This window comes from Silurus meridionalis, chromosome 12 (assembly GCF_014805685.1).
Source record: "Silurus meridionalis isolate SWU-2019-XX chromosome 12, ASM1480568v1, whole genome shotgun sequence".
NCBI classification, from domain to species: Eukaryota; Metazoa; Chordata; class Actinopteri; order Siluriformes; family Siluridae; genus Silurus; species Silurus meridionalis.
In genome coordinates this window covers 16150823-16267596 of record NC_060895.1, presented here as the reverse complement: position 1 = coordinate 16267596, position 116774 = coordinate 16150823, and the positions used below count along the sequence as shown (strand labels likewise).

The window sequence follows — 116774 nt, the reverse complement described above, 5'->3', positions numbered from 1 at the left end:
AAGTTTGTTTAACAAGATTCTGGAAGGTGAGAGGATGCCTGAGGAATGGAGAAGGAGTGTGTTGTTAACAATTTTTAAGAATAAGGGAAATGTGCAGACCTGCAGTAACTACAGGGGAGTAAAGTTGATCAGTCACACCATAAAGTTATGGGACAAAGTAGTGGAAGCCAGGCTGAGAGAAGAGGTGGAACATCTTTGAACAACAGTATGGTTTCATGCCGAGGAAGAGCACCACGGACGCAATATTCGCTTTGACAATGTTGTATGAGGAAGTCTGGTATGTCAGAAGTATGTGAGGGTGGTGCAGGACATGCATGAGGAAAGGATCAGCTCTGATCCCTTTCTTGTTTGCAGTGCTAATGGACAGGTTGACGGATAAGGTCAGACAGGAGTCTCCATGGACTATGATGTTTGCGGATGATACTTGCAGGGAGAAGAGGTGGAGAAGGTGAAGGAGTTTAGGTACCTGGGGCCAACAGTGCAAAGTAAAAGATAGTGTGTTAGAGAAGTAAAGAAAAGAGTGCAGGCAGGGTCGACTGGGTGGAGAAGAGTGGCAGGAGTGATTTGTGATAGAAGAGTATCTGCAAGAGTGAAAGGGAAAGTGTATAGGACTGTGGTGAGTCCTGATATGTTGTATAGTTTAGAGACAGTGGCATTGACTAAAAGACAGGAGGTGAAGTTGGTTGAGGTTTTTTATTGAGAATGAGGAGGAGGGACAGGATTAGAAACTAGTTTATTAGGGGGAAAGAGCATGTAGGACGTTTTGGAGTCAAGGTGAGGGAGGCCCGATTTAGATGGTTTGGACATGTGCAGCAGAGGGACATGGGGTATATTAGTGGGAGAATGCTGAGGATAGCCACCAGAAAGAAGGAAAAGAGGAAGAGGTTTATGGATGTGGTAGGGGAAGACATGCAGGTAGTTGGTTTAAAAGGTGCAAATATAGAGGGCAGACCCATAACGAGAGCAGCCGAAAGAAGAAGAAGATAATAAGACGCCTTTACATTAGATTTCAAACCATGGCTGTAGGAAATTTATCTAATTCAGCCACAAGCGCATTATTGAGATGATTTACTAATGTTGGACAATGCTAAAGGTGTTTAGTAGGGTGGAAGTCAGGGCTCATGCAGGACACTTTTGTTCTTCCACACAAAACCTTAAAATATACACTCACTGGCCACTTTATTAGGTACACCTGTCCAACTGCTCGTTAACGCAAATTTCCAATCAGCCAATCACTTGGCAGCAACTCAATGCTTTGAGGCATGTAGACAAGGTCAAGACGATCTTCTGCAGTTCAAACCGAGCGTCAGATTGGAGAAGAAAGGTGATTTAAGTGACTTTGAACGTGGCATGGTTGTTGGTGCCAGACAGGCTGGTCTGAGTATTTCAGAAACTGCTGATCTACTAGGATTTATACGTACAGCCAGCAGGATAACGCGCCATGTTATAAAGCGCAAATTATCTCAGACTGGTTTGTTGAACATGACAATGAGTTCACTGAACTCAAAACTGCCTCCACAGTCACCAGATCACAATCCAATAGAGCACCTTTGGGATGTGGTGGAATGGTAGATTCGCATCATGGATGTGCAGCCGACAAATCTGCAGCAACTGCGTGATGACATCATGTCAATATGGACCAAAATCTCTGAGGAATGTTTCCAGTACCTTGTTGAATCTATGCCACGAAGGATTAAGGCAGTTCTGAAGGCAAAATGGAATCCAACTCGGTACTAGTAAGGTATACCTAATAAAGTGGCCGGTGATTGTATCTTTATGAAACTATCTTTGTGCAGAGGTGCATTATTATGCAGGAACAATTTGGGTCTCTTAATTTTAGTGAAGAGAACTGTTAATGCTACTGTACACAAAGACATTCCATATTCCAGTTCCATATTCCATAATCCAGTACCATATTTCATATTCCACATTCCAGTTGTCTGCTTCCAATTTTTGTGTCAACAATTGGGGAATGGGGAAGAGTGACATATTGGAATGAAGTTCAGGGGTTTTAATATTTTTTGGCTATATGATGCAGTTTATAGAGAAAAAGAAATAAGGTTTATAGCATGCTCTTATATTTAAAACATTGTGGTAATCATCTGACTGAATAGAAGATGAATTGTAGAGTATCACTTTGGCCTAAGACATAAATTCTCTTCTCTATGTCATTGAAAGGGGATATGTGAGTAAATTTCACATCATTTATAACATGGAAACTTGCATTCCTTTCCCTAATTTAAAATCTTTTAGATATGATTTCCTCTCGTTAATCAAGTTTTAGAATTCATGTACAAAAACAGTTAATGCCTCAGGTAGAACAATATGATGGTTCTGAGACACCAGGGAAGGACCTATTGTGAGTGAGATAAACAAGCTTGGCTTCAGTGTCTGATATCATGTTGTAATGCTGTGTGTGGTAAGAGCAAATGGTCTTGTCAGATCCAGTTACATGGACAAATTGCTGGGTTGCCCACTATACAGCAGATGTCATGTGCATGCAGTGTATATGTGATCCGGTGATGACATGACACTGGACACTTAGGGCAGAGGTTTGAAGCATGCCATTTAGTTTTTGGATCAGTACAGCTTAAAGAACTGATTATCTTGGCTTGAAAATGGTTCTTTCAAAACTGCATTTAAAATGCTTTGCACAGTCACTAAAATCGAAAAATATGGTTTTCAAATTATGATAATAGGGCCATCACTACTGTTGGTCATTTAGTCAAAAATTCCACTGTACATGTGGGTTGGGGTTATTTGAAGTACATTTTGTAATTTATTTTGCTGATTTCATTCAAAATATCTTTATTATGTCATTTGATTAATTACTGCTGATACAAATCCATATTACTGTGTATTGTGTGGGCTGCATCAAGGTTTTATATTTACACAAGTATTTCTGGTCATAAGTGAACCAATGGCACTGCAATTTATTGTGAGACTACAGCTGAATTTAATAAGACTGCTTTAAATTGGAAATAAAAAATGAAAAACCAATTGATTTAGAGATAATAGGACAGATTCTCATAATATACTCTTTGTTAGTGAAACATTGTGGATTGTTGCTAAAGCATGGCAAAATGTGTGTAAAATCATGACGAGTTTGATTATATTATAGCAATGATAACTGCTTGATTTCAGCAGACTGGATTTAATATCAGACTGGATTTAATTAGCTTATTTTTACAGTTTGAATGAATTCGAACATATTATTAAAAGAATAGCTCCAAAGCTAGTTGTACAACTACAAACAGCCTTTACAATCCCTGCAAGTTGAGAATATTTAACCTTATATTTGTAATGAATGTTTAATGGATTTTTAAATGCTATAATTATTCATAATTGATACTTAAAGAGGAACCAAAAATGGTAATCAGATACAATTAATGTATGAGAGCAATGCTTCAAAATGCATTTTGAAGGTAACATAAGGTGAGGAACTTGGCTGTGTGATTTTACAGGACCATGAGGAACACAAGCAACTACTTTGGAATCTGTTTTAACTTTTGCATCCAAAGCACATAATCATTCAGGATGTTGATGTTATTCTGAATCACTGTATATCTTTACAGGTTGTTGTCATAGACTCTTTACTAGACTTATGGTAAGAGTAAGTTTTATAAGGACACTGATGTTGCTCCCCTTTTGTTGGATTATATCAATAGGTACACTAGGAAATAAAATAACCACTTTTCTGGCCTTCAGGATTTTGGACCTATACGCCTCTGAAATCTTTCATCAGCTGCCTGGTTTTTATTACCAGTGGCCTTGGGACTTTTTTTTAAACCACTTCCACTGGTGCTGCTCTTATCTTCTTTGAAGTTGACTTCCATAAAATGGTCTTTAAAAATCTGCTGTTCTACAGGTAGCTGGAGACAAAGCCATAAAAGTCTTCCTCTTTACTCTTTGTTATGGTCCTGAGTAACCAGTGCATGGATTTGGCACGCAGCTTGACCTGGGTTATCAATAAAATTACTATTGATCTGAAAGTGGATTCTGTTCTTTTAATATGTTCCTAGTTTTCTTTATTGTTATACTACCATCATCTGTTTTACTCTGATAGCTCTTATAACTTATTTTTTTCCAATCCTGGCACAGATCCAAGAATTGTTTACTAATACCAAATATAAATTAATGTTTTTATGTGAATATGTGCATGACAAAAACTTCCCTATGCCCTTGGACTAGTTAATCATGTCAATCTGACAATCATAATGCTGCCATTTAGAATTTATTTAATTCATTCATCAATTAATTAATTGATTTATTTATTCTTTGTTTGAGATCACCCTATTCTAATGCTAAATAAAGATAGATATAAAGTCTGAAAACGGCAATATATGTTAGATCTATTCAATACGCTGGTCCAAGTTCCCCCCCAATTTTTTTTTACCAAATGTACATTAAAGTGTCTAAATTTAAGATTTCAAGATATATGAGCCGGATCATTGTACACTGTTAGAAGTTGAATTTCCCCTCACTCTTCCCACGATGAACCCAAATCCTTCAAACAGCAGATCCCAAAATTTTTAAAAGCAGGATTGAGCCTGCTTAAGATTTTAGTCGCTCTCCATCCCTCTTATTTCCTTTCTCCCACCCTCTCTTCTCACCCACTTTCATGAATTAAAAGGTCTGTAGGGAGAAGCATAGTTAATTCTGATCAGATCTCTTCCTCCCCCCACACCAGGCAGTTCTCTTGGGCTGACAGACGGAGATGGGATCTGACAGTAAACAGCCAGGCGGATGCCTTGTGCGTGATTGACACGCAGGCAGGTCGCCCCGCTCCTAATCCTGCCCTGTCAGGTCTAATTGGAGAGGTGGAGCCCCATGTCACAAGGCCACTGATTGGCAGGACCCCGGCTTTGCATAGATATGAGCAGCAGATGAAGAGTAGGGTGCCCACTGTACTGCTAATAGAGATACAGGAGGTGAAATGTGCTCTCATACACACACAGTACAAACTGACACAGAGCAGCACAAGGCACACAACTGCATTAGAATACATGCGCAGAGTGTAAAATGTGGGTCGTTGACCTTAAAGGCAGCTAGAGGTTATATGTGGCCATATTTACATTGAAAGGGTGAGACTATAAGAACCCTATAATAGGTTGTTAGGGACATTAAAGAAAGCAGGTCTTGGGCAGAGGCAGAGGATGAAAAGTGTTAGTGAACACTGTATCTCTGTCAGCATGCTCTCAGTTACAGGTGAACATGTGTATTAAGTTTACTGTTTAAATACTTTTATTTAACTTTTACAATATTAACTTTTACAAGCATCAACAAAAATTATTGTAATTATCTTATGTTTCACTTTTATCTGCTTATCAATCGATAATATTGTTTATGGCATACTGGATTTACTCACATTTCAGTAAAATAATAAAAAAAATCATAATAATTTAAAACAATATTACATGAAAGTAAGAGCAACACAATTTCCGAAAGGTACTTACTTGAGTATGTGGCTAATTACTGAAGGCCCATTAAGCAGTATGTATGTTCTACAACACCTTTAAGTTATACCTTATGTAGTAAGTCCTTAAAATGAGTAGAAAAGTTGGGAAATCAGTTGGGCAACCTAATTTTACCAATTTGGTGCTGGTTTACATTTGTTTACAAAATTATTAAGATGGTGAAATAGGATATGGATCTTGTTTGATGTAAAACAATGCAAAACCTAATTTGAAATACTAAAATTGTGATATTCCTAAAGTGTAGATTTTTCCTTAAAAGGCAACAAAATCCTCACCTTCTGTGGTTGATTTAATATGAATGCAGAGCGTAGGGCAGAGCGTGTTTGTCTTGGGCAGTATAAAACAGCAGGTTGATTAATATTCAAATGCATTCAAATACTAAACCTCTTAAGTAACTGAAATTCAATTATAAAGAATTCTGACATCCCATGTATGTGCACGTGCCACTTCCATGCCAGTTGAAAAACGTGTTTATTTTAACCATGTCGATCACATATGCATATGAACTCTTTTAACAACTGCAGAATATTCTTAATATAAAATTTGTATGTGAATATACATATACTATATGTCTGCATGAAATGCACCTTGCCTAGTGTGTGTGTGTGTGTGTGTGTGTGTTTTTCCACCTATCAGGTGATTGACAGCTGCCACTGACCTGCAGCATTCAGAGAGCAGCAGTGGAGGTCGTTAGGTCAGACAGTCTAGCGTTGCCCGGGAGACGACCTCAGCCCCTTATTTGCATACAAGCCTTCATTAGTGCAGCCACACTGCCTGTATAACAGCAGCATAAATGAATAAGGTGGATGCAGGAGGGTGGGAGATACAACATCTAATTGGACCAGGTATACTTGCCAAACTCGCAATCAGGTATGTCAAACACAGCAGATTAGTTCACTCCAGTCTGCACTAAAATGTGCTGAAAGTAAATAAGTTAAGAAGTTTAATGATTAGATACTACTAGTACCAGTTCTTGCATGTACACAAGAGGTGAATGTGTATGTTTCTCTAAATTCAACCTCTCACAGCATAACCTTGCACTCTGGTGTGTTAATGAATTATTAACATGTTATGGGAGAAAGTGTATGTTTTTTAGAGCACTGCAGTCTTATGCATCATCATTCCACCCAGTTTATTTGTTGCATTCTGCTAACCAGTAATGATACCACACGAAAATATTTTTTCCTACATGATTTTAAAAGTTTCAGCACAGAGTATTAATATATAGTCCAAATATTTCAGACTGGCCATCTGTGGCTGTGGATCAATGAGGAGATGCAGGCAGTAACTTGATTAGTAGTAAATTAGTCTTAAAAGCCAGACAAGAGAATCTAGGGTCAATTGTCTCTAAAGTGGCCAAGAACCACTTTCTTTTACAGCAAAAAGCTATTTGAGTAACTTTTTAACAACCCACTATAGATCCACCGTGAGTTAACAAACAATGGCTGACCAGCACTAATCAGATTAGATTAATTCTAACATTTCTTGCTTGTTGTACTTAACATTGCATGCTGTAATGATACTGTGTTCCAGATTTATATTGCAAAAACTTGTACTGATTTGTATAACTGTCAGTTTCATCTCTCAATGTTGGTGAGAATCTTTTTTTTTTATGATTCCATCAGAAGATTTTGATGTTAATTTTCCACACGAAGACTACTAAAAAAAAAACAGTCATGGGCTTCATTTTTGTGATCACATATTATTTGAGGACATAACCACAAGTGAGAAATATGATATATACAATGTACAATTTCCACTGTCTCTCACTTACATGAATTCTTGCTTGGGAATGTGTGAAAGAAAAATGGCAAAGATATTAAGTAAGGCTAGCTCCCTTGACACTTTTATATGTCAGCCTTATTCGTTGCACTATGGTAGTAATAGAACTAACGATATCTTTCTTTTAGCCAAACATTGGGCTGATGTTAGGCAACCTCTCTATACAAGTCCATGTGATAATATAAATACATATAAAAATACAAATGAAAACTGCAAATGTTTCATGTAGAAAGTGCTTTGCCAGCTGGTCCAATCTTATATGCCTTTTAGACAGTGTAACCCTAAATGTAACAGCACATAAAATTCTGATCACTCCTAGTGTAGGAGAAAATGATGCTGAGAAAAAAGAAAATGTGCTCGATGAGCAAAAGTCTGTAGACTGTATCAGAAGTCAGTAAGAGAAGAAGCGCAAAGGTACAGTGCAGCTTGGAGCTATGGACAGCGCGCTGTGCCCTGGAGGAAATTCTCAGGACGATCGATGGTGGGGATTAAGGCCAGGCTTTGGGGCTCAAAGGCCTGGATCTTGCCTCTATCCTCCTTAGGAGCCCTGGGACTAGAGGAGGGGAAAGAAAAGCTAACCTGGAACTGTCAAGTGCATGCGTGCAAAAGGCTTTGGAAATCCAGGCAGGACATTTGCAGGGACCGCTTCAATGCGCAGCGCTGCTCGCATAAGCTCATAACAGCATGGCAACCTTATTCAATATTCTATGGAAGGCACAGAAGTGCGAGAATCAGAACTCGAAGAAGAAGAAGCTGTCTCGAAGAAGACGAGGTGTGCTCTCTTTGCTCCATGATTCTTAAGATAGCATCCTTTAGTATGTGCCAGGCATCCATATTGGTGTTTTGAATATCTGGTCATTGCAATCATTTCTACTCCCAAGTCCCAAGAGTGAACTTGGCGCTCGGATTCATGGCTCATTACAAAATGAGAGTGAAATAAATAAATAAATAAATAAGCACGAGAAGACCACTGGGAAATTACAGCAGAGCTGCGGTGGATCTCAGAATTAAACAGCATAATTAATCATGCTAAGAAACAAGCACATTGCTCATACAACTACTAATAATTGCATTTCTTTTCCACATCAGGAAATGCAATCAGTTAACATATTAGCAGACTGAGTAATCTGTGCCACACAGCTGGTAGGCCAATCAGGTGGCAAAAACTACTGACCTGAAGACATATTCTATTAAACGATGCATATCAAAACAAGAAGTGAGAATGTTTCTGTATAAAGCTCATTTAATTAAAAGTTGTTCCTCTGTTTTTCTTAAAACTGAAAATAAACAAAAAATAGTTTAAATCTATTTTACAGTCTGTGTGGCAACTGACAGTTAGCTTTTGCAAAAAGAAGCCATTAAAGAAATACTTCAGCGGTTTTCAAGCCTAATCTTTATATACTCCCCCCATAGTATTCGTACCATGTTCAATAATTCTGACGTTTCTCTGTACTGAGGAAAACCTGCATTCAAAACAAAACAAAAATAAATAATAAATAGAATAGATAGAACGCTTATGCTTCTAATAAATAGAAGCGTAAGCAAAAGGTTACAACTGATTTAATTCATATTTAAATTCACAGTGGCAACTTTACCACTTTTGTGTGCTTGTAGTTGTATAAAAACAAACCACAATATAACAATGAACGGCAATTAATGTAGTGTGAAAACCATTTTAAACATAAAATATATAAAATATATAAAAGTCTGGATTGCATAAGTTTTCTTCATTGATGTGAAATCCCTGAAAGAGTTCTTGTGCCTGCAGAATTCATGTAATTAGTTGAAAGAAACATACCTGTGTCCAATCAAAGTGACACATCTGTTCTGTAAAGGCCACAGAGTTTGTTAGAAAACATCCCTAAATAAAGAGCATCATAAAAATTAAGAAGCAATTAAAAATCCAATACAAAATTTGAAAAAAGTCAAAACTTTAAGCATGCTGCAGACACAAAATTGAAAACACACGATTAAATCTGTTATTTAAAATATGTTCATTGTATCTGACAAGAGGAAGTTGTTCCCCATCACTGACCAAGTAAATTGTGGATGAGTCATAGATGCAACAAAGAGGCCATAGGTAACATGCAACATAATGCTTCCATCACCATGCTTCATAGAATGTAGAATACATATTTTCTTTTCTGTTACATCCTAGAAAACCTTTCTACATCTCCATCTTTGCTGTAGGTGAACTCTGCTAGTTGACAGTTTCAAATGGCTCTCCGAAAAGTTTCTTCAAAGGTGCCTTGAGCTTTCCATCAGGCTCTTTGATGAATCCCCTTGATAAATGCCCTTTTACCAGTAAAGCCTTCTCGAGGCAAAGCTGTGTCTCATTAGACTTGAAATAAATAGATAAAATTGTGTTTTACAAGAGCTTTCAAGTTTGGGATTTTTTTTATATCCAATCTTTAACTGTCCCCCATACTATATTACCCCATTTGCCCATTTATGCCTTCAGCAGCTGTGTGCTTGCCCATTATGAAGACATTCATCAATTTGACAATCTTACTTTCAAATGATCAATAGTGCATCTTTTGTCAGCTCTGCCATCAGTGTAGGTATCAATTTCAAAAGACCACAATCAACCACAATCAATTGTCGCTTAAAGGCACAACAGGGTCTGATCACGGTGTACCTGAACATAGCTGCTCACCTGGGTCTGAATTCAACTGAAAAATACTAAATAGACTATGATGGTAAGAAACATTTATATGGATATTTACTTTTATTCCAAAAGTGTTTTAATGTAATGTTAGTTCTATGTTCGCATTATTATCTTTTTTTTTTGTTATAACTATTTTGATGATGATACTAAAATTAAGCCTATTCACATTATCTACACCTACACTTGTAATGCTTCAATAATCATCTACAACCATAACTACTTGATTGACTATGAGAGTCATCTAACCCTATCAAAAATCCCAATAAATATGAGGCAAGTCAGCCGCCTAGTGGTAATTCCTTGGAAGCACTGTTCTTACAGCTATACCAAACACAACTATCAGCTTGGATAAGCAAAAATGTAAATACTGGGGAAAAAACGTCTAAATAATGAAGCATTCAGTTCATCTTCCTTTTGCAAGACTCTTTATGAGGTTGGTCCACAAAATCTTGCATCAAAGATGGTTTTCTCACCTTAAACCATAACTACCATCACTTATATATTCTCCGAGATAATATATATTTTTCCTAATTAGTCAACATATATTTTTAACATGAAACTGATGACCTTGCTGACAGAATATTTCTGTATAACTCCTAAAAATGCAGTACAGATGATCAGAGTGCAATTGTATAAGCACTTAACTAGCTAACATGGTACCATCACATTATTTGCTTTGAGAATGATGATTGAGAAGTATAGAGAAGGTCAAAAGGAGTTGCATTGTGCGTTTGTGGATTAAGAGAAAGCGTACGACAGGGTGCAGAGAAAGGAGGTGTGGTATTGTATGAGGGAGTCATGTGTGTCAGAGAAGTATGTGAGGTTGGTGCAGGACTTGTATGAGGACAGTGTGACAGCAATGAAGTGTGCAGACTAAACAGACTGGTTTAAGGTGGAGGTTGGGCTGCATCAAGGATCGGCTCTCAGCCCTTTCCTGTTTGCAGAGGTGATGGACAAGTTGATGGACGAGGTCAGACAGGAGTCTCCGTAGACTATGATGTTTGCGGATGATATGGTGATTTGTGGTGAGAGTAGGGAGCAGGTTGAGAAGAGCCTGGAGAGCTGGAGGTACACACTGGAGAGAAGGGGAACGAAAGTCAGTAGGAGTAAGACAGAGTACGTGTGTGTAAATGAGAGGGAGGGCAGTAGAGTGGTGTGGTCACAGGGAGAAGTGGTGGTGAAGGTGGAGGAGTTCAGGTACCTGGGGTCAACAGTGCAAAGTAATGGAGATTGTGTTAGAAAAGTGAAGAAAAGCATGCAGGCAGAGTGGAGGGGTGGAGAAGAGTGGCAGACGTGAAAGGGAAAGTTTAAAGGAATGTGGTGAGACCTGCGATGTTGTATGGTTTAGAGACAGTGGCATTGAGTAAAAGACAGGAGGTGGAGCTGGAGGTATCAGAGCTGAAGATGTTGAGGTTTTCGTTGGGAGTGATGAGGATGGACAGTATTAGAAATGAGTTTATTAGAGGGACATTGCATGTAAAATGTTTTGGGGACAAGGTGAGGGAGGCACGGTTGAGATGGTTTGGACATGTGCAGAGGAGGGACATGGGGTATTTGGTAGGAGAATGCTGAGGATGGAGCCACCAGGAAGGAGGAAAAGAGGAAGTTCAAGGAGGAGGTTTATGGATGTGATGAGGAAAGACATGCAGGTAGTTGGTTTGAAAGTTGTAGAGGTAGAGAACAGGGGGTATGTAGACTGATTATCCGCTGTGGGGACCCTAATGGGAGAAGCTGAACGAAGAAGAAAAAAATCCTATTTAATACAGAGAGATTCCTATTTCACCACTTTGTGGTTTTTAAGATACATATTCACTAGTCACTGAAACCAAAACTAAAACTAATATTAAAAGTGTATTTCTTTTTAATGGCACCCTTGTATTTTTTTTTGTTGTGTGTCTGAGCTACAGATGGATATGTGCTACATCAACTCCCCCATCTTTAATCTGAATACAAAAAAAATCTTTTATACCTTTTACATTTTTTAATTTTTATCCAATTTTAAAAAGTCAATGCTAATACCAGTATCCTGAGCTCACAGAAAAAAACACTATTAAGCAATCAAAACTCAAAACTGAAGTATGAAGCGGTAACATTGTCCATTAAACATTAAATGCTAGTGATATGTACTACATAATATATTGCATATATTGTATTTTATATCGTGTCTTCTGATACAGAAAAAACACCTTTCTTACCTGGGTAAACGACATGTTTTCACTATAGGGCCCCAAAGTCGAGACGATCTATAATGATGGAAAAAGGAAACACCCCTTGTTCTACAGTGTAACAAGTGAAGTGATAGGAAATATTATACAGAAGGTTGTCAATTTGTTTTACCCTTTTAACCAGCAATACAGTTAGGTTTGAAGAGTCTTTGTAACTTGTCAATCAGATGAAAGTGTTGTAGGTTATGCTTTTATCTGATCAGCTTTCACAAGCGAATTATTTTTTACCCTGCTATAAAATAGCTTCCTGGGCATTCCAGGGAAAAAAACCCAGAATGTTTGACAGGCTACAGGCAGACTTGTCATGTGCCAGTGTTGCCAGACACTAAAGTAAAGCTGCTCAACTGTGTCCTGATGTAAACAAACAGAACAGGAGGACAGATGGCCATCCAAGATCTGGTCATTGTCTCTTGACCCCCATTAAGAGATGCCCTGGGTCAGAGCATCAGATGATGACACTCTCTGCCAATGACAGGAACTTTGTCAGAGCTGCTTACACCTGTTATTGAAGGATAACTTTTTGATGGAATCATCTGCTTTGCTTCCCTAACAACAAACCAATCACAAGGCAGTTATAATTCTCTTACAGTATTGATGGGTTTGATCTAGGGATCTTAATCCTCTACGGCCTATAGAAAAACCAGGTAAAGTGTGTGTTTTGGGAATAGACTAAAATACCTACTAAATAGAGACTGTTTTTTAAGTCTTCAAGGACTGGTTTGAGAACATCTGCCCTAGCACAGTAGCTACAAAATGCTGAACAAACATAAAATATTATATAATAAAATCCACATTTAACTAATAGCTAATAGATCCAAGAGTATAGCAAATGTTAGCCAGCTTGTTAGCTTTCAAATATTGCTATTATGTGGATTTAATATTGTGTGATATAACATGCGGCTTTTATATACATTTTAAATACAAAATATTAACTTTCTTGAAATTATATATATTTTTTCCACTCAATTTATTATCAAACCTATTTCACTGTTTAAACAAAGACTATAGGTATGTCTTGTTAAAGTAGTAATCAATTTAAACAACAACAACAAAAATCTCTATCTACTTTGTAGGCCTAAAATCTTTTTTTCTGTAATGCATAAACGGATTAAAACCTACTTAAAACAGAGATCTAAGGTCAACTGTATTTGACAATAATGTGGTTAAAAATGATTAAGGCCAAAGTATTATGTATTTAGAAATGAATATAGATAATCTGCTCAGAGAGGAGTACTTGTTCTGAGCAAAGAACTGTAATTATACATTTACCAAAATACCTAAAGTATCACCCAGGATCATGTGAATGCCACAAAACCTTAGGAAGATTTCCTGTTCTTTTCTCTTCATAACAAAGTTTAGTTCTTACTGTTGGTACTTGCTTATGAACTCATTAATTCATTTATTTCCTAAATTACCTAATCATAAATAAATAAACCTCATTGAAAAACAAAATAAATATAGACATTCAGTCAGTAGAGATGAAACTGAATAGTGATTGAATTTTTGCTGTTTGTTTTAGTGATATATGTGCAGAAAGAACTGCTTCAAAATATTATCTTCCCCATGTGTGGTGTTAGAATATTGTAAAACGTTTTGTAATAAAAAATAAATGTAATAAAATATTATAGATTTTTGATCATATTCTAAAATGTTTAAAACCAAATCTGGTGTTTTTGTAGTATAATGTAAACCGTGGAAAAACAACAAGCAAGAAACATATTACAAGATTGATTTATTAACTATAATACAGGTCACATAAGGCCTTACTGTTTGTACACCATTCCCACTGAGACAAATGACCATAGCAAATAATGTCATGATTTCATCTCAGTTTACTTCAAGATTTTTTTTCCTTTTTTTTTTTGTTTGTTTATTTCATTGTTTTTTCCCCCCACTTAAATACGAAGAGTTGAAGGTCCCAACTCCCAGACTTGGAGTTGAATCATGCACTATATCATATGGCCTTTATACCATTCACAAAATTATTTTAAAAATGGTCCTTTTTTTAATTCTTAAAATAAAACATAAAAAGAAACCTTTATCACCATTGACTACAGGGCAAAGTGTTAGACCCCCTAACACACAAATAAGCAACCATTTTGAATATAATTTTGCTTGCTTCTCATTTAACTTAACAATTGGTCACCACTGTTGCAAAATTGGGAAAAAAAAGAGAAAAAAAATGCCGCCACATAAAATTGCTGGAACGTCACATTTTAATTCCCATTTGATGCCTTTCCTTTTCTTTCACTCACCTATTCTGCACAGTCTTTGGCTGCTAAGAATCGACTCTATACTGAGACATGGTTATAAGTTAGAGTGAGAACATAGCATGACAGCAATCAGTTGCAAAGTACCAGGAGAGCATGGATCCTTCTCCCTATTTTCCCAAAAAAATACCATGACTGAAAAAAAAAGAAAAATATTTAAAGTGGAAGTTGAGCTCTAAGCATAAGCAGATAATGGGCTGACATTTTAAACAGCCAATCAGATACATATGACTTTGACTGGCAAGGCAAAAGTTGTGGGCGGTTCAAGTCAGAGAGATTTATTACAGAACTACACTATGAGAAATACCAATTAAAATGTCTAAATTTGCAATCCTAGAAATTCCTGTTTAATTCCAAAACTCAGCCTGTTGAGTACATCAGCATCATGATTTTTTAAGAATTACATCAGACATGACAATAAACTCTCTGAAGTCGACAATTAGGAATTTTTGATAGTTAAATAGCAATTATCGCAGCAATGACCTGAGAATAAAAAGCAGAATATGAAGTGCTGAGAAGTGTATTTGAGGATTTCTCTGTGTGATTCTGTGTAAACAAAGGCTGTGATTTAAAGTGAATTTAAAGCACTTATATGATGGGAAAGCGGGGATTGGAGATGGGGTCGGGGTATCCGAGTGAAAATATAAAAAACAAGAAACAAAAACAAAAAACCCCACTGAAGTCACACTCAGTCGGTGTGAAATACCGTGTGGAAACAGAAGATGGCAGTAGCACACCCAAATATGAGAACAAAGATGAAAACGGATTTCATACCAGAAGAGGAAAAAAAATAGGCACAAATCTTCCCTTTATGTCTTCTCTTTCTTTCTACTCTACTTTAGACACAAAACATTTTTGACTGAGCAACAGTCAATTCAAAATATATTTTGAAGTCTCAAATGGAATAGTGCAGCATAATTTAGACTGAGTGACGCAAGTGTGTTTTTAGAAAAAGCAGCTTTTCTTTTCAGTGTCAACTCACACAGAGAACCAAAATCACCACCCATATACTTCGAGATCCAGCTTTCACATCTCTTTTTTCCCCTCCATCAAAACCAATCCACTGGACACACTTTTTGAAAGCTGCCAAAATCTCACTGTGACATTTCACAAGCATAAAGTGTACATTCAGGCAGGCACGCACATCAACGCGTAATCACACATACACATTAATGTTTCAGCTCACTAGTGCATTATCTTTCCATGTCTGCTCTAAAGAAGAATCTCACTGAGATCCTTTATTAAAGTGGTACACAAACTGGACCCTGACTAACGTGTCAAGAAAATGCACTCAAAATCAAGGAAACACACTTTTTTTGCTTTCAGAACAAAAATGAAACAAGTCTCCTGGCACGTTTTTCAGATTCTGGCTCAATGTGAGGGCAGAGAGATGAACAGATATGCTGAGAAGACTTCAAATCCCAGATTGAAAAAAGTACCAAAGTTTACTTTAATCCACTGCCAATAAAACCAGATAGTTTGACAAGTTCTTGTCCGGGCTGTTTTAATTAAACGTGTTCCCCTTTAAATAGGACTCATTCAGAAAGAGAAAAAGAGGAATGTGGGTGACAGTTGTTGTGTCTTCAATTGCTGAAACAAGTCTTTAAAATTTGATAATAGTGGTTGAAACATAAAAAAAAATGGAAAAAAAAAAAAAAGAATGCTGAGAATGCTAAGGATGGCTTCTTGCCACACTTAGTTTCATTCCTAGTGGTGGTGACAGGACATGGGCCTGAGAGGTTATATAGTGAAGTTAATCAGCTGTGTGCGGAGTTTAGATCAGATTTCTAGCTTTTACACCAGAACGCACACATACCAAGCCTGTTTTTTACTCAGTCACCTTTCAGGTCCATCAGGATGGGCCAAGTAACACAATCTTCAGCTACACACTCCTCCCATCTTGTCTGTCCTGTGCTGGTCCAAAAGAGAGCTCGCTCTCAGATCGATGTGTGAATATACGTAGCAAAGTGTGTATTCTTCTGAATTATGTTATGAGGAGAAATTCAATGAGTGCAGTGATCTATGACGAGGAAGATGAGGTGTTCCCGGAGTGTCACACAGCTGAAGTGGCGTGACCTTCTCACTATGTCAAATACTCTCTCTCTCTTCCATCTTTGCATTCTCTATCACATATATTTCCTCAATCTCATTTATCTTTTCCTAAAAAAAAAAAAAAAAAAAAAATCATTCTCCATTTCTGTAATCTCTGTAAATGCTACTTCATCTCTTTCTTTGTTTCTCTTACACTTTCCTACTCTCTCAACATCCTTTTCTGCTTCACAGCATGTGTTGTTCCGTTGGTGCATGGTGTGGATGTAGTGAAGGAAGAAGACTCTGGATAGGTGACTGTGGAGTCGGGGGAGGAGAATGGGGTGGGGACTGCTGAGGTGGGATGAAGGGTGTGGCTACGTGCTGGGCCGAGGTGTAATAGGATGGGTAGGCGGAGCCGGACATGGACGAAGTTGAAGACAGGGTGGCAGTGGGGGATCCTGGGAGCCCAGAGAGGCTGCTTGGGTTGTCGACCAGGGGCTGATTGTAGAAGAAGTAAGCACACTGGTAGATGAAGGTCTCGATGATTGTCTGGTAAGTGCGTGTTGCTGTCAGCGCGTCCATGGTGGTAAAGTCAGGCCGCATCAGTGTGGGCCAGAAACAGATGGATAGATTATCACTCGTCATCAGATTCACACGACTGTTATGGCTCACCCTGAAACAGAGAAAAACAAAGAGATTTAGATGGAATGTAATAGAAATAAACAAATCAAATAAATATAATCTGTTCATTTTTAGTCTGACAAATTATTTTAAAGCGGGCTGTGAGCTACTGAATACATGTAGAAAGACACGTTTAGCCTCCTCTCACAGACAAAAAATATGTCTCCTAACAAATTAGTAATAATATTAAATTTCAGACAAATCTGTTAAGAGGTATATATTTAAAGATTTCTCATTTCTTTTAATTATACACTCAGCAGGCATTTTAATTGAAACAGACACTGGCTTACCAAAACTGAATATATTTAAATATTAGCCCATCTTCAATAACTGCATAAATGAGCGTTCCTGTAATGAGCAAGTCTGCATTCCTTATTTAAAAAATATATATTATACTGTGTTCTTTACTAATGGATGAAGTCCTATGCATTAGCCTTAAGACAATAGCCTATTAAACTACTCTTCTGTAATATCCTCATAGAATAACTGTAACAGTTCTGTAAGTCACTCTTGTTAAGAGTGACATTTTATAAATGGAAACTTATGGAAAGATTATGTGAAAATATATGTGCCTTTCTTAAAGAAAGATTTTATTTAAATTCGGCCCACCACAGTTTACCGCAAGTCTTTCTTACAATTAAACCCTTCCTTTGACAATGATTAATTTTTTTTTGCCATTTTTGCCATCATTTACATGCTAAATATACAGGCTATAACATACTATATACACATAAAACCTATATATTCTTTACATTCTTGTCCAATAGTTGTCCAAGTGTAAGAGGTTGCAAAGTAATAACGCTCACTTGTTCAGGTGACTGATGACATATTTGAAGACATCATAGTTTTCTCGGGGAACCTGCGCATCACGTCTTTCATGGCGAGGAATCGTTGCTCTCTATCATTGATCTCTGCGGGAGGCAAGACAGAGTTGAGAAAGAGACACACAGACAGAGGGACACAAAAGCAGAGACACATCCAGATACAGCCTCTTGGCACATCAACACAAGTAATAACTCGGACAATCACTTGGAGGTTAGGGAGAAGCAGAAAGAAGGCAGACAAACAGGAAACAAACAGGAAACAACATGACAATGGGTACATAGACAGTTCACCCCTAAAGACATGTTTAGCATTCTCTCACATGTATTCAGAGGAACTAACATATTTAAAATGATAAGACATTTCAGACAATTCTGTTAAGAGGTATATATCTGAAATGTTCTCACTTCTTTTAACTATACACTCACCAGGCATTTTATTCGACCAGGCACAAGCTTACTGAAACTGAACAGTTATATACTAGAAAACGTCCCTTTGGAATGTAAATAGGGTTTTTTTTGTACCATTTTGTGTAACTCTACAGACTGCTGCAAAAAACATTTAGAGCAATCAAAAGATCAGCAGTATATGTAATACTTAAACCAGTCTTGTCTGGCACCAACCAACATGCTATGGTCAGACTTACTATGGTCATTTTATCTCGATTAAGATGTCTTCATGAATCTTAAAATGAATAAAATCTTCATGAGTTTATGTACTGTCCTGTTGCCAAATGAATGGTTGGCTGAAGAACTTCATGAGGTGTACAAACATTCACATTTAAGAGGTCTGTGAGTATATATGCCTACTGCATAGACTATAATCTAATGATGTTGTAATGCTGTTATATGCCTAATAAAAAGTCATTGAAGAATTAGCCACAGACAGAGTGACTCCAGTAAGTGATAAGATGTGCCATCTAAGGACAGATGCATTGCTTGTTTCTGTTTAATATTTAATTCAAAAAGAATAAACAAAGTATGACATGCATTTATTGAAAGATCTCCAACTAGCCTAGAAATTTCAACAGACTCATGTTAAGCAATTAAAAGGAAGCCTATTTTTTATATATATATGAGATAAAAGATATATGGTTTAAAGATATTAAATCTTTTACACTGATTTTTGCCTTTGCATAAACAAATATAACAAATTTGACTGTTTGAATGCTGTTCAAGTTTTTATGGCAGCCCTAGTACACACCCAAATAAAAAAAAAGTCTGGAGCCAGCTCCAGCAATGAGAATGGGTGGATCCTTCTAGAACTCCATATGGTGCCTGACTTCCTATCACTGTCATCAGGGGAGATTGAAAGATGCTTGCTGGATGAGGCAAAAAACCAAACAGCAAGCACACACACACACGTCCCCTGGGTGCTGCAAGAACGATGGATGCATTGAGTCAGATCGGCTTACATCAGCCCTCAGAGAGCTCTCTATCAGGACATGTGACCACAATGGCAGATGTGCTGCTTCGGAGTATCACATTCAGACACAGAGACTGATGTCAGCATCTCACACGCAAACACTGATGTCAGTTTTACACTTCAGTATTCCTCACACAGACACACACCCTCACACTTATACTGATGCATCATTTCAGGGAGTAACACTTTTAGCAAACCTTGCCAGCACCTCACGCTGAGGCAAAGCGGTGATTTCATCTTCAAAAAATACTAACAGTCTGTAATCAATCAAAATCAAATCACAACAGACAACCCTTACTGTATGCTCCTCTGCTAAGGAAATTTATCTCTGTTAATGCAATATGTCAATGTCGAAGCCTCCTGGATCGCATATCAGTTATTCATGACCAAAGGAATCGAGTAAATGCCAGGACAATGCAGGCACTTTTGAGGTCTAGCTTCACAGCCACTGACACTGAACAAGTCTGCTGCATTGTTGCCATGACGCTTTGTGACAGACGGGCCAGCCTGAAGCTCCACCCACCACCTGCAGGGATTGACTCTGCAATCACATAACCTGCCGTCTGTCCATTTCAGTCTGTCTCTCTCATTATTTTTCCTCCACAATATTTCAAGAACACTACAATCACTTCATGTATGATTTTCTCTCAAGAGTGCTCTATGTTTGATAAGTGCATATTTTCCTCACTGTCTCTTCTTGAGTGTTGGAGTAATAAAAGTCTAAAAAAGGACAGAAGTGGTGCATTTACTGTCTCAGATCGACTATCTTTTATTACGTTAACATATAGTAAAACATCCTTGACAGCCTAAGAGTACTGGAAGTAAAAGATGCACTTAAATCCTGTCACATTGCTTGGGTTTGCTTTCAGTTCTCTACTTGGCAGACCAACATCGTGCTGAAGTGTTTTTCCAAAGGACTGAAGTGCTTAAAAGAGTTTCAGCAACATGCTTAAATGCTCCCAAGCAGCAGGCTAACTACAGGCATAAGCTGCAGTTTCAGTCTAATTGCTGGTGCATCCTGAGGCTGGAGGAAAGCCTGGAGCCTAACACGGAATTTCACACTGCATGAGGATGAAGCTCAGTGCTGTGTGAGCAAAACAACTTCCAACTGCAGATAAACCTCTTCAGAAAAATATGCTAGTAACAAGCTAGTACAGAGCACCAGAAGATGATTATGCATGTGGATGCAGCAGCTATACAACCAGCATTGTTCTGTGTTGCTATTTTTGCACAGTAGTGGGATTTAAATTTATGTGCATTACACAGGGATGATAAAGTACACAGACCTTGCCTACATTAGAGTACATCTTTGACCATGTGCTCTGATTCTGCACCACCCGTTAGCAGAAGTTGGGCAATTGGACAGACTTTAATAACAAATACAGCACAAACACAGATGGTATATTAGGACATTAAGCTAATCAGGTTACAAAAGCGAAGAGCCTACTTCTCATCGCACTAATGAGGGAAATTGGGTAATAGCAGCACCCACTGTGTTACTTTACATAGTGCACTGATTAGAAATTAGTATTTTGATCTCACACATCATTGACACTAAATAAAACTGCCTCCATGAACAACTGTTCATTTTAAAACCAAGGGTGTCCAGTAAGTGCTTTTTGGGCTTTACAATTACATTTTGCATAATACAGTAACTAATTATCACAGTTACTGCATTTATTATAGTTCTTATAGCTTATAGTTCTTTCATTGATTTAATCCAAACCTCAAAACTTGAAAATGAGTAGGCTGACAAATAATGTCTACTGGTGTGTTCTATTGGTTGATAGTTTAAAAATAAAAAAATGCTCCATATCTTCAATAAAAAGCCGTAAAGCAAAAGAGCAACAAATGAATGCACATTTCATCAATGAGCCTTGCTTGTGAAAATCAAAACCATTTTATATAGTATTTATTTTACTGCAAAAAAGAATGACTTATTGTGCCAATTATTTAGCCTAAAGTAGATCACATAGGCCTTTAATATTGACGCCTCTTCCACCACATAACAGTCCGAGACCAGTGAATGAAAAAAATGTTCAGCAGAAAACACTTTTTCAACAGTTTTAGAGCATCATTAATGTTTTGATAAATATTCTGCAGTGAGAACACCAAAATGTCCACCAACGTATGAGAAGTACATCTTCAGAGGTACAGTTTCTATCTGCTTTTGGTTGAGATATGAAAACACAATACAGATACAATGAAACTAGGGACAATCTTTATTTTCTTTATATTTGTATATTTTTTTTGCAAATCTAGAAAATTAAATTCACATTAAACAGACTGCACCTCCAGTACACTCAGCAGCTCTTCTGATACCATATAGCATTTTGTGAAGGTACTTACTAAAGGCCTCCACAAGCTCCAACTGCATGCTGTAGGGTACCAGAGGATCTGGAAGCTCAGAGAAGAAGCTTTTCATGGCTCCAGCTACAGTGTTCACAGAGAAGTCCTTTTCCACCAGGTCCAGGGTCTGATCTATCAGCAAGAAACCAGGAAGAGTCAGATAATACATAATACATTAATCCATAATTTCAGCAGCTTAAATGAGTAATGGCAAACACAATTCCTCACACACAACCTACATGAAGAGAAGCTGGTGTGCTAATTTGAAGAAACCACCCACTGGCTGACAAGCCATTATAACACCACTTCTATTTCAAACCTGTTCAATATACAACCATTGTGTTTAGCACAGGCTCTGTAAATCACTAAATTACCCATATTCCCAAAAAATGTGTATAATTGGAGGACTCTCATGCCAAAAGAGAGGAGTCTGCTGTGAACAAGGCACAATGGAGATGAGGAAAATAAAAGTAACAGATGCAAGGACAATGAAAAGCGATCCGATTAAAACTACACAGCAATTGTTATCAAACGATTTGCATGCACTGTAAGAAATTAGTTTATATTCTGCAGAAGAAAGAAAGAATCACTGGTGTGAAGCTGCTTACTGATTGTAAAAGAAAAAAGTAAAACGTAATTAAAAAGTTGCCTTGTGATTAGGGTTTGTTGTTTCTCTTATAGGGAAAACAGAAGCAGCGCTACTGATACACAGAGAGACAGAGAGGTAATGATTTTCTCTTTTTTCCAATTGATAAATTATTCAGTGAACATTAAATATACAGCACTGAATAAGGTCAGAATATGTCACATGGCCAAAATTGACTGCGGATCTGAATCTGTTCATTGTTGCCTGCATGTTAGTGGCTACCTGTATGCACTAGCTTCTGTAGTAACAAGTCTGTGCAAGGGCCTAATCGATCAGACTCCTATTATTACCCTGATCCTCATCTCCAATTAGTTCCCGCCAGACCGAACCGACCCTGACAGAACGCAGCAGTGCAGCAGTGTGTGCATGTGCACACGCTTCATTACATAAACCAATATTCAAGTAATTAACTGACCTTCTTTCCCTATTCTCTATACAAAGAGGTGCCAAGGCAGTCAATGCATATAACAAATATAAAGTGATGCATAAACAGAAAGGTCTCAAAATTACAATTCAATATTGGCACTCTATTGCATTTGTGCTCACAAATTAACTAGCGCATATAAACCTCATAATGATCCATCTAGACTTTTGGCTGAATCAATAACTGTAGATAACTACAGGTTAATTAAGCAGAACATCTGCACAATGCTATTGTCGATATAAATGTGATTTGTTCATAACAAAATCCTTGAAATGCAGATACAGGAGGTCTCAAGGGCTTTGTGCAAATCATGCCAAAATCATAAAGCAACCATATGCAGTGTGTGCATGAGTCATTTATTCTAAGAGCTCATACACAAGCACTTCTGAGTCTGCCACAGTTGAACTACTCAACAAGCCCCTTATTCCTTTACTTCTGCAGTAGCACCAATGGCTTCCTTCCAAGCTGCAAAAAAGTAATGTGTTTTGCTGAACTCATATATAAGTATTATAAAGAACCGATAATGTGTTCTAAAGGGATACAAATCCATAGGCACTGTAAAAAGCTTCATTGTGCATCTGATTGAGAATAGATCTGCCTGGTTTGCTTATGTATACATGATTAAACAAAACAATCCCATGGACCTCTAGTTATGTTTTTTTACTCTAGCGAAGAGGCTTTAAATTTGAGGAGCTCAGAATTCACATACAATGCTGACTGGATTTGCATTTCAAATGCTTTTCTCAGTGTTTCCACAGACATATTACACATACACATAAGGTACATGCACTCACTGCCCACTTTATTACAGACTAATACACCTCCCTATGCTCTTAAAACAGCCTTAATTCTTTAAAGCATGGACTTGAAGATGTTGGAAACATTCCATTGAGATTCTGGTCTATTTGGAAATGATTGCATCACACAGTTCAAGCAGATTTTTCAAGGTGCACTCATGCTGTGAATCTCCCATTGTACCACATAACAAAGATGTTCTATTGGATTCAGATCCGGTGACCGGGAAGGCCACTGAAGAACATTGAACTCTTTGTAATGTTCATGAAACCAATTTGAGATGACTTTTGCTTTATGAAATGGTGTTATCATGCTGAAATTGTGCCATTAAAAGACAGACATGGTCAACAACAATGCTGAAATATGCTGTGGCATTTAGGTGATGATTGGGGGGCATTAATATGTCCATGTGTGGTAAGAAAAATACCCAAACCCCCACCCACCCGTCCATTAAACCAGCTTCACCAACCTAGACTGTTGACACAAGGCAGCTTAGTTTCATGGATTCATGCTGCTGGCACTAAATTCTGACCCTACCATCTGTGTGCCTCAACAGAAATCAAGATACATCACACCAGGCTATGCTTTTCCAATTTGGGTAAGCCTGTGAGCACAGCAGCCTTAGTATTCTGTTCTTGGTTTGTAAGAAATAGAACCAAACAAAATCTGCTGTTGTAGCCCATCTGCCCCAAGTATTTCCAGCAATTCTACTGAGATGCTTCCACTGCATTAGACAGACTGGTTACTGCATCTGAGTTACTCTAATGTTTAGTGTTTGTCTATCATTCACATTGGATGGTCTGTAATGCAAATGCTACAGTCTTAGTATACATTTCTGAAAAAGATTTAATATCTGACCGTGTCTTCTTTTTTTGTTATGTAAGGTTGTGCACAAATTAAACATGTTGACATTGCTCTGCTTAATTAGCACAATGAAGAAAAAAATACCAAGATTTCAAGAAGACAAGAATAATGAATATAACCAAATAGATCAGTTGATGCAACTGTTTCATCATTACCAGCTTCTTAATACTTCACAAAACTAATTACACTGAGCGTACATTATTTTTAATGAGCGTGGGTATTTTTTTATTATTTGTTTATATTTCAGGAACATTTGAATGTCATAAAAAATTAAAACTGATAATGCATATTTCAAATAGTGAATAGTAACATCTTACCGTGGTCAAATTGCCTCTGCATGCTCTCCATTTCAGCCTTGTTTCCACTCACCCTGTAGATTCCCTCAGTGCTCAGGCCTGAAAAGGAGACAAAAAAATATAAGAAAATATTAATGTTGCTGTGGTTGATGTGGATCTTGTGGAATCTGAGAACCCAGAGAACCCAGCAGAAACCCACAATGACATGAGAAGAACAAGCAAAACATGAAGACAGTAATCAGACCCTGGAGCTACAAAAAAGGGCGAAGCTCAAGATGTGTGAAACATCTTTCAAATCACCATGCTTGGAGGAAAGTGCTAACTGCCTTATTGTGTATCAACAAACAGACACCTATGTTATAGCTGAAACCTCCTCCTGGACTCTCAGTATCTGATGGCAATAATGTCATGCATATTTAAACTAGTTGAACGTGGAAAAAAGCTGAAGAGCTTTAATTTTGGTTTAAATAGCACACAGTATTCATTCCACTTCCTCCTTGTTTCTGTCCAGCACTACAGATGCTCAGCTTCCTATTACAGGAAAGTTGTTACTCTAGAATGCTCCATTCATCTGATCACAAAACGCCTGCAGTGTTTAGCCAATCATGTCAAGTCAATAAAAAGCATGTCAACCACTAAAACAAACATGATATTATTTTGTTTTTATTCTCCCAGGCATTCACAGCCTGGACTCTCATTCTGCCGATCTTGACAACACTGTTGTTGTGACGGACAGCTCAAGACAAGCTCAGAAGCAAGGTAGCTTCTGGTAGTAGTAAAGCACAGCGATATAAATAAATATAAATATATAAATATAACTCATAAGAAAAATTGTAAAAAGAGATAAAGTGCAATGGTTGAAAGAAAAAAAAGAAAAAGAAAAAAATCCTTGAAACTGTGTGGCAAAGTAACACCCAGCAGGGTGAACCAACCATGACATCAAGATTTTTTTTTTTGCTTTGTCGGCTGCTGTGGTTTGATAACTAGGCTGTATGCCACTGCAGCTTGCCATGCAACATGAACTCGCACAATACATTAGTGAAAGGAAGAAATAAAAATGCCACCACAACATTTGCGGCGATGACTATTTCGGTTCATTATCCCTTATATCTATTAATGAACATTTCCCGCTACTGATTCACATACCCTACATGTAAATGTCAAGCACTATAACTCCAAAGGCCAGCCCAAACTCTTTCAAACCAGAGATGAAGTGAAGGAAATTACAACAAGGAACTACACAAACTGATAGTCCAAATTTCGAACCACCCTTTAAACAAATTTTTGCAGAAACAGTTGTGTGATGCCTGTGACACATTACAATGTCATTACAACCCTAACCAAAGGAAATGAGAAAATCCCACACAAAGAAATTCAAACTTTTTCTGTCCTTTAATCATAAATTAATGCTCAGATTAAAAACACCACAGACTTCCAGGATATGCCTTAACAGTGATCCTGACAAAAGCAGGAGTTTAATTTGTCCTTCAGATTATAATACCTTTAAAATGTTGACTGTGGAACTGTCCTGATGTCCAATAAGTGAGTTCTCATTATAGTGACCAGCCTTTTCCTGGATGGGACAATTTACTGGTTGCCTACATTTCTTTAGAGAGGAATCTCATGTAGCGTATTCCAGGCAGAAAGCATTTTTGTTCTTTACTTTTAGGATATAAACAGAAGAGAGAATGGCGTTGCCACAAACAATAAGAGACAGAAAAAGTACTTGGCTGAAGGAAAGAAATATGAACTACTAAGACAAGGCAGTCTTATACAGCTTTTAAAAATCAAAAGTTACTCATATTCCTCTGTATTTTTATCAATGACCATAACAGTTGGTATTTCCTGATGTTTCAAGAGCAGTTCTTAAAAGTAAAAAAAAAATAAAAGAAAATAAAAAGGAAAAAATGGGGAGAGAGAATGGAGGGGAAGAGACACTGCATCCTGCTTGAAAGTGTCGGGTCGAGGACAATAAAAGGAAGTCCTCCTCCATCCATCCATCCATCCATCCATCCATCTCTCTCTCTCTCTCTCTCTTGCTCTTTTTGTGAGTGTGTGTGTCAAAATCAACCCTTCATTATTCTTGAAATATCAGTGAATGTAAGGTTACAGGGAGACAGAAGAAGAAGTCTCTTCGCTCACACAGGGGGCAAAGCACAGGGGTCAAAAGCTCACAATGCCCTTAGCACCACTGATGCACAGCTTCCTGAGCAGCACATATATCCCCCAAAGCGAGGTCATTTCCTGTGGCCATGTTATGCATATCCTCCCTGAGCTATGCAGTATACATGGCATTCCAGCAGTATCGCTATGCAGAAGCTGATAATTCAGCAATGTGTTGCACCATATCTGAACCGGGAAATCTCTTTATAAGCACACTTAAGCATATGCCACTCCTTCAGACATAAGTGTGCACTACTTTTCTACCTCCTGTTGCCACAGTGCCAGCCTTTACTGTAATTCAGTCTTTATCTATGGCCCTGTTCAGAGCTGATATTAAATCACAAGTATGCAGCTGAGAGGTATTTACTCCTGGTATTTTCATGTGCAGCAATTGTGTCCCCTGAGAGTGGATTTAGCATATAATGTTGCTGGCCAATCAGTTTTTGACAGTTTCCTTTTTCCTTAATTTCATAATAGTGTTTTAGTGGCTGAATCACAAATTAAATTCTATGGCAATATAGTGCACTTTACAGATTCTAGCATACCACTACATGAAAATATCTTATGCAGTGAATATACAGATTTGTGTGTGTACTGGCATTTGGCATAATTATATATATTTACTGATCTAATAATGTGAATCTCGAAGGCTGAAGATGGAAGATTTTTTAATTACAAACTATATAATTCCATCTCAATCTCATTTATTACAATGGTTTATTTAAAACAAAAAAAAAACTAATAAAAATATGAACATAAAATACCTTATTATGTGTAATGCACTATCTGAGAAGTCCGGTATCTGGTATTACATTGCAACAAGCTGTCAAGCCTTTTTTTTTGGATGATTATTTTTTTCTTCTTAAAAGTCTTAGAATGGAGAAAATGATAAGAGCAGGCTATACGGACTACCAGGTCTAAAGGTTTGCTGTGTTCAGGCCGTTATTTACAACTGCCACTTCTAATTTGATCATCTGAGGTGCACACAGTCAAAAACAGGGTCTAAATGGTATACTCTCTCTGGGTCGCATTCCTTTTAGTAACAAGTTCACTATGCTGAATAAATTCAGACTGCATAAATCAAGTCCAGACATGCTAGAACATGTTAATTTGTGAAAGACTATAAAAAAAAAAAAAAAAAAAAAAAAAAAAAAAAAAAGAAAAAAAAGAAAAGAAGAAATGAAAGGAGAAAAATTAAAAGCAGGACAGGGTTACAAAGAATTAGTATAAATGAGAGGGGCATAAATAAAAAATAAAAAAATTAAGATTATTCTCCTATAACACACAACAATTTCCCTTTACAGGTATGCTTCTAACATGTAAAACAGGTATGTCATATTGGGTTTTAAGTGGTTTAAGTACATTTCCATGAAAAATCATATCTTAGGGTAAAGTAATGTGTCATAATCAGGGCCTGTGCTTACTTTCATAATGAAATGAACAAGAAACCATGCTGGTGTGTGTTGACTGTATGTGTATCTGTGACTAAGCACATCTGGCTACAAATTCCAAATCATTAACAAAGGATAATAAAGCTCTTAGAGAGGGGCAATAGAACTAAATGGACATTAATCATTATCTTATTTTAGTTCTCTGTAATTAGCTATTTTGGAAGGGTCCGAATTATATCTAACCATATAAACCAAAAATTCATAGGACAGCTTTTCATTGAAATAGCTTCATAGCAAATTCCCCATTCAACACTTTGTTTTTTTGTTTATACATATATTCATTTTGATATGCATGAATTTACATTTCACAAACACCAATAGGATGTCTGCTTCTGTCACAGTCACTGAGGTGCAACAGAAGAATGTAATCTTGCATCTAAATAGCTTGCAGTGATATGTGGATGTGTAATTAAGAAGGCAGGGAAGTGTGTTTAAGTAAGTGTCACTATCTTAACCATCAGTGCATCAGAGTGTGGGCAGCTGCAGCAGTGGGCTCCACCCTAAGACTCCAGAAATGAACTGCAACCAGAGATTGGTCTTATTTCCGGCTCTCAGATATTGATCTCTACTAGGAAGCTATTGAGCAGAAAATTACAGCGCACCGCTCAGCATCCCGCTGCTATTGCAGAAACACACACACGCATGACTATAAGAGAGAGAAACAAAATCACCTCAATACTTCATAATGCCCCCCTTCCAGTTTTAAAAACACTTTGTCCAAAGGGTGGGGTTTTACATTCACGGACAATACCAACATTCAAACTAGTCTATACACCAGCCTTCAGTTCACAAAAACACTAAGGAACAGCATTTGAGAATGGCTCACCGTTTACTACATAATTTTAGATTGTACTAGACATCTGCTTTCCCAAAGGAAATGCTATCTGTTCCTCCAGCACAGACAATTACACTACAGGCACGTATATGCACCAATGAACTCAATCCCCCTAGAAAACACTAATCCCTGCAAGCTAACCAAGCTAACAGGACTGACCCAAATTAAATCTCTGCTGGCCGCACACACAGATGCGATTAACACATGTACATCCCACACCAAAAGATACAGAAACACAGCATTGCTAAACTAACTGATTGATGAAAGGCTTTCACTGTTGCTGGTAGTTTTATCCCTCAGTATGTTCATTAAACATGCTTTCACAGAAGGACGATATTTCAAAGACAGACCAACCAAAGGCTGCAGTCTGCATGACAAAAGAGATGCTGATTGTGATAGAGGCTCACAACAAATAACACTCACAAACATCTGGAAACATCATGGCTTGCTATTATCTTGAATTCTCACTGGAGGTGACACGTATGCAAAACATCTGCAAAGTGTAAGTGATTGATTATCCGTTTTACACCAGCATTTTGTACCTCATGGCACATTAAGCCGGCTGTGATTACAATCATTTGTTTAACATTACTTGAAACATTGGGACTGAACAAACAGCATATAATTGATTTAACTATTAATCTAGAATCATGAAGGCTAACACTTGTTAGAAAACATTGTTACACATTTACACAGTATAATACTTATCCAACATGCTAATGTTCTTCTACTGGTTAACACAATATAATAGTTGGCCTACGGACAATAAGCCTGTTAGAAACATAGTTACTGGTTTACACAATATAATAATTGACCTAATGTTATTTAGCATGTTAGTGGTCTTTGCAACATATTTACAAAATATAATGTAAGCTGGCTCAGTAGTGTTTGGTTTAAAGTGCATTTCAATAATGCTAAAACTAAGATTAGCTACCTTGCTAACAAATATGGATAGCTACTAAAGCTACTATTTAGTACTAAAGTCGTAAAAGTCCTACTGCTGGCAGCAGTACCAATGGGCTAATATGAATTTACTATGAATATTCTAAAAGGGATTTGGCAATGTTGCCAACCCTAACCCTAATTTGAAATGGTTTGTTAAAGGAAAGGTATTTGTTCTGAGATAAGACGCATGACTGTTTGAACGAGCCTTCAGTCTCTCAAACCAGACTTGGAGTGTCTGAGGCTGTGGTGAGCACAGCACGCTTTTTCAGTCTCTTTATCTTGTTCTGAAAAAGCTTGTTTTCACAATGTTCAAAGTTCCCTAAGGGACTGATAAAGCTGGCACATGGAAGTGCATACACATGGAGGTACGGATAGCCAATGAGATTGTAACTGGCAAATTTCTGAATATCTGTCATGCAAAAAGCACATCTGAGGCTGCTCTGGCTCACTGAAATCATTAGCAATCTGAAGAATAGGTAAACAGATACAAAGAAAAAAAGGAAGGAAATAAATAAAAGAACATTAAAATATATATGCTATGAAATGACATGACATAATAGACAGGAAGAAAAACAGCTACTAACAGGTGAATGGAAAGACAAAATGACTTCTATAAGAAACCTGACACTGAAAGATCAATGAGGAGGAAATGAAATTACATGCAAACATTGTTATCCATAAAATAATGGTCCCACAAGCACTGTATACTCATCTCCATCAGATTGCCTGAATGGAGTTTCAACACCATCTGCTGTGTCACACCGTCTCATCAAACTTGGCAGCCTTTACCTAATCAGAAAGAGTGCTAATCTCTGATCAAGACCTTTCATGACTGCTTGGACAAGACAGAGCTGCTCATAAATCAGCACCTTGAGACATTTCTTATAGGGATGTCACATTTTAATGTATTAAGATAAATGCACTCTAGATAACATGCTCGGTTGAGCAATGAGGGAAAATCCTCCTGTTTCTTACAAGTTCCATCTTTGCAGTTTAATCTTCATGCTGTCAGTATGAGTGATGTGATCTAGCCTGTTGTTTGTGGTTTCTGTGAGGGGATAAACAGGGCTCACCAGTCGCCTCAATGTATCGGATGCACTTCTCAATGAACAGCGGGATGGGACGGTCGGGCGTGACCACGTTGGCCAAAGGCACACCAAAGTAGTTACTCTCCGGTGGTTTTGAAAAGGACTGGCGTGGTTTTGGTCTTGTTTTCTGCAAAACATTAAAGGGAGAGAAATGTCTATAAGTCTATGAGCACAAAGCAAACTCGACAAAAATTACTCATCTCTCATGACACAAAAGGTACAAAAAAAGTAGGATCTTTTATTTCAAACATTTCCACTATCACCAGTATTCACCTTTTCCTACCGTTTTTAGCTGCACTTTTCGAACATTACAGAACATCAAATTTCAGAAAAGGAGATCAGTTACCAGTTTTACAAATGCAGAGGAAAAACTTAGCACTGCATCTTTACCCACTATGGACTTCAGTCCAACAGCAAATTGATTCTGGGAGTTTTGCTGGGCAAGACATACATTTATACATTGATAAAGTATTGACCCACCAATGTAGGTTTTTCCCCATAATTTTCAGTGTGCCGAGTAATACTTGATACTAATCTAATATATATTAACACCATCTTAGTTTATAAGCTGATGCTGTTTTTTTCACAATTTTGTGTGAGGATCTGGTGTCACGGCAGTTGAAGATCTACATCCTCACAACACAAAACTGAAGGTCGATCTTACAACAATCAAGCTTTTTTTTTTTTTTTTTAAGGCCATTAATGTCATAAAATGTAAATGTTTTTAAATGTTATAAAAACTGATAGTACCAGACTGATTAAAAGTAATAGAAATAGAAAATACATATATGTATTCTAAATGCTTAGATTTTTTTACTCTATTACCAACATATTTATTACAATGTTACAATGTCTGGTGATAGAAATAAAACACACACACAAACACGATATTAGAAAAAAAATGTAATAAATAAAAATAATCAACAACGAATTTACCTACAATTATATTTTTAACCTATGACATCGGTACCCAAAGTCTGCAACCTAGTGAACCAGTGTTGATTTGTTCATCGCTCTGGATAAGGGTGTCTGTCAAATGCTGTAAATGTACTATGTGACTGGATTGAAGAATCTCCACTATGTCTTTGTACATTACAACATACCAGTTTGCTTATAGTAACTAGAGAATAATTTGGAAACAGTCAGAGTACACTGATAACTGAGCGACATAAGTGAACCAATCCAGCTTTGTCAGTTAATTGTGTGTATCTAATAAGTTGATGTTCTGTAGAGAAGCACACTGAAAGTTCAGTTCTCCCTTTGTCCTCTGAAAGCTTTGCAAATAAAGAATCACACTGTGTCTGCAGCACTGTCAGTCCATGGAAGAGGAGAGGACAGAGCAAAGACAGCCTGATTCTTATCAAGCCAGAGCCTGCATTAACAGTCTTCACTGGATATCTTCTGCTCAACAACTGTGCTGTGAACGGAAAACAGCCAACCTACACATCAACGATTAGGGCCATTAATCTATTTTCATATGGACCATCATAGAGCACTTTATCCACTCTGTTTCCTCTAGTGGTCTGTGAAGTCAGTCCATCTCACTATCGCATTTTAAGAGAACAGTAAAATAACTGCGGCAACTCCAAGCCAAAAGGAGTTGTCAACTAGTAAGCCATAGGCCAGATGTAGACCCAACTAAATCATTTAGCAAACTGAATGGAGTACCATATATAAGGTATAGTATAAATGTAAATATATAGTATAAGAATAAAATATTGTTGAACAGACAAATATTAAAATATAAAAGTTCCACAACATACAATTAGTGTGATTATCCATACAACTTGAGTTGTAGGTAGCTCATCAAGCCAGGCACAGTTACAGAGCAAGAGATAGTACTTCAGAAAGAGGAGAAAACAATCTTTCACAGTTTTTTTTTTTATTTACCCTCAATAATCTGTAAAACTGAGAAAAAAACATCATGATTAAATAAGTAAATCTTCTGCTGTCACCATTCACCTTAGTTGCATATGAGCTTTTTTATACATTTATGTACTTGAACTTTCCTAGATTGTAGTTCCTTTGTCTTATAGAGGCATTGTTGTCATTCTGACACAGTGGCAACACTACTGGCACCATGGTTTAATAATACATTAGGGTAAGACCTCAAAGTTTGACACATACATGATCAGCCAAATACACTATTATTTGCTTAGAGAATCACAAAAAGATGATTGCTGCAAGGTCAGATGTTGTGGGGAAAAAATGAGTAAAAAGAACAAGTATGAGAAAGAATTGGTACTGAAAAATGGGGACATGTCTGAAGATTGGTTTGAAAGATGAAAATCTCTTCTATTTAAATAAGAATCTCGAGTAAAAAAAATAAAACAAATAAAGTATTGAGTAGAGCAGTGGAGAGTACATTCTGCTCTTTCTAGAGTAAATATGTACATAGCCTATATACATTTACCTGCTTTTCCATGTTTTTTTCTCAACAGTGGCTGAATTTTAAATATCTTACACAACCAAAGGATGAATAACACAATTTTCTACCCATATATAAATAGTTAATTGCTTAAAATTTGAGATTTGTCCAACTACATGTCTTAGGGATTTAAACAAAGTCTCAACCTGTTGGTGTCTTTTTTTATTAAATGTTCGAAAAACTCATTTGCTTTTTTTTTGCCTTGAGCATTAATTTTTAACTATGCATATGTTTTTGTCCATATCATGTAGCCCTAGTAAAAGTGTGCTTATAGAAGACTAATATTGAAAGCATTGTGACAAGACCATTAATAACACAGACAAAAGACAGACAAATCTGGCAAGAGAAATTTAGTTATGAATAAATTCCTGCAGAGGTGAGGAAGTTCATTCTCAAGCTCTCTCTGCTGTAGCCATACTAATAGGGCATTAGTGTGGAACAAGGAGATGCAGGAATTTAAAACATTCCCCTGGTTGGGTGAGGAGATTTAAAAGAGAGCAAGAAAAAAAAGCAAACATTTCCAGCCTATCAGGAGAGAGATTAAAAAGAAAGGAGGAGAGAAGAGAGAGAGAGAGAGAGAGAGAGAGAGAGAGAGAGAGAGAGAGAGAGAGAGCGGTGTATGTGTGATGACAACCAAATACAGAAAAGGCTGAAGGGGATGTCTAAATGGTTTAAACCAGTACAGCTCCTTGAGGCTACTGGCCTTTTTTTCATAGGGTATTGATGCAAAAAATGCAATTTAAACAGCAGCTCAATTATAACTTGTCCAAAGCAGAAATAAAGAGGATTGGACAATGTTCTTGGCCCTCACACGGTCATCTTTCCTCATGGCAAAATAAATATTTGCCATTTCATTTAGAAAACCCAAAAGATATGACTGCATCTACTGACGTGTTAAAACCCAGAAAAGAGATGCTCCGAATCAACTTTCGTACCATAAATTTATTCTTAAGTTGTTACTGTGTTCATTATTGACTATGCATATTTCCTAATAATGTAAGAGTTATAAATACTATAAAATATACTAAAACAATTCGAAATAATGTATACAATATTTTGTATTAAGTAATAAAAAAAAAAACGATAAAAATGAATTAAAAAAAAATACATTAATTCGCCCTAGTCCAGTGCGCATCATGTGGACTCTTACGGTCGACGACTAGCTAGCGGTGGCTCTCCTCCGTTTCAATATTTTTTTACTCCGAACAAATTTCACTTTGAGGACAGGTTTGTTCGTATCTGCGAAAGTGAAGAGTGTCTGTACATTAGAGTAATAATTGAAATAGTTTGCATCCAAATTTTGTCTCATTCTTGAATGATCTTAAAGACAATCAAACCAAATCTAGAATTCAAATGTGTCCTACCCTAAAGGCACTTAAAAAAAAGCAGCTGGCTTCGTTAGGTAACTTTTGGGAAAACTTTTAGGCTACAGCTTCAGGTTTTGTAATTTGTGATTAGAACATGGTCCAAAGCTTTGCTTTAATCCAGGATAAAGCTACAGTGTGAGTGTGCATGTGCGTGTGTGTGCGTACATGAGCGAGAGAGTGAGAGAGAGAGAAACTAGTTATTAAATATTTAATCCTAAAATCATTTATGGCATTAAAAAAAATACATAGTGAAACAGTAAATAAACCTACAATTAACATCTTGAACAAATATACTGTAAATTCATAAAAAAACATGGCAATAAAGCTTTTAAATAAGCCTGTCTGAATGTTTAGAACAACATTTTACTCCTTAATTTTTGAAAAAAGGGAATGTGTCTGTATAAAATGTAGGCTCATTGTAACTGTTATAATATGGTCCTGTAACTATATAACCTATAATGCGTTTCAGTCAGCTGGCCAGACCTATCAGCTATCAGTCACTTCCCATCTGAACATGATTCCTGCTAATGGCGCACAATGCTCTCCACAAAATTGAGAAAAAGGGTGGAAGAAAAAGAAAGAGAAACTTATTCAACAGAGATTGGCATTGTTGATTACACTTCTGAAGCTGCATTTGAAAAGCAGAGAGTTAAACATCTAGCTGTCCTCATTAGCATAGCTTCAAGATCCGACATAAAGCAAAGTATTAGGATTATTGATATGTTAAATTTGCACTTTATTTTAACACAATGTCAATAGTAATCTATTAATACAACTATTAATTGTAAACTCAAATCAAAAGTTTAATTTTTTTTTTTTTTTTTTTTTTTTAAATGGCAGCATTTTTTTGGGGCATGTGACCTTTTTGTAAATGTGATTATTTTGGTATTTAAACACAAAGCAACTATAATCTAACTAAAGATTTAGTGTCAAATTAATTACCAACATTTTTTTTTTCACTGACCTGTTAACAAACACCATCCGATCATGAAACCAGAGACCCTAAATCTAAATCTGTATGTATTTTGTATTATTCAAAGAAATTTTTTTTTTTTTTTTTTTTTAGCTAAAAGGCTTTACAACCTAAACACTATACATCATATCCTTGTGAATAAGGTAATGAGAGAAAGTAATGCCTTTTAATTCAAACATACAGTCAGTATTAGTTCAATCTATATCAAAATTCTTGAGGAAAAGGGGGAACATTTAGCTTTTGATTCAATCAAATCCAGAATAGTAATGTTTTTGAAAAGAAGCTTACATTAATGAGAACATATGGAACAAATTAAAATGCTGGTACTAGAAATGCCATTTTAATGCTACAAAATAGATTTTCTCAATGTACAGAAAATTGAAAGCTAATACTGTCTATAGCTTCATTACACTAACATGCAGAACTCGTATAGCTATTCAAAAATAAAAAATAAAAGGAACATATGCAGGTTGAATCTTACCTTGCCAGTTCTGCGAAGACTCCTTAATATTTTGTTTCTCTTAGGGTCCTCACCCTCTTCATTCAGAGAATTGTCCCCTTTCTGTATTCCTATCTCATCATCTTTGGTTTTGATTGGACCTCCAAGCTCATCATCACTGCCAATGAAACTTGTGCGGAAATTACTGAACTTGCCCAGCCGTTTAGAGCGATCACGGTATAATCGTGGCTTAACTCCAATAGAAGACAACTTGCGTCTGCGCTCTAGTGAACTGCTGTCTGCCTCACTGTCTGAGCCATTGCCCCCACCATTAGAATGGCTCTTGTTTGCATTGCGAATGGTAATGATTTTACCCTGTGTGCTATCATGTGGAACTGAGTAGATGTTTTCCTCTTCTGTGGGGCGGGGCTTGGGTACAGCATCTACTGGCTCAGAATAATCAGAAGGATCATATCCACCATCACTGCTTGGCGGCCATGTGACTGAAGGTACTGAGCGTCTGGTTCCTCCATGGTCCATGTAGGAGCTAAGACTACCTTTCCCAAATGTAACTGCAGGCTTGGGTCGCACCTGTGGTGCAAATTTGTTGTTAAGCTTGCTTTCAAAGGTGCTGATTTCGGAAATAACGCTGAAGGTATCACTACTGTCAGGATCAGCAAACTTAAATCCATGAGTCAAAGTGCTATCCTCCCTGTAGACGAGGTGAGGTGGTGAGGGGTCAACATCATCTTCAGAGTCTAGCAAAGGGATGCTTGGTGACTCACAACGAGGTGAATGGACACTTTCATTGGTACTGCAGGCCTCTGCTACATTGTCATATGTATGGGTGGCCTCTATTATGGTCTTTTTTTCAACTACATCCTTTAAAAAAGGCTGAAAGAGATCTATTCGATGCAAACCACCTACTACCCCACCTGGTCCACAGACAACAGAACTAAAACGGCCCTCAATTTCACGAGCCAAGTCCTCCCCTTCGACCAGTTGATCACGAGCTACTTCAGATTCTGTTAGCTCTGTTTGACTCTCCCCAACTGCCAGCAGCTGCACAGGTATGATGTCTTGCACTTCACAAAGGAAGGCACAAAGCGTTTCCATGGAAGCCTTGCGTTTAGCTGAGTATACAGCAATGTATCCATGTACTAAACGGCTCTTGCGTAAAGAAAAGGTAGAATGATATGATAGAACAGCTAGGTCAACAGTTTGCCTTTGGCTACCAATAGTAAGGTCTAACAACACTGATGTCCCACTAGATAGGTTGGCAGAGGGCCTACAGTATTGAGAATGTAGGAATGGTGATAAAAGTTGGTCCACATCATAAGTGTCTCCACACATAATACACATAACAACATGTAAATCAGCATCTAAAGCCTGTTGAGTATGAGAGTCTCTAAAACGAGAACGTGGAGTCTGCAATGGAGGGGAGCTGCTTACAAGACTGCGAGTGGGTTTCTGTAAATCCACAAGGCTTTTCAGAACTTGGTTGACCTGCTTTTCATTTAGATTGCGAGCATATCCTGCACCTGGAGAAGCAGGATCCAAGTAAGTGCACTGAAGTTTCCCAGCAACCTGTTGCCCTTGAATTATTAAACTTTGTGCAGTTTCTCCCCCAATATCCCCAATTGATCCAACGCCCCTCTTGGTGACTAACAGGAGTGACATGGGGAGCTGTGCTAAGCTATATAAGTTATCCCTTCGACCAATGGTTGATTCCCGAAGTTTCTCAATGCTTTCAACTATGTAGGACAAAGATTCTTTAGAGTTGTAGAGACAGAGGCATCCATGTGGGGTAAAAGTAGGTGTGTGAAAAGAGTTAACTGGTAAACGCACATTGCCTTCAATAGGACGCAGAGCCAGCTCATATACTCTTCCATCCAGTGTATATCGGTCATCACTGGTGCACATTGCTCTGACCTCATTGGCCAATTCTCTAGCAAGTCCATCTTTTCCAAGGATAACAAGATTGATCCTATCTACTTTTCCCTCACCATACTGGGACTTTAAAGTGCCATCAAATGCATACCGAGTAGGAAATCTAGTGGCTAAAATTTGCTCAATCTTGCTGTCCACACAGTAAGGATTATTTGGGCAAGTTTCCTTTGTTGGGTGGTAGACAAAATGAATATGCTTAAGTACTAGAGCATCCCTCTCTGCTTGAAGTTTTTTGAGAGCTTTAAATCTCTGTTCCTCTCCAAGAACCTCTTGAATGGCACCCATTTTTTCTTTACTGGGTTTAGCATCCACCTCAAGCTCATAGAACAGCTCAGAGTACTCGAGCAAAAGCTCTTGGAAGTCCTCTTTGGCTTGGTCAATAATCTCCTTCTGATGCTTGTTGTAGATATCTAGGTACTCGGATTCCTCCAGCCACTGGTAAAACTCTTCATTCATTATAAAGCTGCGGGCCTCCTCCCAAGGCTTGCCAGGAGTGACAAATGGTGACGCAACCAGTTTCTCTTTGAATTCTCGACGCATTTCTGCTCGTTTTCTCTCATTTCTCAGATGCACTAAATGACTTTCATAGAAAACTTCTGCAGCTGGTGTTTCCAAAAGATCCTGGGGTATACGCTCGTCATTCATATTGTCTATATGTGGTGTAGTTTCCCATGGTGTGTCATCTAATATAACAAACCACTGTGAGAACCCACGCTTTGTCTCCAGAACCTTCTGTACCCCTGACCAGCTTAAGTGGTCAATCTCCTCTAAATCTGGTACCAAAGTACACAGGGCCTGTGGAAGTGTACTTAAATAAACTCTGCGCCGTCTTTCTATGTGATCCTGTTTGAGCCTGTGCACATGTTGTTGAAACAATTTCTTGGCTTTGGAAGTACCCTCAAGGAAGACATAATCTTTGTATTCAGGGCATGTCTGCATTCTGCAGTTGATGTTGGGCCATGTTTCATTGTGGTTCTTCACGATGGAACTGACAAGCCACTCGTAGCGGTCTTTAGCAGATGCTATTTGCTGACTCTGCTGCTTTAGAGCCTCAAAGTAGGGTATGATCTTCGGTTTTCCTCGACTCTTATCTATCACCTGCACTAGGGTGAGGAAGGCAAGGTCAACATTGACATTAGAGCGTGCAGACGTCTCAACTACCTGCAGATTTTTCTTGTTTACAGCAAAGGTGTGAGAGTCCTTTATATATCGTTCAACTCCCTCATCACACTTGGTCAATACAAGTACAACTGGTTTCTTAGTCTTTGCTAAATGGTTGTACAAGTTGGTAACAAACTTTATCTGGTCATCAAAATTACGGTTCATTCCCCTGCTTACATCAACACAAAGTAGGAACCCATCCACAAGAAGCTTTCCTTCAGGCATTTGTTTTTGCTCAAAATCTTGCTCAAGACCGAGCTGATCAGTACAGAAATACATAAGCTTTTCAGCTGAGGCCAGTTTGTTGGAAGCTGCCCGCTTAATGTAAGGCTGCAGTGCAGTGCTTCGATGTGGCTGAAACGTTTGGTCATCAATAAACTCAGTCTGCTCCACCACGTGCATTCTGCATTCTGGTCCCTCCTCCAATGTTCGTGATGCCTCACCCCAGAACAAAAAGTGGTCATTGTTTACTACTCGACCACCAAAGTCACTAGTGCTCAGAACAGAGGTATGATCCAAATAAAAATCATCAGCGCTGGGGCGTACAAAGCGGTTACAAAGGCAGGACTTCCCTACCCCACACTGCCCTTTCTCTTTTTCAGTACCGGACAAACCTACTACAACCAGGTTGTAGGTTGGTGCCCGGGCATCTTGTTTTTTTGCCATCATTATCGTTTGAAGTCACTCATCTTGCCATTCCCAGAAGCTCTAATTGGAAAGCTACTGGGTTGCTATTTTATCCAAGCACATTCAGGACTTTAAAAGGTCCTCAACTTGCTAATTGTTTAAGGTTGGGGACAATGTAATCAATGGTTGTAGTGATCAACTCTTGAATACAGCATTATTTGTGCAATTAGCAGAAAAATCTCAAAATGGAAAATCTTTGTAGGGCAAAAAGGCATATGGCCTGTGGTTGTTTGGAAGAAAGGGGAGAAGTAGAATCCGATCTAGAAAGGTGTAATTGAGGCAGAACTATTCCAGCACATCTCTTCTTAATGGTTCTGTGGCACAAGCAGGGTCTTGGGTTTGTCCAGCTTGAAAATTGGCCTGGAAGAAAAAAAGAATAAATGAGAATGTATGAGTATAGTTTTTATTCATCCTGTCTTTATGATAATTGCTATTAATCCATTATCTTAATATAATAATACAAACTAAATAAAGAATTATTATAAGAATACAAAACATTTAAAAAAAAAAAAAAAAAAAAACCATTTCAACCATTGTCAGCCAAGGTTGTTTAAATAAGTAAACATGTAACCCAAAGTATCTGCAAACCCTTAAATATTATAAAACTGAAATTAATATAAATTGAATGAAACTTATTTTCTTAAACTACAAGCATTTTAGAGAATGAAGATTTTTTTAAAAATATCCTTTTACAAAAATCATGATCTGATTTTTGTCTTTTGAAATAAATGGCACCAAAGACTAGAACAATCAAGATAAGATGATCGTTCTTCTCTTAAGTAAACAAATAAAAAAAATATATGGTACATTATGACACACACCCAATTCTTGAAAAGGGTGCAGTACCTGCTTTTTCAAGTTCCAAAAAAAAAAAAAAAGAATAAAAAAAAATCTGAGCTGTGGACATTATATTGACTGTAAGCAAGCCGAATGTGCTACTGAGTGTGTTGCGTGCTCTCTCTCTCTAAAAATAGACAAAATACCCAAAAACAAGCGACTCTGTGGAAAAATGGGTGTTTGTTTTGCCTATTTCTAAACTTTTCTTATTGTCTACAGAGCTTAATTTTAATTACATGAAGCCATAATGTTGCACTGGAGTTTTGTTTTTCCAGGTTTTGTCCAGCTCAGCACTAACATGGTTTACTTTGAGCAACATTTTAATAGTCCCCATGCTGTTCATCATAGCCTTTGTGTACAGATACAAGACTTACAGACTGCTGACAGTTTTTGCTTTAGCAGTCCATGACTTGACCCGAACTTCGACATCTCAAATAAAGAGCGTTACAAAATGTAATACCCATTGTTAATGCACAGAATTACTGATGTTCAAATAAATCCCTGCATGGTTCTTTTATTGTGTGGAAAACGTTTGTGTTTTATGTCTGTGTGAAAAGGCTGTTATAGAGGGGTTATATTGGGTGTGCGATTATACGCGGGAAGACGCAACCCAGTGGTTAGGATGTTTGACTTCTGATGAGGTCATGAGTTCAGATCCCACCACCCTTAAGTTGGCACTGTAGCCCCTTAAGCAAGGCTCTTAACACTCAACTGCTTAGTATCATGAATGGGATAATTGTAAGTCTAACTGGATATGGGCGTCCGCCAAATAATGTAAATGTTATACAATGTCTGAAATCACAACTGCCTGCCAGCTCAATGAGAAGCTAAAAACCATAGACAACATGCACAATCGCTGAAAATAGTGCCACAGAATCAAGGACATACACCCTGTCAATATTTGGTCAAAGTCACTGTAGATCATTAATACTGCTTTCAAACTGATGGTTCAGAAATTACACAATACAGAACTCTGTGCCATGATCATTCATTTATATTTTTAAAAAAAGACATTAAATGAAAAATAATCATCAAAAATCAATAACAAACATGCTGCGAATTATACATTTGGAACCCTGCTTTAATTCTTTATGCTATAACAAATTTTGTATTCAGCGTAGACTTTGCTATTTATATCCAACATTTCAGAGCAACACAAAGGAAATTCTATATCAAAAGGCGCAATTCTGAGTTGTGGTATTTATTGTGAACCAAAGAATTGCAGCAAACATCATGTGGAATGTTGACAAGCCCTGCAACAGCACTCGGCTCATTACTAGCAATCTGCAGGTCAATTCCAGATTTGTGATAAGGCAAAGGGAGTCATGGTTTATTCATATAGGCCTCCCAGCAAAGCTTTTTACCAGGCATTTGCTGATGTGTGATTACCCAGCAATCAATGAGCACTGAGCAAACAGAAAGTGAGCTTTTGTGGCCTCACCTGCAGATCTACAACTGAAAGGCTTGTAACTGCACTTCTACTGCCTCCACCCACTCCCGGGAGAATAAAGGAGAGTTAGCTTCTATGTGGTGCAGTATGAAGGGCGGGTCAATCTACTGTTATCTGAAGAATGCAGGTGGAAAAAAAAAACCTTTATGAAAGTGACTGCTGACATTTACCACTTGTGAAAATGCACAGTACTCCAAATAATCAGTCAGTGTTTGCCCTGTTATAATAATGGCTGGTTCTTCTATAATCCTTCAGCTGCCATTTGGAGGTTTCTTTTTTCCCCCTGAACGCTAACCTATTTGTGCTCTGGTAACAGAAAAGGAACACAGCAGGTTAAAATTTAAATCTGTTCAGCTCAATAGCCTTCTGCCACTGAGACCACAAATCATATCAGTGCCCATTTTCTCCTTCCCCTACACAACATGACCCACTTCTGTTCCACACAGAGACTGCATTTCATAAATCATTTTAATTGTCATCACAAATTTTGACTTACTTAACGAATTAAGAATAACCCACTGTCACTGGTGTGAGGAGCTAAAGTTATTCTAATTGGCTAACTAAATATCAGCATTTATCGATTCTGACATGCTAAATAACACCCTCCTTTCTCTTGTCTAACCAGCTGTCTAACCAAACACAGTATGACATTTAATTTCTGATTACAATTTAAATCAAATTTGTGTGAAAATACAATTGAAGTGACTGCAAAACTAAAAGTTGAACAAACCGCTTACTATTGCGTTTATACATATACTGTATTAACACTTTATAAATATACCTACAAATTTTACAACTACTGGAAATGTATAATTATACATTTTTGTATTTAAAATTATAAGATAAAGTGCATTTAAACTACTTAAATTCTCATAATTGCTGAACAATTGTGTATTCATGACTATCATTTCATTTTGCAACACTACCATAAATATAATCCATGAAATGTTTTTATCAATTACTAAGCATTGAGGAAATTATTACATCATCCAGACAGATTCGGGAAATAAAAATACTCTAGACCTACACACGCCAGCCCATTCTAAATATAAAAGCAGGCAAAAAGGGCAGCCAAAGCAACAATCCATGCAATGATCACAGCTTCAAAATCAACAGAGCAAGTAATTTGACTAATTAAGGAAACCCCTCTTAATCATCTACCACCCCCAAATGAGGTTCAAAAATGCTTGTTCAGTGTACGCAAGCACGGTCACATCTGGATGATCATTTCAAGTTGAGCATTTTGTATGGTTTTCCATAATGTTCATACTCGTTCATGCACAGGAATGCTCAGCATAATTTGTTGCTTAACACAATGTCTGGGCTCCTTTGTTCTGTTTTGTTGCCACACTGACATTAAGAAAGTAAAAAAAAAAAAATAAAGCAAATCATTAACATATATTCTGGGTCTGTTTACATAATCAAGAATACTGGAAAAAATACAGGAGTATCTTGAAATTATTCTTTGAAGAGACATACCGCTAGATGGCAAATTGCTCTATTTCGGCTCTGTATGTCCATATAGTACCAGTAGGTAATAAATATATGATGTAAAACGTGAGACCGACTTTAGATAGAACATTTTATGTGAATATATTATGTACTCTAATATCTATATAAATAAGTTAATTAAGTTTTTTATGTTATATTTGCAACAATTTTTTTTGTATAATTTACATGTAAACCATTTGGTAACTGTACATGTCTATGCGATTTGAAATATGCTACATGATTGTAACTCAAATAAATGAATGTAAAATAAAACAAACTAGAAAATTCTAACAGGAAATATTTCATAATAGGAAATATCTAATAAACAACCTATAACTCTTTAGTAATAGGAATCATTTATTGTTTGAAGACTTGCAAAAGCTCTAACTGTTAAATTCACACTGACAGATTATTGATTACTGAGACGTCAAACTTCTTTGCTGCACTGAATATATTAATTTACCCCTCTGACAGCCCTTCTTGCTACAACAGAAAGACAACTACTTTGTTTGCATTTATCTTTGCTTAAATTGCCAGAATTATTTGAATCAATACAGAATTCATCTATGAATATTGATTTTTAATAGTAAACTCTGGGACTGTGAAATTAGCTTTGATAAAATGCTCATCGTTTTCCTTCTCTAAAATCTGAAGCAAATTTGTTTTGCTCAGCACAGCAGTCTGCACTGAAGTATTAGCCCGGGGAGTCCAAAACCTAAAGTTGTCAATCAGCAGGCACGTCATTATTCACCAGTCAGTGACTAGGTCTGTTTGTGACCATAACCATATATGGCTGACCTCTGCCAAAGATAAGTTGACAGGCAGCTGGCTGGCCTGAGGCCTTCTGAATGTCCAACAGCCACAGACATGTTTGCTAATAGATGAGAGTAGCTTTGGGCTAGCAAACACTTGCAGCTTACCTGCAGAGCAGCAAAGTGAAAGGGACTGGCGTGTGTCACTTTTCAGGCTGGGATCGTGCCCTCCGATAAAGAGACTCTGGACAAACATGCCATGTGGCTGAAAACCATAATGACAAGCAATAAGGGTCATGAGAGTTTTTGCTTAGCAATAGACATCGGGGTTATTAGGTGCAAAGATTTTGAAGTGGGGAAAATAATTCATGCAGGATCGGTGCATTCCATCAGGTTTATTAAAGGAAACTGTTGTTTATGACACAGTAAAGAGGATCATAGAGACAACTCCGGATGGCCTTCGGAGCCTTTGACTGCTCTTAAACACAGGTCACATTCCATACGCTCCAGCCTGGCCTGCACATGTGCATGAGAGAAGTTAAAATGGCTGAAGCTATTGGAACAGGGGCTCGATTTTTTGCACACGCTACACTCTGCATCATCGAGGTCATGCTGTTTGATGACTGAGCTGGACTTCACATACGGATTCAAATTCTGACAGCTTGATAAGGGTACTCTGTGTGAGAGTTTGAGCTTTGTGCTTTCAGTGACATGATACAGATGGATAAAATATACTGCATGAGTAAATGTTGCACTCGGACAACAAGAATGACTGAATAAGTAAAAAGAGAAAAAGAGAAGACAAACTTAAAATAAGCAGAGCAAAGCGTTAAATGGATAAGGAGCACACAGTTTATTCCTCAATGTTTAATATGTAATACAATTTGAAAATCTGCTTCGCTGTTAAATTGGACAGCTGTATTTACTCTTACAATCTCTGCCAATACAATAAGACAAATTTCTAGGCTTTTGTCATGCAAGTACTTGCACTTCACATTCGTTTACAAACCACAAATCGTATAAGCAGAATAGGTGAGTGTAAAATATAAAAAAAAAATATATATATATATATATATATATATATATATATATATATATATATATATATATATATATATATATATATATATATATATATATATATATATATATATATATATATAGAGAGAGAGAGAGAGAGAGAGAGAGAGAGAGAGAGAGAGAGAGAGATAGATAGATAGATAGATAGATAGATAGATAGATAGATAGATAGATAGATAGATAGATAGATAGATAGATAGATAGATGCATCTGTGCATGGACTCCTTCACAATAAGTTCTGACAAAACAGACAAAAGGTTTCCTGGACTATACTTATACCAATATTATAAGATACCAAAAAAAACCCCAAAAACTACCATTCATTTTTGTTAAAGGTCTGCCCAAAAAATAAATAAATAATAAAAAAATACCAGTAGTCAACATAACCACAAGGAAACACGAGTAGTGTTTCAAGTAGAAACTTGTAGTCAAGTGGCGCATCAGTAAGACCAATGGAATATATTGCAATGGTACTGAAGAGGTCTGTGTGAATAACAGGACATTAGCATATAGTAATAATGTGCTGCTTAAACCATTATCCCCAATAACCTATCACTGTAATAAAATGATGATGGTATTGTGCATGTCATCAGCTTGTGGTGAAAAAGTGCTAGCACCTGCTCCCTGTTATCTTCTGGACTATATACAGTGCAGAAAATGAGATGCCATTCAAACTCTCGAGTGGCTTCTTCCATTTCCGGCCTGTCCTTGGCAATGCTATATTTCATAAAAGAATCTAACCAAAGCTGATCATGATGATGACAAACTAAGGCAACAGAGGCACAAACACACTTTAGCTTGATGGATGCTTCTCTAAAGCCCATTCCTTTCAGTGAATCAGTACTAATGTGGTGGTGAGGGAGGATTTTCTCTTATTCCATTTCTCTCTCACTCTCTCTTTCTCACTCTCTCGTGTGTTCACTCTCAGGAGACCTGGACTCCATTAGAGTGTTGCCAGGGGCAATAAAGGAACGAAGCCCTTGCACGGACAACACTTCCTGCAAAAGAAGAGGTCTCAGCTTAGTAAGAAAGACCGAGAGCCGTAAATGGGGGAGGGGAACAGAATACGAGTGAGAGGAATGGATTTTAAAGAAGGCATGAAATATTCAATGCAGCTGTAGTGTGTGTAACTGGAGAGAGACACGGCGTAATTTATACAACAAAATGACCCTTTATTCATGAACATAGCAATTCATTAAGCCCTGGTACTAATACACATGAGACAAACTATAAACTACAAGGTTACAGCCAACAAAGTGGTCCTAAACTTTAAAACAAAATCTCTTGGTGATTGCAGGTGTTCAGGCTAGTCACTGTGAAAACAAGTCACTGAAGTGTTCAGGGGTGGCTGATGTAAATGGGCTAGCATTTATAGAAAGACATCAAAATGTTTTAGTTTTGCCAATCACTACAGATTATTTACTGTTAACAAACGTTTTAGGAAGGATTATTTTGGACTTTTGTGGAATCAAGATCATAACCGAGACCAGGGCTAATATCTTTAAGTCTAGACTGTGGATCCAAGAAATCCTTTCATGAATGTTGTGTTTAAATTGTGATTACAGTGAGAGAAATCGTCTCTAATAACAAGAAATGAATAAAATTAGGTTTATTTACTTCAACACCCATTTCACCCAAACACAACTGAAATTAAACAGACAGAGCACACAAAATGTAAAAATGCCACAAAAGAGACAGATGACAATTGTAAATATGTGTTTTTGAATTTAAGGGTTACACTTTTCACATTGGCACTATAAACTTGGTAGACTTAACCTTAAACGCACCGGCCTCGGCAATAGAGTGCAATAGTTTCTTCTTCATGACATAATTCACTGCTCAACCCTAATAGATTTCATGTTGAGTGATTATAAGTTTAGAGCATTTCTTTAAGAAACAGGGTAAAAAAATTATTAGATAATCTGAGTAGTTATGAACTTGACAAGCAAGTTCTATTGTGCTATAAAATATACCGGCAATCCTTTTACCTAAAAGATACAAAGTAAATGCATGTATATGGTTGTGGATGTTTTTTATTTAGCATTATTGTATAATCTGAGCTGTATATTTCTCCATTTTCGAATTTACCCAGAACAGCCTGGCTGAAATATAGTTTATCATCACAGAAAAAGTCACTGCTGGTGACTTTAAAGCTTTCAAAAGCACCAAACAGGGCATGTATCTATATTGGAATGTATGTGTTATGTTTCCGTTATATAAGTTCACTTCTAAAGTATACCAAATGGCGCATACAAACATAATCCCCAACACATGTATCACCCATGCACCATCACAATAATCACTGTGTCAGATGGCCAGCTAGACTGGGGACAGTTGTTGCTTGGATTATTACCATGTCTGGATTCAGAAATGTTTGTCTTTCCATTTCTGCCCCTGTAAAAGATTATCTGATGAAGTTCCACAAAGAAATGCAGAACACACGAGAATGGAGGCCAGAGATTTTAATTCAGCCTGACTTCTATGCCAATTCCTCTACCAACAAGAGTTTTTCAAACCTCAGTGCATATCAGTGCCCTCTTGCTGCTCATATAATGACAGAAACATTCAGTTGAATGGGCAGTTCGATGTGCAGGCAGCAGCAGAGTTCATTTCCCTGTGCTGAAAAGTTGCAGTGTTTTGAGCGACCATTGTTTTATCTGTAGATTTGAGCCAGTTGTTTCAGCTAGGTTTTGACATCTTTCCAACATCCGTATTGTGGACACTAACATGCACACACCTCCTTTCTATTGATTTTTATTTAATGTTGTTTTTCCCCCTAAATGTGTTAAAGTCTCTAACCACTTCTATTTCTCATAACCTTCCTGTTACACTGGAGAGGTGCCTTATGCCATGGCTATATGTTGCTCCTGATGAAAGAGGCAAACAAAAAGCCTGGTTTGAAACTCAATTCAGCCCAAGGCCTGGGAGAGGCTAAGAGGTACAAGCCAGCCTGGCCTGCTCTGACAAGCAGAGAAGGAGAAGAGAAGAAAGACATAATGACACACATGCAAAAAAAAAAAAAAAAAAAAAAAAAAAAAGCATAAACCATAGAGAGTCCTACCCCATTTATCCTAACTGCCCTCCAGCATGCCACATTTTCCCTGTTTAATAAGAAGTTAATGTTTTTATGGTGTGTTAGTTAGGTACTTTTACTGTATTTGCAGTTGTTGCATTCATTCTTATTTGTGTGTTAAGGTTACTCCTTACACACCTCGGCTGTCATTTTTATTAATCTTGAATACCCCAATTCTCAAAACAATACTTTTTTTTACTACCTGACAATAACACTATCATACTAATGCTCAACTTAGGAGAAAGGGAAAGAAAAAAAAAAAGAAAGAAAGACAATCCAAAGGGCAAAGCCTGCTGCTACTACCTGGTTTAACTCCATTTTTTGATAAGGACAGTAAATATAACTCCACAGGAAAAGAAGTGTGTTGACGGCTATTAATCCGTCACACCAGTGCATAGCACCTCATAACTGATAGCAAATGAGCCTCTTTCCTTTAGCTATCAGTGGCAACCTAAAGCACTTCATGGCAACACACACCTTACACTTGCCATGACCTTTACCTCTTGCATACTACATTCTCTTTATATCACAGATCACTTAAAACAACTTATCCATGTGTCAATTCACTTACTTTAAACCACTACGGACATTTCAAGCAAAAGATGGCAACAAGTACATTATTAGGCTGAAATAAAAAAAATAGCATACAGTCAACATATGCAAATGAATCCATTTTCTTTTGAAGATAAAGAATAGTAACAATACAATTGTTTTTTTTCCCTAAAACTACTTTGTCTATCAATGCAAGAAACAATTTGTGACATCAATGGTATGGTTAAGCGTCAGCTGTTGGTGAATAGGAGGTGGGAAAACTGGAAGGTAACATGGAAAATTCTCACCTGTGGCTTGTTCCAGCCAGTCTACTTAGCCCTTCCTTTTCTGGAATGGCTGTAACCAGAGAGAGAGAAAAACCCAAGCAGCAATGACTGGTGAATAATTGCTGAAAAGTGCTTGAACTTGAATATCTTACAGTTTAAAAAGAAAGGGTGGACTCGCTCAGTAAATATGCTGCCTGTCTCCCTGAGTCTTCCTCCACACCCTCACATGCCAGGATTCTACACAATTCTTCTCTTAATTTTTTTCAAAATGGTTTTTGTTAAGCCAATCAACACCATAGTGTTAGAATTGTTTCTTGGTGACTTTGGTTTCCATGACTACACCATGGGGGAAAAAAATCATTTCTGGCTGTCGTAGCCATCTTTGCTTAAACTCACTATTAACTAGCATGTAGTACAAATTTATAGGAATAGAAGAGGCAGTAGTTTAAAAAAAAAAAAAAAAAAGTGAGCATTTTTTTTTTCTGGATCTTTTATTACCTCTGTCTGAGGGGTCTGTTGGTACAATGTAAGCAAACAGTGCAAGATTCCTAATTCCACAATGAAGAAACACTTTGCATATAGTCAGCTGCCAAAAAACAAACACGCCCCTCCCCGGAACACACACACAGTCTCAACAAGTCATTTCCAACAATGCAGGTGCTGGAACATATTCTCTATAAAAGTTGCTCACACATATACACACACACACACACCACACATCAAAAATGAGCACAAAAAACCTGCAATTATGACAACAGTGTGGCTTCCTTCTTCAGAAACAAACACTCAATTCCCAGCTGCCATTTCTCCTGCTTGTGGCAGAGATTAAGGCTAATTGGCTGGTTAATTGGGCTGCTGGTGCAGGTGTTTATGATCTGCATTTACACTATGAGTTGCCAAGCACAAGCACACAGGGGTCACTGAATTCCTCATGGCTACATTACCTCAATCCAAAATATTAAAACAAAATCTGTCACGTCATGTTAGATACCAAAATGTGGTATAAAAGCTGCATTCACAAAACAGACATATACACTACAAAGTGTTGTATGTAATAAAAATGCCTTCACAAAGGCAAATACCACTCTGACAGATGGCCTTCACACACGTGTACTACACACCAGGGCTGCAGTTATGATTTATTTTAGTAATCAAGCATTCTACCGATTAGTCCATTGATTCATCGATTAATTAATGGCATCTTACATCAAAATGCAAAATACAAATATATAAATAAATCAATCAATTTAAAATTACTTTAAACAAAACAGGTAAATGTGGTGTTTTGAAAACGTTCTGTTGTGTATTTTTGTCTAAACCTTCTCCTTGCCCCTGGCAGTTTTCTTCCCGTTCCTCCATTTTTCTATTCTGCATGTCTTCTGCTACCTGTCCAGGGGTCTTGGTGCGCTATCTGTGTCGCCAATTCCCCTTCTCGCCTTCCAAGTTGTGCGCACACAGGGCTCAGAGTTTACTTACAGGTGCACACTTTATAGTTTTCTTTTTTTTTTACCACAAACTTTGCATGGAAAGTGACGTACGCACATTTCCAACCCCGCTTTGTGAGTACGTCACGCTTATAAATTTACATTTTGCGGCATTTAGCAGATAAATGAGACCCCAGTGCAGTCCAGAGTTCAGCGGGTGGTGTGTCAGTAATAATGGTCCGTGGGGGAAAGACAGTGCTCCGTGTGTAGTTAAATGGACTAAATGGACTACTTTTTTGTATTCGAATTACTCGAGGAATCATTTACAAGCCGTACACTTATGGCATAACATATGTTCAAGTAGTGATAAAGGACAAACACAGGCACAAGAAATTAAAGAAACAAGTCAATGCATAAACAAAGATTTAAGTATAATCTCTACCCTAACAAGCCATTTTTACAGATCCTTAGTTTGGTACATAGACGACATGCAGATACAGGTCAAGCGCTTCAAGAGCTTAATGTTCATTTCAAACATCAAACAAGGAAAAAAGTGAACTCAGTGACTTTGTTTGTGGCAAGATTGTTGGTACCAGATGGGCTGGCTTGAGCATTTCAGAAACTACTGATCTCACGGGATTTTCACACACAACAATCTCCAGAAATAACACAGAATGGTGTGAAAAACAAAAACATTCAGTGAGCGGACGTTCTGTGTGTGGAAACGGCAAATTATTGAGAGAGGTCAAAGGATTATATAGAGACTGGCTTGTACTTACAGGAAGTCTACAGTGACTTAAATAATCACTCTAAAACTGTGTCTCAAAATGTCATACCATGAGGCAGTTCCTCAAACAGGAAACCAGAAAACCAGAAAACACCTAGCACCTGGACATCTCTCTCTTTCTCACTTTACCTTCGTTGCACAATTGCACATGGTCACTTTAACACTGGACTGGCACAGCAGTGTCACTTAAATACCAGCACATGGACAATTTAGTGACAATCAGACTGGGACATTTTAATCTGTACTTCTGTCAATATATGTCATTCACGTATCCATCCCTTCCTGTCTAATTTGTGTATACTTATGTATGTATATGTATTCACACTGAATGAATGTGGATGTGACAAAATTTTAATCTGATTCAACAGATTCGGATTCCACTTCTATCAGCTAAGAATCAGAATCGGCTCAGTTCAAAATTGGAAATCGAAAGATGTTATATTTTTACATGTTATCCGAAAAAAAAATACAAATAAAAAATAAAAATTGTTTGAATATTTGCCAAATGCATTTCTCAATCAAACATTTGTGAATAATATTTCAATTTATTATTGAAAGACATCAATAATATACTGCATGTAGAATTTTTTTTTTTTTGGCCCACATCAACATTCATCATCACAGAATATCTTGATCTGGTGTCAGAACAGGCTAAAACAGGAAATAGACTTCAAAGGAAATCAGTGCATCATAGAATAACCCAAACAAAGTAAGCAAGTCATATACACATCAACTTTAGCTCATCTGCTCAATATGTGTCTACTTATGCTTCTTATGATCTGGTCACCGTTATCTCATCATAAAACATATGTATAACGATGAGTGGGGTCTTTTTCTAGGATGACCCTGCCCCATCCACAAGACACAGTTTAAGGCAGGTTACTGAATAGTTTAAAGAGTATGAGGAGTATGCAAACAGTACTATGGTTATCACAGTAACTAATCTCATCCTAACAGTAAACTTACAGAAGATTTTGTAATCATTCAGCTTAGACTGCTCACTCTCCACTATCATCATCAAAACATCAATCTATGTTCTACAAGTATGATGTTTAACCCTAACCGGTTCCAGAGACTTGTAGAAGCTTGTGGCCCAATACCTTACTAAAATAGACACATGATATGCATGAATATACATTTCAAACTAAACCCTGTTAATGTGAGCTAGAAGATTGTTTTTTCCCCCAAAAGACCTACTATCACAGTGACAGATGTATTGTGTAAACACTATACTGCTTTAAAACAATTTCATAACAAAATGCTGTAGTCAAGAAAAAGCACAAGTGAGTGTTACAATTACTTTAAAAAATAAATTAATATTAAATGTGCCATTTGTAATACTACAATTACTGTGTGTGGTTGGGTGGGGGGAAGTGGGGGAAACAAGGCTGGTTTAGAGAAAATGATGGCTTTTAGATGTCTTCACTGAGGTAGCTATCAAATTCTGTGAAGTGGTTATAGACAATAAGCTTATAAACCTAATACAGAACAGTGAGAGACTAAAGTATAAAAGTGAAACTGGTGTAGACCAGAAACGCTTACAAACTAATATTGAAATTATTATTACTGTTTAATTTGAATCTCCTATTAAACCAGCACTAAACAAACAGAAATAGCTTTATTGGCAAGTATGTTTGCACTTACAAGGAATTTGTTTTGGTGATAGAAGCTTTCCGTTTCACATTTTAAAAAGTAAAACAGAAATTAAGGTGTGTGTGTGTGTGTGTGTGTGTAATTAATATATATATATATATATATATATATATATATATATATATATATATATATATATATATATATATATATATATATATATATATATATATATATATATATATATATATATATATATATATATATATATATATATATACACACACACACACACACACACACACACACACACACACTTAATACATATATTCGTAATAATTGGACAACACAAACAAACCCAAAACCACCATCATGGTGGGTCTTTATATTGTGTTTAAGTTAAAAGTTCCTTGTTCTGAAATTATACAATAATTTCTTTGCATTAGAACTGCACTTTTTCATTGGGCACCACACCTCTCATTTAAAACCATTACCCTACAGTAGTGTTAGAAACATAATCAGCAGATATGCAACAATACCGTTAGTATTATAACTGGACTTTGAAAACATGTTAGTTTAAGATTAAAAGGATAAAGAGAAGCCAATTTTACCATAAGCACCTATAACAAGAATGTGCAAATCAATGTGTGCTAGCTAACAAGCCAGCTAACATGCTATAGCACAAGTGTGGCTCTTCTGAATGCATTTTCATTAGTGAAGCAAATCTAAACAGAACATTTGGCCATATTCTGTTTTAAAATTCCACTAACTCAATATTAAGGCATTGTTATATAATAGCAATATTGCCCTTGCAACCGTGATTATATCTGAATATTTGATTTAGTATAACTATTACTGCTACTGTGATATTGTACTGTGAGGTAAAGTAGGATTGCTTCTTAAATACAGTGGACCAGAAACAGCCCTTTAACACACCTGCCTGAACCTATCAGCTAATTATCGGGTTCTTCATGAGTTCATTCAGATGCGTTGGAGCAGGGAAAACATTACACTGTTTAGTGCTATGGCCACCTGGGCTTGTGCGGGACACCCCTGCCGTGGGGAGAATAGGAGCCGCTGGGAAACAGTGAAGAAAGTGACTCGAGTAGGAATAGTGAGAATGTAATGATCTGAATGGGGGTTAGTGCGGCTTTACTAACAGCTGAGCAGCAGCAGCTCACTAATGGGCCTTGGCTGCTTAAAGAGTGTTGAGGATTGTGTGAACATGTCCTGACATGCTGCCATTTCTTTAAAGGGGAGGGGGAAAGGAGAGTGATGAGTCTGCGCTTTCACCTACTTTTCAAAAGCAACGGGATTCTTAAGGGCCACATGACTTCACATAAGCCTTGTTCACACTTTGTACCAACATCCGTCTTGGGTGATCGGATCACAAGTGCACAGCACTAACCGCAGGTCTAAGTGAGGTCAAATGCGGATTGTTATCAAAACACTCAAACTAATTTGGGATGCAAGTGTCAATATTGCATGTGTAGTGTGAATGGCAATCCATTGGATACTTCTCTGACATCAGATCACCAGTCTAAATACCAGAGTTGACATGTTTGTGGTTTCTCACACAAATAAGCTAAAGTCACAGCTAATGCTTGTCTCTGTTTTACTACTATATGAATGCAGGCTAGTGGTAAAATTTAATTGGTCTACTCGTGCTTTAAAATAGTATTTGGGCCTTGGAAAGGGCAGCATACAGGACAGCATAATGAATTAACAAAATAATATTGCAGTACTGCAATATAAAATCCATTTAGCAGGCACATAAAACAATCTTTCTATTTTCTATTATTGTTAACAAAATAAAAATGAAAAAAAAAATCCTGCACAAACTGCAGAGTGAGATTGCGAGTAAAGCTTTTATTGACCAATTTAAGTGCCTGATGATTAATTAGGAAATACCATTTAGTGGCTAAATATAAATTCTACAATCATATACAATAACTAAATATATAATAATAAATAATAAAATCTTCATTTAGTGTCAAGTTGTAATTTATGGTTTTTGGTTTTGGAAACCCTCATACTGACAATATGCAAACATCATTAGCAGAGACACGTCTGAGACATGGTTATCCATCTCGGCTGTTCACCTGGGATTGTATATGAATACCAAGTGTGAACAGTTACATAGTTCAAGAGACCATTCAATGCTAATACAAAACAAGTGTTAAGAACAGTGCAAGAGGTTAAAAAAGGGCTGAAAACGTCTAAGAACAAGCATAATTGAATGATTCATTCTGGTAGGAGAGAGTGTATACAACTGAAAACACATGAACTTGCCACAGTGTTAATTAAACATTGTGAACTTTTTTCACTTGTAACCAGAGTAACCATCTCTTACCACAGATAGCTGCAGAGATTTTTCCTATTAATTTAGTTTACAGTATGAATCATGCAGGAGAAGCAGATCTTTTTCTTTATTACATGCACTGCATGTAAAAAATAGTGTGTGTAGGAGTGTTTTTCTTGCTCTGTCACATTAGACTCTGGTTTCAGCTGTTGCAAAATCTGCCCTGTGGCAGCCAGAGGTTAGAGGGTTTTTCTAGTGCTTGGTTGTCCATTTTAAATGGGCAGTCAGATGGGGAATACCATTAGGTCCATCTGCTGTCTCCTTACTACAGCAGAGCAGCTGCCTACACATTTACTGAAGCCATTACCGCCACTCCAAGTCAAATCTTTACCACCCTAGCAGAGGACATTATTAATATTATAAAACTGGGAGCCAATTAGAGAATCTCAGCTTTCCATGGACATTGCAAGTTTAAGAACAATGACACTGGTATCAATCCCACATGCCTAGATCCCAAGTGTCAACAGCATGAAAACTTGCTGGAATAAACCCCAGTTAAACAAGACTGAGCTTTAACTCTGATGTTTCTGTCCAAGCAGCAGGATGCTGCCACAAAAACCTCCTCCACTTCCTTGTAAAGAAACTTATTATAGAAAGTGCTAGCTTTGCTGATTTGCACTAGTTAAAATAGGTCAATGTGCCACTACTGGGAGTGTAGATGAAAGATTTCGGCCAATTTCTAGGACATGAGTAAATGAAAGTGTTACTTTACAGTGTTAATCTAAGCTTTATCCTGGTGAATTCCTTTGTATAGCTTTAGAATGCCTCCCCTAATTCTATCAGCATGCTTTTACAAACTGGCATTGCCTCTGACTATCATCAATTTTCCCACGCCCTTTTTTTTTTTTTTTTTTTTTTAATATAAAAGTCAGGCTGTCCACACCTCCTTTATCTGTTTAGACAACCTGCATGTTTATAAAGGTAGTGTTTGACACCTTAACTAAAATGAGTTCTAAATGTATTTAATGCACTGGGAAAAAGCAACCATAAAAAAGTCAAAGACCTCCAAGTCATTTAAAGACCCAAAGCTTCCCCAGAAGCTAATTAAATTATCCCTTTTGTGCTCTTAAGAACCAAGAAATGTAAAGCTGTACAGTAACCTTAATCTGGTTCTGCTCACCACGACAGACCATCTGGCATGAACTTCTTTTTTAAAGGTGTAAAAATCTGACCGTGTGCACTCCAACATTTTCCTTTTTTCATCTCTTTTCAATTGATCTGCATTCACTGGGTTTCACTGTCCATCCATTGTTGCTATCCTTTCCATAAATAACCTTTCTTACCGTCAGTAATCATCACAAGGGATCTAAAAGGTTTACACTGATAGCTGCCAATTAGCTGGCAGAGTCCATATTAGATTTTTTTAAAAATAAAATAAATTCCCTTCTTGTGCACAGTTACATTAAAATTCTATTTTTATAGTTATTCTTATAATAGAACAGAAAAAAACAAAACATGTATTTGATAAAATTTCACACATATTGTCTTTTTGGAGTACAAACATCAGAAAGAAGTGGAGAGGGAGATCAGCATAAAGACTGGCCCAAGTTCTCTTTTTGCCGTTACATTACTGAGCAATTACAGGAAAAGAATGAAAATGTGAAGGTTAAAGAAAATGGAGGTGTGCATTAGAGGATAAGGAGAAGAAAATTTAGGACAGAAATCACAAGTTTTAGTAAAAGCTATAAAAACCCCACAAAAGCCTAGGAGATGTCAAGTTTAATAGATATAAAGTGAAGATTTTGCCCACCTGGTGGGTGCTTGATTGCTTTTGGTTGTTATATTCTCTGCTCACTTTCAAATGCTTGTCAGAATCCAGAGCAGCATAATTTAAGCCCTGCTGAGAGCCACCAAACTGACAAAAAAAAAAGAACCGTAACAATATCACAACTACAAATGTGATTAAACATATGCCTTAAGGCGGGACAGCAGTAGTGCAGAAAATGTAATCAAGCAGGAACTAAACCCTGCAAAAATGTCTCTTTATGGTGTTTCTGGATTGAATGTGACAGACACTTCTGAAGTGGTCATTAGAAAAGATGCTGAACAAAAAAATAAAAAACGTTCACAGTTCTCATATAGGTGAATCTATTAGATACAGCCTTTAATACAGTTAACTGTGAAAGTTCCCTGGCCACCCTATTCACTCTAGCTCCATATAAACTGCACTGATATGGTTTAAGGCACGACAAGTCAAGTACACATATAGGTTCTGTATTTGACTATTCTTTTCTGCACCCTTTTAAAGCAACAGTCATCCATCCACATTCATCATAATATGATGATACTTTCCATAAATGTAAATGTAGGACAGTGTCATAATGCTATAAAAAATCTATTCTGTGTTCATGTGTATGACCTGTGCAGTGTCAGACAACATAAGCTTTTTTTTTTAATTGCATAAAAAGACAGTGGTCAGAAAAAAAAAGTGAGAAAGAAAAAAACAGTTGAGGTTCCAGGCTGAAGAAAAAAAAAAAAAGAGCAAACAAAAAAAGACATTTTACAACCAGAAGTATGGATCAGTGTTCACTAGGACCTAGACAAGTTAAACACAATAACAGTGTTAAACCATGAACTGTAAAGCAGATTGTTATCTTTTTAAGAAAGAAGCTTGGGCAGGTCACAAATATGCAAGGTCAGTTCAGCAGGAAGGATAAAAATGATGATCTGTTTTGCATTTCTGCCATAGCCAAACGTCAGTGTATGCAGATAGAAGGCAGCAGGAAACCTTCTGGAAGAGATGGATTTGCACAGTTCAAATTTTCTGTTTTTTTTTTTACTTTCCTACAATCCTTGTTTATCAAACGAATCTAACAAAAAGTAGACAGTGGAACTCACACACTTTTAAAAGACTCTCGGTCAATTTTACTAATGAAGGCAAACTTGAGGTAACAATCGATCGGCAAACACATGAAGACAGCTTCAGAAAGAAAGCACTTAAATACGTCTGTGAAAACACCCCCAACTCACTCTCTCTTACTTTGTGTCTATGTCTATTTGTCCACCCTAATGTAGTGAGATGCAATTACCTTTAATATATACCAGTGCAAATTACAGTTACTTATTATTTATTGGTCTTATTATGTATTATTGACTGCTTTATTACCAAGCCGCATTCCTTTGTTCGAACACTTACTCCAAAAGTCTTTAGTTGCTGTTTCCTCTGTACTTCCGTTAAGCCCATTTTGCTGCATCTCCTTCTAGTCAGTGCACTTACATATTGAGCTTTAACATGCAGGAACATTATATAATTAATTTTCTGACACCTGGGAGAGAATGAAGCACTGAGTGATTTCTCAAGTTCGTTGAACACACTTGTACAGGGATCTTGGTCCACTCTTTTTAAGCATTCGAACTGCCATCTTCAATAACAACTGCAGGGTTTCAGTCATCAGGGTTTTGTGTTTCTCTGAGCATTCTGGCGTTGGTTTAGAGATATGTTTGGCTCATCATCATGTTGAAATTTTCATAAGATTTCACTGACTTCATGTGCATGCAGGGCATAATAAACACCTGAATACTGATTACAATATTTGCATACTGGTGCCCAGAACGGCTAGTCTGGTATTCAAATATCTTCCACAAGTTCGGATGGCTCTAAAGGCTGTAAAAACCTAGTGTACTGTATTTTTGTTTCTACTTGTTCAACAAAAGCCCCAAATAAGATACCTAATAATGTCAGTGCTGGCAGAATTGCTTAGCAATATGAAAGCAATTACTAAAATAGGAAGAAATTACGAATGTCTTGAAATCAGCCCGAGAAGCATGCTAGCAGAGTTTTGAAAACACGTAAAATATATATAACGTGTAAATAAAGTTTGCAGGCAAACTTCAATGGCTGTCTCACATCACTAAGAGGCCACTGCATTCAATTTGATCTCAATAATATAATACTAGTTTGTCTTATCAGTGGTGCTGTCAAAAGATGTTTCACTTATGCTGTTCTGAATCCCCAGGGCCCTATATATTCAAGTTACTCCGAGAAACTTAAGAATTCTCCCAGTGCTGTAAACAAGGCCCGACTACACCAGTAATAAGCAGTAATTCACTTAAGATCCTTGAAATTTGCCTACCTGACAGTGTCAAAGCGGTTTGTCATTTTGCAATCAACTCCCATGGGGATTTTGGTACTACAGGAAAAGAAACACTTACTGCAGACAGGTAGAAGGGAAGGACTTTTGACAGTGATCTAAGAGAACACGGAGAAGGAATTCAGCACCGCTCACTCAAGTCTCTAAGTCAGTATCACTTATCATGTATCAGTGCATACAGCAGTAACTGGGCTCAATTAGCAAAAATTATGAAAAGGATTGATTAGGGAAGCAAGATGTTTTCACTATCTCTCCCTGCTCACACCTCTTTTTCATCTGGAGACCACAGCATATGCATCACAAAGGTCCTGAGGGAGAAGGCACACAGAACCGGAGGAGGCTCTCGCATTTCTGCTCAATGCTCATTAATCAAACAGAGTGAACCTGTGCGTGGGCTTCTGTTCGCCTTTGCTATCAGGGTGGTTCCTAGCAGTCCATCATTCATTTAACTCTGGACACCGAAGCGAAGACTAATTTCAGTGCTGCACTGCCAACCCTGGAAAGTAAACGTGTGGTGGGCAGGGGCTGTAACTGAAATAGTTCCCATTCATATAAACATTGCAACTTATCTGATCAAATGGTTAAAGCCACAGGCGCTAGCATGGGGAGAAATGAGTGCTCCGATCTAAATAGTTCTGCCCAAGCACAAACAAACAAAGAGAAGCTCAGATGAAAACACAAACACACACCCCCACATCGAGAGACGACGTCTGGCTGTATTGTGCAGGGATACGGGCATAAAACATACACCACAAAAGAACTGAACCTGACTGCGGTGACAACGCTACCATTCATCAACCACAGCATGCCGGCCTGACAGCACCTCCCAATGTGTGTGTGTGTGTGTGTGTGTGTATGTATCAGTGCGTGAAAGAACACTGAATATTTATTCATTTGCATGCAACTGCATGGCATGATGTGTGAATCTGTTTTGGACGATAAGGCTTTCTTTCTTTGCAAACTTGTATACATGAGTGACAAACATTGAAAATAGCAGAATAGATAATCAAACCAGACGGACGTTCTAGCTTACCACAAGGGACTACAAATTGCAGAAGGGGACAATGAAAACACCACTGAAGATGTTACAAACTAGGACATGTTAGCACCATGTGTGCGCCATAAGGCTATCTAATCGCTATTACCAGTACTACTGATTAAGCTTTTAAAAGAAACATGCACCAGTTTTTTCTATCCCTCTCCAGGACTTTAATATAGAGGAGCTAGTTATAACACCAAAACTCCCTTTTCTCATCTCCCTCCATAAGCAGAGTGCTTTATCAGTAGGGGTAGAAATATCCTGGGAATTCAGTTTAATTTTATTTAAATTCAGGGTGTCCCTATGTGACTATAAAACAATTCTTTATGCACCTTTTATTCCTTTTTATAGACTACATTATTTTCTACACAATAGATTTCTGCTTGAAAAAATACTAAGCTGTATATATCCAATAGGGCATTCCGGATATGTTTAGTCTATTTTTCCAAATGTTTTAATGTTCCTGTATGTAAAATCACAAAAATCGATGCTCAAATGTTTAAGATATGGTATCGTACTTTTCCTCAAGTAACACAGTCCAAATTGTAGAAAATAATGCATTTTCTGACCATGCATTCAGATCCCTTTTCTAACAAGCTGGTTGGTGTATGAGAGGGGAAAAAAAGGATGAATTACACACACACACACGCACACACGCACACACGCAGACTTTAATGGCACTAATTTTATAAATGCGTGAGTAATGCAGCACGCATTTCTGTTTGACCATTTTCAGTAAGGATACAAATAAATAAAAAGATTATAAAATATATTTATGAAAAAAACTCATAACTCACTAAATTAAATCACTAAATTAATCACTAAACATTAGTTTTACTGATGCGCCAAGTCTCAAATCAGGCACCAGAATCCACCATAATGTACAGATTTGGCAATTGAAACCCTCTGTGTGGATACATAGCAAAAGTTCAGTTTGGGTTCCTGATGATGTTCGTCATTTAAAACCCCATAATTACTTGAAAATATTTACAAGAATATTTTGTCTTCATGCTTTATGTTGAGTATGGTTTCACTATAAATAAACATACATTTGCATAAAGCATCAATATTTGTCAATGCACATGTTGATTGAAGTATTGTAAAAAATGTAAAAGGTTTTCATTAAGGCACAATCATACATTATCTGTTTAAATAAGTTGCGATTAAGCACGAGTTAACTCAAGACAATCATGCCATTATTTGCGATTAAATATTTTAATTGATTGAAAGCCTTTATACACACTTTTTTTCCACTTGATTTTTTTAAACCCTATAATGAAACAATGATTTATTCTATGAATACACTAAAACTGTCTACATGTTGCGCACGTTCTGAATACCCATCATCTAACCAAGTACATTTAATGCAATGAAGTCATTAAGATTTTACTGCTATTTTTAATTGCACATATTTCTTAGAAATAATTTAATGGCATAAGTCCTTTTAAAAATCCAATTATGACATTTTCACAGAGGAAAAAAATTTTTTAGAGTAATTAATGCATCTAAGTATAGATTACTTTTTCAATCCAAATCTACATTTAGTGTGAAACAGATTGGAAAACAATTTTTATCTTGGCTCACTGTAAATGCTCATGAATGAAAAAGCAGAGATGAATACAAGGGTCTGAAAAGTTATCATCATGCTTTGGCAGGGTCCACAGAACAGCTTGTAGAAAACAACAATATAAAAAAACTGTGGATAATAAATTACAGGGACAATAAAAAACATACAAAAAAAATTACAATAAAATTTAATGAGATGTTGCAAAAGGTGCACTAAAACAGTACCATGAGATCCTAAAGACATGCATGTAGCATTAGTGACAAAGTTTTCTGGCGATCTCGGTCATGCTAAACTGTCTAAAACGTGAGCCATGGAATGAAAGAAAGAGATGAGTGTTGGTTGTTGCACAAAATGTCGTCTTAAATTTCAAGTTCAATGATACATGCACCCACACACATATCTCACAAAAATATAACAGCACATGCAGGTGTGTAAATTGCTTAATACATTTTAAACTGAATAGCAGGCAAAAAATGTATATGTGAGCAAACAAATTATGTTGTAATTCTGTTTAAAGTTGGAGGTCAGGGTTAAATAAAAGAGGAATTATCTGGGGGAAAGGGGAATGAACTGCTATTCAAAAACATTTGTACACACAGTGAACTTTCGAAGACATATCCAGGGTTTTCCAGCATACAGGAATATAGCTTGGAATATGAGTTGGGTGCAAGTTAATTTTAGAAACTACTGAGATTATTTCATTAACCTACTAAAGTAAGCAAAGTTGTAAAATGTGTATTCCAGTTCAGCTTTATGATAAATGGCTATACCTTTTATCACAAAGAAATTCAGAAATTAAAATGCACCATCAGAGATATTAGCCAACAATTCACAAACACAGGGGTGGACAAAATAAATTAATTGGGTAGACTGGGCAAATGAAGAAATTCATCCAAGTGCTTCTCAGTCCCATGTTTTGTTTGCTACCTGGATGGTATGCTAAAATCTGATGGTTAATATGATATTTAAAAAAAATATGGTGTGCTAGTTTTCTAATTAAATGCATTTATAAAAAAAACTAAAAGAAAGAAACAAGCAAATATTCACTTAAAGTGAAAAATGTCCCAGCATCAATCCAAAATTACATCAGCCTCTGTGCGCAGTGGGATTCATAAGTGTTCTAATTACAGCATTGTAAAGCATTTACATTTTGAACACACCAAAATAAATCTCTTTTATTTTCTGTGAAAGTCAATAATTGAAGATTATTTTTTCTTTTACTGATTGTTAAACCTTCTGCTCCACCAGGCAATTATGAATAAATATAAACAGCCCAGACACAAAATCTGCTTGTCCCAAGTGCTCAAGATAAAGATTTGTCCACCCCTGGATCAATGTGCTGATTTATTAGCTTGACACAGAGTACATAATACATAGCACCACACACACACACACACACACACACACACACACACACACACACACACACACACACACACACACACACACAGTGTGTGATGCCAAATGTGGAAAACTGAGTAATCCTAGACAGCATCCAGGGAGTATATAAATAAACATTTGCCAGCATCTCTTTTGCTTTTATTACTTTACACAAATAAAGTAATGTCAAATTCGAGCTTTTCACTCATGTGTCAAAGCATATGGAAATGCAGAGAATTATCAGCTTCTTCACTATCACAACAGTAAGAAGCAAATTTTCTGTATATAAAAGTAAGCCCTTTCTCAGTCTGAAGAGCAGACAACCAGGTGTTTTGCTGGATGAAGATATGGCTACTGTCCACTTCTGGAAAGCCCTCCTTGTCTTCAAGGGGAGAGGTCACTTTCCCCAAGTCTCTCTTTTAAAACAGCGCTCATCCCAAGACTGTGGTTCTCTCACAAGCCAAAGAAAACAGCCCTAAGCGCAATGCACTCTAATCAACCACTTTTATCCAGTATCCTCCCCCTTTCTGCTCCCTGCAGAATTTAGTCATGTGGGCATGAAACCCTGTTTGCTTTTATACAAAAAGAGGAGAGACATAGAAAGAGCAAGCAAGAAGCAATGAGGAAGTTTAAGAGCCATTAACATCAGAAGAGCGGTTTACCTTAAGTAAACTTTTTGTCCAAGAGAGATCATGATCCAACAATCTGCAATTAAGCCAAGTCATTTATATTCAGAACTAACGCATCGTCTAAGCTACAGTGGCTTATCGACTTAAGAAAACATTACAATGCCTGGCCCATTAAGCCTGTAGCAAGTACTAAAACTATGTGACCTGTAATGAAAAATAGTGCCTATGACCCTTCTTTGACTGCAGCAGAATTGATGATGGATTATTCATTTAATGTCTTTGATTGATAATGTTGTAATGTTTATTAGTAAATGCGCAGGGATTTTTGTTGTCTGTGCAATAATGGATTTTGACTCTAATGACTCATGTTTGATTTGACAGCATTTACATCGATTCTGTAAAACTATTAAATAAGACAATAATATATAAAGAGTTGAAGAAATAAAGACACGCTTTTAGAGACATATTGATTGTGTTTTAAGATATAAAAAAACTATTACAAACTTCTTGGTGGCAGCTGATTCTATCTTTATGAAACTTTTAAATGAATTTCATTTACAATATAGGTATCAATAAACAATTTAAAATGCATTTATAAGGCAACATTGTGCTAGCATTAATAACACTATATATATATATATATATATATATATATATATATATATATATATATATATATATATATATATATATATATATATATATATAAATAAAAACAATGCCATTTTTTGCTTTAGGTCACTGGCCTGGTGTAGATGAAGCAATACACGTGAATAATTTGTTTATGATTGTTATACAAATGGAGTTAAAATGCATCAAAATGCATTTTCAAAATCATCCAGCTACTGCAATTGGCAATGCCATCAATCATGGTGAGAAATCTTGAACCACCAGCAGGCAGACATGATGGTGCTTCCAATGTTTCACAGACGATGTGATATTCTTTGGATCATCAGCAATTTTTTCTACTTTGGATCATTCTGGATAAATAAGAAACAATCGAGTGTAAAGTGCTCAATTACTTAGAGCATCTTAAAATAATAGAATAAAATCCAGTGACCCTTTAATTATTGGCAAATAATTCACCTTTAAACTGAAAGGTAATTAATTTTTTTTTATACATTTCACCTCTAGAGATATGGTATTATCAGTACTGTTACTTACAGTCGACACATTATGTTTTGCCTTTGCATTATAAAGCTCTCAAGTAATGTTCATTGATGGGTATAATTAAAGACCGACATGTGCTACATATGCCAATTATACTAAGCATTGAAGAGTTAGATTTTTACAAGGATGATGAAGGGATAGTCCAATCTGTATAACACTCTCATGTAGAGAAGAAGGTACAATAGGCAGGCAGTTTATATAAAATATCAAAGTCTGGCAAATGTTATTACCATTTGAGTGAACATTCCAAAAGCCATGCAAAATCGTCTAGGGGTCCTAGAGAAAGAACATCATCCAGCCACCCACATACAAAGTCCTCCCCTAACTCTATGTTCACTGAGTCAACACAGTCTAGGTTATGTACGTACAAGGGCATTGGGACGGCTGCGGTCTGCAGTAACTGAGGAATGTGGGTAAAAGTCAAGGGGTATGGGTCAGCTGAAGCACAGGTTTTGTCAGTAGAAATAACATTTTAAAAGAAAGAAAATGGAAGGGGTAAAAGTACAATAAAGACAGTGCTGTTCACAGCACATAAACTGACATCTTTTTATTTGGGACATTTTTGATTTTGTATAATATTAGGTTACAATTTTAAAACCTCATTGAAAGAGCAAACTCTTGTAGGACATTGTTTGGGAAATTGTTCCATATTAACTATATACAATTACTGAGATTTAAAAAAAAAAAAAAAAAAAAAAAAAGGACAAAAACAATCCCAAGTTTACTGTATAAGATTTATGTAATACTAAAATGTAGAATAATTATTCTTACATTTATTAATAACAAAATCTCTCTTTAAGACAATTTCATTGACCAAGCAGAATATTAGGGACAGTATCAGTTTAAAAATTGTTTTTAATTTATTTTAAAAGTTTTAATCAGTTTAAAAATATAGTGAAGAACTTTTGCAGGAAACAATGTAGAGTTTTGTCAGTAAATAAAAAAATCTGAACTCTGAAGCTTTAAAATTTAAAACAAAAAGACACTTCGGTCACACAATGCACGTATGCGGTGTGTTCCATGGTTTGTTTCAGAGAGTGATTGTTCCACCTAGGGCTGCAACAACTAATTAATAAAATCGATAATAATAGATAAGGAAATTTGTTGTCAACGAATGCTGTTATTGATTAGTTAGGCTGCTCAAGTTACAAGTTAGCGTGACAACAAGATAATACTGCCGCTTGCGAAATGACGGAAAGTACAGGTGATCTGGCATTAGGAAAAAGTCCCTCCAAGGCAACAAAGAATACTATAACCTGCAAGTTATGCAAAGCTGAGCTTGTGTGACATGGAAGTACCACAATAATGCACGAGCAGATGAAAAGAAAACACGATGGTGTCACGGATGAAGGCAGCAGAGTAATTGTTTAAGCAAAAATGGTCAAAACAATGTTATATATTTAATATTGATTTTTTTTATGCATGGTTGTCAACTTGCCATCTGCAATTATGATTAAAAACAACATGTTGATTTGCACAAATTGCTTTATCTTGCATAGTCAAATATTTGTTTGTATGGTTTACTGAAAGAAACAACCCAGCATGAGGAAATGTGTTTAAAGGAGAAATCCCCCATGCACTTCTCAACTTGCAGCCACTACAAGCTTTAAAATTTCTATAAATAAAGATAGTTTAACTCGATATGTGGTTTTCGCATTTTTTTTTTTTTTAAGTATTTATACATAAATATATTTATTTAGTATTAGGGTTTAATATAGTTATAATAAGCAAAACATCGGAGTAAGAAAATGGTGATTTTTTTTTTTTTCAGATTAATCGATTAAAATTGTTATTTGGCAATCATTTAATTCCAAATAAGCGTTATTACCGCTACCTCTTCTGCAGGCACAAGTCTGTGCCTGGCTTTATAAGGTCAAGGTTTAAATCTGCAAATACATGGACCTAATGCAAATAACATGATTTAGACCAGAGGGAGGGAAAAGCTTCTGATAATATGCAACAATCATGGGTTAAAATGCGCTTTGGAAAACAGATTTGCTTCTCTGCAGTCATTGCTGCCAAAAAGCATATTCTGGATTAGGAAGAGAAGATTCTTTATTTGAAAAACTAAAAAAGCCCTCCCCAAACATTTTTTCTTGTTGCAGCTGTCAGAAAATCACATAACGTGCATGCAGATGCATTTGGCCAGCTTTTTAAACATGTCCGATCCCACACAGTGGGACAAAATCTGCATGTTTAACATCATTAGCTACGCCTCAGTCAGAGGCCTATTGATTACAGCTAATTAAGTAGCTTAACATGGCTTTAAACCCACGTAGAAAAATTATCCATCATCCACCCAAAGCTTATGATCAGATTGCATTGTACAACATGTACAATTAAATATATTGTTTCTTTTATATCAGTTCTCATTTTTCATGTCACTTGACTCCTAAAGATTAGCAGAATCTACATAGTAGACAACCAACAGGTCAAGAAGACTGGCAAAAGAATTTGCTTAAAATATTAGCATCAGTGACGGAAAAAGATGTCCTCTAAATAAAGGCTGCTCTGCTGGAATGTTTTGTCTATAAAGATGGTCCAATACAAAATATATTTTTGTAGCATTCAAGAATAGCAGCACTTAGCATTGTACAAATATTATAGTGACACCAAGTATCCTCATGCTCAGCGTGTCGGGTATCATTATGGCCTGTGTTAATGTCTCTAAGAAAACAGCAAGGTAAAATGCTGAATGATAATGCACAATATGATATTTTAGGACAATGTAATCATTTGCAATTGAGAATTGCTTCTCCCTGGAGAAAACAAGATCTACATTTGGAAGTGTGGTACACTCTTTAAGGGTAGATCTGTGCATGCATATAGACTGGAAATTAGCTGAAACGAAACTAAAAGATAAAGCAACATAGTATGTGGTAGTATTCTCCATTGATATCTTTTTCATACTTAAGCCTTAGGGGGAAACTGTGTAGACAGATATTTACAGAAAGAATCATCAGCGTCGTTCCATTCACTGTGATGACCTTAAAACAAATGACAAGAAGTAATTTGAACTATGTGTTGAGTTTAATATCAAACATTTTAATCGTTATCATGATTTTATCTTTGATTGCAAGAAGATTATATAAGCAAATTTCCTTGTTTTTAGCTTTTCTCCCCAAACTGTTTACGGCAGCAAAAGTAAACGTGTAAATGATGGCACAGAAGGTCTCAGAAGTGCATTTATTTCATTCTTGCTAATTTCCTGACCAATGATCTTTGTTAAGACCGTTAAAAGCTTCAGATTTATCCGCTGAGGCTTGGCCTATTTTCTTTTTTTTTTTTTGGCCCAAGGGTGAACTATTGTTTAGCAGTGTACAGATGACAGCCAGTACTATGATAAGCAAAGTATTAAGTTACGGTGATATTTCAATGTGTAAATACAACCAAGTGAATGGACTCTCACTGTGCAGATCTGTAATTAACCCAAGTTTAATGGCCGGTGATAAATGACGCACCTTGCTTCCCCGCGCTTCCGTCTCATTCCATTTCTTCTCTGCCTAAACATAAGCAGCTTAATTCTTTTTATCCCAGTAAGTGACAACGCTCTTTCTTCACAAGTTTTACAGGCAGTTTCGGCTCAGCCTGTTTGCAAAGGCAGACGAGATGCCTGTAGGGTTTGCTAAGGTGGGTGTTAACAGCAAGAATGGTTTTAACCACCGCCTTTAGCACAACAGCTTGCTGACATCACGGTGAACCAACAGTGCGCTGGCTGTTTTGGAACCGGTTTGTCTTGTTGGCCAACATAGTAACTGCCAGAAAGACACAATCTAACATGAAATCGTACACAGCTAGAGGTTTACGTCTTTGCAGAGTGTTTTGAATCCAGCGGATTAAAAGTGGACTCGCCTAAAGAAGAGGCTCTAATAATTTGCACTTTTATGAATCAGGGATTTTTTCAATTTGTCAGTTCAGTGAATATACTGAAAATATTAAAGTCATAGGCGCCTCCGAGCATTAGCAAAGCTTTTGTTGAACTTCTTGGCACCAAGATGTCAGACTTTGCAACCTCAGTGCAGGTCACAGCCAGCATCGAGCAATCAAGGTTGAAGCTTAGTCTTCATTCTCACACAGATCTGTGAAATACTGTATTGCTATGAACAGTATTGAACCACGGATGGAAGAGAATTGCTGTATGAGTATTATAACACCAGACGCATAGAGTGTGTCATAAATTTACCACCTTGACTCGAGTATGGAAGCTGTTGCGCTTCTGTTTTGAGTCAAGGGTGATGTTTTTCATAGTGCTGTGAAGTCCAGCAGTAGAAACATACATGCTTTCATTGCTTCAGGCAGCAGACTACTGGCACCAGCAGAGAAACTAGTAGTCTGTCACAGTATCATTCCTTTCCTCTGTCTCTCCCAGTGAGCTGTTTTCTACATTCCTCCACAGCACAGTAAAAAGACCTGGCGTGCCAACCTGCTAGTATTACTCTGCTTTGTTTTCTAGTGTATGTCAAGTAACTCTAGAAAAGGGGTATATCGAACAGCGAAGCAGACCTACAAATTTGAAAAAATGCTAACAAAACAGCAATGGCAACTCTTGGCGAAAATAGCTACAGCTGCACAGAAAAACAAGCCAGAAAGAGGAAACAAACAGGGAGCCATTTTTTTAAGCTAAGAAAGTACCACTGGGAAATAAGCTTTCTGGAAAACAAAAGTCCCATCAAGATCCAAACCCAAAACCAGAGATTTATGCCTGACTTTTTACAGTGATGTGGAAAAAGTTCCAACAAATCCAGAACACTATGTTGATTTCCTCCTGTTCAGCCCTAATCCCAGGACAACTACTTGCCTTCGGAATAGCTTCAGGCCCAGTGCGGTCAAAACCTCTCTTTTGACCTCTAAAGACTCAATCTAGGATCTGCGAAGCAACAAGGCCTACCCTATGGAAGACTACAGGAAGTGTGACAAATTAGACTAAGAAAGAGAGAGATAGTTCATATTGCTAAACATCATCAGATTTTTGTGTCACAGCAAAAGCTAGTCAAAATCACTGTGAGAATAAAACTGCATGAAGACAACATGGTTACTCCTAACCACCTAACCATGGGGGGGGAGTGTCAGAAACATGAACACACAAAAGGCAATACCAGACAATCAGCATTCCAGCGTTGACATGTTTCATACATTCATTTTTTTTTTTTTTTGACTTGATAAAACTCATCTGTTCCTCCCTTCAGGTCCAACATCCAGAGTGAATAAATATGTGTGGAAAAAACTTTACCTTTACCTGACTTTTGTAATCTTTTAATATTTTATGTATATATATGAGAATACAAATAAATTAATCTCTCGCCATTTTACTCTTGCACACACAATGCGCTTATTTTGGTTTGCAAGACTACAACCATACATACTCCTGGTAGATATGTTTATGAAATGGTAATCATTTCCCAAATTATCTTAAATACCACATAGTTGAATATCAATGGCCACTTCCCTGATCATACAGCAATAAAAAACTCTCCAGATGATTATGCTTCCTGTCTGTCCTGGCAAGAAACTGGATATGAGCTGCTGGAGTCATGTCAACCATGGAATGAACAGGAAGCAAAATAGATAAAGTTTATTGCTGGTTAACATGATTATATAATGACAATATTGCAATACATTAGGTCACAATATACCTTTCTTTGTTATTATGGGTATCATCAGTTATTTTTGTATTAATTACAAACTCTAAAAGATGTTACAATTTATTCAATCTTTATTTTCCTTTGCTGTGCAAATTTATTCTGCAGCTGTTGAACAGAAATATCATTACACACGGGGTTTTTAAAAATCAGCAAAAACACTACAATTTTCATGGCTATAATTACGGTAAAACGTAATTTCCAATTCTGGCAATATGTTATGTTTGTCATTTTCCTCTTCTTTCTTACAGAAACAAAGTTGATCTACTACTTTATATTTAATATAAATGACATTTTGGGCAGTAGTTACAGGAAAGAACCAGTTACCTTGTTCGATGACTTTGAAATACTGAAACTGAAATTTTTCATGCTTTCAAGGTATATTTCTTTTGCAGTCACACTGCTCTTGAGAGTGCTTGAACTGCAGTAAGGCTTAGGTGAAGGCTACAGCAAGAAGCACTACAGTACCACATATCAGTACATGTTCAACATGGATTGTTGTGTCTAACTACATAATCTATACGTTGAATTTCTTCCAGCAATTGTTTTGTCTCCAATATACTGGCATATACACTATGCATGGTGCAGTTTGGGCAGTCACTCTTATTTGCATTTGAAAAAATGGACATGTTGGAATTAAACGAATTAGCAAACGTTTAATCAGAAAATGTTTACCTTCATTCAACAAAAATATTTTCATGTTCATTTCTGAACATTTACATAGCAATATTGATTTGTCTGTTCAAAATAAGATTTACATTCCCCTCAGGTAATCAGTATGTATACAGCTTTACTAAAAACATACTAAATACTAGGACAATTTTTACTACTGTTCTATGAAGCCAAAGAGGTCACCCGAACAGCTGTTTAAAAAAAATATACTAAAGGACATATTGTATCCGGACCAAGTCACTGGAGGCAGGTTCTATCCCTGCAAGAGAGGCAACTACAAACCCGATTGCAGAGATAACATTTTAACAGCTAATGGAGGTGGAACTAAATAAACAGGAATCTATTTCCTCTTGCCCTGCTGGATGAAATGTAATAAAAATTTTAAAAAAGAGAGGAAAAAAGCTTTTTGTCTGTCTGGACAGTACTTGACTTCTTGCCCTATATGAAAGCAATTCATCTTCCATTGCCACTGTGCCTCTCGGTCTTATGGCTGCTTTCCAAAATTACCCATGCCAGTGAGTACCTCATTAGCTATATGGTGCCAGGCTGAAAAGTCATTGCAGAATCGATCGATGCTGCCGTACCCTGGACCCTTACACAGCCGTGCTTAGTCATCGACCGGCGGGCTGGGCAGGCATAAGATAAGAAATGCTTCAAAAATGTCTGTCTTATGTGAGAGCAAATAGAAGTGAAGCATGTCCACAGAGAGCAATCTCTCCTAAAACTTTCATTTAAAAAAGAGAGAAAAACAAATACTCAATTGCATTTCTTCCTTGATTAAATTGTGGTCTCCTGAGTGGTTGTTTTTATGCCATGCTGATGCAATCATCCCACTATTCTGGTCACTGTATTTGTGCAGAAAACACTAGCAGTATTAAAGGACATCACATGGTCAAAAGATACCTGAAACAGTAAGCTCAGCCCATTGACCTCTGAGAAGTTATCATTGCCCAAACTGGAGGAAAAATAGGTAGTACCCTATACTTAAGTTTACTAGTTACACACAAATTAAATAACGCATTAATCATTAAAGACACTCAGAGTAACAAAAAAATAAAAAATATTGTTGCCTGATTTATATGTTGATTTATACATGCTGAGTTTTGCTTCATCAGTCAGTGATCTTGGACACTTCCTAAGAAGAATATATATATATATATATATATATATATATATATATATATATATATATATATATATATATATATATATATATATATAATGACTCTTTACACATTAAAAATTATTTTATTTAAATGTATTATTTATATTTGGCACTTAACTACACTGTACCTAATTTGCATATAATAAAGAGCATTTTATTTAAATGTTGCTTAGTTATTTACCACTGTTGCTAAAATCATGGTTCTGGGTCATGCAAATGTAGAAAATTAATCTCTGTCTGTTGCTCGCTAGTGTGAACCTAGGGTGAGAGATGTGACTTGGCTAATATTTTCAAAGCCTTCAAGCTCATGTGTGATATTTTCTTGTCTATGTTTCCCTTCATCGTCATAAACCTATCTACTCTCTTACAACTAATTAAACCTGCCATTTTTAATTACACTCTGAAATTACAGTCTAACCCTGTCCACCCACTATAACTTGACAGTTATCTCCATTAATTCAAATTCATCATTGATTAGAAATGGATCGTTTACCAGGCAACATGGAAAATCCAAAACAACCCACTGCTTCACAACATTTTCTGTAAAATAAAGACAACCATTCGAAGGAAAACTGAGTCTTCATTGACTGGTATCATGTTGAAACATAAAGAAAAGAGACAAGCAATAATGTTGGGAATATCTCCCACAGAGATGCTGGATAAAGTCAAGTTACTCTCGTACTACAGTCTATTACTTCTGAACATTGGCTCACACACTGGGTTTCTCCCACCTTTAGTTACCAGGGACATCTTGGGTGGACATCCTGTAGGAAATGGTAGCGCTGAAGGGGGGAATCCCACCAGGAGCAAAATTACAGGAGCAACTTAAATGGAAAAGAAGGTCAAGGAGAGAAGACAGAAATATTGCAGGAAGAGGAAAGTAAACATTGCAGAACACATTAGAAAAGCTTTCTATTGAGTTTAAAAATGTAACTGAATAATACAAAGCCTAAGCAGCTAGAGAACAGGGCGGAAATAAGTGGTGGCTATGACAACAGTCTTTTCATACCTGTTCACATTTTTGGCGTGAGCAAAATTTCCAACACACCTGCAATACAGATCTATTGGATGGGGTGGAACCAGGGCTTGGCCTGTGCCTGAACATATCCTTTCCCCTTCACTCCATTTCAGCACTCTGTTCTTTCTACTTTTGCACTTACTACCCATTAAAGCCCCTCTTGTCCACAGGTAAAATGCTGAGTCAGTATGAGACACACTCAGTGTCATCAAGTGAATGCAGAAGGGACAGATTATTGACAAAACTCATTATCCAATCCACTGCACCAGCACTGCTACAAAAAAAACAGGAACATAGAAAGTGTCCGCCTTTATCGCCCTCTAAAGCACCACTGCTGGGTTGAGATTTTGGCCCGTACATGTTTCTACTACTTGGCTGACACAAGGAAAGCAGCACTGCAAGGGCGGCCATAGCTACACAACGTTCGCTGCGAGTACATCACCATGGACACCATTCTTTAAAACAACATGGCCCTCCATTGTTGCAAAGACCGATGGCGTGTGATTTGAAACACTCCGACAATGGAAAGCCGCTTTTCTTTGGAGAAGAGTGCGCGCGCTACCCCTCCCCCAAAAGAACCAGTGCAGATGTGATCATTTGTGGTGAATGCGTACACCAGCTCTAATCTGGTCTTTTGGGGCTGTGATACCCATTAAAGTCGTATGACCATCGTTGTATTGATTCTAGTGTCCTCTGAGCTTTCTAGTAGCCTTTTCGGAGCATTATCGACTGTTAATGTTGGTTCATATCGAATCCCCTTGTTGCTCCCCACTCCCTGATAGTACTAAGTTATCAAAAGATTCGAGGGAGGAGGTGGTGTCAGGAGAACCCATATAACTCCAGCACATGTCTTAATGGAAATTTAGTTCCTTATTACCAAATGCAAGCTTCCATCCAGCGTAATCCAGTTTCGAACAAGGCAGCTATTCAGAACAGGAGCGGTGTAATCTGGTGTAGATATTCTAAAGCAGCTAAAATTAGGTCTTCGCTTGATCAAACCCAAGCATTTAATTAAAATCACCACTTTTTACATTAAGTAAACCTTGAAAAACATTCATGTGCATTAGAATATCAAAATATATGATTAGGAATGTCTCAGGTTAATGGAAGCCTATGAGCAGAAGTGTTGGATGGATGAAATTGAGACTAGGCAAAGGCTGTCAGTGAGGGTACGGTCAAGACTTGTATGGACTAGATTCACAAGCCACCACCTGCTTTCATAGAATGAAAACCGAAAGACTCCCTGACCTGAATGGCAAAGCTTTGGCTCACTTAAAAGTGAAATCACAAAAACACTTACCAGGTTATTGATTATGTTTGAACCACTTAAGCATTTATAATACATGATGTTAAGGACAGTCGAAAGAACATAATATAATAAGAGGTAATAAGATAACTTGGATCAACAGGAACACAGTAGATCTGTATAGTAATAATGATTTGCAGGATTATTCAGTTTTTATTAGGTTGGTTTCTGCACCAAAGCAGCTTCATGGCATATTTATTAACAAAAACAATATGGAACAGATTTGCTGGCCAATAAATGGTTTCATTAATGCTGAAGTCAATCCCTGAAGCTTTAGTTGGTGACTCAGTATGACAAAGTTCTTTGCACCACTAAAGCTAGTCGACAAACAGAGCTAAATGGTTGTAAACACTCAAATCTGGGATGCCTGGCTAACAGAAGTTCACACAAGCAAGGAATAAATATAAGCAAGATACAGATAAAGATGAGGAATGAGAGATTAAACTTACATAAGCCCCTGATTCCTTTTATCAAGCATTTTCATCAGGATACTCAGAAAGAAAAGCTGTTCTTAGAACACTGATTACAATGGTGGATGCAGTAATGTTTAAAAAAAAAAAATTATAATAATAAAAAAAAAAAAGACACTTACATTCCCTCTTGCAACCTATTTAGAACTACAGCTGGGTGGAAAATCATTTTTGAAAATGAACACGCTGTACAAACTATGTGCAGTGCTGGAAGGTCATTTACAATAAAGCAGCAACATGCTGTTAATATTCCACCTTCATGGCTCAAAGTTGTGTGTTTGCTGTAACACAGAGCCAACCAGAGAGATAAAAGATACGACAAAAATATGCAAGTGGTAAACAAGCTTCCGTTTTATTGTGAAATTCAAACTAACCATTTTAGCCATATGTCATTTGGTTCCTATTCTACAGAACATGCCAAAAGCATGGGTGTGGTCAAGTAATGGAGATCAACACCTTGTACCACCAAGTTGCTTGTTGAAGAGGCAAAGAATTTTAATAATATTCCCAGGTCAAACATACACATGAATTTTCCTAATTATTCAATACTATTAATAGCAGATTTTTTTGTTCTCTTGATTGGAAACATGATGAAAAAATCTTAAACTGAGAAAGTAAAGCACTTTCCCCTCTATTTTTAAGGCCAAATGTTTGGGTTTTATATGCATGTGTGTAAACTGACAGAAAATTACGAAAGAATGTGACAATAAATTTGCTGAATTTATTCTTGAGTACCCCTCCCACACACACACACACACACACACACACACACACACACACACACACACACACACACACACACATTACACCTATTCCAACACCTTATGTTGTATTTTCATTACATTGCATAAGAACCACAACAGATTTTCTTTTAATGAATGCTTGGCCAGATGGGAGAATATGGTTAAGCGGTCTCACTACGCACTCTCACACACGTATCTTATAAAAAAAATAATAGAGGAACAAAGCTAATTAACAGTATTTGCATTAAAAAAGGAACTCGACAGTAACTGTTGTTCGAGGATATTTCCCACCACTGAACATTTCACATCATTTACAATTGCACAACTGAAGCAAAGCTCACTTTCTGGTACACATGGATTAGGCATACTACTGGGGGAAAAACTAGGCAGACATTCCACTCTCCCTTATCCGTCATTCCTGATTTGATAAACTTTTGACAGTTTGACCTTAGCCGAGGAACATGGACTCGTTTCTGCTCCGTTAATTCTGGTCAACAAATTCCACAGGCTTTGACGTGCAAAACTCCTCTCCGTGTTCCCTCAGAGCTGCATGGCCGCCAGTAAACCATATTTAGATACTGTGCAGGCCAAAGAGTCTTTAAAATGACACGGATGTTTACAAGAACTCAACACTCATTCATTCTGCGTAGACTTTTGGACCAAATGCAAGTTATTAACCAACATCCAAAGTCTAAGGCCATGCTACTGAAACATTATCTTGAACAAACCCACACAAACACCTGCGCACGGAACATAATGCCGAACACAGTGCAACTCGGGGGAAAAAGAAATGGCACCTTTCAAGAGACACGCTGTGACCTTGTGAATAGAAAGCAGGATATTAAAACAGTGCGGCCTCGTTCGGAGTGAGACGTGAGGACCTTGGCCTGAAAGCAATGCACCATAAACTCTCCAACCAGAAAACAAAATTCCTTCGACTTTTCTACTCCCTTCGGCATAAAAGCCTACAGTTGGAAGATTTATTGGTTTCACACAGTGAGTGATTGAAACCTTTCCAATATGTCTATAGAGGAACAGGGAACTTTGTTGACAGAGAAAGAGAGTTTGTCGTCTAGGGGACAAACCATTTGCAATTGACAGACAGTTCAAATCATCTCAAATCGACTGAATTTCATTCTTTTTATCTTTGACACACTGATAATTGTACAAGGCCTGGGAAAAAGAAAAACATGATAAGTGATTTACAACAGAGCTGGAAACGAACCAGGGAAGAACGTTTTAAACCATGACTCAGCCTGCCTTATTTTTGCATTTATTCGTTTATTTTTTGGTTTAAGTTCACATATCTGTAATAAGGTAATAATCTTCCATCCACATACTAGTAAATGGACTCCATTAAAAATAACAATGGTCCTGCAATGGGCTCTCCTCATCTCCCATTAGTGCACATGACAGCCATGACTGGAAGCACCACTGGTGCTGTTCCTTAAACTGTTTAAACGAACAGATCTCACAAAAGAACTGCTCACACTTAATAGGCACACCGAAAGGATGTAAAACAGCCATAAATGTCGTCAAAGGCCCCTGCACAGCCTCCAAGAAAGAAAAAAAAAGAAAAAGAAAAGAAAAGGGGAATTGCTGAGCCCCAATCCCATAACACACTTCCAACATTGTCTCTCATGTTCACTACATTCACTTCTCCACATTTTATTTCACATGGGGTACAAATACATTCTCGTGCTCAACTCCTCAATAAGACTTTCTAGTTTTATATTTGTTTCGCCTCCGTTTAAACAAAAAACAAACGAACAAACAAACAAACAAACAAATCAAGAAAAGCAAAGGACTCGTACATACCATAGCATTCCTGTCTGTCTTCTCCACTCGTTTTCTTCTGTCCTTTAGATCAGAACAGCAGAAACAACACTTCTCTGTATTCGACTCGCAGTCATTTCATTATCTCCCTTTTTTTTTAGTTGCTCAAGTGTCTCAGTACTTTTCTCTTTAGTAGAAATGATGAATCCAGGAAGGAGTTGGTGGAAGAGAAACAGGCAGAATCAAACAGAGAAGAAAAACAAGCCGGATCTCTGCCTGTGTTTCTGCTGGGAAAGGAGGGGGGCGTAGAGAAGGAGGGAGGGGGAGAGAGAGCAAGAGAGAGAGAGAGAGAGAAAGACTGGTATCGGGTGTGTGTGTTCCCTGCGCCCAGCTCGCTCTTTCCACCACTTCTTATTTCCTTTGTTGTTCCCCAAAAACCATCCCGACTTGTCCGTGTCTCAGCCGCCGGACGCTTCTCTACAACTCTACTGCGACCAAGTGTACAATGTATCCGCGGAAATCAGACCCGTGCCCAGAGCTGACGCACCGCACAAAACAATCATTTCTGGCTGAGTGTGTGTGTGTGTGTGTGTGTGCGCGCATGAACGTGTGTGTGTGTGCGCGTAAGTGCGGGGTTTTTCAGCTTCCCAATAATGGCGGATCCTCTCCCGTTCCCAGACTCTCCTCCTCTCAAACTCAAACACACACACACACACACACACACACACAAAATAGGAAACGAATACACAAATGCACAAAGACCATTAAACGTTGCATATGTGCACAACTATTGACCGTTTAAAGAATATTAACAGCAATAATATTAAAAGAAAAAAATATATATTTGTATTAATGTTAATAGCATTTATTTGTTGCTTGGATGGCTCCTTTATTGTTTATACCTTTAATGAGTGATGGTTGCATTGAAAGGCAAATAATAATAATAATTATTATTATTATCAACATCATCAATACTGATGTTATGTCTCTTCTTGCTTTTATTGGCTCTTCTTATATGTTCACATTTGCATTATTTCATCACTAAATTCAAGTTTTTTGTTGCTCTACTTTTTTTATTTCGTTTATTCATTTCTTTTGTTATTATTTTCTGCATTTTACACTGTACCTTAGGAGACCCCCAATCTCCATTTATTATGGCACTTAAATTCTGCCATAATCAATGGCACAAAACAGAGGTCAGGATTATTGTCCCTGAGGCTCTGCTGGTTATGAAAATTAAGTTTCAGAATTCACATGTGTTTTACAGCCAAGGACATTAATCATTCTGAAGAGCTGGAGAGAGCAGAGCAGTGAGTCACCCAGCAGCCATATGAGTCCTGCTGAGAAGCAATTTAATCACTTATGGTCATATACGTGATCAGATACCATATGATCACAACATAAACCCCCTTTCTGTAATCATCATCATCATCATCATCATAACTAGCAATGGTACTAGTTCAAAGCTCCTAATAATAATGTTTTCAGGTTTCTCCTAAGCTTAAATTTAACTTCACAAAAAGACAAAAGTTTGTGGACACCTGAGCATAAGATTTGTGTGTGCTTTTTAAAGATCCCATTACACATTTGTCCCAATTTGCTGTTATAATAATCTTTATTCTTCTGGGAAGGTGTTTTGCAAGAGTTTGAAATTAAATTAGATATTAAAGCTGAGGATAAAGAGGCATTTAAAAAAATCAGTGTTATTGTGCTATGATTTTCCAGAAAGCCTAATTTAGCCTGCCTGTGTGTGTGTGTGTGTGTGTGTGTGTGTGTGTGTGTGTGTGTGTGTGTGTGTGTGTGTGTGTGTGTGAATGGTTTGATAGATTTATTTTTTCACACCAGGTTTTAGAAAAAAAAACATCATTGTAATATCTAATGAAACAAAGCACTACTAATTCCTTACTGCATTTTACACTTCCACGTCCACTAAGATTTGTGTCAGATTGCTTTGTGTTATAATTTGGATTAGACATAAACAAAAAAATCAGGAAACAATAGAGCTACAATGATGTAAATTAAACTGACCACACAATGACATGCTGGAAAAAATATGTTATTAAAATAAGTGGCACACAGACACAATGCAACATGATTAAGGGCCTTTAAACGCTGCACCAAAATCCGCTCGGATGTGAATAATGTGAGCTAAGGACCAAAACTATTACCAAAATCGACAAAAAACTCTCCAGCGATAAAAGCAACAAACTAAGAGAGTTTATTGCTCCTCCACTTAAAATATTTCAGTCCTGAGGGCTGCTACATTCCTCTCTCTCTCTCTCCCTCTCTCATCCCCCATCTCTCCTTCCCTCTCTTTATCCCCTCTCTCCCTTCCTCTGTCTCACCCCACTCTGTCTCTACACCCCCTCCCTCTCCCTCTCACTGTTGTGCAATCAGAAACTCCATCCTGGACAATCATGTCATTATTAAGGATGCTGTTGATCTTTTTCTTTAATTCCTGACACATTGTTAGCCAAGATCAGCATAACACTGCAAAAGATTTATGTTACACTGATCACACAACATAAAGATAAAAGTTTTAAAAAGTATAAAAAATATATATAAAGAGTAAAATAAATGAATTTATTTCAAAATGTAAGTAAAATATATTATAATAAAATGTTTATCTGATAGTATACAACTATTTTTTAAAGTTATCTAAAGTTAATAATAATAATAATAATAATAATAATAATAATAATAATAATAATAATCAATTTTACGCATTTCACGCAAATAAAAGTCGAAACATTTCTCATACAGAACGTCAAAATCTCTCACATGATCCTCCGTCACTGTATCGTCAGTGTATCGTCACAGCATCGCCTTAACGTCAGATGGAACTTGTAGTTTTCTTTTTCCTTCTTTCCCATTACATACCGTTAAAAGCCCAACATTGTAAAACGTCATTACCCATAATTCCTCGCGTTCTCCAGGCCTCTAGCGTCCGGTGAAGAGAAAATAACAGGTTAGCTGCACCGAAGGCCGGCCCATTAGAGGTCTTATAATTCGAAATAAATTTTATGTGCAGGATTATCAAGAGGTGGGATAAGTAGCATTATTTAGTTACTATTGAATACCGGAAGCCTAAAGACATGGTAAGTTTGATTTCGTATTATTATTAACTATCATCCTGATAAGCTAGTCTTGCTAGTAGAAGGTAGCCGTGTTGCTAACTGATACAGATAAATGGAATATGGAGTAGTAATGAATGAACGGAGTGATAAGGGGAAGAAACATAGGGTATGATTTTAATCAATATTATTCAACCAGTAATTTGGTAAAAGTGTTTAATGTCATTAGAGTCAGCGAGCTGCGAGTGTTAGAACCGACGAAACCACATACATTTGCGTTTTATCACTAACTTCATGCCTAATGTCCAACACTGCTTTGTGTTTATTTATATAACACATCAAAAAAAAGCATGATGGACTTTTAAAGACTAACAGATGCACATCTGTGTTCCTCTCTTCAGTATACAACCATGATCAGGTCTGCTGTGGTGACCCTCTGAGTTACTGAGTAACACACCCTGACTTTCTCTCAATTATTTCCTTCTCCTTTTTCTTTTCTAGATTCGCTTCATTCTGATCCAAAACCGAGCAGGAAAAACCAGACTGGCCAAATGGTACATGCAGTTTGATGATGATGAGAAGCAGAAGCTCATTGAGGAGGTTCATGCAGTAGTGACAGTTCGAGATGCCAAACACACTAACTTCGTTGAGGTATGAAGGTTCTCATATCTTATTTTCTGTCTCTTCTCTGTCTTTTATTTTTATTATTTTTTTTAATTGTCCTTTAAAGAGCACAAGGATATGAGAATCCAAATCTGCTCCTGAATTTTGTAGATTTTGGTAGAACAGTGAATTTAACAGTTTGGACCATCAATCGATTAAATCAATCAATCAAATAAATGTTTTTTTATTATCACTCTTCGTTATCGGAGAACTGGATTAGGTGTTGGTGCCACACCTGCTGATTGCACACCGATTATTTGTACAAGCCCACCCTATTATAATTGGCTAGAACAAAGGGGCTGACGGATTTTTCCTAAAATGATTTTCGAACAACATAGAAGAACTGGGGCATTCGGGGTATTAAGAGTTTAAAAATTACGTTTTCTAAACATTTTCTGCTTCTAAAAATTAAGTTTTGTCCGTTGTTATTATTACCACTACAGCCTGTATTTTGCAAATGTATGCCTGAGTATATTTTCAATATGCAACAGTATTACCATTGTTTTCTTTAAATGAATGATACAATAACGTGAAAGTACCTCTACAGCTTAAGCATTGTTTTTTGGAAAAGGGTTCTCATCCATGTTTTTCATTGAAGCATATATAAAACATTTTTTTAAAGGTCTAAAATGTTCAAAAAAGCATCGTCATTCGGGCATTTCAGAGAATTAACAAGCCACCTAACAACCTGTAATTTAGTTTTCATATTTCAAATAGTGTAACACCACAGTTACACACTTTATAACTAGCGAGTTTGCTGTGCATGTCAGGCATGGAGGAAATGGTTTTCTGGGACCATTGTCGTGATTCTGTAACCATTTCTACATCGGACGTGAAGGGCTCGAAGCCATGGAGCCTGGCGCATAAGATCACATGCTGTGTTTGTTCAGAAGGATTATTTTTCCCCTAATGGAAGAAACGTGAAAGCCTGTTTATAATATAATATGTGAATTTAATGGTGTGTTAATAAAATTCTCCAGAAGTGTGCATAATTGAGTTACCTTAACCATAAAAAATAAAATAAAAACGAGGTACTGTATGTGGTGATGTAAAAGCATCTTCTGAAGATGTGTTTCTCTGCACTGCAGTTCAGAAACTTCAAGATTATCTACAGGCGCTATGCTGGTCTGTACTTCTGTATCTGTGTGGATGTCACGGATAATAACCTGGCCTACCTGGAGGGTATTCACAACTTTGTGGAGGTAAGACTTAAATCTTAAAGGGAAAAAACAATTCATCTTCAGAAATGAGCCGCTTTGTCTTGTGTTTTAAAATGTACCATTTCTGCGAATGATAGCATTAAAAATTAACATATTACTGCAACTTGGGTTCCATGTACTTTTGATAGAAAAGTGGTAGCATCTCGCTACTGAAATGTTAACAATTATATTAAGGCTGCAGTTATCCGTTATTTTAGTAATTGAGTATTCTAAAGATTATTTGGTCGATTAATTGAGTAATTGGATACTTTTTATTTTCATTTTCTTTAGCAATATTAAATAAACAAGAGAAAATAGGACGGGTCTCTTAAAAGAAACAAAAGTAATTAGTTTCCTTTTTAGAAAAAAACTACTTTTATTGCTGATATTGCATACAAGAATATCGGTGAAAACTAAACCCATTTAATGCATTTAATTGCCATATTACATGAAAATACAAATATATAAATAAAAATATAAAAATCTATTTCAAATAACTGTAGTTTTCTTTGTTTATGATCCCAAACTTTGGAAAAACTCGTTTTCTTTTGTCCTGAATCTTCTCCTCGACCCTCTGTTTTCTCCCGTTCCTCCATTTTTTCATTCTGCAGCGTGTTTTACCTGTCCAGAGCGGTCCAGAGTTTAGCGGGTGGTGCGTCAGTAATACTGGTCCGTGGGAAAACACAGTGCTCCCTGTGCAGTTAAATGGACTAAACGAATTTGCCTCAATGTTTTTTTTTTTTTGTGTGTGTGTGTGTGTGTGTGTGTGTGTGTGTGTGTGTGTGTGTGTGTTTGAGTTACTCGAGGAATCATTTTAGCAATAGCTTAAATGTTAAAAATAAAAGCTGTAGTATCTAAAAGAGCTGCAAAGCATGGGCAGAAAGGAATATGACAAAGTGACACACATGCTATCATTAAATACTATTCTAATATTACAATATTCTAGAATCTAAAAAAAATGTAAACAATTAAAATTATTTGAAAATTTAAATTTGAAATCACAATTCTCCCAATCAGGTTCAGCATTTTAGATCCTCCCTTTTCTTTCACATTTTACTCAAGCCTACATTTCTTTCGATTTTTAAACCTTTTAAATATGATAGAATTGCCTTTTAGTCACAGTCATCACATGTTCATCTTTTTAAATGCTAATTCTTAATACTCCACCGAAGTATACAAGACACTGACACGTGATTATTTTATTCTCCAGACTCTAGAAACAAAAAAGAAAAAGATCCAACAACCAGTTGATTACAAATTTCTTAATATTGTAATAAACTTTATTCAAATTCTGATTTGCTTAAAATTTCTACATAATGCGGTGATGTCATGAGTATCAACTGATCTTGATTTTATTTTTATTTTTTTAATGAAAATAGATTTCAGAATTTATCCAATCGTTAACAGAACATTACTCAGATTGATCAAAGTGCAGTAGCGATTGCAGTAATGATTTCATAAACAATACATTGTGCTGCATTGCGCTAATCTGTTCTATGATCCTGTTTCCTCTTCTCTAATGCTGTGTGAGAGATTCTAGTTTTGAGCAGTTTAAGAGCACAGTGACCTGGAATGCTGGGACTTCCTCTGTCCTGCAATGTGCACGACTCCCAAATCTCATCCCCCGTTACACTCGCCCTATAATAACCACTACTTGTAATGGGGTCAAATATTTCTGTGCAGAGGAGCCATTCTTTAGCATTTATTTTAGTTGAAGGTCACTCATCGATGTTAAGTGTTCCTCACCAGCTCACCTGTTCTGCATGTATACAGGACCTAATGCAAAGATATTACCGATAACTTAATGTTACAGATTTAGGCCTCTGGTTTGAATTGTTGTCTTATTTTCATTTAAAAATTAATCCGGAGTCAGTGGTCCAGGGAAATTATTTTAAATTTAAAAGGGTCCCTGACTGCACAGTCCTTTTTTTTACTGTTTGGTCTTACTGCAAAAAATTTGCACAAAAGAAAAGCCAATTGCCAAGAGATCACAAGCTTAAATCCCGATGATGCAACAGCCATCCATGGCCAGGAAACGAGGGAACAAATTTGTATTGATGTTTTTAAGAGAGTGGAATATACTCTCTCTCCTGTCAATCACAGAGACACTAACCAGTCATGGGCATCAGTAAGCTGATCTATTTGGAAGAGGGAGGATAGCGATGGGCGACTATGTATAGGAGGGGAGCTAAAAGATTTGTCTGGACAAACTTGTCTATATTACAGTGTGTGTGTGTGTGTGTGTGTGTGTGTGTGTGTGTGTGTGTGTGTGTGTGTGTGTGTGTGTGTGTGTGTGTGTGTGTGTGTGTGTGTGTGTGTGTGTGTGTTACAGCCTGATATTACAATCCTTTCTCTTTAATCTACACTCAGTTCCCCATAATGACAAAGTGGAAACAGAATTCTAGAAGCATCTGTAATCTTTTTTAAATGGAAAAAAAAAACCCACGTGCATAATTATTCATACCCTTTACTCAGTACTTAGTTAATAAGTTGGCATAGCATTTTTATTTGTACACTGCAATTTAAAGCATCGTTCCTTATTCTGATTCTCATCTTTCGACAGGTCTTAAACGAATACTTCCACAACGTGTGTGAATTAGATTTGGTCTTCAATTTCTACAAGGTAAGTACAAATATCCCAGGCTAACACTCTAAAACTACAAGGGATATTCACATTTTTTAGAAGAATACAGACATAATGCCGAAGTCGATTTTTGTAGAAAATATGTCAGTGCAAAAACTAAATCGAGCAGGTAAATAGGATTACCATAGCGACAGGTATTTACCGCATAATTATAACAGTCATACAATTAAGCACATGCACATCTTTTCGGCGTGGAGGAGGCTTCATATAAAGGCTAAACTGTAAGCAATTAAGAGGAGCCTGTGATAATTGCGTTCAGCCTCTCCATCGCTAATTGCCTGATTGTATATTTAAAAAAAAAAAAAAAACTAATGCACGAGCTGCACCCACGCCAACAGCAGCACGTGCGATAAAGAAAACCTACTGCAGAAAATGAGCCCATCTGCTCACAATTACAATTCTCACATATAATCAGACTGTGGAGGACCTCACATCATACCTCTGTCTGTTGTGTTGGAAAGGTTGCACTCACATGAGCGTGATCTGACAGACTCTATTTCCGCTTAATGGAATATTTTTCAGAAAAAAATCCAATAGGGTTTGGTGATGCAGCAGAAAAAAAGAAAGAAAGTAAATCATGATAATTAAAGGTCAGGTGTTGGCTAATTGTACGTAAGAGCAGCTCAGACAGAACTGCTGGCTGTAATTCACATTCATGGCTTGCTCTAATGATGATGTTTCTATAGTAACAGACGGGGAGGGGGTATAATCGAACACTAACAGTGTAAACTGTGGCGTTATTGAACATCCAAAACTGTTTTTTTTTTTTTTTTTTCTTTCTTTCTCTTCTCAGTACAATGACAATCCATCTCTATATTTTATGAAACGAGGCTGGTGAGGGAATAACAGATTAAAACTGTTCTATAACAGAAATTTTTCACAACATTTATGGCATTTTAGCACATTGACATTTACTCATTTATTCATGAATATAAACTGATGAAAAAATACGGTGTTTCCTTGATACAATTGCTGAAGTATAAGAGGAATAAAACAAAAGTAATGAAACTTGGAGCGGTACCAACATCAAACCATGCTGTCTGCTTATTTTCCTATGATGGTGCACCTAGTCATGCTTTATTTCTTGATGATACGAAATGGTGTCCAAATGTTTCCATGCCAGATCTGTTTACAAGAAAGAATCTTAATTCATCTACATTTACACACTATCGCCTTCAAAAAACGCTCTTGGCATTCCTGCCACTTCTGGAATTTGTCCTGGAAATCTTCTTTCTGAATCACGTCAAGCACCTTGGAAAGAGGGCGAAGTCCGAAGGAGCCAAATCTGGCGATCTGGAAGTGAGATCATGCAGATTGACAAACGTCTCCGTGGCAGATTTGCCCGGTTTCACGCCGAATTTCACATTTGCTCTTTGTTCTAACTCTGTCCATGGTGAAATCGCAGCTGCGGTATCGAACGCGATTAGAATAGCACCATTATTTTTAAACCTTTTGATACCACCTCATATCTGCATAACATAAATCATTTAATTACAATATGTATGTCATATCACTTTGGCCAGCTCTGGATAAAAAGGCAGTAGTGGATCAAATGATTTTCATTCTTTCTAATGTTAGCAAACCTTTGTAATGTGCAAAGCTGTCCTGTTTTCATCATGCTCGCTCTCTCTCTCTTTGTCTCAGGTGTACACAGTAGTAGACGAGATGTTCCTGGCTGGAGAGATCCGAGAAACGAGCCAGACGAAGGTCCTGAAGCAGCTACTCATGCTGCAGTCACTGGAGTAGAAAAGTCCCTGAATCACAGCCATACAGCACTGCAGCAGCAGCAGGATCATCTCGAATCTGCTGAAAGCCAGTCCTTATTGTTTTCTGTGGATCGATGTTGTCAATGATATATATACACATATATAACCCAACATTTCAGCCTCTTAAAGCTGTGCTATGTAAGATTTTCAGAGTGTTTGAGATTTACAGTGCTGAGAAAGCTGACTGAACGCAGTTGAAGAATGAAAAGCCTGACAAAAGCGAGTGCACCTGATTTCTTTAACCGCCTTTTTCAGATGTACAGCTGTTTGCAAAGCAGCCCCCCATCCCCCCTATTGATCTTTTTCAGTGAGCCCTCCAGTTGACTACAGGATACAAATAAATGTTTTAAATACCTCATAACACTTTACATAGTATAACTTTGCATTTTTACATCTCAACATGGCACTGCCTGTTTTATTCCCTTTGCTCCTTTTTTTAGTGCGTTCAATTTAAAATCCAGTGATCTTCAAGATTGGACATGCAGTTTTTTTTTTTTTTTGTGAGGCCTCTGTTTTTCATATTGTCTCATCCACCTCCAGGTGTATCTTTATGCGCAGGGTTAGAAATTTGCCCATAAACCCATTAACACTAAACTCTTGAGTAATCAGCATGATACATAAAACTGGAATTTCTGAGAAGACCTATTTACAATCATGTAATACAAAAAGGTGAAAATCACAGAGTAACACCATTAGTTCTGGGAGTTTTTGTATTGTGTGTGTGTGTGTGTATATACATTACATATTATATATAACTATATCCATGTGTTTTAGCACTCATCAGTCTGAAAAGAAGAGCTTCGTTCCAGTAAGCAACGTCTCCCCTATTTTGTGTAGTTACCAGTACCAACATGCACACAGTCGAAGCCAAACTGTTTAGCGTTAGCCCACTGGCTATGTGAGCATCTGAGACACCTCGAGACATTGAGCTATTAGCAGAAATCATGGTATGTTGCTGAATGAACAAAGTCAGACAGTGATGGGGGGCTTGTTAAGCCAGCAAGGCTGAACAGATCTTGCAGCACTCAAAGGGAAAATACACACAACAAAAGACCGCATCTACTTTTTATCTCCAGATTCTGTGCCGCTGCGCGCAACCAGCGCTTCCATAGCAACCACTCTGGCTAGCCTCGAGCTTCTTTTGACTGCTTTTCTGGATTCTGATTTAACTTAGACCTGGACCAATACATGCAAGAAAATGACCATTCCTCAGTACTTTTAGCTCTGGACTAGGCTTAATCAGAATCTGTAATTTGCTTCATAAATATTTTTCAAACTGTTTTTTATTTTTTCAATGTCATTGTTTTTTTATTTCTTTTTTGTTAGTTTTTTTATCCAAAATATATTACGCACTTGTCCTTGTGAGATTTCGGAACCGAGTTAAATGTTTGTTTATTCCCTTTGTTCAGATCCGTATGTACCCATAAAAAGAAAGAGAAATAAAAGTATCCAAATCACTTGTTTTAAATTTTTTTTTTTTTTTGCCAGTGGCAAATGATTTGTCCAGAATATTGCAACTAGACTGCTGTGCAGCAGCACCATCTACTGGTGAAGAGATGACCTGGCTACCGCTATTAAATAGATGTGTCAAGGAAAGTTCAATTAACCTTTAAATATCTTATGAGCTTTCATTAATGTCAGTTAATGAGGTTGAGGGCTTGTTACGATCAGCCATAAAAGTAATTCTTTAGACTGCATAAATTTTTTTTTGCTCATTTCTTCCCCTTCATTTCCTCACTGTTAGCTACAGCGTTAGTTCAGGCAAGGTCACATCTTTTGGAGAGTAAACATTTTTTCAAATGTAAGAATTCATATAAAAGGTCCTTCTAGTTTATATATGAAAAATGGATTTATTCCAGGCTAAACAAAGGCAGTTTTAAAACCCTGGACTACACTGGATAAAGTCTTAATGGAAAGATATACAAGATTACACGACTGTACTAATGTAAAGAGACTGTGACTGTTGTGTGACTGATGTTAAAGCACCTAAAGATGGAAGATAGAAAAAAAAAAAAAGGACAAATCTCATTTATTTATTAAAAAAAAATAAAGACAGACATACTATTTGAGAGTCAATTTCTAGTAACATTTTTTCAATCAATTGTCGAATCATGGCTCCTTGTTAATATGTTTTTCCTTTATTAAATTACAGCAGGCTTTATAATTTTTTTTGTTTATTATTAAAAGTTTTTATTATTAGCCTTAAATTATACGGACTGTCTGACAAGAGTTTGTATGATTTAGCTCTTACTATAAAAAATATAAACATTCATAATAAAAAACAAGCAAACAAAAACAAATAAAAAAAGATTTTAGAAGCCTATAATTTGCCTTACAGCCAGCACTACTCTCAGGTGTAATAGAACAGCACTAAACTGCTTGCAATAAAATCGCTTTTGGAAATTGTAAACAGTTCAAATTTTCTGAATTACAGGGAACATTTGTTGTTTAAGCTCCAATGACTTGTCACAAGAGAATAACCAAACAGAATAGACAAGAAACTTACTCATGGTGTAACATAAAAAAAGCAACCTTTACTTAAACCTTAAAATTTAACAAGCACCCTCCCAGAAAACCATAGACAAGATCAATATTATTTACATATGAAGGATTCAGATATACAGTATTCATGGGTGAACAAAAACACTGGCTGCAAAGCAACAAATGAGTTTCTGCAGTACTTGGGCAAATCTTTAAAAGTCCAGAGTAAAGACAGATCAGGGAAACTGCGGTCAAAAAATCAACAACAAAAAATACACCAGGTTTCATTTTTTGGTTAGAAGTGAGAGGTTTTCTGCCTGTGCACTCATGTTGTTATATAGGGTCTCTGTTCTCTATTTTACAGGAACAATCAATCAGCTAAAAAATTTGTGCTGAATTTCCTGTCAGGAATTGCTGTTTATCAAGTGAACATGATCTGTGATTTAATGCCCAGTTTATGTAGAACTAAAATCCGTATTACATGTAAAACCTTCAAATGATTTGTAACCCCCAAGTTGCAGACATGCAGTCAGTGAACCGAGCCTGTGAAGGCAAGAATTCAATGAAACTGCTCAGTATATTGCAATACACTGTCTTTACATTACACCCAGAGTAACACTAGTACCATCATTTTTGAGCATTGAAATAGAGCTGGACTAAGCTTAATTCTTAATTACTTCTTAATAATAATCACTATATAATATTTAGATTACTGCAAATTACAAATCTCTATACGTACAGTATATTAACAGTCAAAAAGTGCACTTGCAGAGAGGAGGGGGAAAAAAAAGAACTGAAAGAGAACCTGCATATATCACAGAGACAAAAACATTTAAAACACAGAAGCTGGAAAAGGATTGGTGTGTGAAAGCAGGGGAACAAACATAACGAACACATTCAAACTGCCATTTCTTGGTGGAATCAGCTGGCCATGAGAAGAGGGTTTCTGGTCTTTGTGGTGTGTGATTTCTCAAATTATCACACAGTGCAAAAAAAGCCAGGATTCTGGATTTTTGTGCACAAAAAAAAAAAAAAAGAAAAACTACAAAAAAAAAAGTAATCTTTTACAAGCATTTTAACTTCATATTAGAGTGCTGTATTTTGGGGCCATGTTACAGCTTGGACACTTTGCATTATATGACACCAAGCTGACTTTCTGTTTGAGTAGATCAATAAAATAAAATAAAATCTATTCTATATTCTAAAGTTTAGTGGTTTGTTTCACAGCAATAAATAAACCAGCTAGATACATCAAATAATGCAGTGCAAAGTGGTTTCTGCAGGTTAGCATATCGGCGTGATAACCTACACAAGCCATTCTGCAGAGAACAACTGATATGCTGCAGGAGCCGATCAACCATCTCCCCTTTGTGCTTAGAGTTCTCAGCCGCAAATATTTCTTTCTCGGTGCATAGCCAGCGCAATGATGTATAGCAAAGGCTTAGCCTACATTTGCTGCACCTACACTAAACACACAGATTGTACCGTACGAGCAATATCACCTTAAAGCCAGGGCAATGTTGCGGAAAGAGCAAACTGTCTGGGGAAAAAAAAACATCTGTGCAGACAGAATAAGAATAAGTTGCTCCAACCAGCATCCCTGTTCACATTATAAAGAATATCTACTAGGGATTAAATAAGCCTTAATTTGAACAGGGGATACGCAAGTCAACTAATGTGCTGATGTCAGTAACTCTGTATGAAATATAGGGAATGTTATTATCTACATTTCAGCCCGGTGCATAAAGATTAGGCTGATGATTGTTTACTCTACAAGAACAATGTCAGTGTGTTTGTGCACATACACACAAGAATCACAGGATAAGGTTAAATCTGCAAAATTCCTCCACACCACTTTTACTATCCCTCGACTTGATCAGAGGTGCCTCTTCATGACCGAAGGGCCATTTCTAAAGCTCAGTGGATGCAGATGCACGTTGCAGATGGACTTCATAAAAAGTGATCCAGATGTTTCTAGGTGTCCCAGCAGGTTTGAGAGGGGGAAATGATGACACTCAGACACACCTGGAGCTATAGGAAAGAAAGAGAATGAGACTTATCTGAAGAACCATTCAAAAATCATGTGAGATAGATGTGCAAATCTGTCCTTTGGGATTCTACATGCTCTGTAGCAGAGGCAAGACTTTAAAGTCTAAGGAGCAAAAATACAATGACTGCCCAAGTTTGTTTTATGCATGTACCGTATTTTTCGGACTATAAGCCGCTACTTTTTTCCCACGTTTTGAACAACGAAGAGACTAATTTATTAATTTTTCCTGGGCTTTTCCCGGTTTCACAAACTTCAAGCCAAAAAACTGAGCGACATAACATTAGACCAATTAAATTTCCGAACAGAAACGAAAAACGCACCTCACCTGTGTTCTGAGCTGCACGGCATCGGGAGAAAAAACTTCCATCAGGTGATTTTTAAACGCACGACGATGCCAAAAGATAAACTCCCGAGAGAAATAGTTGTGAAAGGAAGGAGGAAGACAGTGAACAATGACTTTCTTGGTAGGCTACTGTTTAGATACAAGCCGTTGTAACGCATTGAGTCTGGGTGAAGGGAGAGCTCGCTAACTCCAGTTACAACAGAAATCATATAAGCACAGTTTCCAAAAGGTTTCCAAAACTTGTGCTTTTTTATTTTTCTTGGCAACCGCATTACGGGTTAGTCAAAGAAACTTAGAAATAAGCATCAGAAAATAATAAGGACATAATCCTCGTCTTGCACACACGCAGTAATACCGGGAAAAATGCAGTGGCAGGCTATTCCCAAAATGGCGCTCTGCTCCTAAAGGAAGTGCAACATATTTCAACCGTTACACCGTGTGTAACGTGTCTTTCGTTAAAGCCTGTGTAAAGTTCATTAGTGTGGCTTATTCATGTTAAAAATAAAAATATTAGACAAATTCAGTGGGTGCGGCTTATATATGGGTGCGCTTTATAGTCCGGAAATTACGGTATATAGAAAGCCTAAGAGATTACTTTCTTTGGTTTTACATAATATCCACTTTAATTTACAATATTTACTATATGTATGTTGTACTATACTATATGTTGCTTTGGACCGAATATTTTATCTACATCTTTCAATTGAACAAAATACTTATTCAAATCAAAGCAAAAAATAAATTAATTAAAAAACTAATTTTATATATAATTATTTATAAGTTGAGTTGTTTGTTTAATGTCATCTTCCAAACTTGAAATAGATAATCACACACTGGGTAAGCAGCCTGGCCATACTGATGCAACACAGCCTGGACTGGTGTCTAAAACAGAAGAGTGACACACTGGGTTTTAAAGGCTGTGGCCTGACCTGAAGCAGGAGAGGTTGTGTGCAGGGGAGAGGGAGCGTGTCCCATCCCTAGCAGTTACACTGCTGCTTGGTTTGTGCAGTAGAGCCTCGTGGCTGCCTCAACTGCCTCAGGGATGCATCACCATACTGAATGCCGGAGCCCATCCTTTCAGGGTCCAGCTCACCTAAACACAAGACATGAACAGAAATACAAATTCAAGCACACCATAAATAAACCTCTCAATATCCTAGTTTCTATTCATACAGTTTACAGAAAAGTGTTTGCTCACCAGACTCTATCTTATTAAGGATCGTGCGAGCACATTTGAGAAAACCTTCTTCAACATTCTCCCCAGTTAATGCACTCGTCTCCATAAACATCAACTCTAGAATAAAAAGAAAAAGAGAAAAAGAGTACATAAGATGTAGAAACAGAATGAATGACTGAGGTGTATTAGAACGTTCACATTCCTCAATACAATAATACAGTAGTAATCTATTTATCGCGGTTGTTACGTACCAAAACCGCCAGCGATAAACAAAAAAACGCAAAAAATGGACGACAGTACTGTATTAACATTTTACTTCAATTTATAAATAATAATTATATTTTTATTAATACATTTCATTAGTTTAACATATAACTCAATTAAAAACAATTTTCTTTTTTGTCAATCGTGCTATCCGCGAGAGACCGGGAAAATCAGCTAAACAAATTAGTTGTGGCAAATGCAATTCCGTGATAAACCGAGGGCACGAGATTCCAACCGCATCGAACCGTTTTCCCCCGGTTCAAATCTCGCACCAAATTGCATTTGCACCTTCTTTCACTGTAGAGATGGTGTTTTTAGTGTGATACCTAGAGCAATTTTAATATTGGAATAACCATCTACAGGATAAACTTTCTTTATTCAAATTTAATTAAATCTAATCAAACTAACCAAACTCATCAGGAGCAACTACAGCTTATACAACAGTGAAAATATTTTGAGTAACAGTTCTGGGTGCTCACCATTCTCCTGGGCAAAACGAGATGCTTCTAGGAAGGTGACCTCACGGTCCGCGTCCAAATCTTTCTTGTTACCGCAAAGGATGATAACAATGTTGGGGCTGGCCAGTGTCCGAGCATCAGTCAGCCAGTTAGTCAAAGCATTGTAGGTCTCTCGGCTGAGGGGTGCACAGACCACACCAAACATGAGCCTTTTTTTTTACAAGGAATGCAGTCTGACACTTGTTTGAAAATTACACTTGTTGGGGTGGAAAAACACACTATTTGATATCTGGCACAATGCACCCTATTCCTACCCCAATCCCTATTACTTTTCATTGTTTAATGAAAAATGAAGAATGACTTAGCATGTTCAGGGCATCAGGAAAAGTGTTTTGTTCAACTCGCTATTTACCTTAGAAGGATAAACTGGTGCTCAGAGACTGGAGTCGTAATAAGAGAATGGGAAAAGATGGCCGCCATAAACATAAGATGATACACATAAAAAAAAAATAAATACTTCTAGCTTCATTTTCACCTTCACTCTTTTATATGTTCCCAGTAAAAACAAAAAAGCCTAGATCTTTCTGAGCTGTTGTCTCCTACATTTTATTACAGGTCTGTCACTCTACATCACTGCAACCCACAAAAGGAACAATACAGTCATGCTCTCTTTGAATCACAGCTTGGGACACGAATAGCTGAATAAATCCATGCAGCCCAATAATTCTGTTTTCTAATATATAATTCTAGTGGCTCTATTACAAATCAAGGTTTTATATTAGCTTATTGTCTTACCTTGTGATGTCGTAGACAAGAAGAGCCCCAGCTGCACCCCTATAATAGCTACGAGTCACTGACCTAGGAGACACCATGAACAGGTGAACTCTTCCAATCATCGACAGAACCCAGAGTTATCACTGAGCTTCACCAGTAATAAGCTTTTACCTGAAGCGCTCCTGTCCTGCCGTATCCCAGATCTGCAGTTTGACTGTTTTTCCACCAACATTGACAACCCTCGAACCAAATTCCACGCCGATGGTGTGATTAGAGTCTTGTTTAACTGAAACATCATATATAATATTTAAATCAATTACATTTGATTGATGAGCAACCAAGAGCATAATAATGAATGAGAAGCCAGGAAAGATTTCTTTAGGAGTATAATGTACATACAATAAATCTTATTTATTCATCTATCAGTAAAATTGTGTATAGGTTTTTGCATAAACAAGTGCACTAAAAATTTCCACCGGATTAACAGGTTTTTGGAAACAACGACTTCTTTTGTATTGCGAGATATTTGTTTACAGTTTACGGTTACGAGCCGACAGACAGGCCATAATGCATTGTAAATAATGAGTTTCAGGTGTCTTAATTAATAGGTAGGTGTTGGCTGGCTTTCTAAAATGTTTTATATGCTTTAGTTAAATGTCAATAATAAACTTTTTAGTTTCTGACATAGTAAACTAGCATGAGGATGTGTTTTTCATAGATATTTCTATCATTCACTCTGAATAGGTGCATCTGCCAAATGTTGTTAAACATAAAATAAATGTGCAGTAATCCATGCAAATTATATGGTTGGAGTAAATAAAGTCACCTTATTCATAAATCCACACAAGTAGGATACGAGCATTTTTCAGAATTTACAAGATTTTCATAAACAAATCTTTTCTTTTTTTTTAATGCTTGTACTGAAGATTTATGCAAAAATCCATTTCCACCTGACTTGATAAATAGTCCCATTATTTTTTTACAATTTTCATTTTTCTTCTTGTCACTCTTGTTAAAAGTTTAATATGAAATGTAAACTTTGTGAGAATGTGAATGTAAGAAAACACTTACACTTATTCTCAATAAACTGATGCAGAAGGCAGGATTTCCCAGTCCCGGCGCTGCCGATCACAAGGAACTTGAACAGGAAATCTGAAACCATGAGAGACAGCAATCCAAGGAATACATGGAGGAAAAAGGATAGCGAGAAGGGAAAAATCAATAAACAACTTGATATGAACAAAGATTGCTAACAGCCACTATGTTTTCACTGATCGTCCAAGTATCACCGTTTTATCTTCATGGTGTGTTGATGTTTCACTTTTATACTGTGGTAGGGTTTTTTTCTCTATACAATGAATCCTCCAAATAAAACATTTTATATAGTTTGGCTAACTGATTCATAGTGAAACAGTCACTAGGCGACTAGCGGAAAGAGCACTGAAAAAAGCACCATGCAGACAGCATTATCTGTCATCGTCCTGCAAATTCTCACCCCAGAACAAAAACAAAAAACCACAGCCACATGTTCCAACAGCAGAAAACACAGACAACCACAACAATGAAAGAAAAATGTCATTTTGGTAATATGCTACAGAGGTTTGCAGCTGGAATGAATCAGAGCTCGACCCTGCCTATGCAGATGAGCACAGGGTGGGGGTCAACCTGAGTGAGCACAAAATGTCCCAAAAGCTATGCGCTGATGGAGACGGGGGTCTACATGTGCAGGGCTACAGATCCACTATAAACACATGGAGGACCCCAGCAGATGTGACCAGACACATGACATTTCATTGAAGTTTGTTTTTAATGTCTAGAAGCTGACTTTAATGTTATTGTGTTTATTGTGAGAAGACAATAAGATTAGAGTTCAGAAGAAGATGTTCTTAAAAGAGTGCCTTATTTGGACATTACTTTGGCTGGGTGTAATATCCCCTATTCTGTATTTCTATTATTAATTTTTAAAGATGCCACAGAGCATACACAAATATAGAAATTCACCCATTAGTTCATTCATTCATATCCTTTAGCTAAAGTTGAATCGGTGTAAACATTTTTTTAACAAAAATAAATAAAATCACCCAAATAGGGCTGTTTATAGGGGACAAAAATAATAAAAGTTTTAGACTGAATGATATGAATGGCATATTGCTCATCAGAAGGCCTGTGGTGTGTTACAGCACTTATCTGCATGTGTGAATTGGGCCAAGACTGTGCTAATGATTTACTAACCAAACCAAGTTACACCCTTTCTGTGCTTGATGACCCGAGTGGCCGATGAGTGACACGAATTTATTTTTTTATTAAGCATTACATATTCCCTGGGTTCCTTCCCTTGCTTTATTGCTTCATTATTACACACATTATTCTGAACTGTACATCTGAAAGGTACCAATCAATCAATTACACTGGAGGAGGAAAAAAAAAATTTTATATCCTGAATTATTCTTGTTTTTGACGAAAGTTCAATTCTCTCCAAATTCTTTCTTCAGCATTGCATAAAATCAAACTCACATTATTGTTCCCTTTAAATAAAAAATACTTGTTTCATTAACTTTAGTAATTGAAAGCAAAATTACACCAGATGATCTTTTCTGTCAAGTATGCAAGCTTTGTTTGCATGTGTACTCTAACAACAAATCCTTAAAGAGGAAAATGGAAAATGATTCGGTGATAATCACACGCTCTGTCCTTTGACACTCCTTCTCACTACACACTGTAACGAAAGAGCCAAGAGGAGTTTCTGCATTTACACTGTAGAAACTCAATTTTAAATGATCCAACTCAGTAAACAGGAAAATGAGCTGAGTGTGCTACTTTTCTTTACATACTTCTCTCCTTGCTTTAAATAAACACAGCTAGGGTTATAAAATCTAAAGTGGTACTACTGACTATGCATTTCTAGCAAAAGCCTAAAGAACTAAGTAGCACAAGCATCTAGGCTGTGACTGTTTTAAAGATTTTAATGGCAACTCAGACAAGAATGAAAGTATTGACACAGCTGCTTTGCAAACAAAGCGGTTTCCGTGTTTTAACTCGCTAAAAGCATCAGGGTGACGGTGATTCCATCGGGTCTACGTAACCAGCCTACGACTGTTTACAGCAAGCAACTCTCCTTTAATCCTTTAATGAATCCATCTTCTTTCCCATAATTAAACAGAGCTGCTTCAGTAAGCAAACATGGAAGAAGGGAAATTACAGAACCTGACATTAAAGTAATACCCATCTTCACAAAAAAAAAATACCCTCCAACATGATGTTTCCAGAACATATCCTCCCAAAACAGTTGCCGGTTTTAAGTCAGGGTTGCAGTGATCAGACTTGAGAGGAAATTTGTGTTTATTCTTCATAGACCAGTTTAGATAACATCAATACATTCTGCCAACATGGACAAAAAACATTCAACCACATAATGACAAGCAGGAGTAGGCAGGCAATCGGTAGAAAGATGCTCGATATTATATTTTAAAGAAAACAAGCTTATAAAATTTAGATAACAGCCAATCTGTCTTTGTGGCATAACAGTTGAGTAGATATTTAGCTAGAGAACATGTGACTGATTGCCAAACATGTGACTGAAAGGGTGTTTGTGTATTTTTGTATTTCAAGCTCGTATATGTTATGCAAAAGCAAGTCATTGGCTGCGTCTGATCCCGCTCAATGGTGCACATATCTACAGCTATGTGACTGAACTTAGGTGTTAGAACTAATATATGATGTTAGGTGTTAAAATATGATGCATTTAGAACACTGTTTGGTTGATAAAAATATGACCAGATATTGATGTTTTTTGTAGTCTACACTAGTTATTACGATAGTTAGTGAACTAATTAAATGATTGTGCAGGAGATTAGAGGTACCCAAAGGTTGTGACAGTCACATTGATAGCCACAATAAAGTATTTATTCTCACAATTATTCTACAACGCCGAAGAAATTCCAGCTGATAATCATAGCCTTAGAATCCTGAACATTTGGGCTGTGTCCAAAACCCATAGAGCACTACACAACAGCTTGTCATAACACCACTTGGGTCAGTGCTATTTAGCCACACTACTTAGGGCATATTGCGCAGCCATGAATTCTCTCTAAATGTGCGCGGATAAAGCGATGAAATGAATCCTTCCGATAAAACTCAGTGCAGCACTACTCACTTTATGTAATTTTCTTTTGAGAGAAACTTACAAGAGCATTTTTCTACAAGTGAGGGTGAAAACTTTACATTCAGCAGCTTGAACTCGATCAAGAGAATCACAATGCACCAGAGATTAAAGAAAAGAAAAAATAATATAAAAAAGAACGACACACTCAAGCCCTGAAAGCGCTGAATGCTTCATCTGGAGAGGTGAACTAGCTGAAGAGATCGATAGGATAATTACAGTGCCTTAGTAAGATGCACATCATTCCCTGTAGGTGCTCGATTACAGCAGGGGAGGAATGCTTTCTGCAAGCTGAAATGGACACCTACATGAATATTTCATTATAATACAGCACAAACACATGAAGCGATAAAACCCAAGAGCTGTACGCATGGTAACAGAGCCAAAAGTGCATAGATTTATGGCCAGTTCATGAAACACCATATAAGAGGCAGAGTAATACTAAATACAATAACAAAACAAATTTAATTAACTTGCAACTAGTTTTTCCAATACAGAGACTCATTATAAAGTATATAACTCCCAATCACTAGCAAAATATATATGTATAAAAAATTGAAACAATTTAGGTAATGAAAAACCTGAAGAGTATTTTAGACAAAGTCAAAACTGACATTGGTACATGAACTGATCTGGATCAGTTCACACCAGTCTTGTTCCTGTTAATCTACATTCCGAATGAATTCAGTGCCAGTCCTAATCTTACTGCGCTGATCCAGATAAGGAAATGCAGTAAAGATTGGAGTAAAAGGTCCTGGATTTGGGTTGGAACTTGGGCCTGGAAGATGGTAAATATTAACAAACTGTATTCATGCTCTCATATTTACACATATGTATATGTATGTATATGTGTGTGTGTGTGTGTGTGTGTGTGTATGCATGTATGCATCTGTGTGTGCGTGCACGTGTGTGTGTGTGTGTGTGTGTGTGTGAGAAGAATCAGCAGCTGAGTACACAAACTTTCCAAAGCAATAGAAGGTTTCAGAACAACAAAAAAATGCTTCTTGTGCAGTTGTGAGATAATCATGATCATATACCCAGCTGTTGTTCTGAATAATATTTTGCCTGGCTGCTGATGGAAACTTCATGGCATCTAATTCATAACTAAGGGGAAATAACGCAGGGAGGTGGTAACAGCTGTTCCACCTGCTAGCTAAAACTCATCCAGCTAATGATCTGGAAAGCAGTGTGCTTTAACCAATAACACTAACATTACACAAACACAGACTGAATAATATAAAAAGATCTGTTTCAATAATCTCCAGTCCAGTCCAGTTCACCTGCATGAAAACTGAAGCTGTAATTGTGGCTAATTTCCTCCTTTTCAGTTTTTGAAGCAAACATTCGCCCCAGAAATGAAATATTGATGGATATTGAACGTTTCAATATGTAAACTTGATGAAAACGCACTGAGAGCTAGATGCACCTGAAGGAAGGATGGTGTCTTATCTGGTTTAGCAAGCTGTCAAACCACACAGAGGTTCCTGTTGATGCATCAACAAGCTAGCAGGAAAGCTGGATAGGTTGCTATAGAACTGCTCGCTAGCCTGGCGCGTTCGCTAATTGCCTGAAGTGCGTCACGTTACCGTATGTTTCTGACATGGCGATCACACGTCTGAACCCGAGCTGTACTCAATGGCCTGACGACCGCTTTTCCTCCCAAACTACTCGGCTGTCACTTCGTTTCACGGCTCTCAGTCTCCAATGACGTTAGCCACCAGGCTAGCGACTTTCCACTACAGCTACACCGCTTCCTGGTTTACAACGAGCCCAAAATGCGTCCTAACTCCGATTGCGTCATTACGCACGCTCAGGCGTCGTATCCCGGATAAGCCGATTGCAGCTCAAACGTCTTCTAATCAAAAGTTTTGGACACGCCTTCTTTTTCAGTGTTTTATTTATTTATTTTTTTTACTCAACGTTGTACATTAATTTTGCTTATCAAAATGATTGAAGAACAAGTATGGAATTATAAAGTAAACAAAAACATGTTAAACATCCATTTACATTTTTACATTTAACTTTGATACCAGCTTGGCAAACTCATCCTTTTCTATCATTAGATTCACGAAGTAGTCACCTGGAATTGTTTTCAGTTCCCTGGTTTCTCTGGTCAAAAGTTTATTTGTGACATTTTTTGCCTTATTAATGTTTTTAGACCATCACTTGTTTTGTGCAGAGGAAAGAGTGAGTCAATAGCCCTATCAGTGCTACAACTACTGTACAAATCCATATTATGTCAAGAAACACTCAGTTTAGGAAATAGAAAAGACAATCTCAAAATATTCAAATGCGATGATGAAACAGGCTCTAATGAAGACCATCTCCGAAAAGGGAGACCAGGAGCTACCTCTGCTGCAGAAGAGGAGTTTATTATAATTACCAGCCTCAGAAACTGCTGATTTACATAGATATTTGCAATAATGTGCATATTATATTACTATTATATATATATATATATATATATATATATATATATATATATATATATATATATATATATATATATATATATATATATATATATGTGTGTGTGTGTGTGTGTGTGTGTGTGTGTGTGTGTGTGTGTGTGTGTGTGCGGAATCAGTGTGAGCTACAATTATCAATGCATAGAAAGAACTGAGAGTGAAATTAGCATAAGCAGAAGTGATCTATTTTTTTTTTCCAAACACCCTACAGACCATGAAAGTCAATAAAATGGAAATTAAATCAATGTTTTTATTCATGCTGTGTGGCCCGGTAACAAATGATCCTTAGCCAAATTATCTAATTATACTGTTTTGTGGCCCTGCTATAAAGGAATCCGAAGATTCAAATCAAAACCATTTATGCATTTATGTATACTGACATTATGACAAAATTAACAAGGTTGAGCTGGGAAATGAGCAGATTCCTTTATGTATATACAAGTACATATATGTAATGTATGTTTGTGTTGCCCATATAATTGCTTATAATGTCATTAGAGAAAAAGATCATTCAGTAGCCTGGACAAGGTGTTTGCTGTACTGACTTGTTGTTCTGTCCTGCAGCGTAAGTACAGTCTAATATGATTTTTTAAATGTATGCAAGCATGCATCACACATGTCAGACTTTTTGTTTTGCTAAAATACATTGCACGCATGAATACATAAATCTAAAGTGCATCAGTTGAGAAATTTGTTTGTGTTTCATTAGTTCACCACACGGTGGCAGTTAAAGCATTGAGAATCTTTGCCTTCCCACCCACCCACACACCCACACACACACACACACACACACACACACACACACACACACACACACAGCCTTAGATTTGCACTATTATCCACATCTAACGAAACAGCCCAGCAACCCAGTTGGTGTGTTCTTTGTTCTGATACAGTTGATTTGTTCGATAAAGCGTTTGAGGAAAAGGCATGGAACTGCAATATTATAATGATTATTTCATCAAATGCATTAATGGTTCTGAAACGCATACTATGATTACAATTAGTTCAAAATAACAATTAAACAATAATGTATATATGTCGGATTGTGCTTAATTGTATTTTATAATTAGGGTAAATTAAAAAGAGGAGTGGAAATCTTTAAAAAACTTTTTCTTTCTGCTGCTTGTTAAAGTGCTGGCTTTCGATGACAAAGAAACTGATCTATTATTTGTTTCTCCCTTGCCTTATTCTTTTACACACACAGCTCCCCTCATTCAGGAATGCCCGGGGCAGCAGGTGATAAATTACAGAGCCCTCTACCACTATCTCTGTGGTTTCCTCCCTATCTTTGTTCTCCTGAGACAGACCCCCCTCCCCAAAACCTCCTCAGTTATTTTTAAAAGGTCTTTTTTGTCTCGGAGATTAAAAGGAGGAGGAAGCTTCGTGTGAGGGCACGGATGTTTTCTTAAGGTTGTCTAAACTATGAATAAAGGAAAAGAGGGGCCGCTTTTGCTATTGCCTCTTACTCTAGTGTAGAAACCGGACCCATAAGGTACAAGGCTGTTATACCTTAGGGCTGATATTGTTTAGACTGCTGAGGAGCCAAGCAGTTGGCCTTGGATACACTCGTTAAGGCAGGAGACAGATTAGGGTTAAGTGGAGTCTAATTCTGAACTGTGTGCACACACACACACACACACACACACACACACACACACACACTATCAGCACACATGCACACAAGCATGAGAGGCATGTCAGGACATGTAGTTTAAATGACCTCATAGAAGCATGAAAAATGAAGACAGAATGTGTATTTAGGGCCTTGAGTTCACTCCAAAATGAAGGTGCTAAAACGATGAATCATTTTCCAACTTGAATCGAGTTACACCAGTGAGTCACGACTTCATTGAGAGATAGGGCTAATCCCTATTTTGTTTGTTAAATGTTTCCTAAATGAGACGGCACTGCCTGTCTCAGCAAAAGAAGAATAGAATAAAGCTGGAAAAGAGGTCTTTCTGGTTTGACACATATCAGACAATCAAAAAAGTGCAGTAGACTATGCAGTAAGTCTATGATGCATTATTCCTCTGATTATTGAACCATTCTTGTAGAACTGTACACTGGGTTCAGCTCCTTCTTAGCAAACAAGACTGAGATTGAGATTGAGCTGAGATGTCTGAGACACAATGCTGACATGTCCGTGTGGTTTGGGTTTCTGAGTAAAAAATATATTTGAATATAGATTATTAAGTATTTACCATCAGTCTAGCAGCCAGCAGTCAGTTTTTCATGACCCTGCCATCATGTGGGAACATCTGGGGACTGCAAGAAGTCAAAAACATATCCAATAATTTTCTTTGTTAGAATATGTTGGTGTGTAGGTCCAAGGCGTGGTTATTATGCATGACTGCAAACTTCATTGAGACTCGCAGCTTCATTGAGAGATAAGTCTAATCTTTTGTATTTGTTAAGGCTTTCTATAAGGAGGTCAAAACAGCCTGTCAGCAGTGAACAGTTTCAAAAATTAATTGTGTTCTCGTATAGGAAGTAGAATGGTATAAAGATGAAAAAGAGGTATTTGACTGTCATATCAAATAATATGAGCGTGTAGGAGCTTAGTCTATTCAGAATCAATCTTCTGAATAATGCTTAACAAACCAGATATTGTAAAACCACCTGAAGGTCTAAAATGTAATCTTTGCCAACAGTGTTTTTGGTTAGAATGTTTTGTGATTTTATATTGTTTTTTCTTAGTTTATCATCTTTGTCAAGTCTGCCATTTCAACTTGAGTATACAGTGAGAAGATTTGTACTTTTTCCCCAATTACTACTTGCTGGTTACTACCCATCTCTTCATGTTTGATGGACATTCTGCTAAGAGCTAAAGCCCTTCTACTGAAATGATGCAGTTTTTCAAAAGTTCATTTCACTCATTACTTAGAACAAACCTCAGAATATATCAAGCTTATGGTGTTCTGGACATTGGTGTATTATTATTATTGGTGCATTAATAGCAGTAAGATGAACTGCGTGACGGGTGTGTTGTGTAACACATTTTAAGCCTCTCTATCTCTCCTTATCCAGTGCTGTTGCTGTGAAGCTCAATTCTCTTTATAGAGCTTTCATTTTCGTGTCATGCTGGCATTTCAGTCTAACCTCAGGCCAGCAACTCACAGAAGCCTGACACAAAGGCAAAACAGGTCTCTGAATGAAAGAAATGGCCTGGAAGACCATTGGCTGAAAGAGGGGTATTCTGGGGCAGAGTGTGTGGCCAGTTTAAGGTCTTCTGGGAAATAAAATGCTTCTTGCTTTGTGTCACTCTTTTACTGCTCCCTCTAGCCTGTGGGGGAAAATGGGGGAAAAGGCCAATTCCTTCTCACATCACTGCCATTCACACTGTTCAATGGGAAACTTGACTTTCACGGTATGCAAAAGAATGCAGGGGCAACACTCTCAATGGTGGCTCTATTTCATTTTTAAAGCACCATTACGAAAAAATGTTCTCAGCAAAGTGACTGGATGCTATACAAGACTATGCTTTTGTTGTATAGATAAACTGATATGTTCTCTTGTCTTGTTCTTTTAAATATATCCAGAGATCAGGGCTTATGTCAGACCCTATAGTATTTCAAGAACTAGGGGAAAGATCCAGCTCTTCACTTTCTAGCTAGTTTAAACCTGCCAGTTGTTTCCATTGTTACAGCAAGTGTCTGTATATAAGGCAGTGTATTATATCAATTACTTGTTCCTCTTCAGTTACCACATTATTCTGGTCATGGTTGCAGTGCTGAGGAGTTTGTTTAGTCTCCGCCTCCATTAAGTGCATTTTTTAAATTAATATTATTATTAATATTATTATAAATAAACTATAAACATATACTGCAATGCCAGGGGCACTGTGGATACTCACTCCATGCTGGATTTGTTTTATTTGTTTTATGTCCAGCTTCAAGAATTTCTCTTAAAAAAAGAAAATCCTGACAATTCCACATATCGAGGGAGTGAATGAATAAAGGATGGAAGGAATGAAGACATTTGTTAAAGTCTGCTGAAATAAGTAGAACAGTTAAGTAGATCATATCTTTAGACAATTAAATGTAAAACACACATGCACACACTCTTAAATACTGTATAAATCGAATATGGTCTAACAAATTTAAACTAATTAAATCTTTCCATTGATTGAATTCTATTAAATCAAAGTGATCAAATCAAAATTATTTTATTTGAAATTGAACTAAACCGTGACTTAAGAAATCAAGGTATGTACCAAACAGTGAATTTTGTGTACAATTGCACCCCTAATATATATATATATATATATATATATATATATATATATATATATATATATATATATATATATATATATATATATATATATGCATGTATATACATGAGTGCTAGCAGCTTTGCTTTAGAGGTCACAGAAGCGGAAGGTCCGCTTGTCAGTGCTCAGACCATATGCTGAACACTGCAACAAGTCGGTTTGCATGGCCGTCATCCCAGAAGGAAGCTGGCTCACAAGAAAACACACAAACAGTTTGCTGAAGGCAACCTGCCCAAGAGCATGACTTACTACAACCATGTCCTGTTGGCTGATGAGACTAAGATAGACTTCTTAGGCTCAGATGGTGTCCGGCATGTGTGGCAAAGCCCCGGTGAGGAGTACAAAGAAAATTGTATCTTGATTACAGTCAAGCATGGTGGTGGTAGCATCATGGTCAGGGGCTGCATAAATGCTGCTGGTACTATATATATATATATATATATATATATATATATATATATATATATATATATATATATATATATATATATACAGGTCCATCTCAATAAATTTGAAGTTTTCAGTAATTCAACTCAAATTGTGAAACTCATGTATTAAATAAATTCACTGCACACAGACTGAGGTAATTTAAGTCTTTGGTTCTTTTAAATGTGATGATTTTGGGTCACATTTACCAAAAATCCACTAATCTCGACAAATTATAATACTTCATTATCCAATCAAAAAAATGTTTAGTGAATTGTTGGCCTTCTGGAAAGTATGTTCATTGACTGTATATGTTCTAAATACATGGTAGGGGCTCCTTTTGCTTTAATTACTGCCTCAATTTGGCATGGCATGGAGGTGATCAGTCTGTGGCACTGCTGGGGTGGTATGAAAGTCCAGGGTTCTTTGGCAGTGGCCTTCAGCTTATCTGCATCTTTTGGTCTCTTGTTTCTCAATTTCCTCTTGTCAATACCCCATAGATTCTCTGGGTTTCAGTTTGCTGGCCAGTCAAGCACACCGACACCATGGTCATTTAACCAACTTTTGGTGTTTTTGGCAGTGTGGGCAGGTGCCAAATCTTGCTGGAAAATGAAATCAGCATCTCCATAAAGCTGGTCAGCAGTGGGACGCATGAAGTGCTCTAAAACTGCTTGGTAAATGGGTGCAGTGACTTTGGTTTTTAAAAAACACAGTGGACCAACATCAGCAGATGACTTTGCACCCCAAATCATAACAGACTGTGGAAACGTTACACTGGACTTCAAGCAACTTGGACTATGAGCTTTTCCACCCTTTCTCCAGACTTTAGGACCTTGGTTTCCAAATGAAATACAACTGGGTTTCCAAATGAAATACCACTAGTCAACAGTCCAGTTCTTCTTCTCATTAGCCCAGGTAAGACGCATCTGACGTTTTCTGTGGTCCAGGAGTGGCTTAACAAGAGGATTACGACAACTGTAGCCAAATTCCTTGACACGTCTATGTGTGGTGGCTCTTGATGCCTTGACCTCAACCTCAGTCCATTCCTTGTAAAGTTCACAAAATCTTCTTGAATCGATTATACTTGACAAGCCTTTCAAGCCTGCGGTTTCCTCTCTTGGCTGTGCATCTTTTTCTTCCACACTTTTTCCTTCCACTCAACTTTCTGTTAACATGCTTAGATACAGCACTCTGAACAGCCAGCTTCTTCGACAATGAATGTTTGTGGCTTACCGTCCCTGTGAAGGGTGTCAATGATTGGTAGGTTTTTGTTAAATGTGAGCCAAAATCATCACAATTAAAATAACCAAAGACTTAAACTACTTCAGTCTGTGCGCATTGAAGTTATTTAACACATGAGTTTCACAATTTTAGATGAATTACTGAAAAAAAATTACTTTTCCACAACATTCTAGTATATTGAGATGCACCTGTGTATATATACAGTATATGGCATCTCATTCCACAATTAGTACCTATTTTGCTGATATAATAACCTCTACTATTCTAGGAAGATGCACTAGGTGCAAGGACTGGTTTATGGTGAGGAGGTCTGGGGTGCTTGTGTTATAGTGTTATTACACATCAATACTTGATGGCATTTTTAAGATTTAAAAAACATCCAATATTAAAGTGGGCTTACCTGGGCTTACCTGGGCGATGTCAAAAATACAAGCTCCATATTTTAAAAGTTACTTATAGGATATGACTTAAGATATTACATTTAAAAAAGAAACATATGAGTTACTAATGTGCTATATGAGGCAGGATATGAGTATTGAAAGTACTGACTATCCAGCTATAATCTAAAAAATGTCCTGAGGCAGACTTTATCAATATTTGCCATTGTATTCCACAGTGCTGTTAACTCTTAAGTGTTCTTTAATTTTTATTTTCTTATTTATAGGGACTTGATGTATGTTAGATATAGTAAAAAACAATTGAAAGCAACTAAAGACAATTGCATAAATTTGACATCATTTAACATTTTATAAGGATATGTTTATTCTGTATAACATTTACAAAAATGGTCTACAGTTTCAATGCTTAGTAAATACCAATAAATTTTCCATCACATAACAGACTTCAGGATAGATGGGTTTGCACTTTTTGGTTTCTCAGTAATATGACAAACTGGAATAGGTGAGGATAGGCTGAATAGATGCTATAACATATGTGATTTAATTGTAATTGTAAATGGGTAAATTTGGTCGAGTTGGAAACTGCTACAGTGTAAGTGGTATGAAACAATTCAGGTCATCCCACTATTGAAAAATAATCAACTTTATTTTAATTTTTTATTTTTATAGGCAAACTTCAGATAGGAAGTAAAATACATGCTCAAACCTTCAGAGAGAGAGAGAGAGAGCGAGAGAGCGAGAGAGAGAGAAAGAGGAAATGGCAGTGCAGGATCTATATGATATTGGGCTAGGGGGTCAGTAGATCAGTGGGTATGGGACAGGCCAAGCCATGTCCACTGTTGGAAAGAATGCTTTCACCTCCTTACACTCACTCATCGCTATCTGATCCTCTGCAGGCTTTTTTGTCCCAGTGATGACTTATTGGCTGGAAACTGCATGACTCCTCCAACCTCCCCTCAGGCCCTCCTCTAAAGACACACAAACACAAACACACTCACAAATCTACTTTCCGTTCCTCGCACCATGCTCCACTGCCCTCAGGGAGAAGGGCTGATCGGGTCAGAGAGCCAACACAAAGCACAGGTTCTGAAAAGATGTTCTCGCCGCTTTGGCAACACAAATCTGAGTCACACTCGCTTGCTTACATGGGCCATCTGAATAGAACTGCAAAGTGAAGAACAAGCATGACACTGAGCTTGGGAGCGGAAATAGACATCCCATAAATTACCATGAGTGTTTTACATTGAAGAGAGCACAGCTATAACAACAGCAATGCACTTCAATCACATTTGTGCAGTGTTTACTTCAATCAATCGTGCCAAAAATGCTTTTACATCTCAGCCATGCATGAAAGATTGTGAAAGGAAAGGAAGAGGAGGATCGGCTGCAGGAATACAACCCTACTGACAGTATACATCCTTTAAACACTGTTTATGCAAAGTGAACAAAGCCAACAGTTCATCCTAATTCAGCTTTATTCTGTTAGCACTTTTACTAGAAGGCATTGCCATAAAATAGGTAAACAAAAAAGTTGAGATATAACCCTTAATTACAACTTATATACTCTCTAATACCCTAATATTTTAAAGCTGATGTCTGAGACCTCCATGTATGTATATGTGTCTACTATTATAGAGTATATATTTAAAAAAATATTCTGTATATTTCATGTAGGCTGCATTTTGACTGCACTTAATTTTTTATTTCTGTCAAAGTCCAGGACCAAGTACAAGGCAAATACACACTACAGCACTCTGAATATAAATAATACAAAATGCTCAATATTGAGAAGTGGCTGCTGTGTCACATAGCAACTGTGAAATTAATTGCTTCTAACACAAAAACAAAAAATGCAAGCTTTAGGGCACACACCTGCTCTGTTTTCTTACCATATTGCTGACCAGGGACAACATGCATAACCTGTTGACTAATTTACTGGTGTGCAAACTATGTTTAAGAATTAAAGAATTAGAAAGAAAAAAAAAAAAAAAATCTCATTTAAAACCATCCATCATCTTCTCGTATCCTTCTAACAAGTACTGACTGAGTGACTGGATGTGACTTGTCGAAGAATCTGAGGATAACGTCATGCGTTTGGATGTCAGGAGTTTGTGCAAGGCAAAGATCAAGTTGCAAATATGTGCAAAAAAGTACAGTACATTTCTCCACCTGCGGCATGCAGGGTAAAGCTGTCACTGAATTCATTTCAGGACATTGCATGCTTCCAATTTCTTGAAATTTGAGGAGGAGCGGGCCACTTTATACGGAGACGGTAATGTCATTGATTTCTTAGCGCTTTAGAAGAGTAGTAAAAACCTCTCAAAACATTTGTGTCAACAAGAATTTAAATTAAATTTAAAATGATTAAACATGACCTTGTATAAATTAGTGTAAAAACAAGACTCTTTTTCCCTATAAAATAAATGAAAAATATATGGTGAGAATCCACAAGCAGGAATGCCCTTGTTAGTTTTTCCATTTGAGAATTTTTTTCTTTTTTTTTTCTTTCTCTTAATGCCTGTGCTTCACACCTGTCTGTCAGTAAGCCTGTAAATTAGCCCCTGATTCTGGGGAATTATACTTTAATTATGAGATTAGTGAAGCATCATTCATCCATTCATTCATCTTTTGTAACCAGTTTATCTTGATCAGGGTCCCTGTGGATCTGGAGCCTTTTCTGAGAACACCAAGCAGAAAAAACACCCTACATTGCATGCCAGTCCATTACAGGCCATTGCACACACTTACTCGCAACTAAGGTCAATCAGAGAGCCACCAATTGGACTACTGCCATGTTTTGAGGAGGTTTGTGGAAACTGAAGATCCCAGAGGGAATCCATACAGACACAGAGGGGAACGTGTGAAACCTCACAACTTGAGATTGAACTGGGAAATGTTGAGCTGTGAGGCGGTAGGACCCCTATGCAGGGAGCATCCTGTGCAAATGATCCACTTCCTTAATTCAAGGAATCTTCTAAGGCATACAACACTGCTGAGAAAATAATGGGGCCCTAAAAATGCAATGCATTTTTTTATTAAGGTTTATTAACCTTGCTAATTACCTTTCCATACTACATTAAACAACATTAATTACCTAGAACATACAGACTTATTAACTGGACTGCATACAACATTGGTGCAAACTAAACAGTACATATAGGTAATACAGTACAATGGGACAATAACACAATAACATTACACAGTACTAAATCTGTAATAAAGTGCAAATAAATTGATAATCCTAAATACTGTATGTGTAAACATTTATTGATTTAGCAGCAGTTATTACTGCAAAAATTGTAGTGAAGTTGTTTTGAGTGTGTGTGTGTGTGTGTGTGTGTGTGTGTGTGTGTGTTCGTGCGCATGTGTGTGCATGTGTGTGTTATCATTTTCTGCAAAACTGCACACTATTGGCTCATTAATATTGATTAAAAGTTGTACGTTTAAATCCCTTCCAATGTTGCATCTATGAACAAGCATCTTATCTGTCAATTGCTTCAGAGGCACCATAAGATGTTGACCCTGTGCTGACCCCAGCTCCTTTTATCCAAAAAAATATGTCCTCCTCTGGATTGCAAAAGTGTATATTTAAAAAACAGAACAGTGTGTACGTGCTGCCTGTGATAGCTGTGTTTGAGTGTGTTTGGGCAGGTGTGTTATTGTGAGGAATTGAGTTTGCTCAGAGGTGGTTGGCTGTGTGTGTGCGTGTGTGTGTGTGTGTGTGTGTGTGTGTGTGTGTGTGTGTGTGTGTGTGTGTGTGTGTGTGTGTGTGTGTGTGTGTGTGTGTGTGTGTGTGTATACACAAGTCTCTGCTTGAGGCAGCACGTGTGGAAACAGTTGACCTCATGGTTAGATTATGAGATAACACTGCTGAGGACGCTGCGAATGACTTCAGAAATAAATGGGATTCGACTTAGACTTGGATTTTGCTGCATTATTTTTATAAGATGGACATTTTTATTTCTCCTGAACTATTTCAAAAAAATATATTTTATTATATTGTGCTAAACAAACATATGTGCCCAGAATTCAAAACTTCAAAGGCTGCAAGAGTGGTTTAGATTTTTTTTTTTTAAAGGAATGTAGTGTGTAGTTTTCTGCACAAAATGCAACATATTATGATGAAATGTTATAAACATCTACCTAAGGAACCTAGTCTTTTATAACTAGGGTTATGTAGCTTAATAAATCATGTGTTTCACATATTTCACATATATATATATATATATATATATATATATATATATATATATATATATATATTCCAACAATGTATTTTTATTTACTTTTAAATGAATTATATGTGCTCCTGTAAAACACACAATGAGATAAATTATTGTTAATAACTAAGCTAACAATTTTCTGAGGTATTTAATACTTAGTTACATAGTTAACAGAATGTAAACCAAATATTATATCACAAAGAACAGCAGAGTTATAGTGTTTGTCTCAGGAAACTGTTAATCTGTGCTGGTTTTTCTCATTCTTATTTGTACAAGTAATTGCTAGAAATAAACCAAGAGCAGGTTGGTGGAAAATATTTGTAAATCCCCCCCCCCAAAAAACAACACTTTTTATTTGACTCAGTCACATTGATTTTGGAAATTATTTAGGATTTGACATGTATAATACCTGAGACATGCTTGATATGTGAAGCGAATAGACTTAGACACGCTTCTACTTGCAAAGTGATGACTTGTTGACACTACTGTCAGATAGTATCAAAGGGTGTGAAGTTTGATGCTTCTGTTCACGTTGGTAAATTCAACACTGAAGTGTTTCACAATGCCACTGTGACTGCAGTGTAGACTGTTAGCTTATTTCGAGCATTTATTTCTGGAAAGATGTAAAATATTTTGCCAATATTGAAATTAAGCTTGGATTTAGAGAGAAATTTGCAAAAAACTGGTTTAAAAATGTTATAATAAATGATAACTAAAACAATATTCAAGGTATTGATATGCCTTGATATGATTTGTGTGGTAATAGTTATAAAAAGCATGTGCTGTATTATTATTTTTATTCAATGCAATGTGATTTTCTGCAAAATTGATGTCTATGGGGTGTTTTTATAGAGTTTTTTGAAGTGTGAGCTGTTGGTTTATCTTCACTGTGCTGCTTGCGTAATCAGGTCTTTGCTACACTAAACAGACCACTCCAGATTATCTCAACACTACGTGCCTCTTTGTCAGATACTTTTATGGGACATTTCACACACACACACACACACACACACACACACACACACACACACACACACACACACACACACACGCACACACACACACACACTTTCTAAACGAATGTAATGGCTCCAGCATGTTTCTGCAAAATTGACCATAAAGGTGAAACGTGGTGTGTGCTTGCGTGTGTGAGAAAGAGAGAGAGAGAGAGAGAGAGAGAGAGAGAGAGAGAGAGAGAGAGAGAGAGAGAGGAAATGTGAGATTCACTATACTGCTGATATCGTCTCTCCACACTAATGATGTCATTGTGCCCCAGGTGCAGCCCACCTGGACTACATGCTCAGGCTGCATGTTTGGACTCGGAGCAGAACCCCCCCAACCCCTGTTTTCCCACAAATTGCCCACACACTCGGCTGTTACCTTCAAAGGCCTGCTAATGTCCTCTCCCCCCTTAATCTTTCCTTTTTCCTCTCCTTTTTTGAACCAGGAGATGACTACAGCATTTATGTCTGTGAGCACTGTTGCTATTATTATTAATAATAGTGATCACGGAAATGTCATCATGCAGGTCTATCATTTAGAGCAAGGAAAGCATTGGTGGTGTGTATGAAGTGTGTGTAGTGGGCGTGCGCCTCACTCTTCATGTACCTTTCTGTCCCAATTTACCAATGTGTTGCCAACTATTCGTAATTACCCTGCATTACCTCACTGTTTGGCAAGTATATATAGTAAGATTCAGGTAACTAATATCACAAATTATAATGTTGCAGTGTATAAGAAATTTGTCATTACATTTTTTAGTTAAGGCTGCATGCAATATATGTCATCATAAAATGTCATATTTAGAAAGCAGGCTGGCTTTAAACAGATTCAACTGGCCAGGGGGACATTTAGCCCAGAAAACACAAATTTAATCTGTCAATCTACATAAGATTTAAGGCTATAAGGCTGTGCAGAAAAAGAATCCACACACATTAAGAGTCCTATGGCATACTTACAGTGTCTATAATCAATTTTGTAATGTGGCTATTTACGGTAGTTATTTTATAGTTTAAACCTTGACTGTATACACCTCATTAATAATAAAATTATACATTTTAATAAAACTAGTGGACTTTGATTAGGTATGTGGAGCATTTAAAACATCGAAACATCCTGTAAATAAATATAATTGTACATATTTGCAAAATGAATCTGTCTCCAGCATAGGGAAGTATGTTAGGGTTAGGGTTCATTTTAAATAAATATTTTTTAGACTAAGTTCTAGAAGAATTATATAAAATTGTATGATAAAAATTGTAAAATAAATCTTTTTTTGAATATATATATAAAAACCCCAAATCTGTAACGATTGTTTCTTGTGTGTTATCTTGAGATGCTTCATCGTCAATATAATCATTCATCCTATAATTTAAAACATATTACTAGGAAATTTACCAAATGATAACCTTAAGTTTAAAACATTCCTTTTGTCCTTTAATCCAAAACGTTTAAATGTCAGGCTGTGTATGACAATCTCACCAACTGCATAGTTGCTGTTTCATCCAGATTCAGTTCAAACACATCCCATTGATATTCCTTTTGTTCTGCTTGTGGCACTGTAGTCCGTTTTCTCTGTGAAAGGCTCCTTCTATACTGAGTGACACAGTGGTCCGAAATCCTGCTTTTAATTAAATCCTGAAAGCCATAGGCACTAACCTGGGGGCTAGATTAACATGGTCTCTTCACCCTAAGAGCTTTTGCTGATGTGCAGAGAAATGTTGAAAGGATAATAGAAAGGAGAGAACTATCATTATGACTTGGGAAGGGTTGATGTGCCCTTTCTGACCTTTGCAAAAGGTTATCATTTTGAGCTCTTCTCTTTTTGGCCATTTTAGGTGTGGATGTCCCACACCCACCAAAGGCAGCTAAACACACGTGCACTATTAGAGGTTACTCAGATTAAAAGACTTGGACCAGATGCCCATTTACCTTTCGAGTGTCCAGTAATTATGCCCTGTAGTGACTCAGTGTTAGGTAAATTTGAGAGGGGAAAGAATAATAATGTAAAAAAAGTTTTTCCACCCTTTTATATGTTTCGTTTTGGCTTGAAATAATTTCAATATATTTACTAACAATGTTACCATTGTTTTAGTAAAAGCTTAACACTGGACAGAAGGCTTTTATGCCCTGGTTTTAATTACCACATACTGTGCATGATAGGTACTATGGAGTGTCTTGAGGAACAAACAGGTGGGTTATAAAGAAAAGAATATATATATATATATATATATATATATATATATATATATATATATATATATATATATATATATATATAATTATTACGTCTTACAGTTTAGGGTGCACTTACACAAGCTTGCTGTCTTTGCTGCCTTCAGAATTGTTAATACAACATTAAGGGAACTCTCCAGTGTTCTTCAGCTTGTGTTTAACTTTTAAATAATTCAAACCATCTACATGGGTTTAACACCTGGCCTTCAACTTCCATTATATGTCAATGCCTTTCTTTCTTTTTCAGGATAAGGAAACATGATAAACACATGAGAATCCCTTTAAGTTCATTGTGAAGATTAAAAAATGTTCCTTAAAATTAACCTTTTGCAAAAAATAATGTGAATTTTGCTCTAAAACCCAGTTCATTTATATAAATATAAAAAGCACGTTTTCTTTTACATCAAAACTGACTTTTTCAGGGTCATTCATTATATCGTCACTTTGATCACAATTATGCACAAGTTCAAAGCTCATATTTGGCAGATATTTTCTGTATTAAATCTGATGAACAGCAAAGATTTTGGCACATGAATTCTGTATCTAGGTGGAGAACATACAAAAGCCTGATTTAAAGGAAGCGCAAAGCAAGAATTTGTATGGGATAAAGTATCTGAGCCCCTGGGACATTAATCTTATCAACATTTTCAGAGAGGTGAGGCTGGAGTAATTGATTAGCAGGCTGCTTTGTATTTTTCGTGTTATGGTGACAGGAGGGTCAGAGCTTATTTTGTGGCTTATGCCTGCAGGCATGCTGATTCAGCTTCTGCCACTTGGGAAACTATTCAAAGTTTGGCGACCAACCAGGAGAATCAAGTCTATTAATCAGCACTCACATATACACCCTGCTGAGCCTGTCCCTTCACCTCATTTAAGCTGAT

The 116774-nt window shown here is 37.0% G+C and overlaps 3 protein-coding genes across 3 annotated transcripts; 1 reads left to right on the top strand and 2 right to left on the bottom strand.

Moving 5' to 3' along the window:
• Window positions 1–13867: 13867 nt before the first annotated feature.
• arhgap35a (Rho GTPase activating protein 35a) lies at window positions 13868–79177 on the bottom strand. The gene is given in 8 exon segments (XM_046862662.1): window positions 13868–17126; window positions 17941–17986; window positions 17989–18045; window positions 21731–21862; window positions 24777–24854; window positions 31223–31364; window positions 36487–40602; window positions 78617–79177. Coding segments are annotated over 7 exon segments (4620 nt in total). The 5' UTR covers window positions 40225–40602; window positions 78617–79177; the 3' UTR covers window positions 13868–16699.
• A 2313-nt stretch (window positions 79178–81490) lies between these two features.
• ap2s1 (adaptor related protein complex 2 subunit sigma 1) lies at window positions 81491–89377 on the top strand. The gene is made up of 5 exons (XM_046862731.1): window positions 81491–81672; window positions 82150–82299; window positions 83400–83513; window positions 86074–86133; window positions 87799–89377. Exons 1-5 carry the CDS (start codon window positions 81670–81672, stop codon window positions 87898–87900), a joined length of 429 nt encoding a protein of 142 aa, XP_046718687.1. The 5' UTR covers window positions 81491–81669; the 3' UTR covers window positions 87901–89377.
• A 1057-nt stretch (window positions 89378–90434) lies between these two features.
• Window positions 90435–101408, bottom strand: rab4b (RAB4B, member RAS oncogene family). Its single transcript, XM_046862730.1, has 8 exons — window positions 101213–101408; window positions 96539–96619; window positions 95639–95753; window positions 95489–95551; window positions 94715–94869; window positions 93993–94088; window positions 93724–93887; window positions 90435–92432 (listed from the first exon to the last, which is right to left on the bottom strand). Exons 1-7 carry the CDS (start codon window positions 101226–101228, stop codon window positions 93772–93774), a joined length of 642 nt encoding a protein of 213 aa, XP_046718686.1. The 5' UTR covers window positions 101229–101408; the 3' UTR covers window positions 90435–92432; window positions 93724–93771.
• Window positions 101409–116774: the final 15366 nt, after the last annotated feature.

What these genes read in the sequence shown, in the direction of transcription:
- ap2s1 (XM_046862731.1), top strand. An exon ending in AACACACTAACTTCGTTGAG is followed by an intron (nt 82,300 to 83,399) that starts GTATGAAGGTTC and finishes TCTGCACTGCAG; the next exon opens with TTCAGAAACTTCAAGATTAT. An exon ending in TGGTCTTCAATTTCTACAAG is followed by an intron (nt 86,134 to 87,798) that starts GTAAGTACAAAT and finishes TCTTTGTCTCAG; the next exon opens with GTGTACACAGTAGTAGACGA.
- rab4b (XM_046862730.1), bottom strand. An exon ending in GCAGGACAGGAGCGCTTCAG is followed by an intron (nt 95,552 to 95,638) that starts GTAAAAGCTTAT and finishes GGTGTCTCCTAG; the next exon opens with GTCAGTGACTCGTAGCTATT. An exon ending in CTTGTCTACGACATCACAAG is followed by an intron (nt 94,870 to 95,488) that starts GTAAGACAATAA and finishes TGCACCCCTCAG; the next exon opens with CCGAGAGACCTACAATGCTT.